Genomic DNA, 144179 nt, shown 5'->3' with positions numbered 1-144179 from the left:
TTGGCTGACTACAAAGATTACAATATGCAAGCTTTCAAGGCAACTCAGGCCCCTTCTTCAGGCAAGATTTAGGGGCCTGAGTTGACTTGAAATCTCGCATATTGTAATCTTTCTAGTTAGTCCATAAAAGGTGTCATTTTGCTTGACTTCTCACCAAATCCATAATGGCAAACATAGTACAACGCCCTAGTACTATGCGCAATATGCTGAAAATGCAACACTGTGAAATGTTAATATCACAGGCAAAAATAAATAAATAAATCTGTTAAAATGTGCTGAATGCCAGAAAGGACTGGTTGAATCTGACTAGTTGTTATTGCTAATTCCTTTATTTTTAAGAAGAAGCAAAATACTAACAACTCATTATTTTCTTTTCCTTTTTTTATCAAAGAGAAAGTGTTTTCATTTGTCTCAAATATTCACTATTTTCGGTGTTTCCCTTTTTTCTTAGGGAATAACTATAATAAGATGATCCTGAACAAAGCACAACCCCTTGCACCTTTTTATAAACACGTAAAGCACACCAGCAAAGGCCTGAATCGATTTGTTGCCTGAATATACTAACCTAGGGAATATCTTACAAAGAAAAAATTAAAACATAAGGTTAAGGAAGAGAAACGTAAAAAAATTAACCTAACTCAATAACTTGCATACTAAAGCTGCTTCTTATAAATGGATACTTTGTTCATCCTTGTATTACAGTTTCTCACATTATAAATCATACAAGAGTGCCACTCATTGCTTTTTTGCTCTCCTGTTCCTTTTGCTGTAAACCACAGGGCAGAGCAACAGAAAACACACCAAGGAGGTTGAAAATATGGCTGAGCAGAATTGGATTGCATCTCCAGTACTTTTACCATTTACACAAAGAGATACGGCTGCTGGGATCACAAAATGCCTGGGAATCCGCAAACATTTTGTGGAGAATTGGAAAGTCCGATGAAAGTGTAAGTAAAGAGTCTTGTCTTCAGCTTCTATGCTACTTTTAAAATAAAAAACCAAGAAGGAATACAGAAATAGTGCTGCTTGGGTCTAACTCTTTTACTTCATATAGCACAACACAAAAAAGGGAGGACGACATATGAAAGTTCACGCCTACTACTCATCTGCTTTAGTTTCTCCACTGGCTGCCTTTACCGCAAGAATCCAATGCAAAATTCTTGTCTTGACCTACAGTTCTCTGAATGGTTGTGCTCCTCAATATCTCAAGGCTTTGGTATCTCCATATGTCACTTCAAGATGTCTTCGCTCTGCCACTGACTGTATGCTGACCCTACCTCTTCTTGCCAGTTGTGCCAGGACTGGTCAATGCTTCTCTGTTGTTTGCTTCAAAGCTGCAGAATGATTGTTGCTTGGCTATTCGAATTGCACCCAGTTTGCTCCTGTGTAGGCGTCTTTTGAAAACCACATGTCCTCATTAAATATTTTGGAGTTGCTTAGTGTCTCTTCTATAGGATAACTGCTGTTATACTGACAAAGATTTTTAGAATACTGATTTTTGCCTTACTTTAATTGCAGGTTTTATTATTATTATTATTATTATTATTATTATTATTATGTAGTAGTAGGGCTCCTTCTTGCTTGTTTTTATATAGAAAAATAATCTTGACTCCTCTGTTTTTGATATCTTTAGACCGATTTCTAACCTGCCTTTCTTAGGTAAAATTCTAGAAAAGGCAGTAATTAAGCCGCTAAACGATTACTTGATTCAATATTCTATTCTTTATAAGTTTCAGTCAGGTTTTAGAACAAATCATAGTATAGAAACTGCAGTGGTTAAAGTAGTAAATAATTTGCGGGTTAATGTGGGCAGAGGTTCATACATCTATTCTTGTTCTCTCAGACTTGAGTGCAGCATTTGACACCATGAACCACAGTATTCCTATAGATTGCCTTAGACAATGGGTGGGCCTCTCCAGCAGAGTTTTAAATTGGTTTCAGTCTTGCTTAACACTAGAGTTACCAGAGCCTATAAAAAAACTCGTAGATCCAGCCCACCTTAAATCCGTTCGTACCTCTCTCTCAGCATCCTTTGTCCTGTAAATGTGCCGATTAAGACAAGCAGCAAGCAGCCTACTATTTCATTCCCCCCACCGCCGCAGAACGTGCACAAAGTTCTCCCAGCTCATGCCTTGATTGATTATCTGGGAGTGAAGTGCTGGAGTTTTGGAGTGGAAATAATAGATTATTATTTGGAACAAATGCATTTCATGTGTGTTTCGTTTCTACAATAATCTGTGTAGACACATTGTTAAAACAGAAATGTTTTTCATATTTTAGTAGTAAATGACAAAATGATGGCATAAACTATATAATGTGTGAAGCCTGAAGTCCAAAGATCAAATATACACTTTCACAAAAGGTTCAAGGAAGATACAACAGCTTCCATGGTGTGGTGGTAAGATTTGCTGACTTGTAATCAAGAGTCCCCGGTTCGATCCCAACTGCTTCCTATATTTGCCGTTTTCAGTAGTGAGCTGCTCTTATTGTTAATATTATACAGTACACACATACATTTGGTTTACGTCTGTAACAGACGGTGAACGTTTATAGGACTTTACCATTTTTTTTTTCACTTTTATTCTCCCAGTAACAATCACGATACATACTACCGCCCCCCCACCCAGGGATATGACGCTGATAGTTTTTATTTAAAACTGGGAATATCTGTAGATGTGAGTGGTGTTTTGAGGCAATGGAACTGGACATTCTCTGATCTGGAGGGATAAAAGCTGACACACAAATGCTGGAGAATCTGCCTTCTTCATATCTCACCGTCACTTGATTTTTTTTTTCTTCAGTTTTATTGAGTGTTCCTGCTCACGCTGAATTAGTATGCGCCTTATGGTCTCTGATGTCAAAAAAAAACAAAAAAAATAGAGACATAGTTATATATGATATTTGGAATTATTTATTTTATGACGTGTGTAGTACATTTCGGAAAACATTGTGGCACAGATGCAACATTATTTATATTATTCATATTCATTCGCATAACACCTCGTGTTATTTTTCCCCGATCTTGCCGGTCCCCGCATGTTGCTGTTTCTTTTGTACTCCAGGACATGCAGAGGCAACAATAGTACAGAGTGGTCAGTTCAGCGCTATATGCAATCATCACATTCAAATGTTAACAGTTCACACACAAGCAAGGACCGTCCTTCCTACATTTACGACGTGTGTATCTGTTGCAATGCGCACACTTATCTCTATGCTGTGGTTTCTATTACACGCCTGAAAGAGAGACAATATATGTGACAAAAAAAACAGTAACTTTTACAAGTCCTATAAATGTACACCGTCTGTTACAGACGCAAACCAAATGTATGTGTTTATTGTATAATATTAACAATAAGAGCAGCTCACTACTGAAAACGGCAAATACAGGAGGCAGACTGGATCGAACCAGGGACTTGATTACAAGTCAGCAGATCTTACCACCACGCCATGGAAGCTGTTGTATTGTCCTTGAACCTTTTGTGAAAGTGTTTATTTGACCTTTGAACTTCAGGCTTCACACATTATATAGTTTATGCCAACATTTTTTCATTTACTACTAAAATATGAAAAACATTTCTGTTTTAACAATGTACTTACACAGATTATTGTAGAAATGGAACACACATGAAATGCATGTGCTCCAAATAACGATCTATTATTTCCACTCTAAAACTCCAGCACTTCACTCCCAGAAAATCAATCAAGGAGCTGGGAGAACTTTGTGCACGTTCTGCAGCGGTGGGGGATGGAATAGCAGGCTACTTGCTGCTTGTCTTAATCGGCACATTTACAGGACAAAAGATGCTGAGAGAGTGGTGCGAACGGATTTAAGGTGAGCCGGATCTACGAGTTTTTTCATAGGCTATGGTAATTCTGGTGTTAACAGGTAGAAACTTATTTGTTAGCTGTGGTGATTGTACTTCGGAGATCCATGATATTGTATATGGTGTAGCACAAGAATCAATTCTGAGTACGCTGCTCTTTTCAAACCACAGTACCTGCTTCCATTAGGTCAGATTATCTCAAACCACAAGGTGAGCTACCACAGCTATGCAGACGACATGCAGCTTTATTTATCGCTAGTGCCTGATGACCCTGACACTCTTGGCTTTCTGATCCTGTGTCTTACTTGTATTTCCAAATAGATGAGTTGTAACTTTCTCAAACTAAATAAGGCGAAAACAGAAATCTTGGTGACTGTCGAACATGGAAATAGCGAGAGTTTTAGAAATAAACTTGAATCCTTAGGCTTTAAAGTCAAGACAGAGGTAAAGAATTTAGGGGTAATCATTGACTATGACCTGAATTTTAAATTACATGTTAATCAGATCACTAGGTGTGCATTATTTCACTTAAGGAATGTAGCAAAAGTTAGACCTCTTATAAATTTACAGAACACTGAAAAATGAGTACGCGCTTTTGTTTTTAGTCGCCTAGATTACTGTAATGCACTCCTAACAGGACTGCCTAAGAAAGATATCGATTGGTTTCAACTAGTGCAGAATGCAGCAGCCAGAATCGCAACTGGAAAAAAAAAAATTTGAGCACATCTCGCCAGTTTTAGCATCGTTACATTGATTGCCCGTGTCATTCAGAATTTACTCTAAAATACTACTATGGTTTACAAAGCCTTAAATGATCTAGCTCTGTCTTAGATGTTGTAATGCTTATCCGCCTACACCCCAAGTTGTAACCTCAGACCTTTGAATATAGGTTGGCTTATAATTCCAAAATCTTATAATTCCAAGAGCCAAACTTAAAAGAAGTGGCGAGGTGGCCTTTTACTCTTATGCACCCAAAATCTGGAAAACTTGACCAACAGAAATTCACCGGGCTAGTATTGTGGATCATTTTAAAAAACTTCTAAAAGCCCATTATTTTACCATAGCTTTTTTGTAGCTATATTTTATTTGTATTTCTTGATAGGCTACATGGGCATAGAATTATCATATTCTTCAGGGATCCACAGTCTGTACTAATCTCAACTATTCTCCATTGCTTTTTCCAGTTCTTTTGTGGTGATGATTTGTGCCACCACCCAATCAAGGCACCATGCAGCACCGTGTTGATGGACTAAAGGCAGGTATATTAGCTGACCACAAGACCAACATCATCAATTACTATCACGTGAAGCCTGAAAACAAAGAGGACCGATTTACAAACATTTGTTGGGTAGAATGCCCAGAGGAGGCTGGGCAGTCTTTCTGGCCTTGGAACCCCTGCAAATTTTATTTGTTCTGTATTTGTTATTTGTTTTATTTGTATTTGTTGTACAACCTGCAAAACTTGTATCATTGGCACAAGAGAAAAGGTGTTTACTTATGGATGATTTTTCAGGCATTAATTAAAGATCTCTATTGATAAAAAAAAAAAAAAATCACAAGTATATGGCTCTGTGTGTAGGAAAACCTTTTAATATCACCTGCCCTTAACAAGTTTCCATCTGTTTCCTTCTCTGTTGTTTCTGAAGAAAAAATCCACTGCACAAATTCCTTCCATAATTTAAAAAACTTTAATCATGTCACCAATTAATCTCTGCTTAAGTTGAAAAATGTAACTCTGTCAACCTCACCTCTTAGCTCATACCTCTCAGTCCCAGAATTGGCCTGGTTGCTCTTGTCTGTTTCTAGCACTGTTTTATATATATATATATATATATATATATATATATATATATATATATATACATACATATACACACAAGCAATATATATATATGCATATATATATATATATATATATATAGTGGAGAAATAGTCAATAAAGAAAAAGAAATACACAAAAATAAAGTTTTGGGGACTGTCCCCGTATATTGTCCTGCGGACAAATGGAAGCAAAAGTCAATCAAAAGCACTGGAATACAGTAACAGATGATAAAATGGATATGACAAGATGATGTTTTTATAGTGAAATGCATTATGGTAACAGGAACTGGTTGGCAGGAACCGGAAGTGATGTCTATGGTGACAGGCAGAAGTGATGAAAAATGGAGTCGCCGGAAGTAATGTTACGGTGGCCATTTTGAAACCCGGAAATTGCGACTATTATCTTTCTTCGGTTTTCCTGTTGGGAGAAAAGGTTCAGGTAAGTACCACGTGACAATCCTTCATCTCGTGATGTTTCACTCACCTTTGGGCTTTCCGGCTGCCTCCCAATGACACGTGTGTGACAATATATATATATTATATATATATATATATATACAGTGGAACCTCAGTTTGCGAGCATAATTTGTTCCGGAAACATGCTCGTAGTCCAAAGCACTCGTATATCAAAGTGAATTTCCCCATAAGAAATAATGGAAACTCAGATGATTCGTTCCACAACCCAAAACTATTCATATAAAAATGATTAATACAAAATATAAAGTAAAAATACATAAAACAAATTAACTTGCATTTTACCTTTGAAAAGAATCATGGCTGGTGTGAGTGAGTTTCTAAACTCTTGTGGGATTGCACCCAACGGGACGACACGCGGAAGAGCGTCCCAAAGCAATCGCAGTCTCCCAGCGCTGTAGCAGTTCTCTGTAAAAGCGAATCCGAAAAGATTGCGGACATGCTATAAGCGCCTGCCGTCAATGGGTGATACAAGGAACAAGGAATGTTATAAATGCGCAGGGCCCCGCCTGACTGCTGTGTCTATGTATAAATAACCGCGCTGTTGCCGTTTCAAGCTGAATAAAGCTTGTGTTGCTAAAGTACTGAGACTCAGCTTCGTGTTTTAGGGTGCAAGACGGGGACTTTCACGTCACAGCACAGACGCACGCGCGAGCACACACACACACACACACACACACACACACACACACACATACACATACACATACACACACACACACACACACGAGCACACATACACACACACGCGCGCACACGAGCGCACGTGCGCACACAGTCACAATGCTAATGCTGTAGTAAACACTATACGCTCGTACGGATGTTGACTATATGAGTGAGGCACGCCGACTCAGATGGAGAATAGGAGACGATTGCCCACAATCCCGCAGTGAGAGAGAGAGAAGAACCATCAGCTCAGTTGTGATCACATGACGCTCAGCAGACAAACTACTCGTAATGCAAGACCTCGCTTGTTTATCAAGTGAAAATTTATTAAAAAGTTTTGCTCGTCTTGCAAAACACTCGTGAACCAAGTTACTCGCAAACCGAGGTTCCACTGTATATATATATATATACATATAACTTTTTTAGAGGACACAGTGCACAATCCCTAGCAATCACTGTTCAGTCCTTTTTTCTTTTCTCTCTCTGTTTCTCTTTATTCTTCTGCCGCCTCCACTCCTCTCCTTGAAAGCTCTGTCTTCCACCTCTGGACTCCGGCTCCCTGAATGGAGTGAGGCGGCCTCTTTTATACTGCACCCGGAAGTGCTCCAGGTGTTGTTCCATCCTGTTCTGGCTGCACTCCTGGGTGTGGTGGAAGTGCTGAATAGGCATCTGGAAGTATTCCAGGTGCACCATGATTCTCATCCCGCACCACTTCTGGGTGTGGTGAAAGTGCTGCAGTCCAGGGCTCCAGAACCATCCAAGCACCTCCTGGCAGTGACCAACCCAATAGCTTCCAAGCTCTGTGGTCCCGATGCACTCATGGGACAGTCACCCTCTCGTGTTCTGGGGAAGGTATTGTTCCCAATATGTCCTCTCACCTGGTCCTTCCATCACAGGGATGTCCTTGTGGGGCAAGCTCCCTGGTCATCTGCCACAATATATAATATATATATATATTTTATATCCCATAGACCAAAACAACATTTTACACCAGGTGAGGCCTCACCAGTGTGTTATAAAGCTTAAGCATAACCTCCTAGGACTTATAGTCCAATATTATGCTATATACCCTAACATTCGATTACCTTTCTTGATCACTTCACTGTCTGCATGTAAATAGTGATGAGTCCACTACAACTCTTAAAAGCAGTTCTTTCAAGTTTCAGACATCCCATCTAACATTTTTACTTCCTACATATACATGTTACCTTTTCTTATATTATTTTTTCATCTGCCACAAATCTTCCCAAGACGGTATACTATCTGTATATGGTATAAATAAATAAGCCATATAAAGATCTGAATGTTCAAAATTCAACAATACCAAACTGAAAAGGCAATTTCTCTAAGACTACAAGGGAAGCTCCGTCACCTCTAAAATGTCACACAAAAAATTAGTCAAATATGTACTGTTGTATTTACATTGCAATTATTAAGAGAGTGCTAGAACATATTCAACATCATGGATTGTTCATTCAGAATCAGCCATAATTTCTTGCAGGTCATCTAACGTGATTTTTTTTTTCTCATACATACCCGTGGCAGCACAATCCATTAAAACCCATTAAAGTTAAGCTTCACTGGACATCAGTGGCAAATCAGAATATGCTTTGTTTTCAGTACAGCAAAGCTAGATGTTTAGCAGAAAATGCTTCAAAACATCATTTCCAGGGAAACCTTAGCACCTCTGGGAGTAAATGGGGCAGAGGGCTGGCCAGGACGCTGGGCTTCTGCATGATGATTTGAGGAACTGTCAGAGTGGTTGAACCTCTTTTTGATTGACAGCATTTTGGTATTGGAGCATTTAAAGTTCACTCCCATGCAGATTTTTGGCAAGGGAAGCTGCTGCTCATAGTCTGTTATTAGCTAGAGATATAGCCTACTATTTTAATTTGTACATATCCTACTGTAAATAAAAACATAAATATAGCAATTTGCGAGTTTGCTCCATGTTTCAGTTTAGTAAAATTTGTATGTTTATTTCAAACTAAGTTGCAGTGGCTGGGGAACAAGCCATTCAGGGGTAAGCTGTATGATTTCTTGGTATTTTTTAAAGACATGGAGTTGGATTGTGCAATGCCTCAGCTATACAACCTATTGTCCTTAGTGGCAACAAGAGGAGCTACATAAGCAGGATTAGAGAGGAGCTTCTCCTGCTTAAAACTAGTCAAGTTGTACACCCATAACACAATGGGCCAAAACTGTTTAAGCAAACTTCCTCTGCGAGCCATTGAGAGGAAACTGACTCCCAGTTGATAAGACCGGGTCACAGACCATTTTTCTACAAAAAGAAAGAAGGACAAAATTTACATATAAATAACATGATGCGATTATTGACTAATTTTATGATGTAGGCCTAAAATGTGCTTCCCCTGTTTGAAAGACCACCAGCTGCCACTGTAATCAATATATATAAAAAAAATGGAATGCAAAAAAGAAGTCAAAATGTGAACTGTGTGAACTAACACGGATTAACCTGCTATCCCTCATGTGGTGGTACCTTAGCCATCTAAAAATCATGATAAATAATGTCATATGCAACACTCTGATTGTACCCTTTTGTCGCTTCCTCATAGAATTACAGCATCTTAGTAAACCAGGACCTCCCTGTCTAAACCCATGTCGACTATTCACTAACAGTCCTGTTCTTGCAATGTGATACTCAGTCTTTTCCTTAACAATTCTGTCTATTAATTTACCCATGATGCATAGTTTACAGGCCTATAGTTATGTGAATCTGACTGATCACCTTTTTTATATAAAGGAAAAATCTGTGTGAGTTTCCAGTGCTTAGGAATTTTGCATTTGTAGGTTGATTTTGACAGATAATCATCAATGGTCTTTGTACTCTCTAATCTGTTTAAGCACTTTGACAACATTCAAATGGAAATATTGAAGTGTTATATTATGGATTGGGATAAGGAGTAATAGGATGTAGATTCTGAAAAGGAGTGCTGCTGCCTTGAGTCCCAGTTGAATTCTTCTTTGGAATATCTAATTTCAGACATTTGAGTTCTATTATTTCAAACTTGTGTCTACTGCTGAAACTCCACCTGGAAGAGTGGGCATCCAAAAAGAATGACTGGACAAAGTGATTGTAATTTTCTAATAAAAAGCAGACCGAATAGTGTTGAGGAGCAGCTGGATACCCCATTTAATAATGAAAGTGTAACCAAAATGAAACATCAAAAAGGTATGATGTGTTCGGTCCTTGTAAGTTCCTAACTTAGCATTTTCAGTTTTGTGTAGTTCTGCTCTTGACATAAGCAGGGTCCAAAGTGGGCAGCAATTTTGAGCACTGTGGCTGTTAAAGTTCATCAGAAAAGCTGCTTCCTCCAGAAGAATACCAGAAGTGATGTTGTGCCCCATCCCAGGACTTGTCCTCTGTTCTTTGGGGAAGAGAGAAACTGTGATTAGTAATTCCTTTAGCCACTGCCTTGAGGTTGGTGTTTTTACCTCAGTCTGACCGTTGTGATGTTCCCTAAGCACTCACGTGTGACAGTCTTCACGCCAAGTTTTCATTCCTGAAGAAATGTGTGCCGCAGTCTAATTACAGCCTCTGATAAACTGGGTTTCTTCCTGTTGACGTTCAGTTTTCTATGCTGGCATTACATAAAAAGCTGCATCAAAAGCAACAACTAGGTATTTACAGAGGTTTACTTCCTGTTTCTACCATAAAACCATGTACAGTATTTATCTTTTTATATGCTGGAAAATAAGAAGTTAATCACATACATTTTTTTAAAATTCACACCTGTTTTTTTTATTGGGTTACAGTGAATCAACTTCTACCACAATAAGGACTGGAAGATACACCACACATAACCATAGTTTTTATTTTTGAATTATAAACAAAACAAGCTTAGATTTTTATTATAAAATTAAAGCACTGAAAAGTATTCAACATAGAAAATGAGAACTTTTTTTGGCCAGTTGCCATTCTACCTACACTTCAGAGCAGGTCATCCATCTGAAGCTAAGCATGTTTGGGCCCGGCCAGTACTTGGAGAGAAGACCAACCAGGTAAAGCCTTTTCAGGCCAGTAGGGGGCACTTACCCTGCGGTCTGAATGTGGATCCTAAGGGCTCGTTTATACTTCACGCTCAGAACGCGTATGTGCCCGCACCATGGCTGACACGCATTCTCAGCATTCATTTGATGCGTCCTCTGAACAGGTCCTCAGAAATTAACGTGACGCATGCGCGAGTTGCAGTACCAGCAAAAAGTCGGGGGGCGCAGTGTGCTAAAAGTTGAAATGTGACATCAGAGTCTCTGTTTACTATCTACATGTGACAGAAAGCCGCTTTGCGGATCCTACGAGATCGGTATGCGCGCTTCGACGTTTGATAAATGATTCGATGTGGTGAAGCAAAATGCCGACATACAGATGTATTCGTGGTGCTTTTATATTCAAGCGTCGCATATTCCCAATTGTAATAACACGATACATTTTAAAAGTCTCACATACCATCTTCTGTGCCATCTTTTTTTCTAGGGCTTCCTCTGGTCCTGACAGCAGCGGATCGCCAGCAATAGATCGCCACACTGAGCACATTAAATGTATGATATTCCAACTCTCTGCACATTTAGAATCCTTAGATTTATACTTGATATCACTTTCATGATGAAAAGCATTAAAGTATGTATATTACATTTTACAGATAAATCTGTAATTTTGTTTAAATAATGAATACTATTAATAATTACACACATGGGGTGACACGATGGCGGAACGTTAGCACTGCTGTCTTGCAGGGAGTCATGTCACTGATATTCCCTGCCTGGAGTTTACATGTTTTCCTGCTGGGTTTCCTCAGTGTGCTCCAGTTTCCTTCCAAAGATATGCAGATTTGGGGATTTGGTGCCGCTAAAATGACGCTAATGTATGTGTGTGCTTGTATTCACCTTGCGATGAGCTGAGGCCTCGTCCAGGGATTGTTTCTCACTCATGCCCAATGCTTGCTGGAATAGACACATCCCTGGATTTAATCAATAAACATCCTTTTCAGAGATATTGCGGTAAGGTGTCATCGGAATTTAATCGGTGTTCCAGTCAATTCACAACACAGAGAAGCCGAACACGTTCTCACCGTGATAATATCTCGCACTGCCACCTGGTGGATTCCTCCAGATTTACTTAAAGTACGCGCGCAAGTATAAACACTACAACGCTTGCATAGCAGGAGCGTCCGCTGCAGCATGCGTCACGTCGCGTGAAGTATAAATCCGGCCTAATACCTCAATGCAGTGATGGAGGCACAGTGCTGTCGTCCTTCGGATGAGACATAAAGCACAGGATCTAACTCTCTCTAGTCATAAAATATCTCTGGGCATCATTTCTAAAGGGCTGGGTGTATTCCGATATGTCCTGGATAAATTGCTCACTACAGCCTAGTCGTTATGGCCCCCTAGTCTACTTGGCTAACTAGCTCTCACTCCTACATCACCTAACAGTTAATGTGTGGTAAGCATACTGGTGCCAAAAATGGCTGCTGTCGCATCACACAAGTGATGCTGCACATTAGTGGTGGTTGATGTGGCTCCCCATTCACTATGTAAAGCACTCCGAGTAATGACAAATGTGCTATATAAAATATCATATATATATATTGTGACAGATAGGGGGCGCTCTTGCTCCCTTGAACCCTCGGACACCATGCCAGGCACAAGGTAAAAGTCCAATACTTATTTATTAATAATAATAAATATACACAAAGCACCCTCCTCTCCACAATACTCATATAAATCAATAAAAATAACCAATAAACAATCAATCCTCCACTCTCCCAGACGCGTTGCCACCCTTCCACCCAGCTCAGCTCAACGTCTGGGATTTCCCACAGTCCTTTTATAGTCCTTGACCCGGAAGTGTTTCGCTCTCTCTGTCCTTGTGACTAGGAACACTTCCGGGTCATTCCTTCTGTCACTGTGACTAAGACGTGCTTCCGGGTTATAGTGCACGTATGAGTCTCTGGGCCTCCCTGCAGCGTCCTCTGTTGGCCCCCAAGGTATCCAGCAGGGCTGTAAAGGAAAACTCTACTGTCCATGATTCCCTGCTGGTATTCGGGGCACCTCCATGCTGCAGGGAGAGCCCCACCAGGCGGCCTGGGGGTATTGGCCGGGATGAACGGCCGGCCATATATCATAATATATATATGTATATATATATGTGCTAAAATATATAAAAAGATGAATAGATAATAATAATAAATTTTATTTATATAGCACCTTTCCTATTATATATAAATATAAAAACCCTTCGACGCAACAAGACTTTTTGGAAGAGAGATTTTTTTTTTAAGTCCTGTGAGATGAGACCTTTGCCTTGAGATTTTTTCAAGTCACACCCTCCTCTCAACTAAATTCAACCACGACCACAGTTCTCTCACCTCTCATTCGTGTGAATGCTTCTGTCAGATACACCTTCTGCACTCTCAGCTCTTTTACATTTTAATTTTTTCCTCACTTTAAGTTCCAAATTAAAGAAGACGTATTATGTCCAAATCTTATTGAAGAATTTCGTCATGAAGGGTTATTAACATAAAAAATGAGTACACGGGCAATCCTAGAACCGAGAAACGAAGATGTCAAACGAATTAACGCCACAAATGTTGATTGGTTACACAGCAAATTATTTAAATGTGTCCAAAAATGTCAATCGGTTACACGGCAAATTGGTTAAATGCGTATCAATAGACTATGCAGAAAAAGTTGGTGGTGATCGTGCAGAAGATGAAAACAACAACTTACAATATCCCGAAGAATATCTACAACCGTTAACAACGTCTGGTCTTCCAATGCACAAATTACTGTAGAAAGAAGGATGTATCCAAGAAAGGCAGTGTAGTACATCTTCCGCGGATAACATTAGACATCAAAGAAGATCGTTATATGCCATTCGTATTGAACCGTTAACAGTTTCCCGTTAGAATAGCTTTTGCAAAGACAATTAACAAATCTCAGTGCCAAACATTCGAAAAAGTCATTTTATTTAATTGAGAGAAACGAAATTCAATCACAGGCAGTTATACGTTGTGTTGATGCATATGTAACGATTCCCATCCAATCTAGCCTTTCTATTCTTGAGGCTTATGTGTGGCTTGCACCTTGCAGTGCACCCTCTGTATTTACTTTCATGCAGTCTTCTCGATATCGATACGCCTACCCCCTGGAGAGGGTTGTTCACTTGGTTGGCTGATGTGAAGGAGTTTCTCTTCACCATGGAAATGATTCTGCGATCATCCACCACTGTTGTCTTCCATGGACGCCCAGGTCTTTTTGCGTTGCTGAGTTCACCAGTGCTTGCTTTCTTTCTCAAGATATTAATAATATTGTAGCAATTTCTCGGATGGGTTTTTTCTGTTTTCGCAGCTTAAGGATGGCTTTTTTCACCTGCATGGAGAGCTCTTTTGACCACATGTTGTCTGTTCACAGCAAAATCTTCCACATGCAAGCACCACACCTCAAATCAACTCCAGGCCTTTTATCTGCTTAATTGATAATGACATAACGACGGACTTGCCCACACCTGCCCATGAAATAGCCTTCGAGTCAATTGTCCAATTACTTTTGAGCTCCTGAAATGAAGTCATTGTGTTAAAAAAATGCTTTAGTTGCCTCACATTTTTATGCAATCGTTTTGCTCACCCCACTGAATTAAAGCTGAAAGTCTGCACTTCAACTGCATCTGAGTTGTTTCATTTAAAATTCATTGTGGTAATGTACAGAACCAAAATTAGAAAAAAGTTGTCCATAAATATTTGGACAGAGACAACTTTTTTCTAATTTTGGTTCTGTACATTACCACAATGAATTTTAAATGAAACAACTCAGATGCAGTTGAAGTGCAGACTTTCAGCTTTAATTCAGTGGGGTGAACAAAACGATTGCATTGTCCTACTCTGTAACTATTCTACGTGTTTAAAAACGTTGAAAAGCACCGCCTCAATGTGAAGCTTTCAAAATGTGTAAAATCTGTTTTCGGAAATCCACCTATGTGCACTTAATCCTTTAAACTGAAGTCAACAGTCTTAATAAGGTTAAACCCAACTGTGTGTGTGAGACCACTCTCTTGGTAACTCCATACAAAGCAATACATTTTACATTTATATTTATTTGCTTAAATGACGCTTTTATCCAAAGCAGCCTACAAAAGAGGTAAAGAATTGAGTAACAATAGACTATGGCCTTTTTGTTCAGCAAGTGTAGTAGGACAAGAAACAAAAGTGGATTGCCACAAGTGAAAAGATGTAACATCTCATACATTTACAATCATATATTACAATCAATAAAGCAATTAAATTTAAACAACTAACCAAGAATATAAAGTATCACAACACTTTTTTTTTTTTCCTTCTTTCAGTTCGACAGATATTCACAGAACAGAGGGGTCTTCAATTGCTTCTTAAATACATTGAGGGAGTTGGTAGTTTGGATGGAGACTTGATACCATGCAGAGGTGACATCACCAGATGCTGTTCCCTGGCAGACCTGAGTGGATGAGAGGGAGCATAGCACCTCACCAGTGTCTCGAAACACAGTGTCTTGGGGACCCACTGACTACTCTGTAGGCAGGCATCAGGGATCTGAACTTAATGCGTGCTGCTACAGGAAGAGAGGAGTGACATGTGCTCATCTCAGCTGGTTAAATACAATAAGGGCCACTGCATCTGGTACTCCTGCCAGAAGCAAGTTGCAGTAGTCAACAAGACCAAAGATGTGCTGCATGCTCTGTCAGATAAGCTGTGATCTTTCAGATGTTGTACAGCACGAACCTTCAAAATGAAGACAAAAAAGCTTTCTGAGGAACTAAGGAAGAGAGGGGTTAATAGACATAATGTATACTAAAAGTTCTAATAAAATTTAAAAGAGAACGACTGTATTACAATATCTACATTTAATGACACAACTGAGAGCAAAGAGGATGCATGGAGGTCCTTGTTGATTGCCACAAAACAGCGCAAAACAGGCCTGCCCAGTTAACTACCAGATCCATCCATCCATTATCCAACCCGCTATATTCTAACTACAGGGTCACAGGGGTCTGCTGGAGCCAATCCCAGCCAACACAGGGTGCAAGGCAGGAAACAAACACTGGAGGAGGCACCTGCCCACCGCAGGACACACTCACCCACACACCAAGCACACACTAAGGACAATTTAGGATTGTCAGTGCACCTAACGTGCACCTCTTTGGACTGTGGGAGGAAACCGGAGTACCCGGAGGAAACCCACACAGGCACGGGGAGAACATGCAAACTCCACGCAGGGTGGACCCAGGAAGCGAACCTAACTACCAGATGCACATCTAAAATACAACAGTCTAATGGAAGACTTTTTATGACTCACAGAGCATTTCAGAATAGTAGGTGAAAGACTCCATAATCTAAAAAGTCACTGAATTGAGCAATTTGGACAGGACTAAAATTACAGAGGCCCTCTGGTAAAAACTACTTTATCCAACCTCCTGGTGTAAAACTAATCCGAACCGAATAGGCCTTAAAATGAAAACTGGTCAAAAAGTGTCATGATTTAATTGGAGATCATAACATTTTTAACTACTTTTTATCATCTCTTTGTTAGTTTTTACCATTTTAGCATTCCATTGTGTAAGAGCCATTTTCCGAGTTCTATAAAATTTATGAATATTTATTAGATGACAATCCATAATCTATGGGAGGTTCCTATAATAAATAGATTTCTACTTGGTACATTCTTGACTTTTCTAACTGCTTCAAGTAAATATTATTCTTCAGTTAGTGACAGCCTTGCCTTGTATAAGGTGTATAGGCATACGGTTTTTAACCATGACCGTACTCGCGCTCGTGTTCTTGCATATGCACGTGACCGTGCTTGATGGCCTACGGGCTCTTTGAATGTGAGAAATAACACGTAAAGAAAACTTGTTTACTTAAGTACCATACCGTACGCTAAGGCGTACAGAAGAAGAAATTAAGAATCTTTAAGTAGTGAAATAACTAAAGTTCTTTCAAGAAAAGCTAAGTTTACAGAAGATACATTTTACCTTTTTTTTGCCTTTTATTCTATGTGTAACTATTTTTTCTTTTATTCTTGTATGGATTATTTGCCTTTAACTTTCACTAAATACCTTTTACACTTTGAGAATTCTTTTGACATGCGTTTTACCTGTGCCTGATAACACCTTATATTCCAGCAGCTCTGTTTTATACAGATTTTTTTTTAATGTAGAGACAGAATACGTGTGTGTAATTGAGAGGGAGGTCAGTGGAATGGTGAGGATGCAGGGAGTAGAGTTGGCGAAGGTGGATGAGTTTAAATACTTGGCATCAACAGTACAGAGTAACAGGGAATGTGGAAGAGGTGAAAAAGAGAGTGCAGGCAGGGTGGAATGGGTGGAGAAGAGTGTCAGGAGTAATTTGTGACAGACGGGTATCAGCGAGAGTGAAAGGGAAGGTCTACAGGACGGTAGTGAGACCAGCTATGTTATATGGGTTGGAGACGGTGGCACTGACCAGAAAGCAGGAGACAGAGCTGGAGGTAGCAGAGTTAAAGATGCTAAGATTTGCATTGGGTGTGATGAGGATGGATTGGATTAGAAATGAGTACATTAGAGGGTCAGCTTAAGTTGGACGGTTGGGAGACAAAGTCAGAGAGGCGAGATTGTGCTGGTTTGGACATGTGCAGAGGAGAGATGCTGGGTATATTGGGAGAAGGGTGCTAAGGATAGAACTGCCAGGGAAGAGGAAAAGAGGAAGGCCTAAGCAAAGGATTATGGATGTGGTGAGAGAGGACATGCAGGTGATTGGGAACAGCCGAAAGAAGAAGAAGAAGAGCGATTTTATTTCTGACCTCAGTTTTACTTTACTTTACATTTTAAAGGTGTTGACTTTGGTTCTAGTATTGTTTTTTTTTTTTTTTTTTTATGCATGTCGTCATGTTCCACTCTCGGTATCAGGAGATTTGGATCAGTGACATCACTGGTACTTCCAGTATAAATATAGCAGCTTGAGGCACATCCTGTATCCCTCAGTGGATACTCCTTACAGCACATCTCTGGTGTTAGTTAGATTATTTTTCCACATAGGCACTAGCATTAGGTTTCTCTGATTTTTGATATCCATTTCATTCTCTTGTTCTGTGTTTGTTGTTGTTGCCCTTTTGGTTTTGTTTGCTTTGATTTATTCAATTCTCAGTTTAGACTTCTGCTTCATAATCTCCCCCCAGTTCAACTTCCTTGCTCAGAATAGACCTCTGGCACCTTAGTAGTATCTATAACATATTCTACAATGATGAAGTCATGGTCATGCCATTAAGGAGTTTTTATTTACTATGATTCTATACATCATTAGGGAGCATGTTGCACTTAAGGGAAAGCATGTTAAAGTCAGCTGGTTTTGGCAGCCATTTTATTTAAATGTAGTTCCTATGCTCAGTAATCATCTGCATTTTGTTGCATTGAAGAAATTGCCCTTGTCTAATAAGAAAATATCAGTGTCTCTGGAATTTTCTTCTTTAACTTTTATTTATGACTACCATTTGTAATCTGTAATTGCCAGTCTTCTTGTTCTGTAGTGTATTAACCTCAGTTCAGTCCAGACTGTGTTTCCTGTTTTTCTTTAATGTACCTCCACCTCACTGTAGTTATTTAAATTTGTCTGTGAAAAGATGGAAATGTTTACAACAAGAAGTGATCAGGAGACTAAAACAGTTTGCACAGTGTAACAACAGAGTTTGAAGAAACCTCAATTTACTCTGCAATTTCTCAGTCTGGGCTTTATGATAGAATCATTTAGAGGGAAAAGCTCACATGAAATCCATGCTGAATTTGATAAAAAAAAAAAAGCACAAGGGAACTTGTAAAAGAATTTGAGAAAGAGTTTTGTGGTCTGATAAAGCAAAAATGGTTATTTTTATAATTGATGGCAGGAACTTAGCGCATCATTTACAAAACATCATGTCTGCAGGGAAGTAAGGTGGTGCTGGGATTATGTTGTGGGGTTGCTGCTCATCGGCTTCAGAACTGTTTGTCTTATCAAAATAGTCTGGGAATGGATGGAGCAGATACAGAGAGTACTGGAACAAGTCTGCAAAGATCTGAGACTGGCACAGCAATGCACACGTCAACAAAACAACAATGCTAAAGCTGAAACTTCTCTTGAATGTGTGAGAAGGACAATTAAACTCTTTCAGTGGCCCGTTCAAAGTCCTCGCTTAAACTCTTTGAACATCTAAGGCAGAAGCATAAATCTGCTGGACCATTTCTTCCCATGTGCCCTGCATCAGTTAGGGAAATTTTGCAAGGAAGAGCGGTCAAATATTATTCCTAGAAGATGTGGACATCTGGTGAGAGCATACAACAAAATTCTTGAGGCTGTAATAGCTACACTTGGGGCAGTCACCAAATATAAAATGCTAAAGGATTAAAAGAGGAGGACCTTTAATTTTTACACTTTTTATTTACTTTCATATTATAAAAAGTATGGGCATCAGATGTTAAGTAGTTTTTTTAACTGTTCAAAATAATCCCATTTAAAAAAGTAACTTAAGGTTGTAAAGGGGCAAATTGTCATAGCAGTCTGGTGAGGGGGACTACTTGCTGCATCTACTCCACTTACTTAAGTGCAGAGGTAAGCAAAAGCAGTACAGTGCTGTACTTGATTCAAACATGGATGCAGAGCACAAAGCACATGCCATGTAATTCCATGTAGTGTGGACTCTAAGGGGCACTCCAGCTCCCCAAACGTGACACAAACATGCTCAGACACCAGTACAAAAACACTAGAAAGATTTTATTCATGGGAAATGCTTCTTCTGTAAGTGTTTTCCACCACCGCCACAAGTACAAACACTAAAATAGCACACCATACTTCATTTTCTTTTCTTCTTCTTTTTCTTTCTCTCTCTCTGTCTCCTCCACTCCTCACAGCAAGTGTTCTCCTCCACTTCCCCACTCTGGCTCCCGGAATGAAGGCAGTGGGCTGTTTTATGTTGCATCTGAGAGTTCTTCCGGCAGGCCGTTAGCATGGTCTGAAAGCACTTCTGGGTGAGGCGGAAGCCCAACGAAGTAGAGCTCTGCAGTCCCTGCAGCACACCCTGGCGGCACCCATGGAACCCAACAGGGCTGAGGCGGCAAACTCCAAGTCTCATGATGCACTGTAGGAATCTGAGGCACCGCTGCAACCCATGGGGGCTGCCATCTTGAGATCCGGGGTGGATAATGTCCTGTGCATGTTGTCTCCCCCGGTCCTTCCAATATGATGCTGTCCCAGCTGGGACCCTTACCCGGTCGTCCAGCATAATAGTTAAAGGGACATAAAACCAGCTCTAAACAACTGAAATATTTTGAATAAATTGTAGAATTATAATAGCAAACCTTTGTGACTGGTGATTTGGAGGCAAAGTGGCTGTTTAGCCTGAGCTACATTATTATGGATGGATTTTAGACTTATCTGTTTTACAGACCTCCTAAAGAGTAAGGTCTTTAAAAGTAATATCATGGAAAACAACAGACAAAACAAACATAGCGCACAGCATTAGCTAACTTTCTCTCTGATTCGATGACCTGTTTCTGTGTGAACTGATTCTCAGGTTTAACAGTAGGAAACTAGATGATGCATACTGCTTATGACACCTTTGGGTTTTGTTTGCAGTCGGTCAGAAGTTTTTATTCTGTCAGTGAGTTTTTTAAATTTCCAGCACACTTGCCTTACCACACATACACTTATAGACTCTGTCTAACATAACTGTGCAACAGAGACAGGACTTGTATGTCTTGCTACCAGATGGAAATTGCTTCCATACTATCCAATTCAGAAAAGAAAGAATTGGACTGCAAACTCACTCTTAAGCAGATTCAGTAGATATTTTAAATAGCTGTCCCAGATGGCAAGGAGTTTGGCAGGGTAAAATGCATGGTATAGGGGCAGAGGAAATCCAAGTTGGTGGTCACCTTGTTATTGTAATAATAATAATAATAATAATAATAATACATTTTATTTAACAGGCACCTTTTTTAACACTCAGAGTCACCTTACAATGAAATTAAACAACAGTAATAAGATATAAAAACAAAGAGGATGATAAAATCAAATAGCAATAAGGTACAGAGGTAGTAGAAAACATAAAAGATAACAGGCACGAACAATGTTAAATTCATAATTGGTAAAGCAGTTTAAAGAGATAAGTATTGAGAGCAGTTTTAAAATGGTGACTTGAGTCTAGATGACGGATATGAGAGGAAAGAGAATTCCAGAGTTGAGGAGCACAATGAGAGAATGCCTGAGCTCCCATAGAACAGAGTTTGATGTGTTTTACAGAAAGTAAAGCTGTAGATCAGGATCTGAGGGAGTGTAACTCTGTAGGAGATTAGTAAGATAGGGAGGAGCAAGGTTGTGGAGAGCTTTAAATGTTAAGAGCAGTACTTTGTGTTGTATTCTGTAGTTAACAGGGAGCCAGTGAAGTTGGGAGAGAATAGGTGTAATATGTTCAGTGGATTTAGAACAGCAGGTTATTATCCTAGCAGCAGAATTTTGAATAAGTTGTAAGTTAATGGATAAGTTTTTGTGGGATGCCAAATAGAATAGCATTACAGTAATCTATACGTGAGGTGACTAGGGCATTAACCAATACTTCAGTACTGTGTTACATAAGAACAGGACGAAGTCTAGAAATGTTTCGGAGCAGGAAGCAGGCAGTCCACGAAACATTACTTATCCTCTTTAATAAAATCCCTGTGTGCGTTCAGGTGTCCGTGTGTGTGTGTTTTCTGGTGAAGTGCGCATGTGCGGGGCATGGTGCGATGCACGGTATTACTGTCAGAGAAAATTACAGACATTTTACAGAAATACAAACCAGTATTACTGCGAGAGGAAATTAAAGGTACACAATACAGTGGCACATATTACAGCCACATACAAGCCTGTATTACTGTCAGAGAAAATTAAAGGCATATTACCGACGCACACGCCTGTATTACCGCCAGAGAAAATTAAAGGTATATTATGGACGTACAAGCCAGCAGACGTACAAGACAGTGTTACTGTCACAGAAGATTAAAGACACACAATACATGGTGGCAGCCCATGAAGAACGGTCAGCTCAGCAAGTAAACATCAACAAAAGAAAGGCAGAAAGACAAAGAAAAATACGACCAACAAACAGAATGAGGTCAAGGTCCCTTGCCATTTAATATAGACTGTTCCTACTAATGTTTATGCACTACTGTTCTAGCGCCCGTTATTGTAACGGGCTTAATGACTAGTATGGGAATAAAAAGAGTGGGTGCTGTCTAAAATGACGCCCAGACTCTTAACCTGGGAAGAGATGTTTGTGTTAATGTAGTTAAATAAATGGAAGAATGGTTAACCTTAGAGACTTTACATTTAGAACCAATGAGGAGCACCTCAGTTTTATTGCTGTTTAATTGTAGAAAATTGTGAGTTATCTATGACTTTATGTCTTAGAGACATGCCATAAAAGTATTTGGAGGGAAAACCGAAGTGTATTTATAGGATAGATAAAGCTGTGTGTCATCAGTATAACAATGAAATTTAATACCATGGTGTCGAAAGATATTACCTATTGGGAAGATGTAAATGAGAAAAAGAAGCGGCCCCAAAACAGAACCCTGCGGAACTCCCTGAGTAATGCCTGCATTCTCAGATTTAAAGCCCTTTACTTAAACAAATTATTTTAATTATTATTATTATTATTGTTGTTATTGTAATTGATTCCCCATAATCAATGGCAGAGTGTGAGAGAGATAAACCATGGAGGGTACTTGAATAGGGATTATGGAATATCTGGATCTACCAGAGAGGTGGGATGATATGTGGTTGTACATGTTCACAAGGTTTTACCTTGTCGGAGATTTAAAGAATGTGCCTCTGACACTGAAGTCATCTAAAGACCCAATTTAAATAAGAGGTGTGATCTGGCTAGGAGAGTGTGATTGAAGTGTCTGCATGGTATTGTGGCTTTCAGGCAGGTACATGAGCTTGCCAGACTAGGAAAGCATGGCTAATTTGGGTTCTCCGTTTGATCATCTTCTGCCTAAATTGATGGGTTTAGACTACTGTTTTAACCATAAGCTGTAGTTGGAAATTATTCCACACAATATGGAACACCTGCATAACAACATAACACTGTAAGACTCACATAATCCACTGAACTCAGTGTTCATGAGGTGCCTAGCCCAACAGTGCTCAACACAAAGCAGGAATAAACCATGGATGCGTCATAGGGCCTACTCATGGACAAGCCCTCACTGGATTAATTTAGTTTTATCAGTTAACCTAACACTCACACATATGGGTGGGGAAGGAAAATGATATTACCCAGAGAAACCTTATAGAAACAACAGGAGCTGGCATTGCTAGCTTTTGCACCATGGTGCTGCCCCTGATGGTACAGTATGTAATGATAAGATGATGTACTTAACTTTTTGTCATTGCCTTTAGGTGAATTTAATGCACCGTTTTGAGGTTTCCAGGTGGAAGGTGGAACAGCAAGATTGAATAGTATGGAACTCACCATGGTAGAATGGCAATCAGTTTGGATCAGCATTTTTCCTCCAATTTATGGCAACCTCTTCCTCCTCCTCCTTATGGCATGCAAGGATTCCTACCCTTCAGTCATTCAGATGGTCCCCAAACTTCTCCATGCTCCACTTATGCTCCACTTGACAGTAGGCAGCCGTCACATTTTTTCAAGTTTGCTTTTTGCTTAAAGTGCTTGCATGGAGAAAACCCTATAGTCCTATCTTTATGGCCAGCAGCAGGCATGCAAAGGCCCATATTTTATTGAATTATACTTCATATTTATTGATTAGAGGCCGCTTTCTGCATCCTTTCTATTCAGCCCTGCAACACATTACATGAAGCTTGCTTATGTGGATTTAAGAGGTGCACAATTTTATTCATGAACATCAGTTAAAGGTGAAAATACAATCATTTTAGTGAGTTCACTTCAGAAACTGGTACAACATGTTATTTAAGAAGACTTCCCAAGACTGTGGCGGAATCTACAAGCATGTCATTTCATCATGTTTTATGTGATAAAGATGAGGCAAAGACATGGTAAAGGTTTGGGGCAGCCACCCGCATATTGTCCCACAGCTGCAAAATAGATTAAAGATGAACAGAGATGTTCATTGATCTGAGTTCAAAACAGAACTGATTGTATGGAGGCAAGATGGCGGCTTTAAAGGCCAATACAGGAAGTGATGTCATCATTGGGGCCAGAACTGGAAGTGCTGTCATCGGGACATGAAGTGATGTCATCAAAACCAGAAGTGACATCATCAGAGGCGCCAGAACTGGAAGTGACGTCTTCAGAGGTGCCAGAACCTGGTGGGATTTCCCAAGAATGGTCTGCAAGGAACTGAGAAAGACAGTCAGCGCACCCCGCCACCCCCTGGTCTGTTGTGGAATTACAATTACTCAGGCCCTTTAGCTGCTTCCTACTCACATGTGTGTGACAATTAGTACTAGTGAAACATGCGGACCTAAGATGCTGAAAAAAAATGCTGCAAAAGGCAACAGCAAAATCTCCAGGCATGGTTAATTCTGAATACATCTATATGGTGTCCTGGAGGATTATCAACAGATGGGCTTGCAGGGGCTGTGCTTTCATTACAATAAGCTTTTCTGCCTGGCAGTACAGTGCCACCTAGGTTACCCCTAGGTTCAGTCAGATACCCTACTAACAAGCCAGGCAGCACATGGAGCACCATCACATCTGTCAAAGCCACTTTGCCTCAAAATAAATTAATCTCACCCAAGCCACGGAGACAAGTTTCTCAGGCACATCATGGCATCACAGATGATGTGTGCGTTAATAGAATGTCACTGCTTTCACTTAACAAAAGCAGTTTCATTCTCGCAAGGTGCCTTTATTGCAATATGAGTGCTGTTTAGAGATCCAATTACCTTAGAAGAAATGGACACTGCTGCAAGTTTCTTTTTTATATTGACAAAAACGTTTTGTTTTATGAAAGTGCACCCAGCACCATACAAAAACTGGATGTAGTGCCTCACTGGTCGGTTAACGGCTTTTAGCACAGCAGGCACGATGCATTGAAGTATAGATGAGACATTCCTGACCTGATGACCAGTTCACTGAGAACAGACAGCAGATATAAACTGGCAAAAAAAAACAAAGTTCTTCAGTGCAAATATGTTGCATTGGCCCCGTTTAAAAGGGGAATAAAATACAATCTGTGTATCATATTCATTGTTTTTGAGGTGTAATATGTTTATCACATCAACACACATAATAATAATGGCTTGGTGATATGATTTATTGTGCATGCAAGTCGTTATTTAGCTGGTTTGGCTGCATTTCCCTACTTAATCAAAGGTGTTGTCATTTCCTAGTTTCTCCGAAATGTTGCATGGGTTGGTGTAAATGTACCAACAGACTCTAGCTGTGGACCTCCAGAGCCCCACTTCATTGAGGAGGTTGTGACTTTATAAAATATGCCAGTGATAACACTGATGGTTAAGATTATCTGACTCAAGTCAAGTAAACCAAATGACAAAAACCTGCAATCCAATTGGCTGTCCAGCAGAGCTACTGAATCATGGAGCTCCTGTCAAGTTTTCTTTTATAAATCATGACATTTGCATGGAAAGTTGTGTACACACATTTCAAGCGTCTTTTTCTGCATTACAAGCTTTATAAATGAAGCTCCATGTCTGTTAAATGCCTTGTGACCAGTACTCTTTTGATAGACCCCTGGGTCTACGATGGTTACGAAGGTTTGAGTATGTTGTGTTACTACGCAGTACTGTCCGAGTCGCCCAGTTCTCTGATGGTGACGTATTCTAGCAGACAGTAATTTTAAGCAGAGGTATATTCAAGATTTTAAAGAGTACATCCCAAATGTGCAGGAGACAGGTGGACTATTAACTCTAAACTGATCAGATAAGCACTGCGATTCTGACCCTGCATGACAATGGTTTGACACTTTTGTTGTGGTAACATTTTAAAGGATTCACCACTTTGAGGTAAACAGAACAAAGTTAAGAATGTTTATTTAGCTTCAGGTGTACATGGAATTAGTTAGTACCTTCCGGCAGGCCTCATCTGGAATGATCCACCTCCTTAGTGAAAAATTGCATAATTACTGTATTAACCTATATACTGATAAACACTTTCAAATGATAGATACCACCACATCTCCCCCTTTAAGATCAAAGGTGCAACATCAGTAATAATTTTCTACTCAAGTTTTAAATAAGACATTTAACAGTTCCATAACCTCCATATTTATGAACAGATACGCACATTCTTTTCAGTATCTCAAATAAAAATCTAATATTTTTTTCTCATGACTGACATATTCCAACATTTGTATAAGTCCAGTCTCTGAGGTTTAATCACCTCTCTACCACTCCTTGTCCTAATGACGGTGGTTAGTGGCTGAACTGGGGAAAGGTGAGAAGCTGGTGTGACTTGATCTGTAGGACCAGCAGCATTGTCCCCGTCAATTGGTTGCATTGGCAAAAGACTTTTTCTGTTTCTCCTCACAATACCATGTGCCCCTTCATCCAAGTAGGAACATGGAGAAGGATGTTCTGATACCACGGTCCCGTGAGACTCAGTATTGGTGACCCACACCTCCTGTTCTGGGCAAAGTGAACACAAACTTCTTGCATGGTGTCTCTTGTTGAAGTTCACCACATCCTTAACTTTTCTTTCCCTCTCTGTTGTGACTACAACAGATAGATCTGGTAGTTCTGGGACAGACTGTGAGGGATGCACTCTCTGGCCAGTACAGTTTCATGATACTGGTAAGTCTATTGTGGTTTGGCAAGCCATTCTGACATAGTCTCATCACCTGTGAACATGTACTATCTGCTTGAAGCTGCTCACAGAGTTCATCATGATAGTTGGCATCCAGTTTGTTCAATACCTGCACCCCAATAAGCATGCCAAGTGTCTGTTCCACTGTGAGTAAAGCATATTTTCTGGTGAGGTCAATACAAATAGTACTGTCCCATTCTTCTTTGGTAATGGCTCTTTACCCAAGCACCCATCTGTTGGCTCCTCCACTTTGTTTATGAAGCCTAGGTGCTCCATTCATGCCGGTTCCTTTTTAACTTTGCCCAGCAGTGGAATTGCAATTTGTTTTGTTGTAGTAAGGGAGAAGGATGTCGCCTCCGGTCTTTTCTTTATGGTGTACTGCTGATACACCACTTCTAAACCATTGCACAGTTAAGGGTAACTTTCATTTAGCAGTTTAACATCAATGCTATCCATTCTGGACACAAGGTTCAGTTGAACTATTGAAATCCCATGCTTTTCTTAAAAAGTCACAGACCTGGTTCGGTTTCCTTTCACCATTCCTGTACAATTTTGTAATTTTAATTGGGAGAATTGCACTACTTTGGTTAGACAGTGTATTCTAAACGTGTTGGCTGCAAAACATAAATCAGAAGGGTGAAGGCTAGAGAAAGCCACCAGACTGACTCCCACCTCAGAAAGTCACTTGTACAGGGCTCAAAATGTAAATATAATAATAAAAACAACCATAATTATTAATTACATTTATATAGCCTTCTCAAAGTGCTTTACATAGATAGTAGGGAATCATCAAGAACCACCAGCAATATGCAGCATCCACCTGGACTTCTTTTTGTGGTCAATTTTTTTTTCCTCTTTAGTTCAATAAGCAGAAAAATATGAAGAAATCTTGGAAAAACAAATGGTAACCACAGAAGGCAACAATAACCTCCCTGCACCCAGCACCCACCTGGATGATATGATGGCACCCATTCTTGTGTCAGTATGCTCACCACACATTAGCTATTACGGTGAAGAGTAAGAAAGACAGTAGGTTAGAGACAGGCAAATGATTATGGTGCAAATGGATAAGGCTGTGGGGTGTAATTTAGTCAGGTTATTGGGGTACATCTTACTCTTTTTTGAAAGATGCCAAGGGATCTTTTATGATCACAGAGATTCAAAACCACAGGGTTATGTCTGAATTTGTACAGCACAGTGTACTGTGGCATTAGGATCAACACACAAACCACAGGGGTAAGTGCCTATAGCTGGCCTCACCAACACCTCTTCCAGCAGCAACCCAAACTTGTATGTACGTATACTGGCCGAGCGTGGTGTTTGGGACAAAAAACAACCTGAAGACTCCCTACCAGTCTTACTATATTCATGAACTTGGACAGGCATCAGCTAACACTTAAGAATTACCCAGTGCAGAGGATGTGGACCCATCTGTGCTTGCTGCCCCACTGGTTTTCTTAAGAAGACATTAGCGATACCATATCTTATCGCTGGCATATGAGTCCTATTAATCTTTGTCTCGAGAAATGTGAAAACTTCAAGCCTTGCATTCCATTGCTGAGGTGTTTCACTTGCACTTTGTTTAGCCTTGGCGTTAGCTTCATTTCAATGTTGTGTCTCTTCATCTGTGTCATTAGCGTGACGTTGTTATTGCATGGCGGCGTTTGTTGCACACAGGTCTTTTGTAGTGAGAAGTGAGGTGCATGCAAGCACTGAAAAAATGTAAAAGTGCATACATGTGTCATTTACTGGCTGTGGTTGAGCATGAGAAGAGTGAACTGCTCCTTACACACACAGGTCTTCATTTCTATATGTCTAATTGTCATGTTTGCATTTCTGAGTTACACAAAAGGCAGGTAGTTGAGTACTGGGCAAAGAGAAGGTTATTCTGGGACTAGCAGGACCAGCATTAAGACTTTATTCAGTAAAGAAGCTTACATTCAAACAGTCAGCAAAAGCTTCAGCTTCCTAGCCACCCATCCTGCTCCAGCCGTTTCCTCCACTTTATAAAAACGTATTCTTTGGGTGGGTTCAGTTGCAGAGAAACACTGGGTGCAGCAGACTTGAATGCAGTCTAGAAAAGGTAGAAAGAAAAGCCAAAAGGGGAGGCGAGTGCTCACCTTAAAATATTCTAAGCGTCATGCGAGAAATACGTTATGCAGTAACATGGGCAAGTTAAGAGTATCAGCTGCCAGTGGCAGATGGTACAAAGGCACAGCAGACCGTCTAACATCCTTCTGGAAATTCAGATGAGGCGTGCCGTCTCTCTGGCCTTTACTCCATGGAGCAGCTACGTCTTTATGACTTCTATGGTAATGCTCAGCCGAGGCCGACCTGGTGCTGCATGGGTTGTTGCGTCCACTGATGCTGAATTTAGGTAACATGCAACCTCATGTAAACTCTGCTATACAACATTATTTATCTCCTCTCTGGTGGAAGCCTCAACATCTCCAATCCTATATAAAATCACTTTGCATCTAAATAATATAAAAATCCATGAACTCTCTCGTCGTTTCTTGAACACTACTTTCCATCTTATTAGAAGCTGCCGATACCGTCCAAAAACACGTCAGTCACATATTGAAACCACATCCATTGACCTGTGCAAGTTAAAATATATATTTGCATGCTGAGAACCTCAAAATGAAAATACGAAGTGGAAAATGAAAATTCAATGAGCAGCAGGTGGCGCCAATGTCTATTTGCATTTGGCTTTTCATTTTTGCAGCTTCATTGCTGTCCAGGCTAAAAATGAAAATCCAAACGGGGACTTTGTAATTGATTTGTTCATTTGAGTTTTTGTTTAAATATTGTCACATAGGTACTGCAAACCTAATGGAAAAGAAAATATGAAGGAAATAACTAAAATAAAAAGTCAGTATTATGCACGTCATGAAGAAAAAGTAAATCCATCCATCCATTTCCCAACCCGCTGAATCCGAACACAGGGGTCTGCTGGAGCCAATCCCAGCCAACAAGGCAGGAACCAATCCCGGGCAGGGTGCCAACCCACCGCAGGACACACACAAACACACCAAGCACACGCTAGGGCCAATTTAGAATTGCCAATCCACCTAACCTGCATGTCTTTGGACTGTGGGAGGAAACCCACGCAGACACGGGGAGAACATGCAAACTCCACACAGGGAGGACCCAGGAAGCGAACCCAGGTCTCCTAACTGCGAGGCAGCAGCGCTACCACTGCGCCACCCGAAAAAGTAAATCTTAAGTGCGAATTGCATTCTCATTTTAATTATGACACTGACACACGCAGGAAGATATGGAAAATGAAAAGAAAAAATGGAAAATGAAATGATGGGTGATTTAATTTTATTTTTAAAAATTTTACAAATGACTCTTGTGTGTGTCTAAAATGAAATTGCAAATGGTGTTATTTCATTTTATTTTTTATTTTTGCAGCATCCTTGCATGCAGACTTTGAGAAATAAATGGCAAAAGAGAGATTGCATTTTCATTTTATTATTTTAATTTTCATTTCATTTTTTTTTTTTTTTGCAGAAAATACCTCCCATACTTTGACATCAGGATTTTCTTGGCATCTTTGTGTGTAACCCTGGACCCTACACTGGATAAATCGAGCAGAGATGACACGTTTGACAAATGTTCCCATTTCATCAATACACCCACCCATTTTCTCTTCCTGCTTTACACTTGTATAATATTAGGCTTTTATACAGTTTAATGTTAACATGCTTTTGACATTTGAAGACACAATGCAGACCGGTGTGAATAAGGGTACAGATGTGTGTGCGTGAACTGCAAAGAATTGGGTGACTGGAAAAACTCTTTTGACGCCCCACAACCCTGATCTGGAATGGACAGATTCAATAAGCCAAAGCACCTGCACTTCAGAACATGTAATCCACCTGAAGCTAAGGATGTTTCGGCCCAGCCAGTACTTGAATGGGACACCAACCTGGGATGCTTGCGTTGCTGCTGGAAGAGGAGTTGGTGAGGCCAGCATAGGGCACTTTCTTTGTATTCCAGAGTCTGTGAATCCCAAATCGCCAGTGCAGTGACAGGGACAATGTGCTGTAAAAATGGTGCCATCCTTTGGATGAGATATAAAACCAAAGTCCCGACTCTCTGTAGTATTAAAAGATACCCGAGTAAGGAGTACCCTGATGTCCACGTCATCATCCATCACAGCTTTGTCCATTCTGGCCCTCTAATCATCTCGGCTATAACTGGTTAACAGTCTCTCTCACTTCTTCACCATCTAATAGCTAATGTGTGGTGAGAAATCTAGCACAAGAATGGCTGCTCTCACCTCATATAGGTAAATACAGCACATTGGTGGTGGCTGAAGGAGCTCCCTACTATCTATGTAAAGCGCCTTGGGTAGTTAGAACAGCACCATGCAAATGTAATTATTAATATTATTATTATTAATAATAGACCGATTGAAGGATTATGACTAAGTTGAAGGGCCAAATCTTTTAGATTACAGGGTCATTAATGTCACGTGGACAAAGTGAAGTGAAATTCTTACTTACCACTATCCGGACCATGACTTCTTATGTAAAAAGTTTTCTCTTCTTCACCTGGAAAATCTCAGAACATACAGTAATTATTACAGTACTAGCCGTGTGTGGTGTTCGGGAAAAACCCACCCCCCTAACAAAGATGCCCTAACAGTTTTACTATATTTGTAAACCTGGAGAGGTATCAGCTAACACTTAAGAATTACCCAGTGCAAAGGACGTAGACCCCCCAGTGCTTGCTGCCCCACTGGCTTTCGTAAGAAGACATTGGTGATACCATATCTTAGCTGTATCACTGGCACGCGAGTCTTATGAATCTTTGTCTCAAGAAAATACCTCCAGACAGACAATGTTTTTACTGAAAACTTCGAGCCTTGCCCTCTGTTGCTGAGAGGTTTCACTTGCATGTTGTTGAGCTGCGACGTTTGCTTTGTTTCAACATTGTGTCTTTTCATTTGTGTCATTAGCACAATGCCATTATTGCACGGTGGCATTTGCCTCACACAAGTCTTTGGTAGGGAGAAGCGAAGTGCATGCAATCGCTATCTAGTAGCTGTGGTTGAGCGTGAGCAGCGCGGACTGCTCCATGCACACACAGCTGTTTCATTTATAGTAAATATGTCTAACTAGCTGCATGTGGTCTTTGGGACAAAAACCAACCTGAAGACTCCCTAGCAGTTGTACTATATTGGTGAACTTGCAGAGGTGTCAGCTAAGTGGGCAAGGACACGTCTATCTTGTCCGAGACGGATGAGTAGTTGAGTGCAGCTGTGGCACAACTGCATATACCACAAAGCTGAGTTTGTCTGCTTGAGTTGAATGAGAAGTGAGGTGCATGCGAGCGCTGAAAAAGTTTAAAAGTGCATGCATGCGCTATCTAGTGGGTGTGGTTGACTGTTCCATATATACACACACACACACATTTATAAATGTCAATACCACAGTAAACAGGGTATTGCAACGTGGTATTCTCTTGAACACTCTACTAGGGTGAAGTAATAACAAATATGGGTCCCATATACACAGACAGGATTCAGAAGAATTTGCCCTTTTATTCATTGAAGGGTTCGGAAGCATTTCAGATTAACAGAATAACTCTCATTTGTCTTGCAACACATACCTCACAATCATGAATCAAGATCTCATCTAGTAATGGGAATTTAACTTTACAGAACTCTACATGGCAAAAAACAGTCATTTCTAAAAGTAGCATTTAAGGAAACACTCATGATAAGCATATGATATCAGTTCTCTCTTCCTTACCGACAAAACTCTGGTTTAGGGACAGGAAGCTAGATGAGAATTTTATATATATATATATTTTTTTTAGCAGGAAGCAAGAAGTTTTTAATCTGCAAATAAGTTCCCTCTGCACTCAGTGTGTTCCAAAACTAAGACAAAGTTTTTAATATATAGTTTATGAATGGTTACACTTACAGTAGTTTCAGGTTGAAAGATTTTCTAAAATAATAAAGCTTTCAATATTGATTTTTGCCCAAATATTATTGAAGTTTTTCCTTTCACCTCCAGGAGTAATGGTTTAAATCTCAGACTTGTCACTGTGTGGAGCCTGCATGTTCTCCCTATGTCTGTATTTCTTCCCACATCACAGTCTGTTAGGTGAGTCTATGCTGGCCTGGTGGCAGGCACTGTGCCTTGATATGCAGAAAATCAACAGTCAGTTTGAGAGCTGGATAAAAAAAGGGTTATGATTAATGCTTTCATTTATTTCTGCAAAAGTGCAGTCAGTTTTGGCAGTGCAGTGTGACAGAAAGCAACAAAAAACACCCACACATCTTGAAAAAGCCCTGGCAAGCACAGGCATTAACAGAATGTGATGCCAGTGACCAGCTTCTGCCACCCTGTCTGTGAGCCACCTCCGCAGACACAGGCACATGCCAGAGACACGCAGGAGCTTTGACTCTCTAAATCCCAGTTGATAGAGTTCATACTGTTAATACAGCCAAGCTCAGCAGGCGAGGGAACAGAAAATAAAGTATAAAATGAACAGGGGGACCTTGTCATAATAAGATTGTAAATATTTACATCCACGTAAAGGGGGTCAGACTGATATGCTTCGTTTGAAGAGTGAGAAATGCCAGCCTGCACTATGAACAATGATTTTTATGAACTTTCCAGGTTCTTTGATAGTATCTCTGATCTTGGGAAGGTACTTTCTTGTACTGCGTATTAACTTCAGGTAATGATGAAGGGAAAAAAGGTGTGACTGGAAGAAGCAAAGCATTTTGGTCATTACAGATATTTTCAGACTTGTGGACTCTGAATATTTCACAGATGCAAGGGTTTGGAATTATACAGGCACAAAAAGGTTAGAAATTAACTGCCATTTAAAGGATCTTATTTGTATTCAGAAAAGCTTTATCCTACAATTTTCTGACCCTGCACTAATGAATCTGAAGCAACCAATACAGATTTTAATCAAATATTTTTAATCAATACATTGTAATTTTTACAATTTAATACAAGTATATACAGTACCTAAATGAAGTTGTATCAATGAATTATTAAAAGCATGAGGAAAAGGACTGAAGGTTGCTAAAAGGTCAACTAAACATGGCTTAAAGCTTGAGTACATGAGGGTCGCCTCACCTTAAGAGGAACCATCGAGATAATTACTAAGGTTAAAGTAAATGAGTAATAAACACCCCCTTAAAAAATGAGGACAAAAATAGTGAGAAAGTCCAAACACGCCTATTATGAAGCGGTGAAAACATGAAGGACACCCCTATTAACAAAGCAATATCTAGAATAATGGAAGAATGAAGACGTATACGAAGTTACTGGTGGCTGCGGTTGACTGGCTAAGATGATAAAATTCTGCATGTTAAGAGTCAGATGATGTGATACATCTACTTTATTTCTGCTAGATTCACTTATTTGGCTGACACCTTTATCCGAGGTTACTTGCAACATTTATGATACAACTGGTTACGTTTCTTTTGGTTTTCTAATTGGAGCACAGGTCACATGGTGTCGGTAGCGGGATTTGCACCCACAACCTCAGAGTTTGAAGACCAGAGCCTTAACCACTACTCCACTGATTAGCTAAGGTAATGGTAATAGAAAAGTATAAAAGGTAATGAATTGTATTAATGATTGCTTACTCCATGACATTTGTGCATATCTATGTTGAAGTAAAGAACCATTCTGCATTATCATCTGGTCACCAAGAATGACTTCTTTGAAAATTGAGGAAAGTTTTTTCCACAACACCAGCAGCATCCGGGCACCAAACAAGTAAGACATAAGAAAAAAAATATTAAACCGTGAAGGCCTGGCTGGCTTTGTAAAGGAAATCTTGTTCCTTCTCCTCTCTATACACTTTGCTCTGTGCACCTACCATCTATTCAGCAGGAATCCAGTGGCTTACAGCTCAATCAGAACATGACTGCAGCACAGCAGACGTTTTAACTCCAAGATGTTACATCCATGCAAAACAAACTTTTCCAACCATCCTTAACTTGAAAATTTTTCAATGTAAGACTCTTGCCATTACGATCCTTACAGATTTAAATATTAGGAATACTTTTGCATCATTCAAACTTTCTGAAACTTAAACTTCCACCAAGCCATTTCCTTGGCATGCACGTCATATACAGTATGTGGTTATACAACACCTTTCACTTTCTGCACAACTATATTGTTGTATATTTAATTTTAAATAAATACATTTGCCATTTTTGCACACCAACCTTCAATTACCCATAATGACCAAGCGAAAACATGTTTTCCAAGAGGTTTGCAAATTTATTACAAATTAAAAACTGAAATCTCCCATTCATGTAAGTATTCAGACCCTTTGCTTTCATCTCTAGATTGTGGTCAGGTGCATTCTGTTTCCTTTAATTCTCCTCGAGATGTGTCTAGAACCTGACTGGAGTTCACCTGTGGCAAACTGAACTGATTGGTCGTCATTCAGAAAGGAACACGTGTATCTGAGTATAGAAGGTTCTGCGCAATTCACACTGCATTTCGGGACACAAACCAAGCCGTTAAGTCCAAGGATCTCAGCATAGACCTCCATGATCAAATTGTGGTAAGGCATAGGGCAGGACAAATGGATAAATTAATTTCTTAAGCTCTTGAGTGTTCCCAGGAGTATAGTGGCCTCAATAATTGTGAAGTGGTATAAGTTTGAAACCAACCAAGACTCTTCCTCAAGTTGGCTGATTGAACAGAGTAACAGGGTAAGGAAGGCCTTTTTCAGAGAAGTGATCAAGAACCCAATGGTCACTCTAACAGAGCTTCATCTTCTGAGATGGGAGAACGTGACAGAAAAACAACCATCTCAGAAGCACTCCATCAATGAAGTGTTTATGGTAGAGTGGCCAGATTATGTCACTCTTGCGCAGAAAGCATAGGACGGCATTTAAACAACTACACGCATGGGGAGAAAGATTCTATGGTATGAGACAAAAATTGATCTTTTTTGCAGAGTTCCAAGCACTTTGTCTGGTGAATACCAGGCACTGCTCATCACCTAACTGGTACTATCCCTACAGTGAAGTATCGTGATGGCAGCATCTTGCTATAGGGCTGCTTCTCAGCGAAACAGACATGGAGAATGGTCATAATTGAGGGAAAGACGTATGCAGCCAAATACAGAGAGGCTCTTGAAGAAGACCTGTTCCAGAATGCACACGACTTCAGACTGAGGTGATGGTTCACCTTTCAACATCACAGTGACCTGAACCCAAGACAATGCTAGAGTGGCTTTAGGACAACTCTGAAAGTTTTTGAGGGGTCCAGTCTTAAATCCAATAGAACATCTGTGGAGAGACCTGAAGATGGTACTTTACAGATGCTTCAAGTCCAGTCCAACAGAGCTTGGGCAGGATCAGCCAAGAAGAAAAGGACAAACTGCCCAAATTCAGGTGTTCAAAGCCTGCAGAGACTATTCCAAGGAGATTCAAAATAAATCTACAACACAGTAAAGCATGCAGAAAGTGAAGGGCTCTGAATAATTTCTGAATCCACTATATATTAATTATCTTGCAGGATTTCTACATTGTCTGCGGTGAGTTGGCACCCTGCCCGGGATTGGTTCCTGCCTTGTGCCCTGTGTTGGCTGGGATTGGCTCCAGCAGACCCCTGTGACCCTGTGTTCGGATTCAGCGGGTTGGATAATGGATGGATGGATTTCTACATTGTTCCTTAATTTCTTTTAGAGTTCCTCCTTAGATGATGTAATGTAGCATTGGGAAATCAATCTTTCAATCAAATTTTTCAGCTACATTTATTTTCCAGTAACACATTCTTATATAGAAATTAGAAAATTCACCCAATTTGTTTTTACCAATATTTATCCCTGAGGTGTAGGTCACGTTTTGGCAATATTCTAAATATTTTCCTGTATGGATGGCCTTGGATTTAAAATCACTCCTAATGATCTGTTGTGATATCCAATAGCAATCTACTTCCATTAAGAGTCATTCTGAAGACAAATCCTAATTCACCTTCTATAACTCGGTGGAAAAGTAATAATCTACGCCATATTAAATTGAATAAATTAATTTTCTTTGAGGTTCTGTTCAGAATTAATCAAGAATTCTTTAATTAAAATTCTAAATTAAGCACTCTGTGCCTGTGCTGAACCTTTATTTGACATTTTATTAAGATAAATAAGATAATAAAATAGTAAATTGTACAGATTAATCGTTGCGCATTTTTACCAAAATGGTTTAAAAGATAAGAAATAGCTTTGAAGCACGGAGGCAGATCTATGCTGTTTTGGGGCTATGCGAGTTATGTCTGAACAGGGCATACACTCAAAATTGGTATCAAGATGAATGCAGCATGTTATTAGAAAATATTGGAAGAAAATTTGCATTCATTACCTTGGAAGCTGCAAATGGGGCACTCCTGGGAGTTTATAACATGGAAGTGATCCAAAACATAATGCTGGGTTTACTCTTAATAATAATTCTTTGCATTTATATAGCGCATTTCTCACTACTCAAAGTGCTCAACAATTGCAGGTTAAGGGCCTTGCTCCATGGCTCAACAGAGTCCCTTTTTGGCATTTACGGGATTCAAACCGGCAACCTTCCAATTGCCAGTGCAGATCCCTAGCCTCAGAGCCACCACTCTGCCTATGGCTGCAGCAGAAAAAAGTCAAGGTTTTGGAATGGCCATTACAGTTTCCTGACCTCAGGATCATCGAGCCACTTTGGGGAGATTTCAAACATGCAGTTCATGCTCAGCAACCAAAGAACTTGCAGGACCTGAAGGCATTTTGCCATAAGAAACCTCTGAAAGGGATTCAGGGATATATGTTGACACCATATTTTAACTGACTAAGCAATGTGTAGAAGTAATTAAAAAGACAAGTAAAATGTTAGGTTATATCATAAAAACTGTTGAATATAAGTCAAGGGATGTTATGCTCACACTACATAATGCACTAGTAAGATCACATTTGTAGTATTGTGTGCAGTTCTAGTCACTACAGTACAAGAAAGACATAGTCGCACCTGAAGTTGTGCAGAGGACAGCAATAAAGTGCACCCCACTACTTAAGGACATGTTCTACTCTGACAGACTCAAAAAATAAAACCGGTTTAGTTTCAGGCAGAGGAGACTGTGTGGGGAACTAATCTAGGTATTTAAAATCATGAAATGCATTTATAAAAGTAGATCCAGGAACATTCTTCCAGCTTAAACATGAATCACATACTCTGGAGGAAATTAATGGGAAAGTGCATTTAAAACTGAAGTCTGTAAGTACTTCTTTACGCAAAGAGTTGTGGGATTCTTGAACAAACTACCAAGACATGGAGTTAAAGCAGAAACCTCGAAAACTTTAAGAAGAATCTGGATGACATATTAGGAAAGCCTAGCTATTAGCTAAACAAATTGGCTTGATGGACTGAATGGTTTCCTCTCGTTTTTTAAATTTCTTATGTTTAATTTTCTAAGGAATGGGCAGTTTTACCACCCGAACTAATGTTGATCGGTGAAAATCCTCAATTTGATTTTCACAAAGGAATATGCTATATTCACTGGTGACCTTGTTCACTGAAAATTTTCCTGGAAATTTTCTTTATGGCCAGCTTAGGCGGTTATTTTTTTTCTAGCACCCTATGATGCTTTGAGAGGCCAGAGTGACATTACAGAGCTGTAGCAGCCATGCACAGTAGCCATGCACAGAACTTTCATGCATGCCTACTGCAAAATCATTGCGTATCTGCTTCACACATATGTGATGTCAGCACTCGATCAATTCTCCAGCCTTCCACTTTGTGTAAAATTTTTTTTTAAAACTCACAATATTTTCATTTGAGGAATATGTTAGATGAACATGATGAGAATATTATGAGTACTGCCACCATAAATATAACATTGATCCCTGGGCAATAGCACTGCATGGCTAACTTTCATGCGTAATTATCAATGCATCCAGTTTTATCTCAAAACAAGCCTTACAGGATCCCTCATACTCTTCCTCATGCCATAATGAGACCTCTTTATATATTAATAACAAATTACTATTTACAAGGCACTTCTTTCTTCTTGATGAAAGAAAAAAGTGAAGCACTTGCACAAACAAAAGGGAAACAAGAAAGGTGTTCCAGTTGCGCCCAGAGTTTTGATTTCGAACAATGGAACATGCCATCACTTTGTGGCAAAGCTATTGTGTGCACCAAGATTGGAAGTCTGTGTGAGCACAGTGACCTATATTTTATTTACTTATTGCTAGTTTGTGGTATTCATTCCGTCTGCAGCCTGTTGTTTGATGAATAACATCACATTTTTGGCCACAATAATCAGTCCAATATAGTTGACAGACACTTCCCTTGTCCTCAGGGACACTTAAAAGACCACTGCACTGTTACAATCCAGTCAAAACCAGTTGAGTTGCTCCTTACCTATTGACTTCAATGCATTTCGCAGAGTTCAACGAAGTAACTAAACATTCCTGTGGTTATGACAAACTCACAGCAAAGTGAACTAAGCTGGGTACGCTCATCACTATTCACAACTATCACAAAAGACTGCAAGCCGTCATTGATGGCAAAGGGGGCAATGTATGATATTAAACATTATGGGTATGTAAAATTTGAATAGGACCATCTCATTATTTCATTCATTGCTGTGGCTTGTTTAATGATTGTGATGTTCTCTGATGCCTAATAGATGAATCTGAAACCTATTAAAAATAAAAGAAATGTGTTTTGTCTGATCACTCATGTTTTCTTAAAATATGGTACACATCTTACAGATTCTGCCAGGGGTTGGGTAAACTTATTAGAACAACTGTATATGAAGAGTCCCCTTCTAGAATGACCAAGGAGTGGATGGATGACAAAATGAGTAAAATTCTCATCTGTTATTTTCCTAATATTTGTGGACCTCATAGGTTTCTATTCAGTAGTATTTGTTGTAGTATGAACTTCTGCCTTCCTCCTTTGCAAGTTGTCCTTAGTTTAATATTAATATGTAACATTATTTGTATACTATTAATATCAAATATCAAAACAAAGTATTAACGAGGAGTAGAATTTGCAGAGGTGAAGAACATAATTTAGTGAAAAAGCATATCATCTATAGCTGAACCTGGGTATGAAAAACAGGTAAAGTCATTATCAACTTTCATGTTTCTGCTTCATTAGACTAACATAAGGAGAAAGAATGTTTTGTCACAGAGACTTTTTAAGCTACTAGACTTAAGTAGTTACTTTTTACTTTAATCTACTGACTGTCATTACAATTTTATCCAAGTTCATCTGCATAAACCATGAGCTTAGAAAATATTACAGTAGTCAAAATTAACTCTTTCAGGGAGGATGTCAACTTTAGGCAAAATGAGGGGTTGACATTGGTAATGAACTGTAAACGGTGACAATGCCAGCTGCTATGTTTTAGTTGGACTCTCTTTGCTAGAAGGAAAGTTGGTTTCATTGGCTTGACCGAGATTCCCTGTGTTCATGTGAGTAGTGAGCAGCAAACAATGACAAGAACTGCATAGAAATCTGGTGACAAATCGAAATGTGTAAAATGTGTAAAGAAAAATACTCAGTGGACAATGTTTTGCATATTATTGAGAATTGGACTCTGTCTTGTCGGACTCCAATTTTGATACAAGTGATTGAAAAACTATGTGAGGTATCAGCATCAGCTGGTCGGACCCCAGCTGATCGTGATGCTGAACAGGTTTGTGTAGCTAATGTGCCTATGGCAACGTTTACCTGGGAGAACTGCGCCTTACAATAACAAGAGGTACAAATCAGATTGCGATGCACTGCAATCTTAGCTACAGCTGACGCGGCAAAGCGACACATGAAGATAGCCTGGCAGCCAGCTTGCAGTGCATTCCTGTCAAACGTGCAGACACAGCATGCAGCAACAGACATTTTATGTTGATTTCGGTGTGAAACCAATGCTTTGTGTACTTTACAGAAAGCAGAGTTTTTTGGAAACAATATTCAGCCCTCAAAGAGTTAAAAAGCAACTGATGACCAGTGTATATACACAGAAAAGAAACTGGTCATACAACACCTTTAAAAATTAAATATTATTATTAAAAATACAAATATTATATACATAATTTCTTTTTTTTTTATTTATTAATGAGAAGGAGAGCTTAGCCAAAGGAGAATTGCTTAGGGCTTTTTAATAAGGCAACAATATACAAAAGAAAGAAAGAAATATATATAGGTAAATAAAAAATGAGGAAGGAAAATAAATGCGGTAATAGTTATTTCTCTTATTCTAAAATAATATTGATTAGATCCTGCCAGGTTTTGAAAAAATTCTGTACAGATCCTACAACTGAGAATTTGATTTTTTCCAATTTCAAATAATATAAAACATCGGCTTCCCACTGACTTATCAGAGGAGAGTTAGGATTCTTCCAATTTAACAAAATAAGTCTGCGTGCCAAAAGTGTAGTGAATGCAATCACCATTTGCTTGTCCTTCTCCACTTCAAGTCCGTCTGGAAGAACACCGAACACAGCTGTTAATGGGTTAAGGAGGGATCGTGACCCCAAGGCTGTCTGAAAGGCACTTAAAAATTCTGGTCCAAAATGATGTTAGTTTGGTGCAGGCCCAAAACATGTGACCCAGTGAGGCAGGAGCTTGGTTGCAGCGTTCGCAGGTTGGATCTTGCCCTGGAAACATTTTGGACAGTTTTAAGCGAGACAGATGAGCTTGACATATAATTTTTAGTTGAATAATTCTATGCTTTGCGCATATGGAGCTCGAGTGAATTCTTTGCTTTGCTACCTTCCATTCCTTTTCTGATATATTGATTAAGAGATCTTCTTCCCAATGTCCTCTTGGGTCTTTGAAAGGTAGGGACTCTAATAAGATTTTATATAATGCGGAAATGGTGTTTAATTCCTCGAAATTGAGCAGTATTTTTTCCAGCATGGTGGAGGGTACGAGGTGAGGAAAATCGGGCAGTTTCTGTTTAACAAACTTTCTAATTTGAAGATAGTGAAAGAAATGTGTAGCTGGGAGGTTGAATTTGGAACGTAATTGTTCAAAAGATGCAAATATGTTGTCTATATAAAGATCTCTGAGCATTTTAATCCCAACACTTTTCCAGGTATTAAAAACTGGATATGTTTGCAAGGGTTGAAAGAGGTGGTTCTCTTGCAGAGGTGCCACTGATAAAAGATTTTCCATCTTAAAATGCTTTCTAAGTTGGTTTCATATTCTGAGTGAGTAAAGCACAATTGGGTTATCAGTATATTTGCAATAACTTGCATTTAATGGAGCGCAGAGCAGGGAGTATAAAGAAGTACTACAGGATTTTACTTCCATTGCAGACCAAGCCTGTGTATGTTCATTTTTTTGTGTCCAGGTTTTTATGGCTTGTATGTTTGCTGCCCAGTAATAAAACTGAAAATTAGGTAAAGCCATGCCACCTTCTGCCTGAGGTCTTTGTAGGGTCGCTCTTCGGATACATGAGTGTTTTGAGTTCCAAATGAATGAGGTTATTGTTGAGTCTAATTGCTTAAAAAATTATTTATTGATATATATTGGAATGTTTTGAAATAAAAAAAGTTTAAGAAGGATATTCATCTTAACAACATTAATTCTTCTATTATGTACATAATTTCATTATGTTAGTAAAACACATCACTTGAGATTTTCTTGATATAACACTATACTTTAAAAGGTGATGAGAAACATTTTTGGAAATTCTGCACAGTTTTATGCTACCACACTGAAAATATTCCCTGATTAACTTTACATTGTAGCCTTACCATAACATTTTTATCCTTGAGTAATGTACTACATTTCAAAAATAAAAAACACATACAAATAAAAAACAACATATTTTTAATACAGTAATGGTGCTCAAAGACAAACCCACTTTTAAGACATTCCGGTACTAGACTTTGGAAAAATCTATAATACTGAATTTGTCACAAATATAATACTATTCAAGTGTTAAGTTCTGGAACAGAAGTGAAGAGGAAAAAAGAAAATGTTTGACTGAAAAAATGAACCTGAACACTGATTTACCAAAATGAACTGGATAGATCTGAAACAAGATAATAAAATAATAAACTGCATAGACAATTACTCATATTTCATTTTTACCAGAATGGAAAGAGAAAAGAAACAGCTGGTGAGAAATAAATTTAGGGCAAAATATAAGAGAAAAATGCTTTTGAAATATTTAAGGTTATACTGTATACCACTTGCATCAGTGCCACTGCTTATTTATGACATTGCTATGTCTAAAATCAGAAGTTTGAAGTATTGCTGGAATAAAAGATACATGGCTCACAGCAGAGGAGGTCATGATAACAGATATTTCACACAGGCTTAAAGGTAGCTTACTGTAGAGCAGTTAAGATTGTTTTTGTTCTTTCATTTCAAAGGGTAATTATAGGAAATTAACATCATGAAGCAATTATTTCTACTGTATTTAAAGATAAGTAAAGCTTGAAAAATATTTCACAATACATACCTTATGTACCAGTAGGATAACACTACAGCATCAAGTCTGAAATCTACATCTAAATCTATTAAAAGTGAGCATTAAATATCTGTAAAACATTCCTAGATGTAGCTCAAAAAAGTGCATTCATTTCAATACAGATACATTTCTAAAGAATGACCAGTAGCAGCATTGTCTATTGTTTCATATGAAGGCAATCTACTTCAGCAACATTGGGCATACTGTACAAACGAACAACACAGCTTGTAAATTACTTTCAACAATGCTATAAATTTGTATAATTTATTAATTTTATGACATTGTTGAAAAATAAATATATAAAATACTGATACTGGACTATTTAAATTATCATAAAGGCTAAAAAAAATGTTTCAGATGAATAAAGCTACAAAGTCTTCATTTTGCAGAATGTACAGTGTATGCCACCAGTGAGGTCCTTAATCACACCAGCTTTCACCAAGGATGCCAGAAACTGTCTTTCAGTGTCCACATTATGCATTGTCTGACTTTTCATAGCATCCATACGAGTACTTTCATAGTAATGCAGGGGTGCTTCTGGTTGGCTGAGGTCATATCCAAAACCTGCCAAACTCACCTCATCACAAAGGTATGTAGCCATAATTGAAGCAATGACTCCCACCGTGGGTACATTCTGGGGAGAAATGAGAAACAATGTCATGCGCTAATGTTTAAACAAGTGCCACATCCTAACTAGCTGATTACATTACTAACATAACAAGGTCTGCAATCTGACTAGTCTATAACAATAGTTTAAATTTCGTTTTCTTAACTTCTACTGTAGGATTTCTTATGTGTTTCTCATCTTTCTGCCTGACCCATCTGAACTTCTCATGGCCCCTAAACACTACCTAACAATGCCTTCATGTTCCATCTCCAAAACTCCACATTAACTTCTACTTCTACAGATGCATAATGCACAGCTTACTGACTACCTGCAGCAGTCTGGGATGGCAGCATACAGAAAGACCCTTAAATTGGTGAAAATATGGCACAGCTCATCATAAGAGTCATGATTTTATTTGCTTGGACTGAGACCAGGTAAACACCTGCAATACAAATCGTTGTATATTGCTGATACAATGTTGCTGACCATTCCAAAGCACAAATGCTGGTCCTGTTTGTTTGCAGTGTTTTCTGTCTGGTAAATACCACACAACTATATGTATTATGGTCCTGACTGATGTTTACTGTTCCAGTGTTTTGTCAGCCTCTGCTGATAGTCTTTCTGGATCCAGGAACTCTTGTTGGGAACATGGCTGCATTCACTTTAAGTTTGGATGGAAATTTCACTTTAGTAGTCTTCCAGTTAATCTGAACTAATGTTCTCATGTTAAAGCTTAAAAAAGCATTATGTGGTGGTACACATCAATGACAGGTTGGACTAGTCTTGTTAACCATACATCCATTCATCCATCCATTATCCAACCCGCTATATCATAACTACAGGGTCACGGGGGCCTGCTGGAGCCAATCCCAGCCAACACAGGGTGCAAGGCAGGAAACAAACCCCGAGCAGGGCCTCCAGCCCACCGCAGGGCACACACACCAAGCACACACTAGGGACAATTTAGGATCACCAGTGCACCTAACCTGCATATCTTTGGACTGTGGGAGGAAACCAGAGCACCCGGAGGAAACCCACGCACACACGGGGAGAACATGCAAACTCCATGCAGGAAGGACCCGGGAAGCGAACCCGGGTGCCTTGTAAACCACAGGACCTAGATAAGAAAGGGCAGAGTAGACTTTTTTTTCTTAGGAGAATGCATTCCTTTAATGTGGGTAGTGACATCCTTCACATTTTGTACAACTCTGTGATGACCAGTACAATTTTCTATGCTGTGGTGGTAATAACATTCCAAGGGAGGCCAACTGAATCAAGAAATTAATTTAAAGGGCAGGGTTAGTTATTATACACACTCTGTACAAACTTGGAGGTAGTAGCAAAGGAAAGAATGAAAACAAAACTAAATGCCATTACAAACAATGCTGGACATTCTCCCTCTGACACACTGAATACTTTCAGCCAATGAATTATTCAGCAGAGGTGTTGCAAGAAACGCTACGGGGGCTCCTTTATACCAAAAGAAAATAAATATTAACAAATATATTTATTTATATTTAAAACTAAGATTAAAGACAATAATTTACTGTAAGATCCACATAACATTCTGCAGAATGGCCACAAAAATCGGTTGTGTAATATTAAACAGACTCTGGCTACTTGAGAAAGGAAGATAGAAAAGCAAATGTTAAGTCAAAATGACTGGAGCATATAAAGATTTTTGTCATTAGTTACTACAAAATTGATGCTTCCTCCTACAAGCTAAACAACATTTTTTTCCTGCTTTGCAACCAACTCTGACAGGATAAGATCTTGTCCAGATGTCTATTAACTAGATTAAGTGGGGTCAAAAGTCAAAAGTGAACAGAGAGGTGTGTGTGTGTGTGTGTTTTTTTTTTTTAATAAGCATGTTTAGTTCACTCTCAGAAATAACCCAGCTACATGGGATGCACAAACCAGTGTGTTTCTTCGTGCTGGTCCCAAGCCCGGATAAATAGGGAGGGTTATGTCTGGAAGGGCACCCGGTGCCAAATTTCTTGCCAAATCAATACAGTGATCCCTCGCTATATCGCGCTTCGCCTTTCGCGGCTTCACTCCATCGCGGATTTTATATGTAAGCATATTTAAATATATATCGCGGATTTTTCGCTGCTTCGCGGATTTCTGAGGACAATAGGTCTTTTAATTTCTGGTACATGCTTCCTCAGTTGGTTTGCCCAGTTGATTTCATACAAGGGACGCTATTGGCAGATGGCTGAGAAGCTATCCAGCTTACTTTCTCTCTCTCTCTCTCTCTCTCTCTCTTGCGCTGACGTAGGGGGTGTGAGCAGGGGGGGCTGTGTGCAGCTGCTTCCTGAAGGACATGCTGCACGGAGCTTCGCATACTTAAAAGCTCAAAGGGCACGTATTGATTTTTTTTATCTGTCTCTCTCTATCTCTCTCTATCTCTCTCTCTATCTCTTCCTGCTCCTGACAGAGGGGGTGTGAGCTGCCGCCTTCAACAGCTTTGTACCGGCGGTGCTTCGCATACTTAAAAGCCAAAAAGCCCTATTGATTTTTTTTTTGACTGCTTGCTTTGCACTCCTTTGAAAAGGAAGATATGTTTGCATTCTTTTAATTGTGAGACAGAACTGTCATCTCTGTCTTGTCATGGAGCACAGTTTAAACTTTTGAAAAAGAGACAAATGTTTGTTTGCAGTGTTTGAATAACGTTCCTGTCTCTCTACAACCTCCTGTGTTTCTGCGCAAATCTGTGACCCAAGCATGACAATATAAAAATAACCATATAAACATATGGTTTCTACTTCGCGGATTTTCCTATTTCGCGGGTGGCTCTGGAGCGCAACCCCCGCGATGGAGGAGGGATTACTGTATGTGGACAACAATTTTGGATGATGCGCTGTGGCAACCCTGAACAGGAGCAGCCGAAAGAAGAAGAAGTTCACTCTCAGAAATAATAGTCTAAGCGTCACAAGACCGCTCCATAACTACACAGAAAGAGTTAAATAATGTAGCGATCTTGCCTAAAACGAATACAAAATCATAAACTCTTGTAACACTCATTGGTCATTTACTGCAATTCATTCTCGCATTCACTGTCAGCGCACAGCAGGAACCCCTCTCCTGGCGCAATGCCTACACTTGCACCTCTTCCTGTCATTACTGACTGTGCACAGGTTCAGCTGAAGATACTCATGATCACTAAGTATGACAGCATACTGTATCCAATTATTTATTTGCAAAATTGTACATAAATTATAATCCTAGTACACCAATGGAAATAAAAGGAAATTCTGTTCTGAGACTGGTTGTTTAAATTGGTTTTAATTAGAAAAAAAAAAAGTGTTAAGACACATTTTACCTAAGCTATAAAAAAAATGGATTAAACTTCAGTAAAACATTTAAACAAGCAGTACTGTCCGGGTGGTTCACAAAACAGACTAAGCAGATAGACATGTCAGAAGTGCCATGCTCTGAAGTTAATTCTGAAGATGTAAAGATAAATTATACAACTAATCTTGGTTTCAGAATGTGACTAATCTAGCAACAAGCAGTAACATTTGGTTTAGAAATATAACTACAGCACATGTGAAATAACTCACGTATAAGAAGTGTGCATTCTACAGTATAAACCATATCAAGGACATTATTAACTATTCGATGTAGGGAGGTTGCATAATGGCTTCCAAAGCGCTCTAGTTGACAAATACTCGAACTTTTGCATACGCCAAGCGCATTTTAGGCCAACTTTGTTATCAGAGGATTCATTAACTGAGGTACTACTGTAGACCAGGGGTGCCCACACCTTTTCGGCTTGTAAGCTACTTTTAAAATGACCATATACATTTATACATAAAATATGTGTTGCCGTATCTTGCATAACTGAATAACCCTTATGGCACAATAACAATTCAATACATTTATGGTCACTACAGTATTTGGATTTAATAATCTTCATGTGGGAATGTGGGAAAAGGCTGACTTGCATAAATAAGTAGAGCCGAATAATGCAGTCAAGGAGGCAGCACACTTTCTCATGTTTTGGAACTTACTCACAGAGGAAAAGTACCCAAACTGTCCATAAGCCCCAGACGTCAGCTGAATGTCAAGGTTTTGGATGTTCCCCAAATCAAGGTGCTGAAACTTTGAGGACAGATGTTGCATTTTTCGTTTGAAAGCATTAACTGAGCTAATTATATTGACCATGGTTTTGTCTTTTTCTTGCAGCTGTAAATTAAGCTCATTCAACATGTTGGTCAGATCGGAAAAAAATGCCAGGTCTAGCGGCCATTGATCGTTATTAAGTTGCTTGTATTCTGCATGTTTAATGACAAGGAGAAACTCCTTTTTATCTGGCCAGGGGTCTCGAAATCTCAGCAAGAATTTCTCCCTAGCCATCTGCCTCAACGAAGGCATCTTTTATCATCTCTCCATCTTGGAAGGACTCCTTATGCTTAATGATCGAGTGACTCACCCAGAACGATGCTTCGGGGTGTCTGTCTTTGCTTTTAATTCAGCCATGTGAAAAATGACGGCTGTCCGATTAACTGCGATTTTAGTTCCCTCTCCTTTCTCTTTCTCAGATCGCTTTTCGGAAGAAAGTCAGTTTTGTAGTTTTTATGAACAGTTCGAAAGTGCCTTTCCACATCTTCCTTCTTTGGAATAGCAATAATAGATTGACAGGTCAGACAAACGCACTTTGATTGTGACATTGTGAGAGAAAAAAATCCTCTTCCAATTCCACATCCAGCACAAAAGCCACCCACAACCCTAAACCCCCCAAAAAAACAATTGTTTTTTTAAATCCCTTCTTTAGTCAATGTAAATTAGAAGGCTAACTAGATCACTTACATAGCCGGAGTTTTTCAGTAGCTCGCGCGTTTGATCATGCGAGCGGGATTGACCAGTGTGTTAGAAGTAAAGAGATCTCAGACTGGCCGCCTTGTATGTCAATCAAGTGGCAAATGCCATAGGGAGGATATATGATAGACTAACATTTAAAAAAAAATTTTTTTGAATGCAATGCGATCTACCTGCACTACCTTTCTGATCTACCAGTCAATTGCGATCGACGTATTGGGCACCCCTGTGATAGAGTAACATTTAAAAAAAAAATTATTGAATGCAACACGATCTACCGGTCGATCGCGATCGATGTATTGGCCATCCCTGCTGTAGACAAATGGAAAGAAAACAGAAAAAAAACATAAATTGAAGAGTAACTGTGGTGTGCAGATTTTTAGCACCACATTATGTGCACTCCTCGAAAAAGTCAAAATGTGGCCATATGTCAGTATTTACTATTGCAGGTAGCAAATAAACTGGACATGTCTTAATTATTAAGGCCTACAGTCCTGGAAGGAAAGTATAAGCAAGTTTTTCAAAAGCAGCAGGTGTGTTATCACATGGCACAAAACGTAAAGATAGTAACATTTTAACATGTAGCAGAGCCTTTTCAACATTTCTGGAAAGTGTTCACTCAATTAAATTCCTGCATGTTTCTCCAGTGAGGCTGTCCAAGATGGATAAAGCATCTAACTAGCTGTGCATATCTGTAATTGTACACATTTTTCCTGTAAGATTTTATCAGCACCCATTTTTTGCATGCTTTTCCCCTACACAATTTGGTTGATGCACTGCCATGCCAACTCATCATATTGTGCTCTACATACTAGATTATAAAACCAGAAAAAAAAAACTTAAAATATATTTAACAACATATGTGAAAATTATCACTTTCAGTGAAGTGCATTATTCAGTTATATTCACATGGCATTACCAAATTAAACTGAGGTCCATGAGGATGTTATTGCAGTAATGGCAGTAATTTCTATAATTTCTATATTAAAAGGATGCATTTATATTACATTAGCTGTTCTTGTCATTACATTAACCATTATGACTAATTCATCCATTTATTTTCCAACCCGCTGAATCTGAACACAGGGTCACGGGGGTCTGCTGGAGCCTATCCCAGGGCACAAGGCAGGAACCAATCCCGGGCAGGGTGCCAACCCACTGCAGGACACACACAAACACACTCACACCCCAAGCACACACTAGGGCCAATTTAGAATCGCCAATCCACCTAGCCAGCATGTCTTTGGACTGTGGGAGGAAACTGGAGCGCCTGGAGGAAACCCACTCAGACATAGGGAGAACATGAAACTCCACGAGAGGACCCGGGAAGTGAACCCGGGTCTCCTAACTGTGAGGCAGCAGCGCTACCACTGCGCCACTGTGCAGCACATGAGTAATTCAAATTTTTCAAATCATATAGGGAAAGCAAACACTGCTAAAAAATACCAGTAAGTTAAAAACATGCAATTTTACCTGGTCCTGACCCCACAGTTTCCAGCGAGGGGGCGGGAGCTGAAGAAGGTCCATAGCCGTTTGAATGACTATTTCAGGGTTTAAGATTCGAAACTGTGAGGGTTTGATGGGAATACTTCCTGCAACTTCTTGCCAAAAGAAAATCCAGTCAAATAAAGACTAAAAGAAAAGAAAAATAAATTTAAAAAAACTGCTGACAGTATTTAGCATTCACATAACTTTTAACACTATAGAACCATTTAGAAATATTTCCACATAGGCACTTCAAGCTTGACATTAAAGGATTACCATTAAATGCCAGTAATTCTGCAATATTATTTGTATATATACTACTGGCATTATCCCAAACTGAAGAGCACACATTCAGGGTAATGGATGCAAAGTACGATTCACAAATATTTGGATGTGATTCTGGTATAGGGGCAGCACGGTGGCGCAGTGGGTAGCACTGCTGCCTCGCAGTTAGGAGACCCGGGTTCGCTTCCCAGGTTCTCCCTGCGTGGAGTTTGCATGTTCTCCCCATGTCTGTGTAGGTTTCCTCCGGGTACTCCAGTTTCCTCCCACAGTCCAAAGACATGCAGGTTAGGTGGATTGGCGATCCTAAATTGTCCCTATTGTGTGCTTGGTGTGTGTGTGCCTTGCGGTGGGCTGGTGCCCTGCCCGGGGTTTGTTTCCTGCCTTGCGCCCTGTGTTTGCTGGGATTGGCTCCTGTGACCCTGTAGTTAGGATATAGTGGGTTGGATAATCAATGGATGGATGGATTCTGCTATAGATCTTATGTGAGAATACCTGAATTTAATACCTAACCTCAACAGACTTAATGGCCACTTTAAGAGACACCCACTATTAATACTTAATTTACAGAGTTGTTACAAACAGAGAACTGATTTCTCAATCAGTGACAATGTCGTAAGTATGGACAGTCCTATTTAGGGATTACAGTAATTGTGTGTGCCATTCAGAGGGACTAAATATTTAAGTGGCTTTGTAAGAGGCACACCTGAGAACAGAGGCAACCCTGCTGGAGATTTCACACACAACAATGACACATATAAGATGACAATCAACACTAGTTGTAAATGAATCTTTAATGCAAATGTTAGACAGATGATGACATGACATGTGCAGAGTAATCTGGAATGAGACAGGTCAACTAAACTTCAAGAGCAGCAGTGAAGTGCTTCAGAAAGCATATTACAGGAAATTATGGGACACTTGGTGGCAGATGAAAGCCATTTGAGGTTGTTCTGATAGCTCACTTGCTTTTTTGCCCTATTTTCATTATTTATTCTCCAAACCCTGTGGATGATAAATAGGGTATGAGGAACAAAATGTTATGAAATACCAGCTCAATGCTACAGTCAGAAGCAACTGTTAAAGGTTTTAAAGTGCATGACTAAACTAAACAATTTTTTTCTCTCTTACATTTTGACTTCAGCTGTACAGTAATAAAAGTGACTTGAACATTTTTTTCTTTATTATGCCTCATTCTTTCAGACACAGAATGTCAAATCAGCAGCCAACACAGTATAAAGAAATGTGAGCTGACTGAGGTAACTAAAGTGAGCATTGCTGACATTGAACAGGCTCTTTAAGACTCGTTATGATAACAAAAGGAAAAAGTCAGAAATATAGCGGGTATTTTTCCACAGTCTTCAATGAGAAAATGTAGCTAGAGTTTGCCTGTAGTTATACATGTTTAACAGTTCTAGCACAAAACAGCTAGAAATCAAGGATCTCATGTTAAAGAGTGACTTTCAGGTTACCAGGGAATTGTTTAAAAATCTGTTATTACTACAATGGGAGAGCCAGTAGAGTTTAGGGTAGAAAAATCTGTCCTGAAATGAGTTGTTATGGATTGTTTTCAAGGAGGCATCCTGCTTTACTAATGACCATACAAGTTAACAATGCAAAAATACAATTAGGCTCATAATGGAATTACAAAAATTGATCTGTAAGATACTGCAATATTGTATAAAGTGTGGAATGATACAATACCAAGATTAGTGTATGTGAAGGAAAAAAAATACAAAACACTATTCCAATTCAAATGTTAGTTTTTGCCTTCTTTATTTTTAAAATGCACATGAGAATTGTGTCATTCAATCTTACAGCCCGGGCGGCACGGTGGCGCAGTGGGTAGCGCGGCTGCCTCGCAGTTGGGAGACCTGGGGACCTGGGTTCGCTTCCCGGGTCCTCCCTGCTTGGAGTTTGCATGTTCTCCCTGTGTCTGAGTGGGTTTCCTCTGGGCACTTCGGTTTCCTCCCACAGTCCAAAGACATGCAGGTTAGGTGGATTGGTGATTCTAAATTGGCCCTAGTGTGTGCTTGGTGTGTTTGTGTGTGTCCTGCGGTGGGTTGGCACCCTGCCCGGGATTGGTTCCTGCCTTGTGCCCTGTGTTGGCTGGGATTGGCTCCAGCAGACCCCCGTGACCCTGTGTTCAGATTCAGCAGGTTGGAAAATGGATGGATGGATGGATGAATCTTACAGCCCTGTTGAATCCATAGTGCTAGGGCTGTAGTACTCGAATCTGGTCTTATGCACGAGTCATTTCTTCTGTTTACTTGGACTTGTCTCAGTTTTGGCCTTAATCAAGACTATCTACTTGCCAAATTATATTTATTTGTATTTTTTCTAATTTGTTTGTTTTGTCTCTGCACACAGGGCACATTCTTGTCTGGACTCCATTAAATACAAGTTTGAACTCTTTGTTCACTTTCGTAAAAAATATTTTTGATGTTACTAGTTAGAATTATGTTTGAGAATATCCTGAATATTTCTGTTTAATCTTTTAAAGAATTACTATTCTCCTTTTCTTTGTAATAAATTTTTTTCGTTAGCTTTCATGGGCACAGTTGCTAGCCAGTAAAAATGATCACATGCATAACACCATTTATTATCTTTTTTTTTTAATTTTACTTGAGCAAAATAACATTCCATACAATCAAATTGAACTTAACAAGACAGAATTCAACTCCCACCCGACAGAAAAAAAGGAGAGCCATCAGCAAAGGCAAAGCTTTAAAAGCAACAAAAAAGGGAGAATGTCTGACCTGACAAATACTTATTCTAAATTTTTATTGATTAGATCTTGCCATATTTTAAAAACATTTTGAACAGATCCTCAAAGCAAGAATTAGATTGTTTCCAATTTCAAATAGAATAGGACATCAGTTAAACGTTGACATAAAAAAGGAGGATTGGGGTTCTTCCAGTTGAACAACACAAGTCTACGTGCTAGTAGTATGGTATAAGCAACTACAGACATTTGTCCTTCTTCACTTTAATCCCATGAGGGAGTACACTAAACACAGCTGTTAATGGGTTGGGAGTGATTATGACACCTAGACTATCTGGTAGACATTCAAAGAGTTTTGTCCAAAATTATGTAAATTTGGTGCACTTCAAAATATTTGGCTTAGTCAGTATGGAGCTAGACTGCAAAGTTCACAGGTTGGATCTTGCCAAGGATACATTTTGGACACTTTTAAACAAAATAAATGTGATTTTAAGTTGAATGAATTAATTCTTTGCGCATATGGACCTACAGTGTATTGTATGCATTGCTGCCTTCCAATTCATTTCTGAGATACTAGGGGGCTCCGCCCCCTGCTCGCTTCGCTCGCCAACCCCTGGTGTTGGGAATGACAAAGAGCGTGATGTATGAATGAGATATAGAATAGTGTGACAGTGTAGATGATGCAAATAGAAAGCAAACAATAAAGTGTGTGGCACAGTGTAAAGGTTTATTTGAAAATTTCTTTGTACACGCCGTTTAAGTGTAAAAGGTAATTCCAGCTCAGAACTTGTAAGGTCATTTAAGATGGTTATTGTTGTGATCAGAGTCAAGTTTGTCAGAGCTTAGAAAGAGTTGTGTCTTTCCAGGAAGTAATGGAATGACTTGGGTATTTATGTTTTTCACATTAATATTTTTTGGACATAATATAGTGCGTCGTGTTAAAAGGGGCATTTGGTCTAATGAGATTGCTGTTCCAAATCTCTCTGTAACTAAGTCGTCGCAGATAAAAGCTTGAGGAATTGTAATAATATGTGGCTGAAGTCCATCTGTATTGGTGAGTGTACCATCTCTCAGTTGTAATAAGCAATTGTTATGATCTGGTTCTGGACATCGTATCTTTTTTACTAACTGTATCTTTTGAAAGCAATGCCAATTGTCTGCGTATTTTAAGGTGCACTGAACAATAGCTGAGTGCATGGCATCTGGAAGAATAGCTAATCACTGTCTAAAATCTCCTCCTCATAAAAGTACCTTTCCTCCAAATCGAATATTATTATTCATAAACGTTTGTTCATGCCATTGAACATTCATCAATAAACAACATTTTTTCAAGACGGATGTCACGTGCAGTGCCACCGTTAATGTTCATAGTGGATTCCGATTTGTAGGATCTAATGTAGTTGATAAAGATTTCACTTTCAGGTACATCGTCAGTTATAAGCTTCTGTAGATATTCAGTATATGAATGTAAAGAAGGCAGTGTAATTTGACCCTTTTGACAACAACGTGTAAATGTATAACTTGTATTGCCAGTTGTTTCTTCAGGGAAGTGAACTGAATGACAATGATTGCAAATGACATTCATTAATCCGAATGAATTTTCCTGGTGTATGTTTTGCTTGTGCCGTTTGAGAGGCGCGTTGTTGCATGTGTAGTATTTGGGACGTGTTGTTTTGGAGCTGTAATCGATTTGCCTGTGCTGTGTGAGAAGCCCGTTGTAGCCTTCGCTGCCATTAACGTATGTCCGAGACGGGAGGTGTTTCGTTTTGAATCCGTGCCTGTTGCGATGCAGCACTTTGATTGATAGTTTGCGTCATGTGGATCTAGGATGTAGATTTGTGCATATTAAATGAACTATTGTAGGATCTAATGCAGTTCATAAAGTTTTTACTTTTAGGTACATCGTTAGTTAGAAGCTTTAGTTGAGCTTTGCGTTTTTGGAGTCGAGTCATTTTTTCTTTTAGAAATATGGATAAGTAATAAGGAGTATTGCACTCACTGTTAATATGGAGCCTTTTCTGCGGTTGAACGGTTAATAGTGCCTTATTGTAATGAGATCCACCTATGCTGCATAGCCGTCTATTTTGTTGTTTCTTTCGTGTTCGTGTGTTTGTTCCTGTTATCCTTTCCTTTTCGTTTTGTACCCGTGACCGTGTATTCATGACTTGTTTCTTTCTCAGCATGCGAAATATGGATAAGTAATAAGGAGGATCGCAGTCACTGTTAATATGTTTCCTTTTCTGCAGTTGAACGGTTAATAGTGCTTTATTGTAAGGAGATCCACCAATGCTGACACCTATGCTGTCTAGTGTGAAGGTGTTGATGTTCACTTTAGAATATGTGGCTTTGGGTGTCACTTCTTATGGATGTGTGTGTGTGTGTGGGGGGGGGGGGGGGGGGGGTTGAGGATTGTTGTCGCGCGAGCATCTTCTTTCTTTTTGTGTTCCTGTGTCTTGTTGAATCCCCCTGTTTGTGCGTGTCCCGTCCCTTGCTTGTAGGGTCTGTGGGGTGGTTTTGTGTTCTTTTTTTTGTGTTCCATGGGCTTGTTGAATCCCCCTCTTGGTGTGTGTCCCGTCCGGTGCCTGTAGGGGGGGGGGGGTGCCTTGCTGTTGTGCGCGAGCCTCATTTTTTTTTTTTTTTTTTTTTTTTTTTTTTGGGTTTAGTCTCGTGTGCAATGTGTTTCGTGCTTTGCCTGCGTTTCCTCATTTCTCCATTTTTCCTGTGCTCACTCCTTTTTTCTGTGGTCTTGTCCGCCTCTCGCGGCCCCTCATCCGCCTCTCTCGCCCTCTTTTGTCCGCCTTTCTCGGCTCCTCAGCCGACTCTTGCGGACTCTTTTTGCGCCTGCGCAGTACGTCTTTTTGCAGCTACGGCCCATTGCCGGATGTGCCTGCGTCCATCATCCGGTTTAGCATTCTCGGTTAGTAATATGGATTACACCACCATTTCTGATCATCATGAAGACAAGGAAATGACTTAGGCTTGTTCTGGACAATAGCATTCATGAGAACCTTCTGAATATTACCTTGGTCTGATTTATTAAACTGTTAAGAATTTAACTGTACTGACTTCTGCTTGTTAGAAGACTGTTCAATCTGCCCCTAAAGTACAAAGACTTGCAACAACAACAGCAGCTTCATTTGTTTCAAATAACTATTGCTACTGCAAGTAAAGCTTCCTTTGCTATGTAAAAAACCAGTTTGTTCTCAGGATGTGCATTATAAAAGTACTTCATTGGAATGATTTGAAAACGTTTTGTCTAACTAAATATGAAGTATATCATCCATTGCTGTGCAGATTATTTGGTTATAAACTTTATTATTCTTTAAAAGGAAGTAATGATGCACAGCCTCTATCACCTAGGCAGATTTTGTACACTACAGTTAGCACAGTTGCAAAGACTACAGTTTGGCGTTTATGCATGTTACATTAGAAGGGCTGAAATACACGTATTTTAATGTTGTTGTTTTCAGTTTTACAGATTAACAAAAAAAGTTTCTCCATAATCTGTTACATTATTTATATGTATACATACATACATACATACATACATAATGTATGTATGTATATATTATATATATATATATATATATATATATATATACATACAGTGCATCCGGAAAGTATTCACAGCGCATCATTTTTTCCACATTTTGTTATGTTACAGCCTTATTCCAAAATGGATTAAATTCATTTTTTTTCCTCAGAATTCTACACACAACACCCCATAATGACAACGTGAAAAAAGTTTACTTGAGAGTTTTGCAAATTTATTAAAAATAAAAAAAACTGAAAAATCACATGTACATAAGTATTCACAGCCTTTGCTCAATACTTTGTCAATGCACCTTTGGCAGCAATTACAGTCTCAAGTCTTTTTGAATATGATGCCACAAGCTTGGCACACCTATCCTTGGCCAGTTTCGCCCATTCCTCTGTGCAGCACCTCTCAAGCTCCATCAGGTTGGATGGGAAGCGTCGGTGCACAGCCATTTTAAGATCTCTCCAGAGACGTTCAATCGGATTCAAGTCTGGGCTCTGGCTGGGCCACTCAAGGACATTCACAGAGTTGTCCTGAAGCCACTCCTTTGATATCTTGGCTGTGTGCTTAGGGTCATTGTCCTGCTGAATGATGAACCGTCGCCCCAGTCTGAGGTCAAGTGCGCTCTGGAGCAGGTTTTCATCCAGGATGTTTCTGTACAATCCTGCAGTCATCTTTCCTTTTATCCAGACTAGTCTCCCAGTCCCTGCTGCTGAAAAACATCCCCACAGCATGATGCTGCCACCACCATGCTTCACTGTAGGGATGGTATTGGCCTGGTGATGAGCAGTGCCTGGTTTCCTCCAAACGTGACACCTGGCATTCACACCAAAGAGTTCAATCTTTGTCTCATCAGACCAGAGAATTTTCTTTCTCATGGTCTGAGAGTCCTTCAGGTGCCTTTTGGCAAACTCCAGGCGGGCTGCCATGTGCCTTTAACTAAGGAGTGGCTTCCGTCTGGCCACTCTACCATACAGGCCTGATTGGTGGATTGCTGCAGAGATGGTTGTCCTTCTGGAAGTTTCTCCTCTCTCCACAGAGGACCTCTGGAGCTCTGACAGAGTGACCATCGGGTTCTTAGTCACCTACCTGACTAAGGCCCTTCTCCCCCGATCGCTCAGTTTAGATGGCTGGCCAGTTCTAGGAAGAGTCCTGGTGGTTACGCACTTCTTCCACTTACGGATGATGGAGGCCACTGTGCTCATTGGGACCTTCAAAGCAGCAGAAATTTTTCTGTAACCTTCCCCAGATTTGTGCCTTGAGACAATTCCTTTGACTTCATGCTTGGTTTGTGCTCTGACATGAACTGTCAACTGTGGGACCTTATATAGACAGGTGTGTGCCTTTCCAAATCATGTCCAATCAACTGAATTTACCACAGGTGGACTCCAATTAAGCTGCAGAAACATCTCAACGATGATCAGGGGAAACAGGATGCACCGGAACTCAATTTTGAGCTTCATGGCAAAGGCTGTGAATACTTATATACATGTGCTTTCTCAATTTTTTTATTTTTAATAAATTTGCAAAAACCTTAAGTAAACTTTTTTCACATTGTCATTATGGGGTGTTGTGTGTAGAATTCTGAGGAAAAAAATTAATTTAATCCATTTTGGAATAAGGCTGTAACATAACAAAATGTGGAAAAAGTGATGTGCTGTGAATACTTTCCGGATGCACTGTATATACATATACATACATAATACATATATAGATATATACACATATACATACATTCATAATACATATACACATATACATACATTCATAATACATATACACATATACATACATACATCCATACATACACATATATATATATATATAATATATATATATATATATATATATATATATATATATACATACATACACACACACACACACACACATATATATTTAATTAAATAAAATTGAATTCAAAAGTGCTATGATATTCATGTATTTAGACTTACATTTTCTGTAAACAGCTTACAAGTATAGTTATAAAGTATCATTAATAAAGCATATACACATATAGTCTTACTCAAAACTCTGATGTAGGTTTTTGGCAAGGAACACTATTAACAGTTTAATATTATCCAATGACAGGACAAAATGCATAACTTTTGTCAATTTCCTTATTGTGTATGACCTCATGTTCTGACTAGCTCATCGCACCAGAGATTTACTTAGCTTGCCTTTACCTATGCACAGCTGCCAGCTAGTTATCTAACAAAAGCATAAACAACATACTTTCTTCAGTTGTTCACATGTGAGTTAGCCATAACAATGCTTGGACAATGCTAAACTTACGAGATTTTCTGTCGGCTGGTTCTAGTTGAATGCGAATTTAGAATGAAGTACAGATTTAAAGGGTCATTAAGGAATTCTTACATGCATGAGCCAATTAACATATAACACGTCACCGCTCTCCGGTGGTATGATTAGTGAGTATACTACCAAACCTTGAAAATTCTGTCTTAGAGACCCATGTTCCCACAGTATTCATCTTAATAGTTTTCAGCACGTCATAGATTTAGGAATAGGAAGTGGAACTAAAATACTTTAACTGTTAACAGCTTGATAGGACTGTCCTTACTGCCTGCTAACTGGTGGAGGAAAGTAAAAAATGTGTCACCAAACTTGCTCTTTATTTTGTGTTTTATTTTTTAGCCTTCTTGAGTAAAAGCTATTTGGAAATAGCTCTACATGAGTAGACAGCTTAAGTCAGTGTTGCTCAAAGTGGAGTTAAACAGGTGATGTTGTCAAGTGACAAAAATAATGTTTTGTTATTGAAGTGCATTGGAAACTGAAACATTTTCTTAGACATCTTGTAATTACACTATATATATATATATATATATATATATATATATATATATATATATATATATATATATATAGTGTATTGTATATAGCACTGCTGCCTCGCAGTTCGATTCCCAGGTCCTCCCTGCATGGAGTTTGCATGTTCTCCCCATGTTTGCGTGGGTTTCTGCCGGGTACTCTGGTTTCCTCCCACAGTCCAAAGACATGCAGGTTAGGTGCATTGGCGATTCTAAATTGTCCCTAGTGTGTGCTTGGTGTGTGGGTGTGTGTGTGCGCGCCCTGTGGTGGGCTGGCACCCTGCCCGGGGTTTGTTTCCTGCCTTGCGCCCTGTGTTGGCTGGGATTGGATCCAGCTGACCCCCGTGACCCTGTAGTTAGGATATAGCGGGTTGGATAATGGATATATATATATATATATATATATACACACATACACATACATATGTATATACAGAGCAGAACACAAGGTGGGTTTTTTTTCTTTTCTTTTTCCCCAGGAGCATTACTGGCAATACTGGCTGTCTGCTCTGACCACCGCATTCCTTACATTTTCAAAGAATAAAAAGCAAACCATGCAGCCATAGTATGTAAGCAACTCAAGTAAAACAGCACAAGTACTGGATGAAATCTAGTTCATAAAAATAGATGACTGGATGAATGACCCCATAGCTTGTGAATGCTGCCAACTGCAGTCTTAATTTTATTAGGAAGTAATCAATGTTTTCAAAAAGTATTTACTGCTAAAATGATTAATTACCCCAATATTGCTTTGAAAAAAAATAGGCTGGTAATGAGTCATCCTCATGACATTTCTGGATGGGATGTGTCCTCATAGCTGAATCAACTAAATGTTTGGATAAATAAAGCTGCAAACAAATTTGGCACACTTCCAGCCTTAATTAAAAAAACTTCCTTTATCTCTTTTTTGCTGATTAGCAAATAAACTAAGCTCCTACATGCCAGACTTGCTCTGCCTTTTCATACTTTTTTTTTTTTAAACAAATTTGGAGTATTACAAATTAATACAGTTACATTAGCAATTATGGATGTAATGAGAAGTCAAGCAAAATGACACTTTTTATTGGCTATCTTAAAAGATTACAATATGCTTCTGAGGCCACTCAGGCCCCTTCTTCAGGCAAGATGTAATACGGAGACGGGAATTCCCTGTGTTTATATAGACACTAGGATACAGCAATGAATCAATGATATGCTTCAACTGTAAAGCAGGTTCCAGGATTGGGATTTTCAGGGCTGATAAGAATGTCTGATTTCTCAGGCAGAAAATCATTCAATTTTGAATGCACTTGCATATTTCAAGGTATTGTACAATCTGCAAGTGCCATATGGACTAATTTTCCAATAAGAATCTGCAAAAAAAACACAGGGTGTTGATAGATTTCAAATGCATTAATTAAAATCATGTTCAAAATATAGTGATATGCCGTATTATGTTAATCCTTAAACCGCCAAAACTGGTTATAGTCAGTTCCCAATGCAATTTGCCAGCACGTTGGAGCCGAGTATATTCGGCAACATACATTCATTGAACGCCTCAACCGGCTAAAGTCGGTTCCCAGTGCAATTTGCCAGCAAGCCAGAGCGGATCAGTCTGTGCCATACATATGTTGAGCAGCCAGCTCATGACCACTGCCACCCCCTGCAGCACTGCAGCATCACTGTCCCTGGGATTCAGGGGATTCAGCTGCTGCACTTTACTAGCCTGCAAGCATCAGCATTTACCTCTGTGTGCTTGTATGCAGCCACTTCAAGTCCAGTGGCTCGATGATTTAATTAATTTCATCAATGGCGTCAGTCGCACCTTGTACATATTGATCCAGTAGTTTTTTTTAAATAGTTTTTACAGTTCATTGGCAGTGTGTAAAATGATCAGTGTTGCAGTAACTGTGATGCTCTTTGCATGAAAAAAATGTGTTCCATTAAAATTTCACTTTTTCTTTGTGAATTGTGACGTTTACTTAAAAAGTGCAGCAAAAAAGTATTTGGCGTCCAGGGGTGCATTAATCCCCAAGTATCCATCCATCCATCCATTTTCCAACCCGCTGAATCCGAACACAGGGTCACGGGGGTCTGCTGGAGCCAATCCCAGCCAACACAGGGCACAAGGCAGGGAACCAATCCTGGGCAGGGTGCCAACCCACCGCAAGACACACACAAACACACTCATACACCAAGCACACACTAGGGCCAATTTAGAATTGCCAATCCACCTAACCTGCATGTCTTTGGACTGTGGGAGGAAACCGGAGTGCCCGGAGGAAACCCACGCAGACACGGGGAGAACATGCAAACTCCACGCAGGGAGGACCCGGGAATCGAACCCAGGTCCCCAGGTGTCCCAACTGCGAGGCAGCAGCGCTACCCACTGTGCCACCGTGCCGCCCATCCCCAAGTATGTGGCAGTTTATATTATTCACAACTTTATTTAATACTGAATCGTAATTGTATACTGCGCAGTATTTCTTCATACTTGTTTGGCCTCAATAGACAGTGTCAATTTGCGGCATGGTAGGTAGCTCTGGTGCTGTGACTACTCTTTAAATTGAATCTGGAAGTTCGTTACAAGTTGTTACGGTTAATTGTCCATAAAAATACTTGCAGTGGTGCAGTGTAATACTCAGTTTGTAATTGCATAAATTTATATGTAAAGGTGCGTATTCACTTATTCACATATTTGCTAGTACGGAGTTCTCGTGATTTTAATAATTTCATAATTATTTATAAATGTATTCTCTTTTATAGTTTTAACATGGATGGGAAAAAGAAAAAAGATGATCATGAAAAGACAACTCAGCGAAAGACAATTCAGCGAAGAAACAACTTGGCGAAATACAACTCGACATCCTTTACCAGTTAGGTAATAGTTGGGTTCAAAGAGATTTTTTAATTATATTTAAATGACAACATGATTTAAAATGTTGAAAATAAATTGATATAACTGACGAACGAACTTTATTCTGCAGATGGAACAAACTCTATCTTACATTATCTTCTGCAACCAAAATTGGCAATCCTTTATATAAATTGTATTGATTGTAATCATATGATAAAGTTATTTAGAATACAAAAGGTGACCTGCGAGTACGGTTTAAGGAATATCTTTACTCTCAACGTATTGGAACTCTCATAAAGTAGGTGATTCTGTGGATTTTCCGGGGCCCTACGTTGTCATTTAAATATCATTAAAAAATCCCTTTAAACCTAATTATTACCTAACTGGTAAAGGATGTCGCCGAGTTGTCATTTCGCCGAATTGTCTTTCGCCGAGTTGTCTGTCGCCCAGTTACCCCTGAACGGTTAAGGATACTGATAAAATGAATCCAACAGTATTTTTTCAACTAAATAGCAAACAATGTATTCAAGGAAACTAGCAGAAATTAAGGGAATGTGTATTTAAAGGAATGTTCCACAAAAAATTATATATATACAGGGTGAGTCAAATTTATGTTAGCACTAATGGTACTGCTATGTATATATTTATATACAATTTTTGTGGACAATTTATGTGCCACATTCCTGCAAATAATCTTGTACATATTAAGTATGTTTTGTGAATAAATTGTTTCTGCCATTCAAATGTTAACATAATTTTGAATCACCCTTTATGTGTGTGTATATATATATATATATATATATATATATATATATATATATATATATATATATATATATACATACACACACAGTAATCCCTCGCTGTATCGCGCTTCGACTTTCGCGGCTTCACTCTATCACGGATTTTATATGTAAGCATATTTAAATATATAATGCGGATTTTGCGCTGCTTCGCGGGTTTCTGCAGACAATGGGTCTTTTTACTTCTGGTACATGCATCTTCAGTTGGTTTGCCCAGTTGATTTCATACAAGGGACGCTATTGGGGGATGGCTGAGAAGCTACCCAATCAGAGCACGCAGTTAAGTTCCTGTGTGCTGATTGGCTCAGTGACGGAGCACCGAATTCGATTCCACTGCATTAACCAGGAAGTCTCGTCTCGCTCATTCAGCATCAACGTGTTTCGCTGTGTAAAGAGTTAACTTTTGTGCTCTTTTTTGTTTATCTTTGTGCATAGTCAAGCCCTTTGTTATGGCTCCAAAACGATCTGCTCCTGCTACTGCTTCAGGGGCCGAGCCCAAGTGCAAACTGAAGATGCTAACAATTGCCGAAAATGTAAAAGTTTTGGATATGTTGAAGGCAGGGAACAGCTACACTGCTGTAGGACGCCATTACGGCATCAATGAGTCCATGATTCTTTTTATTTAAAAAGGAGGAAAAGCATATAAGATCTACGGCCACAGTATCCTTTAACCAGGGCGCAAACCGAGTTGTAAGTGGATGTAATAAGGCGGTAGTCTGGATGGAATCTGCTTTAGGGATTTGGATTGAAGACTGCTGGAAGAAGAACAACGGCGGTGCTATACAGTCGCCTGAAGAGGCTCCTTTAGAAGAGCTGTAAGCTCTCCTTTCTTGTGCAGTAAAGTTAAACTTGTCGTTATCGGACAAGTCGTCGTGTCATTGTTGGTGAGTAACCATAATTAATTTTCAACTTACAGTACTTATTACATGTACATAGTTTAGTGTCACTGTACACACATTTTACTGCATACAATTTTTCTTGCATTGTACGTATTTATTGCTGGTGGCCTGTCTGTCGTAATGGCTGTAACATATGTGATATTGGAGACGCTTGATATCTTTAAAATAATATATAGGTTTTACTGTATATAAACAGTGTGTTTACATACATCATTTCAACGAATCTTACCTAATATCCAAGAGGATACAAAGGGTTTATGCTGTATAATTGTACAGGAAATGTTTATAATAGTGTGGGAGAGTTTATAAGGGCTTAAAATATATAAAAATAACCATATAACCATATGGTTTTTACTTCGCGGATTTTCACCTTTCGCGGGGGGTTCTGGAACGCAACCCCCACGATCGAGGAGTGATTACTGCATATATATATATTTTATCTGCTACGTACCTCATGTTGCTTGCATTTAAGTTTTTGAATCAAAGAAACCCGTCCCCTTCATTGATTAAGAATTTGATTGAACATGCTTCAATTTCGTGCACTACTCTAATTTTATTTAAGTATTTATTTAATAATATTGTAGCAAACAAAACACGTGTTTAGGATGTTATGAGCATACAACTGGATGACTGACATGTGGATAATGTGACAAAAGTATTCTGGAATTTTTCCAAGAATGTTTTTATACTGTTTGCTCTTGTTCAACATTCTCAACTGTTGTCCTCCACTTAAGTGCTCTGTATCAGAAGCATTGTTATCTCCATTCACCATGAAAGTATGAGATTAAAAATTATTCTTGATAACTACTGTACAAACAACATGGGGGATAAGGAAAGGATTAAAAAGATTATCACTTTTGGGTTGAGTATTCCTTTAAGACAGGAGCCAGGAATCTCCTTGTCATGTGAGTTGTGGAAATCTGGAACAAACTACCAAGTTATGTAGTTGACACAAACACTGACAACCCTTAAAATGTATCTGGATAAGAAGATCTTGGAACAATTACTTGGAACACTAGCTAACCACAGGAGCTTGTTGGATTGAATTGTTTTCTATCACTTGTCAAATTCCTATGTACTGTTTTTTGACACCCTACCAAGGTCTTTCTCTTATGTTTTACTAAACACCAAATGCTTACTGCTGAAAAAAATGCTACATGCAAGGGGAGGGATGCTATAATTTGGCTAGAAGAACAGGTACAAAGCTGAAAACAATCTACAAACAAAGCCAACCTGATGAAAGTACCATGAAAAGATATTCTGCTTATAAAAAGTACTCACCAATTGTTCTTTTGTTACCATTGCTTTAAGCCAGTTAAAGTCAACTCTTTTGTAAATGACAGCAACAAACAATACATCAGGATCAAAATCATCCCATATTTTGGGGGATCCTTCGGGATAACTCATTCTGATTGTAGTTCTGGTGCCAACATCTTTGGAAAAGTCTTTGACTGGAGCATTGTTCAGTCTGAAAATATTAAGTAGAAAATACTTTTCAGATTTTTTATTTTTATAAAGAAAATGCTACCTTAAATATATTGCTGTATTTCCAAAATAAGCTTTACCTATTCTTTGGCTATTTACTAGATGTTAAATTTACATTTGTATCTTTTCAGACTTCTTCTGACATGCCAATAGCTTTAACATACCTGCCATTTTCAGGGTCCCTTTTTACACCTGCCCCCCCACCACCTGCAAAACCCCTATATTACATTATCTGAGTAGCATAACGCATAAGGTAGGAACAAACCTGACTGAGTTAATCAATTGTGACACACCTGATGAAGGCTACATAGCCAAAACATTTTGTTTAACATTCTTTTCTATGTTTCTTTTCAGCATGGAAATTAAACTGAACACTTAACCATTTTTCCCTTTTATACTGTTCACATATGCACACTTACTCATATTCATCCCAATTATTACAACAGTCACATTTTGGGAGTTTGGGAGAAACCCACATTCCAAAAGAGCTGTTATTCTCCTATACCAGATAGATTATGACTTCTTATCAATATAAAATTTTAACTGCACAATGCTGTTCTCTACCGCCAATATAGAAAGTGAAGCCAATATGCTTTCATCTTGACAGAAGAACACAGCTTTAGTTCACACTATTGCCTTGACATATTTGCCATTGCCTAGTTATAAATTAGCTCTTACCACTTTGGGAGTGGTTTCTGGCAACAAATGTGTTAGAATTAGACACAATTTGCCTTTTCTTTTTATTTAATCATATTGTTAAAGAATTATGTTGTTTTAATTAATTTTTAAAATATTTTGGTAATATTATTATTTTAAGAAAGTACATTTTTCCAAATTAAACAATAAACATAAATGTGTTTTTTTTATTTTCAATATTCCTTTCAAATTTGTATATCCCAGTTAATCTATTTGCATCAGTAAGGTCTGTAACATAAAGCTAGGCTCAGATAAACATCTTGCTGTACTGCAGTAATGTTTGTGGCTCACCAAAACTGAACACGACATTTACTACTTGCAAAAATGCTTTCTACCAGCAGTTGGGAGCAGACAGTCAGCACTGCCTTAATTATGCTTGTAATGAGTTCACAGTCACCACTTAATTCATATGCGGTCATAAGACAGAACACTAATACAAAGCAGTTCAAAGAATTTGAAAAAGGAATATGCATAAGTGCAAGCGGGTCTTTATACTATGTCATGCTGTCACAAACCAGACAAAATTAATATTTTATTTGTATAATTAAAAACTTTAACCATGACAGCAACATATATATATACTCTACACTGTAGTAAATATTACCAGTATGGTATATACTATACATTATCGCTGTGGAATTAACTAAAAAATAAAGGTTTCAATATTTATATTAAAAAAAGTAAATATCCAAATATATTCAAATGTAGGCTTAAACTTCTAGATGCTACATATACATCTTTTTATGTTTTTCTTATTTATATTTTTGTTTTATTGCTTGTGGTATCTGCAATGCAGTGATTGTGACTAATGCACAGTTACTTAAAACATGTAGCCTCCAAACTACTTGAAAACATAGCCCTATACAAAAACAGGATTCTGTGGGAGTAAAATTGATACAATCAAAGAAAGGGCAGGGTGTAACATTCATGTGCATTTGAAGACTTTGTTATCTGGTCTAAAACTTGAAGCTGCTCACTGTTTACAGTTTGCATGTTTTATTCACGTTCATGGACTTTACCAAGGTGCTCTTGTTATGTTGACTGTTGACTCTAAAATTAGGTGTGACTATGAATGTGACCTGTGAAATGTTGGTGAAAAGTCCAAGGCTGATTTCTGTCATGTGCTCAATACTCTCCCCAACACATGAACCGGTACCAGGAGAAGTAGACTGACTAAATGTAGATCAAGTTAACACAGAATTGCTGTGTGGATTAGTCACAATATCTTTTCAAATCATTATTCTTCTTTCTTCACAAATTCCTTTTGCACATAATATATTTCTAAACCATTTCATTCTTATTTTAAAAGAGTACTTAAGATATTCTGCTGATTTAAGAGTGTGACTTTCAAAGTAGGCTGGGAGAGTGGTAGTACTGCTGTTCTGAAGTAAGAGGACCAAGGTTTGTGTCCTGGGTCCTCCCTGCATGGAGTTTGCATGATCTTCAGCGTGCCCCGGTTTCCTCACAATGTCTAAACACACGCAGGTTAGGTGAATTGGTGTTGCTGAACTGGCCCTAGTATAAGTGTGTGTGTGTTCATTCTGCAATGGACTGTAACCCTGTGTAGAGATTATTCCTGCCTTATGCTTGGTGGGACAGGCTCCCCCACAACTCTGCTCAGGATTAAGCATGTTTAGGAAATGCTATGGTATTTTTAAAATAAAATGTTCTTTTTTCCTTTAAAATTGACATCTGTTACTATATTCTGAACAATACTTTAGTTTGCATATAGCAATGTCTCACACATATCTGGACATATCATGAAATATAAAATGCTATTACACCATCTGCAGAAAACTAGGAATGTGATTTTAACAAGAAAGAAAGAAAGAAAGAAAGAAAGAAAGAAAGAAAGAAAGAAAGAAAGAAAGAAAGACTCTTAAAAATATACAGTAATGCAAACCCAATACGAAAAATACATTTTATAATAAAGTAAATTTCACAGGAAAAAATTCTCAACCTTGTTTATAACACTGAAAGAACATTTTATATATAAGAGAAAGAAAGGTAAAGACCACTGTGGGTTAAATATCAATCACAGCATCTCTGGACAAGATACCTTTGAAATACTGAAACACTACAAAACAATTTTTAATGCCCAACTGTAAATAGCCTGTTATATTCCGCCCCCCCCCCCCCCCCCCCCAAATTGTACATAATTAACAATTCAATTTCTCAACATATTATAATGGTAAACAAATTCACTGGCTATAAGAATGCTAGCAAGATAAGCATAAAAGGCTTACCTGATTATCACATCAAATTGATCCAGCAGATGACCAAGCTCTAATCCACGTAGAATTCCGCCACTTCCTACCACAACACAACGTTTACAGGGTTCCACTGTGACTTTATTTTTCGGTAAATCAGGAAAAAGACTTAAAATCTCTTCCAGTTTATGTTGAAGATTATTAAATCCAAAAGGTGGAAAGTACTGGAATATTGTGTCATTAAGAATCGTATCCTTTGTCAGAAAAGGAAGGATGTAAGGTTTGTATTTTCCAGAAAACAAGACTGACATGTTTTTTCTAACTGAAGATGGAATGCACTCCTGCTGCAAGACTTTAGATACAAACTTTTGGACAATCTGTAAAAAATATTATAACAACTATAATTATAAAAAACAGGAAAAGAAGATATGTAAATTGAGTACTACAGAAAAAGCTATTCTAATTTAGGAATAGATAATATAATAGCATACTGCCAATGGATTTTTGGAGTGTACACACTCTGTAGGCTCTGACTGAATACTGTACATTTTTTCCATGCTCTTAATCTGTAATGTATTAAATGAAACATAGACAAACAAAATGAGAACCAAACTGAAACAGGGATACTAGGAATTAATTTTTTTTGCCCTTTGTCATTAACCATTACAATGAATTTCTAAATGATTTTGCAAACAGCAGGTTTCAAAACAAAAATAGTTAACATTGTTATATAAACAAGTTGACAATATTATTTAAATTAAATGATACATAAACTGCACACAATACATCAGTATAATGTCACATTGTTTATACTGTAAATGCTGACAGGTAAGATAGTTTTGAGTACATTTTTAAGCTATGCTGTTGCAGAAGCAAATTAAATGTGAAACGTCTTAAGAAGATTAAGTGCAGTGCCATTGTGGACTGGCAATGGTGAATTGACCTTTGATAACTTGGCATTCCACTGCAGATTCCTGCATATTGCTGATAAAGAAAGAAAACATATTAAATGGCTTGATTCCAGCTGCTTCTTTGATACATTTAAACAGTCACTTGCTTCATAGGTGGTTTTGTACTGTCACTAGCCCATTGGAGACATATAGTACAAGTAAAATGTACAAATGACTACAAATCTGTAACTTCAATTACTCCTGGCAGAGGTGATGAACGTTAACCACAAGTACATGCATATTTTTTTAAATATATCCATTTACTCTAAATCGTCCCAAAGTCTTTTAGGGCTCCAACCATCTTTGACATACAGTACATGAGTTAAGAAAATGATTAAAAACAGTTCACTGCTCAGCTCAAATGGTAAGAAAAAGTTATGGATATCTCAAAAGACTATCTAATCTCAAAATGCCTACTGGGTACTGGCTTCAAGTTCAGAGCAGGTCTTGTCAATGAAACAATCCTCAGATCATGCCTTGCAACAACCAATTACCACAAAAAAAACAAAAAACTTTTTTTTTGGATTGGAGGAAAGTATGAATATTAATCTCCTAACTAACTCCTAACCCCTACACACAATGTCTGGATTATTTTGTTACATGTAGTGAATGTCTAAAACAAGACACAATCTTGTTAGTTGTATTTCTAAGTACTTCACTAATTTCATTTTAAGATTGTTCTTGAACTAACAACTGTTTCCCAAATTAATTCTTATAGGAATACCCCACCCAAAAATAAGTAACCAGGGATTTTTTATGTATATTTTATATATAATACATATTTGAAGATTAAAAAGAAAGTCTTCCAACCTCGACATAGTTCGGATCAATGCTGTTCTGCTCCCATGGTCTGGATTCACTGGGAGCTTTGTAGAGAATAAACCAACGCAGAGTGATGATGAAAACTGTGAAGACAATTCCAATCCTAAAAATAGAAACCAAATTATTTTTTTTGTATAATTCTACTCTATTTTACATATTTTTGGTAACATGTTTAAAAAAATTGATTTTAAAAAAAGGTTTAAAAAAATAAATTCCTGGACTGATGTAACAAACAAAAAAATCAGATATCATAACAGTATGAGCATTGTTGAACTAATTTATGTTGGAATATTTGTGAAAGATTTTTTCATTTAGTCATAAATAAAATATGTGCTTAGTTTTATCCCCAGAGACATGACAAATGAACAAATAAAACAAAAAAAATTTCACTAAATTTAAAAACATTTACATAATTTAAAAACAAACCTTATGTAACCACTTTAAACAAATGAAAACGGCTTTGTCTAAATATACTGTATGCGCCATACTAGTGAAGAAACCTATGCCACCAATATGATGTTACTTGCAATGTTTTTTGTCAAAAATCCATATTGAACTCAGGAGAAAGGAATTTCTAGAACATTTTCTGGTTTTTTACAGTGATAACCCTTCATTATAGAATATTTTCTTACAATAAATACAGAAATACTGTAAATACATATAGCCCACTTTTGCAGATTTTTTAAAATTTGCCCAAAAATGGGTTTCTAAGAGATGTTTCTTAAAATCAGACTCAAGAGCAGAGACATGTACAGGACTGAATTTATCTAGCACTTGTGCTAGTTGATGAATTTTTGTTCAGAAGCAGTACAAGTGATGTGCTCCAGTAGATAGACTCACATGCAGAACCGTTCTATTCCATTTTCCTGACTTTGCAAGCTGTGAAGCAATAAAGAATGCATTTGGACGGTGTAAGAGAAACTTAAACAAATTACATTTCTTCTCTGTAATGTTACTGTTGTGACTTTTGAATGTTGAGAGCACTTTGATATAAATAGACAGCTCATGTAGTAATTATTCTTTTCCATAATATTAAGTTTTAAAATTAATAATTAGATTATGATAATCTGAAGCTTTTTGTCATCCTTCATAATCACATTAGGTTAATAAAATACAAAATTATTCCAACTGCTAATGCCAAATATTTACAGTTTCCACAGCTGTGGAACAAACCCTATACTTCAGCTCTTAAATTGCCAGTTTCCCCACAGTAATCTTTATAAAAGCATGGCATCCATAAGATATGGATATACTGTATATCTTTGCACTTGCCCCTATGGCTGTGGATGTCTTCATGGTAATATTTGTGGGCTATATGCATGACCACATTCATGGAAAATAAAAGTTCATACCACATCTTCATAGCATTGGTGTCTGTAAACAGCTTTTTATTGTTAAGCTAATAACATGACAATGTAGTTGATATAAAATTTTTCAAATTTTATTATTGATTTGTAACTATAGCAGGTAGCATCCCTAAACTGAAGGTGATCCTCATGAAACAGCTATACAGCACAGCACCTGAAAACATTTCTTTGCTCTTGAAGACACAGGGGTTTCTTCCTTGCATTGTTACCAAATTGCCATAGCTGCTTTATCTCACTCTCCGTAGTGTCTTCTCTTCACACCATTCAGAGCTTTTTCCTCATTTATCCCAACCCGGTTTCAATTTATTTGAACATGTAGTGTGTAAAAAGATTTGCATATAACTGAGTCATTGGATCACACTGTGTACTTGTTACAACAGCAAGGTATCAGGATAAAATATACATATATATATATATATACATATATATATATATGTAAATATATATATACACACATTAATATATACATATACATACATATACATATACATACATATACATATATATATATATATATATATACACACATATATATACATATATAGACATACATACATATATACAGTATATATACATATATAGACATATATATACAGTATATATACATATAAAGACATACATATATATATATACAGTATATACACATATACATATATAGACATACATATATACAGTATATATACACATATACATATATAGACATACATATATATACAGTATATATACATATAGACATACATATATACAGTATATATACATATACAGTATATAGACATACATATATACAGTATATAGACATACATATATATATACAGTATATATACATATATAGACATACACACATACATACATACATATATATATATATATATATATACATATACATATATATATATATATATATATATATATATATATATATATATATATATATATATATACACATACACACAGGTGCATCTCAATAAATTAGAATATCATTGAAAAGTTAATCAGTCATCGTCCAACCCGCTATATCCTAACACAGTGTCACGGGGGTCCGCTGGAGCCAATCCCAGCCAGCACAGGGCGCAAGGCAGGAACAAACCCCGGGCAGGGCACCAGCCCACCACAGGGCACACACGCTCACACACCAAGCACACACTAGGGACAATTTAGGATTGCCAATGCACCTAACCTCCATGTTTTTCGACTGTGGGAGGAAATCGGAGCACCCGGAGAAAACCCACGCAGACACGAGGAGAACGTGCAAACTCCATGCAGGGAGGACCCGGGAAGCAAACCCGGGTCTCCTTACTACGAGGCAGCAGCGCTACCACTGTGCCAGCCAAAGTTAATTTATTTCAGTAATTCAATTAAAAATGTGAAACTCCTAAATTATATAGATTCATTATAATCAGAGTGATATATTTCAGTGTTTATTTCTTTTCATTTTGCTGATTATGGCTTATAGCTAATGAAAACCCAAAATTCAGTAACTCAGAAAATTAGAATATTGTGAAAAAGTTCAATATTGTAGACTCATGGTGTCCCACTCCACTCAGCTAATTAACCAAAAACACCTGCAAAGATGTCCTGGGTCTTTAAATGGTCTCTCAGTCTGGTTCAGTAGGCCACACAATCATGGGGAAGACTGCTGACTTGACAGTTGTCCAGAAGACAGTCATTGGAGAGTAAGCCACAAAAGGTCATTGCTAAAGAAGCTGGTTGTTCACAGAGTGCTGTATCCAAGCATATTAATGTAAAGTTGAGTGGAAGGGAAAAATGTGGCAGAAAAAGGTACACAAGCAATAGGGATAATTACAGCCTTTTGAGGATTGTGAAGCACAGCCCATTCAAGAATTTGGGGGAGATTCACAAGGAGTGGACTGCAGCTGGATGGAGTCAGTGCTTCAAGAGCCACCACACACACACATATCCGGGACACTCCTGAACCAGAGACAACATCTGAAGCGTCTTACCTAGGCTAAGGAGAAACCGGGTTGGACTGCTGCTCAGTGGTCCAAATTCCTCTTTTCAGATGAAAGTAAATTTTGCATTTGATTTGGAAATCAAAGCCCCACAGACTGGAGGAAGAGTAGAGAGGTACTGAATCCAAGTTGCTTAAGGTCCAGTGTGAAGTTTCCACAGTCAGTAATGATTTGGGGAGCCATGTCATCTGCTGGTGTTGGTCCACAGTGTTTTACCAAGTCCAAAGTCAGCACAGCTGTCTACCAGGAAATTTTACTGCACTTCATGCTTCCCTCTGCTGACAAGCTTTATGGAGATGCTGATTTCATTTTCCAGTAGGACTTGGCACCTGCCCACACTGCCAAAACTACTGATACCTGGTTTAATGACCATGGTATCACTGTGCTTGATTGGCCAACAAACTCGCATGACCTAAACCCCATGGAGAATCTATGGGGTATTGTCAAGAGGAAGGTGAGAGACACCACACCCAACAATGCAGACAAGCTGAAGGCTGCTATCAAAGCATCCTGGGCTTCCTTAACACCTCAGCAGTGCCACAGGCTGATTGCCTCCATGCCATGTCGCACTGATGCAGTAATTCATGCAAAAGGAGCCCCGATCAAGTATTGAGTGAGAACATGGACATACTTTTCTATAGGCCAACATTTCTGTATTAAATTTTTTTTTTTTATTGGTCTTATGTAATATTCGAATTTCTGAGATACTGAATTTTGAGTTTTCACTACCTGTAAGCCATAATCAGCAAAATGAAAAGAAACAAACACTCGAAATATATCACTCTGTGTGTAATGAATCTATATAATATACGAGTTTCACTTTTTGAATTGAATTACTGAAATAAATTAGAATATCATCAAAAGTTAATTTATTGAGATGCACCTATCAGGCCTGGCAGTCAACAAATTGGAGAATAGCCCAAGCACAAAACAAACCAAAGCTAGAAAAAAAAAAACTCAGTTCGTAAAGAGATTTGTTTTAGGGATGTTGTCAAAGGATACAAAATGTTTTGGATGGCACTAGATGAAAAGTGCAGATAAACTGCATCAGGTATGTAAAATTATCTGTCAGAGTGCTTTAACAGAGTTGTGTAACATCTCATATAAGATTGTACACTCTGTCGCATATACAGTCATGCCCGAAAATATCGGCACCCCTGGAATTTTCCCAGAAAATGTTGTAATTACAAATGTTTTTGTATATACATGTTTATTTCCTTTATGTGCATTGGAACAACACAAAAAAACAGAGAAAAAAAGCCAAATCTGACATCATGTCACAGAGAACTCCAAAAATGGGCCGGACAAAATTATTGGCACCCTTTCAAAATTGTGGGTAAATCGTTTTATTTCAAGCATATGATGCTCGTTTGAACTCACCTGTGGCAAGAAACAGGTGCTGGCAATATAGCAATCACACCCGAAGCCAGTTAAAATGGAGAAAAGTTGACTCAACCTTTCTGTTGTGTGTCTGAGTGTGCCACACTAAGCATGGAGAACAGAAAGAAGAGCAGAGAATTGTCTGAGGGCTTGAGAACAAAAATTGTGGAAAAATATCAACAATCTCAAGGCTACAAATCCATCTCCAGAGATCTTCATGTTCCTTTGTCCACTGTGCGCAACATAATCAAGAAGTTCACAACACATGGCACTGTAGCTAATCTCCCTGGACGTGGACGGAAGAGAAAAATTGATAAAAGACTGCAACGAAGGATAGTCCGAATGGTGGATAAACAACCCCAATCAACTTCAAAACATATTCAAGCTGTTCTGTAGACTCAGGGTGCAACAGTGTCAGCTCGAACTATCCGTCGACATCTGAACGAAATGAAACGCTATGGCAGGAGAGCAAGGAGAACCCCACTGCTGACACAGAAACATAAAAAAGCCAGACTGGAGTTTGCCAAAATGTACTTGAGGAAGTCAAAATCCTTCTGGGCGAACATCTTGTGGACAGATGAGACCAAGGTAGAGCTTTTTGGTAAAGCTCATCATTCTACTGTTTACAGAAAACGGAATGAGGCCTATGAAGAAAAGAACACAGTACCTACAGTCAAACATGGTGGAGGTTCTAAGATGTTTTGGGGATGTTTTGCTGCCACTGGCACTGGATGCCTTGACTGTGTGCAAGGCATCACGAAATCTGAAGACTACCAAAAGATATTGGGGCGCAATGTAGGGCCCAGTGTCAGAAAGCTGGGTCTGTGTCAGAGGTCATGGGTGTTCCAGCAGGACAATGACCCCAAACATACCTCTAAAAGCACTCAGAAATGGTTGAAGACAAAGCGCTGGAGAGTTCTGAAGTGGCCAGCAATGAGTCCGGATCTAAATCCGATTGAACACTTATGGAGAGATCTCAAAATTGCTGTTGGGAGAAGGCGCCCTTCAAATCTGAGAGACCTTGAGCAGTTTGCAAAAGAAGACTGGTCGGAAATTCCAGTTGAGAGGTGTAACAAGCTTGTTGATGGTTATAGGAAGCGCTTGATTTCAGTTATTTTTTCCAAAGGGCATGCAACCAAATATTACGTAGAGGGTGCCAATAATTTTGTCCAGCCCAGTTTTTGAGTTTTATGTGAAATGATGTCAGATTTGGCTTTTTTTTCTCTGTTTTTTTTGTGTTGTTCCAATGCACATTAAGGAAATAAACATGTGTATACCAAAACATTTGTAATTGCAACAATTTTCTGGGAAAAATTTCGGCCATGATTGTATATACACAATGATTGTTTAAATTATTATCCGTTTCTTAATAAGCCAAAGTAGTTTGTTTACTTTATACATTAGAAGTTCTTTTTTCCTGTTCAAAATTTAAAGTTTTTGTATTTAGGGTGGTGATTGATTTTTTTTTCATTTTGCCATTAACTTCTTGGTTTTGGTGTTCAGATTTATTATATTACTGTTTCATGGACTTCTGTGATAAAAACTCAATGCACACATAAAAAAAGAAAACCAAACCACAAACACACCATATTCTATAAACAGGAACTCCCTGACATTATTAGCTATATGAAACTATATCACACCCAGACATACTGTGTTGAATACCTTTTAAATAACTCATGACAATGCAGGTTCCTGTTCATTATGAAAATATAAAGAATAAACTTCTATAATTTCAAGCATGTAAAAAGATCTTGTTTGAGACCTTTTCAAATTATCAGGTAATAAACCATTCATGTTAAAAAGTAGTTTTTATATGGTTTACTTAAGTACTGCCACCACACAGATTAGATCATTCCTTGTGGAAGACTTTGCAACCAGAAATTGACTCTGATCTGAAAAGCTTAAATTATATTTTTTAATTTATGTTTAATGTATTTTCACATAAATACATTTACTAGTCATTAAATTACATTATTGCAACCAAGCATGTTTATGTTAGGCAGCATGGAGCAAAATATTTAGTTTCAAAAAACTGGGACTGAATCTCAGTCCACCCGTTGATGTGGAGCTTGGATGTTCACCTTATGTCTGATGGGGTTTATCCTCTCCAGCTTCCTCAAACATTTAAAAAATATCTAGTTTAACATGACAGAAGATTCTAACTTGACCCTATTATGAGTATAACTTTACCCATCTTTACATTCTACCTATAACAAGTAATACAGTAATTCCCTGCAATTGTGACCTGGAATCAAAGTATTCAGAAAATGAATGGTATGTTACAATTCGACCATTCATTTCTTACCCCATTTATTACAAAAAAATCCTTGCAATATTAAGCTGCAGTAGTTTACCAATAACAGTGATCCCCACTGCAATCATATATTGCATGCACCTTAGTTTGGGAGGTTTTTAAGTTATTTTTGTACAAAGGTAGCACAAGCATCTTGAAGGCAGGATATCATTTGGCTTCAATTCTTCTGTAAGAGGCAAAACATACAAGAGACCCTAGTGTACATAAATGAGCCTCAGCTTATACATGCTCAAATATTAATGGGCACATACCTGAATATACCTCTGTATAAAACCATGGCCCTTGGCATGTTTTTATTTGGCACTTCATATGGCTTTCTATTCCACACTGCATTTAGAGTGGTTTGTCTTAACCTCATTAGTGTTGGATACAAATCTGTAGAAAGAAAGCAAACACAGAACACAGCATGAAAAGAAATACTCAACTAACATTTGCTGCTAAGCAATTCTTTGTTAAAAATTTCAAAAACTGTAGGATTTTGATCCTCATAAGTCATTGTTTCTTGGATTCATACTCTTGTTCACTTGCCATATTTCTTTAATTTTACAAAATAGCTTTATTCTCTACTCTGTGCCCATTTCATTAACTGGGCAAGTCATATTATGTCTCTTAATCCATTAAAATTTTTGGTTCACCAATTTCTCTATATAAAGAGAGTAGAAAGCATTTTGGAATTCCACCATTCCTTTGCTCTGCTTTCAAATCTGCTTCCTTAAAGTGTAAGGTCGCAAGAGGCTGGAGCATCACCTGAAGTAAGACAGGGGAATGGGAATTTTCACTTACAATAAAAAAATGGTCAGATATCAAAGAACCACCCACACACCACTGCAAAGGACATCTGTAGCATTGTTCAGTTAACCTTACTCAAAGATAGATAGATAGAAAGACAGACAGACACTTTATTCATCCTCTCATGGAAATTCAGGTGTCCAGTAGCTTAAGCACATCAGGAAATAATTGCTACAATTAATTAGAACAGGTAAGGAGAACAAAGCATACATACATACTGTAAAAAAAAGGCGCTATATAGGTGCCTGACCTGACACAGTTGCACATGGAGGCACATGTAAAATCAATAAATTGCTTGTATTTTTTCATCTTCCCCGTGTCCCCCAGCCACAACACAGTCCCAAGTGCACAAAGCACCACAACACAATGCAATACAATACTCTCCTTAGGCACCACCGCTTCTCCTCCTAGCTTCGTCCTCCTCCCGACTCAGGCTGTTGAGTAGTGGTTGCTGGCTCCTTTTATCAGGCACCCAGAAGTGCTCCAGGTGCTTGATTGGCGACACCTGGCTGAACTTCCGGGTGTGGCAAAACAACTGCCCAGAATGGCCCAGCAACTCCCGCTGCAGCACCCCCTGGGGGCGCCTGCGGAACCCAACCGGGCTGCACCAAACTCCAACCCCCATAAAGCCCTGCGGGAGTCCAAGGCACAGGTCTCCCATCCTTGCTCCCCCGGAACATATGCTACAGGGGTGTCCACAATACATACATAAAATAAACAGTAAAAAGTACAAATGGTCAATTGTTACAGTATCAGAAGGTAGTGTTGACAATGGAGTTATAAAATCTCACAGCAGTAGGAACAAATGATTTTCTAAAGCGTTCCATTTTGCAGCACAGTGAGGGAAGACAACTGCTACGTTTACTTCACTGACCTGCCAAAATGTTGTGGAGAGGTTGACTGCTATTGTCAAGGATGGCCTGTACCTTCCTCCCCATGCACAATTCCCAGTATGATGTGCAGAGACTAATTGTAATTGTTTTTAAATTAATGACCTCATAGAAAACCCAGAAAATCTATTGAAAAAAATGGCTTGCACAGATCAAAAATAAATAAATGAAAACTGATAAAAATTTGAAGGAAAAACACTGTGCACTAACTCAGGTGTTTACTGAAATGCCAAGTTGCCATTCATCATTATTGTAATCTTTCTAAAGCTTCTACTTTTTGTTTTTTTTACATTATACAACTATTATGGTCTTCTTAACTCCTTGTAGATAGTGAATTACAGATATATCTTATGGTTAGTGAAATACAAATTTGTGAATTAAATGGGAGTGGGTCTGAGTGTAAATGTGTCATCAGAACGTTAAAATGTCCTGTAATGAACCAACACCGAGCTCTGGGCTAATCCTGCCAAGAAAGGCCACAGCCCATGCAACAATGAACTGGAGTCTCATAGTTAATAAACAGTGAAATACTACATTGATTTATGAATGTTGTGGCTAAAATGCATTTTTTATAAGTGTGTGTAGAAGTATTGCCTTAGAATGGTTGAAATGGGTTTGTAAAAACATATTACAGGTGTCTCGTGGGTGTAAATGAAAGATTTACTTTGAAGACGGGGGAAAACTAACAAATTACAGAAGAAGAATGTTTAATCTTTAAAATAAATTTATGCTACACAATTACTTAATTATCCAGTATTCTCTTTTAAATGTACAATATCAAATTCTGGGAAGACTGACAGGTGCTCTTTTCATTTTGGTGAGACTGAGACTCACATCTACTTTACATTGAAATAAGAAAAACTGTAGTGTAGAGGAGCTGGTAAATAGGAAAAGCATCTGCTTGTCACTTTGCAGAAACTAGAGCAAAACGAGTTCATAGAGTGTGGCATTTTAAAATGCTTTTAATAATTCTGGTAAATTTTCGTAGTATAAAACTTATAAAATGGAAATAAGATAGCAGGCACAGCTTATGGGCACATCATGACAGTTCTATGGTATCTTCTGAAAAACACTAGTCAGCAATAACTTCTTTGTCAAAAATCTGGAACCAAACATAATGTCAGTAAAATAAGTGCTTATATGGCTGTAAAATGATGTTGACGGAATATAAGCCAAGGTCATATTTGTTTTATTTTAATAAGAGTATAATAGCAATTACATTTTAGAATTGATTATTATAAGTGAATTGCTATTTTAATCATTGTAACAGATAGCCCGGCCACAGACAGACACGACACTGGTGTCCAAAACACACGGGTTTATTTACAATAATATTTACAATTTCGTTCCACCCACGCTCACACTATTCCTCAGTCCTTTCTCTCTTCTGGCCGCCTCCACTCCTCTCTCGCAAGCTCCATCTTCCTCCTCCCGACTCCAGCTCCTCAAAGGGAGTGAGGCGGCCCCTTTTATCATGCCCCGGATGTGCTCCAGGTGCTCAGTGATGGTCTTCTAGCAGCACTTCCTGGTGTGGCGGAAGTGCTGCCCTTGCACCTGGAAGCACACCGGGCGTACACAGTTCCTGGAGCAGCAGCACTTCCTGGTGTGGCGGAAGTGCTGTCCTCCAGAGCTCAGGAACCATCCAGGCAGCCCCTTGGTTGGGACACGAACCCCCACAGGGTTGAGCTTCCCAGCTCCGTATCCGTGGCCCTTGATGGAAATCAAGGGGGGGCTGCCCTCTTGCACCCAGGGGAGATATTTCCCCTTTCCCAGTCCTTCCCTGATCCAGGTGTCCCGGTGGGGCAAAGTCTCTGGTCGTCTGCCACATCATCAATGTATTGATAACTTTATTATTTTCTTTTTTATTAATTTTAATTCTTACTGTACGGCAAGCACCCAAGTGCTAAAAGTTGCTTGATTGTCCCCATAGAACTACGCAGCCAAATGAACTCAAGGTAAATTTCCTTTAAGTTTTATTTATTTCAGCCTTTGATATCTTGCACTTTGTCCCCTGCTCCAAATAGCTACATGATCTGCTGAATTCAGACCATGGCACAAGTGTGGCAGTTACTTTTTTTTCAGAACTGTTGCTACACTGTTCCAGGCACATTTGCTTTTGGAGATGTGAGTACTGATAGTACTGGCACTTTGGAATAGGCTCACTCAGTTAAGGGCTGCTAAATGTGAAAGCTATTTTTAGTTAAGACCTATTATTCAAACTCAAAATGTACTGCACGATGTAACTAGATGTTTTTAAATGAGTGATTTGTTTATTTCTTCACAGTAAATGAAGAACCTTGATTGCAAGTTCCCCAGGTGTTTAAATGCTATCATCTGAATGATCAAATTTCTTCTTAGAGTTCAAAAGCACACATACTGTTGTTTTCAGATAACTCTACAAGTGCTTTGCTGTGTGTATGTGATGGTGCTCTCTGATGGATTAACACCCAGTTTATAACAGGATTGTATCTTGAGTGTTTTGTAGTTAGCACAGGCTCAGAGGAAGAGACAGAATACAGTAGGTAAGTTGATTTTTTTCTCTTTTTTCACAGAAATTTAGCAAAAGAAACTCTTACTCAGAAGCAGGGAAATACCTTTAAAAGATAATGGTAATCATCTTATTGAATTAACAGTAAATGTAAGAACAATATAATGCAACAAAATATTTTTTGTATAATGAGCAAATATCTGTTCAAAACTGTAGAGTCAAATAAACTCCAGTTAAACATACAATGCTGTATCAATATTATTACACAAAGAAGAGGAGACACCTTCTGACAGGTGTATATGAGGACAGTTGTATTTGCCTTGCATATTAAGGATCATCTGCGCAGGGGAGATTGTGTTATTGCTACTGTATATTTATATTTGCATTGATTTTCTTTATCTCCACCAATTTCTTCCAGTACAAGCAAGCAGGGGAACAGGTAAGCAGGGGAACGAATAATAAGCAAAATGCAAGAAGCAGCTCAATTTGGGGAAGCAGTTATTAGGCACCCACTCACTCATCACAGTCCAATTTAGAGTTGCCAATGAACCAAATGTTACAAAATGTTTTTAGGAAAAGGAGGGAAACCTTAGAATTTGCACTGATAACTAAACAAACTCACCACACAGAAATTTGGAGCGGATGCAAATAACATCAATTTGGCCACAACCAAGGACGAGTGTAATTTTTGTTTAAATAACATACAGTTCTACAGGATCAGGAAATCTAAATTGATTATACGAGTTTATGATTAATTAATTTACAACTATGTGTAGATCTGGGTTAGATTTTTCAGCACCTGCATAAAATACTAGACTGGACAGCATACACAACACCAAAACAACTTAAAGTGCAGCCTAAACAGGAAAACAAATCACATAACAATAATAATTAAGCACCACGTATTTAGCTGTGTTTGTGGGTGACACATATCTATCAAGTGTGAAATTAATTCACTATCAATTCAAACTATGATGTATTTTAGGGTTTAGCGCTAAGGCTGTACTTATTATATAGTTGTGATGCAGTTTACTTGTAGTGCCGTTTTAATTAAAATGTCAACATTCACAGCTAGCATTACTTTTAGAACAGATGTCTGCATGGGACTGATTTTTAAACCCAGGCCCACCCACTCCTACAGTACTCCATCCCACACCTGCCCACCCCCACATACACTTGACCTCATTTGTCCCATTCCCATCCACACTGTAACAGTTTTGTCCCACTCCTGCCTGCCAATTGCTTCCATTCGGGTGAAAAAAAAGTTATGTATGGTTGATAAGCCTGTTTAAAATGATTGTGTACAAGAAGGTGGCTGAAGCTTTCCCCTCTTTGACCCAGTTATCCTTTTTACTTTTTTGCAACATGTCTGCTTCATCAGTATTCATTACAGACCTTCCGATGGGACTTAAATAATAATTTCTGAGTGTAAGTCTGCATGTCTTTTTGCAGAAACGAACATAAAAGAGCAGTGTTAGCAACATGTCCTGTTAAAGCTTTGTAAGTAAGTAACCGCTTACTATTCCATATGAAAATAAAGTATGAGCCATGTTAAATATTAATTCCAGAAAATGAGGAACAGACACAGAAGGTAGACGCTGTCTACGTACAAGCTGCACACAGGTTTTGCTTAAAACATATCTTTTCTCGACGGCATATTACTGTTAACAAACACTCCATGGCTCACAGTACTTTATGCTTATCAACACAAGCATAATTTCACCAAGCAAAGCACTGTCAATATACAAGGTATCTCCTTGCCTACTCGGTAGCTCTGTGAGGAAAGAGGGCGGTACTAACAATGAATTTCACTGCGCACACACATTGATTTAGTGCGGTTGCATTAAGGCATGATTATTATGAATTATTATAAAGCGTTCCTCTTAAATAAAAGACATTTTTGGGTTCCATTGTATGTTTTCTGTTTATTGATTATATTCTGTCATAAAAATTGATTACAAAAAATAAAAGAAGCTTTGGGCTGAGAAATGCTCCTACTTTGTAGAACATATGGTTAGAAGTTGGTGATGAACAGTCTGTTGACATGTTCTTTCAGACAGCATAAATATCTGATTCAAAATCAGTCGTCACATCTTTGAATGGTTTCAGAAAAGTGACCACAGTTGTATTTTTTTTTAATAAAGACAATTGACAGGATCTAAACAGAAGCAAACATACATTGTGTTCCTATGTGAGTATCTTTTTGTTGATGCAGCCAGTCATGAAATTGCTGCAGTTTTTGGGATTTTCCTACTAGGTGCCACAATACAGTCATTGGATGGGGCAGTATTTCTTTAAACTTCAAACTTTCCAATTCTGACTGCCATGTCACACACTGACCCCAGACACTGTGTCGAAAAGCATTATATCCCTGCAAATAAAATCTGCACATTTATCCAGTGCTTTACTTTTAGCAGTTGTTACTTTTGACAAGTTTGGCAAGAATGTTAGTTTATTTTGATTCTTCACTACTGCACACGTGTTGTGCTTTAAACCTGAGTTGCCTGACTTGTGTCCAGTGTAAGTTAGCACAATTATTTCAGCAAGCAAACAGTAGTTAGTTTCCGTCAGACTTCCCTTTACTGAGTTTTGCAGTCTTGCACTTTTCTTTTAAATGTTGTTTCCGAGCTCTGCAATCTTGAGAAGGCTGCGTGCAAGACAATATATGCAAATGTCCTATCTGCTTAGGCAAATGAATATATGTTTTAAATTTCCCAGACCCTAGCTCCCGCTCACACAGGTGTCAACTTCTCGCCCGCAATTCTGAAAATCAGCCCCACGTCACAAGCAATTGAGTCCCATTGGAGTGCAGACTTTAGATTCTGCTTCTAAACTACTTTAATCTGCATTGTAGATTTAGCAGCATTCTGGAAATAAGGCAATTCCTAAAAAATGTTAATGCCACCACGGATGTAAGGCAAATGAGGTATCTTTCCATACTACATTAAAATATTAAGCCAAATCACAGGACTGTTGCTCCATGTTTCACTTAATCTGCCATTTTCATGGCTTTTTTCTGTTTTTCCGAGGTTGCCAAAACCAAATTAACTTACACAATTTCCAGGATGATCTTTGTTTCTAGTTCTCTGGCTCCTTTTTCAACCACTCTCTTGACAACTTGCTTTGAAGCATGTTTTTACCTTCAAATATTAAAACAATGACTTCTGAGAAAGTACTCAAGAGTTTATTTAGGTTTGCTATGAAACTAATCCTGAAAACTTGAATCTTGATCCTGCAGTAATGGCTAATCATCACTCCTGTTCTAACCTTCCTTTTATACAAAAACTGCTGCTCTGTAGTTGCAAACTTACAGTATCTAGACTTTAATAAGTTAAATGAAGTCTTCCAGATTGGCTTTCAAGCATTCAAAAGTAATGAGAGTGTATTATTTACAATTGCCGATTACCTAATTATGTCAGCACTCTCTGGGGGTCAGATTTATAAACTTGCATACGCACATAAACAGGCCTGCAATGTGAATATGCAAATTTACAAGCAAAAGCTGTCATTTATTAAAGTAAACTTTATGACAGAAAATGCATACATTTATGGAAACTCTAACCCATTTCATATACAATGTTTTAAAGAAAATGGGAAAATGACACCTTTGATAAAGGAAGGAAACACAGCCGAGCCAGCTAAATGATATCTCACATGTAAAATAATTCATATCACTGAGCCATTATTACAATGTGTGTTGATGAGACAAGCATAATAAACCTATAAAATGATGAAAATCACATACACTCTATGGTAGCTGCCATTTAGAAGGACCAATGCTGAACATTTGTAGTGAAGAACTTAGGTTTTCCTTGGTTTATATAGGTTTCCTGTTGTCACTTTTCAGGATTATTAACCACTGTAACCACTTGTTATCAATAATTGAATTAAGTAAAAACATAGGTATGATTCACTTGTTGCATATAGAAAGCTGTAAATACCATGCTCTACGTAGTAGTGCAGTCATAGCCTAATGGTTTGACTCAACATGGCTTGTTTGGTGCTGCTGAAGCTAGCAGAAAGACCGATTCATATCCAGGTTTTAACAATGGTTGACTTTTGTCAACAGGCACATACCAGAGGATATTGACCAAAAGGTCAGGAAAATCTCAGCCATGCTTCAGCTTCATCACGCCTGCTCTGCCGAAAGCCATAAACTGACTGACAAGATGCTATATTCAGTTTCCATATGGTATGGGTATACACGCTAACATAAAAAGGCAAATTGCAAAAGTGCCTAGTTTTCCTAACATAATGAAGCTGCAACCGTTAGCAGTGACAGTAAATAAAATGTCACCTGTGACAGCAAGGTGAGACTGCCAAATGCTATGGCTTGGTGGCCTGGGTCAATGCATGATTATTATTTTTTTTTCCCCCATTTTTTTTTTTTTCTGAGGCAAGGTAGCATTGGAAGATAATTCCTGATGGTGCTGTATGTGATAGCTAGCTGGTAAGGTAACTAGCTGAACTCTCATTTTACAAATGGTTTACAATATTCATTGTAACAGCAATTATGTCATTATAAGTGCCAGGTGACTACATGATAAGACTCTGACTCCATTCTCCTTTTCGCCGTCCCCCAGGGCAAAGCGGAGTGGCACTATACTGTAATACCACGCATTGTCATACTACAAAAAGAAAACATGAGAATATTGATTTTCCACTGCCATCACAAGAAACTGCATTGGATAAAGCAATGTCATTTTCTAACTGGCTTAATCAAGACCAGGGCTGCTGGGGGGTGCTGTAGTCTATCCCAGCTAGCACAGGGTGCAAGACAGGAACAGACCCTGGACAGGGTATCAGTCCATCGCAGGGTGAACACACACATTCATGCATCAAACACACAGTAGGGCCAGACAAAATTGCATTGCTAAATCACCCAACCTGCATGGTCTTTGGACAGTGGGAGTAAAACAGAGTATCTGAAGCGAGGACCCAGGATGCGAACCCTGGCCTCCTAACTGCAAGGTGGATAAGTAATACATAAAATATACAGATCAAATTCCATTTGAATGTTCTAACAGGCTGAAAAAATAGTTTGTTATAACAAGGATTCCGTTATAATGAAACTGGATAATATCACGGACTTTCAATATGTACAGTTGCCAAAGCGGACTGTGGAACTAGATGGCAATGTCTACTCTTGCTAGTTTACCCACTGCAGTTTGCCTGTCGGATGAAATTACTGTATGAATTTGCTCCACAAGTCTTATCTCACTTGGACAAAGCTGGCAGCACTGTGAGGATTGTTTTTTGGATTTATCCAGTGCTTTCAGTATCATCCAACCATCCCTGTAAAACTCAGAAATATACAGGTGGATGAGCCTATAATGTCCTGGATAATGGACTATCTGTCAGGCAGACTGCAGTTTGCGAGACTCAAAACTGTGTTTCGGATACAGGTGTGAGCAATAATGGAGTACCACAAGGAACAGTGTCTGCTTTTCTCTTCCCTCTGTTCACCTCAGACAATAAAAGTAACACCAGGTCATGCCACTTGTAGAAATTCTCAGATGATCCAGCACTTATGGTGTGTATTGGAAAGGGGGATAAGTTTGTCTCTCTGTGCAAAAAGAACTGTTTGTACCTTAACATCAGCCAAACCAAGGAATTGTTTATTGACTTTCACCACACCAAACAGCCTCTATGTCCGGTCACTATTCATAGAATAGTTAATACTTGTGGGTCCACATCAATGTTAGATTGGACAGCAGGCTCTTTTCCCTTAAGGGACTGCACTCCTTTAATGTGGAAAGTGACATCCTTCATATTTTCTACAGCTCTGTGATGATGCAGTTTCCACCACTGTGGTGAGCTTGGCTGATAAAATCACTTCACGAGAGGCTCACCAAATTAATAAGCTAATTAAAAGGACAGACTATGGACACCCTGGAGGTAGTAGCAAAGGAGAGAATTAAAATAAAACTGAGTGCCATTATGAACAATGCTACACATCCTCTCTTTAACATACCAACCCAAGTACTTTCATCCAACAAATTATTCAGCAAAAGTGTGTGAAGAAACACTGTGGGGGCTTCTTTATACCACCAGCAATATGCCTGTATAATGCCTCACTGTGACTGCCAAGTCAGACGTTTTCTTTTGTCTTTTTAAATGTTTCTTCCTTCTTTGTCATGCTGGTGTGTTTTCAGATAATTGTGCATGTCTGTATATATATTATTAAGTTCTATCTACATATATAATACAGTTCTATCTCTCTATGTATCTAACAGCAGTGAGAAGTCCCAAACTTACTTTTTTTTTTTTGTCTTTTTTTTTTAAAAAATTGTGCCCCTTAGTGTCCATAGCACACAGTGAATGTTATTAGACTTCGAGGTCTGGTATGAAGGTGAGGACCAGGTCCCACTAGGTATCCAGAGCATATAATACTTGAGTTACATAAATGGTGCTGTGGTATAGCGGGTCCACAGCTCATGTCAAAAGGCCGGTTTTAAATAAATAATCACCGTACTCGCAGCTTAGCGAGGGGGCATGGTGGTAGTGTGGCTTAAGCGGTTCCAGAGGAATTCGTGATGTGGGCGTTTCTCACCTAAGTGCACAAGTGAGAAACCGTCCGCATCCGTGATTGTTCCTGGGGCTGCTTATTTGCTACAGCTGCCACTTCCTCTTCAAAATAGAAGTGTGAGTCGGCTGGGGGGAAAAAAGATGAAAGAAAGAAACGGAGGTTGCAGGAGTATGGAGGAAGAAAGATGGCAGAAAACAGCAGCATCCGCAGCAGGAGGAGAAAGCTGGTGCAGAAGTGCAAGCGAGTGCAGCTAAGCAGGGAGCTTGGGTGTTTGGCCAACACCCGAGGAGCAGAAGTAGTGGTCGCTCCTGCCGAGTTTATTTTGAAGAGCGGGATTGACCAGAAGGCGGATGACTTTCCGCATAAGGCCGCGGGAGTTGGGACTTGGGATGTGCATTCCCCAGCGTGGGCACCCTGGTCGCTGTGGAACCCAAGTCGCTGTTTGGAAGAGCCTAACGGAGCCAGGACTCTGTGAGGTGATCCGATCAGCCGAAGCAGGCAGAGCAGGTCAGCTGCAGCTGGGGTGACTCCCCTGTTGCGGGGCCTGTTTGGGAGAAGCAGGGGAGCCACCAGCAGTAGTAGAAGGATGTACCGGATTGTTAAAAGGATAGCTTCCAGCCGTTACTTTAACCTCGTTGTTTTAAAGATTTTTTCTAATGGATTTTAACCTCCACTCTTCACTTCTGTTTTTACTGGATTATTTATGTAATGACTTTGAAGGCACTGCACTAATTATTTGGACACATTGTTTTGTTTTAATGATTTATAATAAAAGCACTTGACACTTTTGTGCACCATCTCCTTGCTCCATTGTTGTGCCTCACTGCGAGCTCATCTGTGACATTACCAATGGTGTTGGGTTCAAGAGCTCCCGGACGGACGATGGGAGCATGCAGCGAACCCGCATCGTCACAGGTGCTCCTTGATGTCCATCACACACGCTGTTTAACTTTCATAAACAGCAGCCCTCGGGTGAAGTTGCTTAACAGATTAATTGTCTCTGGCTGACATCTGTTCTTTTGTGAGTCACACTACTCTACTATATTCATAATAAACCCAAAAGACACTTCTTCCGTTACTGGTATTAATTACATTCTTCAGTCTGCCCTCCCCAATATCCTCCTTCCATTTCCCTCCATAGCTTAACTTAATTTCCATTTCTTTCAAATTAAATAAAGTCCTTTTCTCCTGTTGTTGGACCAATTGTGTCTTACACCCTTCAGATGTGGAAAAGTGTTGAATAGTTGATGGGTCCTCTGCCAAGATGGCACATCCACACTCTTTTATCTCGTAATTCTGCCCTAAATATAATAGGCTGTCCATTTTCCTCCTCCCCTTGGTGTCAGTCTGATCTATCTGTACTAGGGTATATATTTAATGAGTCAGGGCTGAAAGCATTCCTTTTCCTTTCTCTTTGATTTAGGTATCCTATCCCATCCACCTCCTATTTTTTCTATTTGCAGCTGAGGTCTATGTTCAGGACATTTGAAATTGCCCTATCTTTCCCTCTTCCAATGCATCATCTGTACTCACTTGCTTCATGCCTTTCTCGTAAGTCCAAACCAGTATCTGGTCTCTATTCTATCCTCCACAAAGCGTCCTTCAAAACTCTACCAATAATGTCTACTTGGCTAAGACTGGTCTCTATTCTATCCTCCACAAAGCGTCCTTCAAAACTCTACCAATAATGTCTACTTGGCTAAGACTGTTCCCCATCTTTCTAAATATCAAAAATTGTTCCAAAAATCCTTATCACCAGCACACACAATTTAAATTTGTTCAAGGACTGTACCCTACTCTCCACAGACATTATCTGAAGGGACTAGAATTAGATCCCCTATGTCATCTTTGTCCTCTTGAAGTCCCTGACAGTTTTCTCCACATGTGCTGGGAAAGTTCCCCAGCTGTGGTTCTCTGGTGCTATGTGGCTGAATGCTACGATTCTTTCTTTCCCCATTCCTTTGTCCCCACAAGTTCCTCTCCTCCTACACCTTTCTTCAATTTCCTCACTTTCCCTTTCTCCCAGCGGAGGGATTAAATGGCTGCAACCACTGCACCTATATTACTTTTAGCCTCTCACAGGAAATCTCCTGCCTTTGTCTCTCCTGCCATCTGGAAGTCTTCATTTTATACTCTTATCATCCTTGAACTTTCTGCCTCCCAAATCAACAAATCTTCTGGCTCTGATATCCACAACTGGCTTCATGCTGCTCCGTTAGTAAAGAACAGGTAAGGAGTTGCTCCATTAGTCAGTTTCTCCTTTCAACTTTTCCTCATTTTTATTGCATCTCCCCCTACTTTGATTTGCACTCTTGAGTGGTATGTGCATGTGCCAGTTCACTCATAGATTTGTTTCTACCTCTCTTATTGTGTTTCTGTTTAAATAGTCATCTCAGTTGGGGTGGGATGGGCATTTTGTTTTTGTTCTTATATAGCCCAAACACCTGAATTGTTCCTGTCTGTTAAATGTAACTTTCCTGTCTTCTATATGCACACTTCATTACATTGGTAGATTAAATACAAGTTTTTTCCACAGAGCATGTAGCATACAATTAAATGTTTTGCCCCATTGGCTAGTTTGAATATTCTTATATAATTATCCCATCAGGACCTTATAAGCAAGACTGAGATTTTCTCCTGACCATCAGGAAGCAGCAGCTGGCTCCAAGTTTGGAAGAGTGAAACTCATCTGCTGATCCAAAATATAAACTAGCCCCTTCAAAGACTGTTTAGGGATTAATTGGGTGGTACAGTCATAACTAACTTGTCTATAATGATGGCTCTACATATTTGGAAAGGCAAAGCGAACCGTAAAATGGAGTTTAAATGCCACCCCTTACTGGTGCCTAGCCAGAGTGTTAGAATGATGTTCGCTCACTTGTATGATTTGATTAAAATGACCACATAAATCAAAAATTAAGAGTCTTTTTCTAATTACTACAGCTGTGGACGCTATACTATACTATGCATACCTCCATGTCAAAAACCAAAAAACACACAACGCTTTCTGATAAAAAAACTTGCCTAAGACCCCAACATTTTCCAATCAAAGGGCTGTAGAACTAATTTTACATATGCTTGAGCATTTTTGTATTTTAAGCAGGAACGCTGCTTTTGAAATCAGTCAACTACATCAGTGTGACGAGTGTCTAGTGGGTGAGCACATTGGTGGTCACCAAGTAACCATGAAAGATTGTAGAAGAAACATAACTGAATAAATACGGATACTCATGAAGATCTGCTTAGTTTAGGATCTAAATACATAAAAAGCGTTAAGCTTACACTGGACTCCACCCCCACCCATGCTAATTCCAAGGAGGATTAAGGCAATGTTTTCATGGCTAGAATTGTTGACTCTGTTACACAAACCCATTACATATCTAATGTCAGATAGTCAGAAGTGGAAATCCACAGAATCCCCACCTTGGTAATCTGGAACTGTTTTTATCCTCTCCTTCTTGTTTACATTTCATCTTGGTCACCAACTCTTACATAAAGACCACTCCATCAGCCTATTCAAAAAAGCAAAAATAAAAAGGAGGACTATTAATATAGATTAGTACTGTAAAGTAATCTCACAGTAACTTTTTAATATAATACAGGTAGAATCCTGTTGTAATGAAATTCATGGGATCATAAAAATAATCGTTATAATGGAAACTTTGTTATAACGAATATGAGGAAAATGCACATAATACTGTGGCTGAGGTCGTCGGAAGTTCGCCATCTCTGATGGCAGCAGGGCAAGACATCTTTATAGCTGTTCTATTGTGTCTTACCATGTAACATGCTTGTTGCACAATGTTTAGAACATTTAACACCCAACCTGGACTCACCTTTTTGTCTCTAGTGCAACAAACTCTGAAAATCTGAAAATAAAAAAAAAACAGTGCTTCTTAAACTGCAAAAAAAATTTTATTTGAAAATGAGACGTTAGATGTAAGTTTTTCTTTTTATAGAAAAATATAAATGCATTTTTTTTCGTTCAGGTCCCTCGCCCGATCTTTAACTTTGTCTTCTATTTTTTTTTTCAATCCTTCAAAATTGTTCACGGTGTTGAAGGTGCGATTCTGAATGCTTTTGCCACCTCATTTTCCTTTATTTCAGAATCAACTTTTCCCAGATCATTCATTTTTCTTTCGGCGTAAACTGACACCACTTTTCACTTTTTTTGTTCATTGCAAGGAAAATTTTGAGAAGCTCTATAACACTCAAACAGTACAATATCCGCACATGAGACTGGCCAAGACGGGAAATTTCGTAACAGAGTGTCACTTTCTTTTGGTCTATCATTAAAGAGACAGCCTGTTGCAGGTTTCCCGAGGCTCACCGAAAGTGTGAGCACGACATTAAGATATTTTTTGTATTGCATTATCACCTTCAGTTGCCATTTTTGGTTGAAAAAATGTTTGTTATACTGAAATTTAAATTTTGTTAAAATGAAATCCATTTAACAAGATTTTAATGAACTTTTGTCTGAGCCAAATAAAGTATTTGTTATTCTGAAAATTTTGTTTCTTTGGTATTCGCTATAACAGGATTTGACTTGTATGTGGTGACAGTTGTTATACTACTTGGTATAGGTACTGTTGTCTTTTTGAAGCAAACAATGGCTCAATGTGATGGAGATAGGAAAGGCTGCTGGTTCACTTTAGCAGAAAACTTTTCAAATAAATTAATGCAATGCTGGATCAGATAAAGCAACATTCAAGTCTTGTATTTAATGTTAATAAAAGCCTTTAAACGTGACCACTTGTCTAAAACAAGGTCTTCTCCAATCAAAGTTCTTCTGTCTTTCAGCTCTTGACAAGAGCAGTGCAACCACCCACATCTGGAGAGCAACTCTGATGAAAGCGTCTCAGAACTTTAAAAAGTATAATAGGACAACTGTAAACAACTTAGCAACTTATCACAGAAGTTCTCACCCCCCACCCCTCCCCCAGTACTTTCTTAAATTTAATTTTATATTTACTTTTTAATGTTATTTCTGATTTTAGATTATTTTGCAATCTTCCCAATTCTTGTTACAAGTGTAAATAAAGCATGGTATAAAATTCACAGCTCAAAATACAATAGTGTAATAAATGCTATATCACATTTAAACATTAAAAAAAATCATGGTTTTATATATGGTCCCTGCTGACAAAGCTATTTTTGCCTTTAAAAACTTTAACATTCTGTAATAAAAGATTGTATGCATCACTTACCACCTAGCAATTTTAGTAACTTTAAAAGGTCTGAATAATTTTGCAAAGCACTGTAAATATTTAATAAGCATAAAGAAGTATGCTGTACACAGTATGCATTTCCAAAATATATTTTGTTTTGATAAACATTATTCTAGTATGACAGCTCTTTTACACAAATTCAAACATTTATAAAAAAAACACAGTATAGTACCACTTCTATAAAATTCAGAATGACATGAAACCATGCCTGAGCTAAGCACCTGAAATGTTTTGCAAAATAAGTTAAAAAAGGTGTACAGTGTAACATTTAGGTGCATTTGGTGTTCTTTGTTAACTGATTTGAAAGTTAGAGCTAGATGTAGTTACCACATTTTTGTTTAATAAATGTTTTTGTAACAGTGAGTCATATTTAAAAATAACAGTGATAATAGAATGCAATTACATGTGTTAGCAGACGTTAAATAAACAACTTTTAATCACCCTTTACAATGTCACATAGTTTGTGCCAGTGCTTAGGTTATTTAGGCACCCTAGGCCAAGCTTATTAGTGCGGCAACCAACTATTGGGTAGCTAACACGTGCAATCCTCCCTCCCCTTATGATCTGCGCCCTAGGAAAATGTTTAATTCACCTTAATGGTGGCACCGGCCCTGCATGTAGTTACAAACGTAGCACAAATAAACAGGTGATGGCTCAATGGCTTTCCACAGTCAGCAGATTCCAAATTGTTGGTTACTTCAAATCATGAAGGGAACAGGTCTAGAGCTTTGTCGATAAATTATAGTGTCAGAGAAATACTGAACAATTATAAATTGCAGATAATGGATTTTTTTAGTGTAGCGTAAATACTGAGTGCATATTTGCTTGCTCTGTGCTTGCTTGGGTTGTCAGATCAAATACAGCTCTTTGAAAATAATTAAAATTTATTAAAGAAGGTCTCATTCAAAGGTAAAAACTGATATTCGATTGTTAAAGAACATTGGGTTGTTGTATCCTCACTAATTCTGACATGATTTATTCCAGATTTGCTTTGCAAAGCTGCAACATATTGCAGATCTGCTTATGCACCTAAATTTCTGTGTTCAGCCTTTTCATAATTTGTTCTCACTAGTAATCTTAATTAGTAAAACATACAGCCAGACACATTCGCAGCAATTTTATTTTTCTAACCCACTACTTTGTGTATTTGGAGCATTTTTTTTCTTACTAACTGACCCATATTCATGCAGTAAGCCACAAAATGAGATTTAAACCCTTATGAGCTACAAGTGCTGGCACCACACTTCGCTTACCTATTAATATTTTTCTTTTCTCTCTCTTTTTTTAACTCTCAGTTCCTCTACAAAGCATGAAACTCTTATAAAAATGTTGTGTGAGTCCCATTTGTAGAACTCAGTTGGTTTCCTGTGTTACAAACATATTGTGATGCATCTTGCTGCTACAAGGGCTGCTGTGAGGAATGGAAGGCAGGGCTGGGGTGGAGCCATGACGGAAGCAATTTTTGTGAGGGCACAGAGCACTTCTGTAGGAGGAGCTGAGTGATGGGGGTGAGGGATATTACTCTCATGCCCAACAGACTAAGTGTTTTAACACTTGAACATCCAGTTGTCTATACTAAACTGAAAACAAAATGGTGGTGCAGATGCTTCCCTTTCATAGGGTGCAGCTGCTTGGGATTTTGATGGCTTTTGTATTTAAATAACAGCTACCCTGAGTACTGCTAGGACTTTTTTGTGGCTTCTGGTGTTTATTCTTGCAGTTGTTCAGTTGTTACTATAATATTCTCCTGTCTGATTGGTCAGTTTGGCTTTGGTGACAAGACGAAAGATGAAATGCAAGTGTGAGACAAACGAGGAGATGAAGCATCATGGGAGGCATGCGGACAGTCACCTTCAAAGAAGCCAGTTATGAAAGTGGAAAGAATACAAGAAAGTCACCCCGAGTACAAAAATCATGTTCAAATATATGTGAATATTTACTTATTTTTAGTTTAATATTTAAACAAGCATTCATTTTTCCGTCCTGTGGGACATCCTGAGGGTGTGCGAATCCCCTTCAGGTTGCTGGGTATCATGGCCGGCCTGTACACTGGTACTGTGAGTGCTGTGCAGAGTGGAGGCAGGACCTCTGCGTTTTTCCCAGTTGATTCTGGGGTTCGTCAGGGGAGTGTTCTTGCTCCTACTCTGTTCAATGTTTGTATGGACTGGGTGTTGGGCAAGGTTGTAGGGTCCAGTGGCTGTGGGGCATCTGTTGGTGAAGAAAGATTCACGGATATTGACTTTGCTGACGATGCTGTGATCTTCGCGGAGTCAATGGAGGCTCTGATTGGGGCACTCAAGAGACTAAGCGAGGAGTCTGAGTGTCTGGGATTGCGAGTGTCCTGGATAAAAACCAAGATCCAGGCCTTTAATAACCTCTTGGGCACAGCCATCAGCAGAGTGTCTGTTTGAGGAGAGAGTATTGACCTTGTTGAGAGGTTTACTTACCTTGGCAGTGACATTCATGTCTCTGGTGACTCTTCCTGTGAAGTCAGTAGACAGATTGCGAGAGCATGGGGGGTCATGAGGTCGCTGGAAAGGAGTGTGTGGCACTCCCGATATCTATGCAAAAGGATGAAGGTCCAAGTCTTTATAGAGTCTTGGTGCTTCCTGTCTTGCTATATGGTTGCGAGACATGGACGCTATCCAGTGACCTGAGATGAAGACTGGACTCCTTTGATACTGTGTCTCTCTGGAAAATCCTTGGGTACCGTTGGTTCGACTTTGTGTCGAATGAGTGGTTGCTCATGGAGTCCCGAATGAGGCACATTACCTGCATTGTGAGGGAGCGTCAGTTACGACACTACTGCCACGTGGCGCATTTTCTCCAAGGGTGATCCGGCTCGTAAGATGCTCATTGTTGGGGACCCAAGTAGCTGGACCAGGCCAAGGGGTCGCCCACGTAACACCTGGTTGCGGCAGATAGAGAGTCATTTCCGGAGGGTGGGACTGGGCCGCGTGTGACACCTGGGGTGTTGCAAACCGGGATCCTGAGTTGTTTCGTTGTGTAGTGGGTGCAGCAATGCACTGTACCAGTGCACGCTCCCCAACTTGACTTGATGACTGACAGTCAAGTAGAACACAAAAGTACACATAATGTAAGTTCATGACCTCTCTCGTGTTAAATTGGAAGCAGTAAATTAATCTGTAAATGAAGTTGTGCAGCATGTTTATCTGTTTTAAGATAGTCTTGATCACAGTTTCACCAATACATTTCAATGGGACACTGAAATTCCAAAAATGTGTACAGCACACTCAACTCAAGATATTTCAATGAAAATGAAACTTTCCTGACAAATTTCACTGAAGAAGATGTGTGCTAAATTTTAACAAAGAGTCCACTGGGATCTGAGTTGTTTCACTCAGAAAAACAGTTGGACCAACATACATAGAAACTGCAGTAGATGCCTTCTGCATTATATGCAATTACACATAACAAACACTTACAAAGCAAGATTTACTGTGTTGTCAGGTTTTACACTACAAATAAAAATCTGTACATGGATTGGTTACAATGTGCCAATTTGATGAATAGCTTAGGAAGTAAATTAAATATCAGTTCTTTATATACATTGAGTACATCAGCAATTAACACTTGTCTATTTTTTTAATCACAAAGTGTAGATTTACTCAACAACAGAAAATATCAAAAAATTCTGCAGCTTTACACGCATATGCCAAACTCCTGACCTTTAAACCAAGTACAATTTTTATGATCACATTATTATTAATAAAATGAAAAAGAATTTACATCAGCAATGGAAACAATAACAGCTGCATTCAAATACTATAATATTTCCAACTCAGGATGCATTTTTTCCATATATTTCCAAATTTAAAATTGTGGTGTCTCTTGTATTTCAGTTAGTTCACGGTCATACTTTATAGGACCTTCTGCTGCTAAGTGAATGTGGGAAGAAAGCTCATGCTAGTGAAGAGGAAGACAATTTGGTACAAGCTGGATTGTCAAGTAAAACTGATTTCATGAAAGGGAAAAATGGTCTTGAAACATGGTTTTTAAAAGTAAGGGCGAATCTTAAATTTTAGAGCATCTTAAATTTAAAGCAATATGTTATAAAAAAAACAGCTTCTAAAATACTATAATACCATGAAGAGCACAGTGCAATAGGAGAAAACCCAGAGTGTAAAGAAAATTGCAGCAAACTATGAACAATATGAGAAAGCCAATTTATTTTATTAATGTATTTATTTAATTAAAATACAGCACAGTTCACAAGATTACAAAGTTGGTGTTATTTTTCAGTATAATTCTTCTTCAAAATTTTATTTCATTGTTCTATTTTATTTCCACTATGGATGCAACTCAAAATGCTGCTGTATAACTACAACAAATATATCAAAACGGAACTAATCTTCATCTAGTCCTCAGGAATAAACATAACCATCAATGATAAACAATTCATAAACAATTTTACTTGTCATTGTTTATTCATCCCCATAAACAAACCAATATGCAAAAGACATTTGTGGAAATTAGTTATGTGCTGCTAATCAGGGTGGCAGGGTGGAGAAGTAGTTGGCACCACTAACAGACAGATCCACGGTCCTGGGTTCAAATTCTACTTCAAGTCATTGTCAATGTGAAATCTTTAAATTCTACCTAAGTCTGTGTTTGTTTTTCTACAGGAATACCAGTTTTCATCACACACCCTCAAAGACATGCTGGATTAATCATGGACAATTAATTGGCCTGTATGAGTTTTTACACAAGCTGTTCCTTCAGTGAACTGTTACCCATCCAGGCCTTGGTCCACCCAAAACTGCTGGGATAGGCTTTGGCACCTTACAAGCCTGAACTGGATTAAGCCAGTTTCAGAATGTTGCTGATGATGCTAAACAAGTGTGCTTCATTAGTTGATGGTCAGTTAATGTTATGACATATGTATAAGGTTAGCCATTATAAGTTCCATCTGTAGCTTTACATTTAACTGGTCACATTGTTAAATAACATTTTCTGAAGTTTTATTTTGGTTAAAATTTTGCACTAACTAGGAATTTGCATTCTATTAAAATAAGAATTCAGTGGATTTATAATAGGATAACAACTGTTGATAAATGTTCAGTAAGTATTAATCCTAATTGGGGCAATTTGTTGTGCATGAATATGTACACCTATTGCTTTAAAGAGGTCACTTCTTCTAAATGAAGAGTTACAACCCATGTGTACTATAAGCAGAGCTGGACAACTACCATATAAAGGGCATGAGAAACCAGATTGTAACATCACATTTATTAAAAAAAAAAAAAAAAAAAAAAAAAAGATTGGTACACACTGTGTTCACATTCAATATGGTAAATTACTGCACAGAACTGAAACGTAAACAACATTTAGAAAATAACTGTGTTTTGATTATACTGTCAATGTCACATACAGAAAATTGTCTATCAAATTAAAAGTAATATTAGTTAGCTTAGGGTAGTTTGGGTTAGGTAGACTATATTATCCCAGTGGGATAATTGTTACTACAGCAAGAAGGTAACAAGCATGGAAGCTACAATTATCCAAAATAATATTTTTGGGATTTGACAGATTCTGGACTTTTAATGGTAGGTTAGAGTCTCTCACTACTAGTTGTGGGGGCCGTACATCATGGTAGATGGAGGTCATCTAGGACAAACTGTAGGGTTTCAAATTAGCCAAAAATTAAGGTTTCAATACTCAGGTTAAAAACAAGTATTAAACAATAAAATATTCAAAAATACTACATATTTGAACGTATCTTAAAGGAAAAGTTTGGTATTTTTCAAGTTGTTTTGTCTAACAAGGTGCAAAACAATTGTTACCGCAAAATCCTGCCGGACTACGCCAATTGTTTTGTCTTGGTAGAGTAATATATATATTGCTCTATTTTCCCCTATTGTATTATTAATATGCAGCCTTAGAATGCCTAATCTCACAGACTTACCACTGTTTATAAGGTATTATTGTATATAACTTATCCCCACCTTCCCTTCTATATCTATAACCTTAGGCAATTAGTTGTAGTAAAAGACAAGCAGAAGTTAAGTTACAGTTTAAACAATGTATTAGTATTATTGATAATATTCATAAATAATAACAAAATGCAAAGTACATTTGAATATTGGCAACCATACAACCTGATTAAATGATGATATGTAGTTCAGGTGGCACACAGTCTTCTGGTTACTTAAATGTCTCTAGTTAAGGCATCATTGATGCTCAGCTTTCAGCCACATGTCTGTTCAAAATGGCTGTTGAGCTGTGCTGTTCATTGTGTTCTCTTCATCATCACAGGTTAGCAAGAGAGATGCTTCTTCATCATATGTTGGTTGGTAAGAGAGAGAGTGTGAGGTTAAACACATACATTTATAGATGTTCTGTCCAACCCCTCGAGCCAATAGGACATCATGGTACTTAATGGCCTCTGAGACAAGCCAATTCCAAACAGCCATACTTCAGACCAATGGGGAAAATAGAACATCTTAACCTCTGCCCCCAAACCATATGTTAAAGTACACCTTAGCGCATTTGCGGGGGTAGAAATGACTTTAGCAAAGAAACACTTGCCAAACTGGTTTAAAACACACATCCCCCAAATCCTGTCGTAAAATTCAAAGAGGCTCAGCCGTAAAAGGGGGCAAACACGAATGCCTCTCACCAAAGTAACACTAAATTACATTGCTTTGCCTAAAAATCAAATAAAGACATACAAAAATATTCATCAAATAATATGTAAAATCTCACATCACAACACAAGTTGAAGTTATTTCTTCATAATTATGGTATATATTCATTTCCCACATAAAATTGTGTTGTTAAGCAAAACTTTTTATTGTCATTTACAATAGGGCTAATGGATACACTGGTCCACAAGTGAATGAAAAAGCCTTAAACTTATCAACTGCGCCCAATTTTCAAGCCAAAAATGTTACGAGTATTCTCTGTGTCTTAAGATTGCAAACATATTACAAACAACATAACTTTGTCATTTTAAGAAGAAAAAAAAAACACAAAGTAAAACACTGTTGGTGCATTCATCCATTTTAAAAGGAGACTGTGTGCTTTGCTTGGCCGATCACCTTCTTCCATGGCATCTTTCAGGGTCATGGGGTATGGATATCACCTGAAAAAGTGATCACCATGCATACATCATAATGCCCTGTTGTGACTTGCTGTCTGTGTTCTGTAGACAACTTGGCAATAAAACTTAAGAAGGCACACTTATAATAACTTGTATTCTCTCAGTATATGGAAGCTTTCCTCATTTTTTCAATGACACACACTCCCGCATCATTCCACTCACTTAGGCTCAATAACAACCCATATGTCACTCTTTCCCCCTGCTCCTTGTCAGCAATTATGCATCAGGAGCACAATCTCAGTCCATATTTTTTTTTAGCCAAACATGCAAACTGTACTAGTAGTCTGTCAAGCGAGGAATACCTAATATAGCCTCCAAACAAGGTGATAGTTTACAGGCTCAGCAAGTGCTTTAATCACTCATTCACTCATCAACAAAAACGCTATTTCTCATTTAGTAAAAAAACGCTGAAATTTGTCAGGATTATACATCTAGAACAGTGGGTGTCTGTCAAGAAATGGCATTTTGATATATCAATATTTAGAGGGTTAAAACCCCCACAAAAAAACTATATAGCCCAAAATCTGCAAAATGCTTTTAGAAATTTGATTAAAATTTGGTTACATTACAGAAAAAAGGAAAATTACCGACCTGTGTTATTTTACTTGTTGATATTTATTAATACAATGCTAGCATACATGTTCTGCACTGAGAGAAGGGTTTATGCAAGTGAAGGAGCAGACAAAAATTGATGGGCCATGCAAACTGCAGCACTGACCAATATCGCTGACATGGAACTGGAAGGAGAAAGTTGTGAGAAGCTAAAGAAAGAAGTAAAGCTCAATGGTCAGCAAGGATTCTATAAAGATCTAGTGAGGGTGCCTGGAACTGTAGTTGTGAGCATACAGTAGGTACAGCTAGAAGCAAAATTGGAGGGAGAAAGAAACAGAAGCAGAAGTGGTAGCCTTAGATCCACAAGTCGGGACAAACAGTGTCAGTTTAAACTTAACAGGTCCCCCATGAGCTACTTCATTGTAATATACATTCTCACCTACAGACTCTGAAAGGACACCCAGCCCTCAGCCTCCAAAATTGTATACATTTACATGTCTGCTTACTTTGAACAAGGATGCCCCAGTCTACCCCACTCTCAAAAGTTCTTTGAAATTTTTATTTTTTTATGCTAACATTTAATAATCCATCCATCCATCCATTTTCCAACCTGCTGAATCCGAACACAGGGTCACGGGGGTCTGCTGGAGCCAATCCCAGCCAACACAGGGCACAAGGCAGGAACCAATCCCGGGCAGGGTGCCAACCCACCACAGGACACACACAAACACACCCACACACCAAGCATACACTAGGACCAATTTAGAATTGCCAATCCACCTAACCAGCATGTCTTTGGACTGTGGGAAGAAACCGGAGCGCCCGGAGGAAACCCACAGAGACACGGGGAGAACAGGCAAACTCCACGCAGGGAGGACCCAGGAAGAGAACCCAGATCCCCAGGTCTCCCAACTGCGAGGCAGCAGTGCTACCAACTGCGCCACCATGCCACCCTAACATTTAATGATGATAATCATTATCTACTAAAATTATTCCTTCAATCTACACATTAAGATCAACACAATACTCCTTCTGATAACTCATTTCAGTTTAAAAGAATACACTTTCCCTATAACACTGTAATTTTTGCAATGAACATCAATAAAAGCCAAGTCACTAGAAAAAGAAGGAACTGATATAATGAAAAAAAAAATTCTGTGCAACACATACTTGGTAACACCTGGCAGCCTAGCTGTGGATATCAAATTGATATTTGCCACTCTCAGCCTCATAGACAAGGAAAATTTGAAAAAAATAAATAAATTTAGGTAAATTAAACAAAAAATCTAATTTTTTATAAGTGTTTACTGACAACTTCATCATTCAACATTAATATATTTGTGTATTACAATTTAGCCTATTAACCCTGAAGAGCAAAACAGCCAGACAACTTAAATAAATCATGAAACTGAAAAGGCAAAGAATGGGAATCTGTCATCTCTTTAATGAAAGTATACAACTAAATGCATTATTTTAAATAAGTACACAAAAATACTTACAGCCTTATTCTAAAATTATATATTTGTAAAAAAAATCATCATTCAACATTAATATATTCGTGTATTACAATTTAGCCTATTAATCCTGAAGAGCAAAACAGCCAGACAACTTAAATAAATCATGAAACTGAAAAGGCAAAGAATGGGAACCTATCATCTCTTTAATGAAAGTATACAACTAAATGCATTATTTTAGTACACAAAAATACTTACAGCCTTATTCTAAAATGATATATTTCTAGAACACAATGCAATGTTCTGAGTTAACTCTCTTGGTAGCTTTCTATTAAGAAACACATACTATAGATATAGAAACAAATGTAAACGATATGAATATCTGAAGAAACAGGAAGTTGTGATGCTGTATTAAACACCTCAGAGGCCTATTAAATGCAACTGCTTCAAGCAAAATTTGTTATCTATACTACAGCTCTGCTAAATAAATGACTCATTGTGAAAACAGGCACTCTGCTTCTCTGGCTTGATAATCATGTTGGGCTACTGGTCAGTTCCTGGGAATACAACTGAACAGAACATTCACTCTCACTTAGTTTCATCTTTTGGCTGTAACAACCTGATCACTAATATGCTGTAAACTATGACAAACTATGCATAGGGTCTGAAACTCGTATGTGATGGGGATGGGGAATCCTGCCCCAAACACACCCTCCAGTGCAACAACAAATTAGTTGGTATATTATTGGCTTACAGGGGATTTTAGAGTAGGGTTCATAATGACAGAGATCATCATTATTGACTACCTAAATAATCTTAACATACACATGTAAAAAGTGCATTCACTCCAAAAATATTTTCATACTGACATTACTAGAGTGTGGATATTGACTGACATACTTAATCTTCACTAACTGAAAAATACTGATTAAAATGAATAAAAATTCAACATTATTACAAAATTGTCACTATATACCACAGTAATTCAGGATACTTTCATTTACATATACTGTACTTCTTGTAAATCTTTTGTCAGCATCAGTAAATGAACACAAGCTTGTTAATGATACTTATGAAAACTAATATTTATTACATAACTCAAATTAATGCATGTTTCAAATGTCACAAACACCTTATGCTTTAATTATCCAAATCACTCCCTCCGTTTTAGTTTTGTCCCAGCTTAAAGGCTAATTTTGTGAAATCATTTTTTTTAATTTAAGCTTATTATTTCAGAATTCCTGTAAAAAAGACTTTATTCTGTTGTTTTTAAGCTATCTTAAATATGTGATCAGACTTTGAAATTGCTTATGCCTGGGCACTAATCCAAAATTAGCCACTGAATTAGACTTCAAGTCTAGTAAATACTCCTAACTGGAGATGCCATCTCATTCACTTCCATCCCTTTTAAACAGTTGTCATACTATACAGTATATGCTTCTAACCGTTTTGCCCACATGTTGGTTGTTATACAAGTTAACATTACTTTGGCTTCAAAAACCCCAAAAATGACAGATATTTTAGTGTTCATTTTCAGTACTGACATACTGTATGCTGTATTAGTAGCCCTACTAACTTCCCCTCTGTGATTATGTAGTTCCATTAACACATATCATGCATTGGTGGAAAGGTTTCCTCATGCTTTAAAATTATATTTTGGAGTAAACTTTTACAGTAGCTAATTCTGTCACTGTTGTAGGCAGGTGTGTGAAATGTGTGCTCCATCCAAAGCTAGGTTCTGTCTCACACTCAATACAGCAAAGATGCTCCCAGTAACCCTAAACTAGATAAGCCTAATGTAAAAAGAACTCAACAGACAACTGTAGTCGTGTTTATAACAATATGAGGAGGAATGCTATTTGTTTTTTAATTGAGGGAATGTATGACACTTGACTAAAGAGCTAATATCGCCATCACTATTATTGTGACACTACTAGGTAAAATGATTACAATTCCCAGTTAAATGATCACATCATTGTAGCATGCACAAATTGTGTATTTTTAATTTTAAATAAAGTCTATAATGGGATAAAAGGAGCACTAACGAAAGTCTTTTTTTTGCTCCAAGGCCTAGCAGGATTTTTACCAATTTAATGAGTTAAACCACACAGAACCTGCACTGAACAACAAGATCTGATATCCAATAAATATCATACAACTAAAATTATTGATTCATTTTTTCTTAGCTTTTTTTAAAATTACAAGGTGCCAGACCAAGGCAGGAAAACACAATAGCCTTATTTTCCAATTACAATCATGTATCATTCAAGAAACTTACAGCAACCTTAAATTACATTGCGGGAATATAATCCTGTTTTACTGTTTTTAATCAATTTCTTCTGTGCCTGATCCATACTTTCACATAACACCTTTATGTGGTGAGTAAAATGAAAGGTGCTAGTGTTTATATGGTCTATAAAAAGATGTGGGGACACAGTGTTGCCTGCCAGGTTTCTGCTTCTGTTTCCCTTTTGATGTTTATGTTTTCATAATAGGCCTTTGCTTTTTGTTATCTCTCCAAATTGGGCAGGAGTGTGACTTTTGTTTATTGTGATATAATGCAGGTGGTAGTAACGTTTTCCAAATTAAGTGTCAATTTGCAATCATTAGAAAACCAGCATGTCAGTGGACAATAGCATATAGATTATTTTTGCCTTGCAGTTGTACTGTTAATGGCAAATTAAACTCATCTTAATCATTATTAATTTATGCACTGACAAAGCATGTTCATACTTCTCGTTAATGTACTCTGAAAACTTTCAGTTAGTGCATTTACATGTTGTGGAATAGGGCCGGCCGTTCATCCCAGCCAATACCCCCAAGCCGCCAGGTGGAGCTCTCCCTGCAGCATGGAGGTGCCCCGAAGGCCAGCAGGGAATCCTGGACAATGGGGTTTTTATCCATAGCCCTGCTGGATACCATGGGGGCCACTAGAGGACGCTGCAGGGAGGCCCAAGGATTATTACGTGCCCTACGCCCAGGAAGTACGTCTTAGTCATAGCGACAGCAGGAATGATGTGCTTCCGGGATGAAGAAGAGAACTTTTTGTCTGACCCGGAAGTGATGGAAAGTCAAATGGACTTTGGGGGGTTATAAACACTTCCGGGTCAGGGACTATAAAAGGACCATGGGAAATCCCAGACGGGGAGCTGAGCTGGGTGGAAGGGTGGCAACGCGTCTGGGAGTGGAGTGGAGTGGAGTGGAGTGATTATTGATTTATTATTGTGTTTATTGGAGTATTGTGGAGTGGAGGGTGCTTTGTGCACATTTTATCCTAATAAATTCAATATTTGAACTTTTATCTGGTGTCTGACATTTGGTCTGAGGGTTCAAGCGGTCACGGGGACCCTTAAAACTGTCACAATATACTTCAATAACGAGATTATTGTCAGAAATCTGATTTCTGAACAATATTCCAGTTAGAGAAACTTGAGTTATTGGCCTCTGAGAAACCTGATTAACAGACGTAGATTTCTCCGTAAATAATCAGATTGTATGGCAATGTAAACCCATAACCAGGTTACTATTCTTAATGATTTTGTAGTCTACGCATGTCCATTGCACTCTGTCAGACCACACTTTCAGCAGACACTTGTAGAAGCATCCAAAAAATAAATTTTCAGAGGCAAATGTTTGGGTGATCACATTATTCCTTCTTCTGGCTGTAATAATCGGTGTCAATATTTCAGAAATAGCTACATTAATGCTGATGACCTGTATGTACAGTGCTAAACTCAGCAACACAATCGTGAGAGCAGTATGGCAACGGGCTAAATAGTTCAATTACTTTACAAAATACTGAGTAAGCAAATACGATGCTTATCATTTTTAAGTTATAGTTGCCTGTGCTTTTGTTATTCATCAATAAATCATCAATTTCACTAAACATGTTTATAAAACACAAGAATAGTATCGCAGGTGTCCTGTTTATTTTCAGATTCACGGCCAATGAAGACATTGAACTCTTTTTTGTGCAGTTTAATGATACTGGAGTGTTTTGCCAAAGGAGAAGTCCAGAGGATAACTTGCACATCCATAGTGAAGATATTTTGAGCTCAATCTGCTACATTTCAAAGTCTTCAGTCCTCATCCACTCAAACATGGTAAAGCAAGGTTTTCTCCTCAATGTTTTCTGGATTGATCAAAACAAAACATTGGGCCCTTTTGCTCAGTTTTGAAATGTGGTGGAGAATTCCATTTCAAATTCATGATCGTACTAAATGAGGTTGACAGGCTCACGTGACTGAAATGACAAAAGGTTCCAGTTTGAATGTAACAACATTCAAAATATTGATCTTAGAAAATACCTTAATAGTATTTTGGGAGGCTTTCCTGACCTCTACTTTTGGAAATTGCTCATCACTATTTGGAAAGGTTGAACTAATCAGTCCCATTTGCCTTTCATTTCAAGACAATTTGTTCTGTTTCATTAGCACAACCCTCCCAAGCTTGCAGGATATAGATTAGCTTTGGGTCACTTATACTTTAATTTTCACCATAAAAGCCTTCCATGCACTGAATAAAGATTACACACTTTGGCACATGCCTTGTAAATGCAGATTTAGTATATTGAAATGTCTTGTAATGTCTGTCAGAAACATGAGTTTTACAAGCCATTGCTCATTCTTTAGCTTTGGGTAGTTTAAACACTTTCTCTACTAAAAACTTGCAGATTACATTAAAGTACTCAACAAGCTGCTTCAAAACCTTCACATTACTGACTCATTTCCACAATGGAGAGGCAAATCTTTGTAAACACCATCCATCTTCTCGCTTAGCGATCAAAACTGCCAGTGGGTTTCTTTGTTTGGCAATCAATTGAATAAACCCTTAGCACTCTGGAGGAATGCTTCTCTCAAGTACTCCCCCATCTGTAAATGGTTTCCCATATTTGGCAAAACATTCTGGGAGTTTATAGCTGCCTTCTGTTTAAATAGTGCTGCATAGCGTTTTAAATACACTTTCTTCTCACACTTTACTGCTTTTTCTGACAAATTCCACTGTCTGCCTTTTCCAGAAATTATTTTGCAAGGTTTGAATCAAAGTGACGCTGTGCACTTGACGTTTAGCACATAAAATTTTCACAATGCAGAGTACACATGGCTCGATCCTCTCTCACAACAAAACCAGACTCCTTCGTCCACCTGATTTGAAAAGAATGACTGCTACACTTGTCTGCCATTTTGCACCATATTAATACATTGTGAATTGTATGAAACATCCATTAAACTCCAAGGACACCTTGCTACAATATCTCCGAAAAGGATGCTTAATGATTACATCCATCAATCCACAGATGCGCCCATTCCAGCAAGCATCGGGCGTGAGGCAGAAATAATCCCTGGACGGGGCATCAGCTCATCGCAAGGTGAATACAAACACACACATACACTAGCATCATTTTAGCATCACCAAATCCCCAAACCTTCATCTCCTTGGAAGGAAATGGGAGCACACTATGGAAACACATGCAAATTCCAGGCAGGGAACACCAGGGACGTGACTCCCTGCAAGGCAGCAGTGCTGCCACCATGCCACCCCCACATGTGTAATTATTAACAGTATTCATTATATAAATGAAGTTAACAATTTATCTGTAAAATGTAATATACATACTTTAATGCATTACATCATGACAGAGATATCAAGTATAAATGTAAGGATTCTAAATGTGTTCTGTGTGGAAATTGCTGCTTGCTGCTGCTGTCAGTTCAGAAGGAAGCCCCAGAAGCATGTAGCGATTAACAACTGGGTCAGTTTTAAGATGATGTTTACAATGGTCTACTTTAATGATAAACTACGAGATTAAGGTGGACATTTCAAGATTAAAGCCGAAATTTCCACTTTAATTACAAAATAGACCTTTTCACTGGGTCCTTAATTTTTTAAGGTACGCTGCTATACATTCTGATGCTGTCGTGAAGGTGCCAAAAAATAAACAAATAAATAACAGATGGCACAGAAGATGGTATGTGAGACTTTTAAAATGTATTGTGTCATTACATTGAGGAATATGCAATGCTTGAATATAAAAGCACCATAAATGTTGGCATTTTGCTTCACCACATCAAACATCAAAGCACACACATCGATCCTGTACGACCTGCAAAGCGGCTTTCTGTCACATGTTGATCTAAACAGTCTCTGACGTCACGTTTCGACTTGATCACATTGTGCCCCCCCTCCCAACTTTTTGCTGGAACTGCAACTCGCCCATGCTACACGTTAATTTCTGAGGACGTGCTCGGAGAACGCGTCAAATGAACGCTTGGGAACATATGGCAGCCAGTACGCGTGTATGCATACTGAGCATGATGTATAAACCGGACTTACTGCTGCTGTTGTGTGTGTGGCTGCTTAGTGACAGGCTCACACATGCAGAATATTATCCTATGTTTCATTTGTTGCAGCTTTAACCATTTTTGTTTTAAATAACTACTTTAATTAAACTACAGATGATGTAATACTTAAACTTTACTACAGTTATGCTTTAAAGAAAAATCTCAAAATTGCCACAGAAATGAAGTTGTATCCCCACTGTGGCATGCATGCCTTAGGTTCCGACACCTGATTCAATGGATCTCAAATCTCTTTGGAAATGTTACATTGGCTGTATTTTTGAATTGATCAAGTTTTTGCATAATGTAATGTTATCTTTAAACTAAATAAAATTTTAAAAATGTACTGGAGTTTGTTGATCGTGATCAAGTTTAGCATGCCACTGGATACACAGGGGTGAACACTGGCCAAGAAATTGTAAAACCATAAATAATGTTTGTAAACAGTTGTGCTGTGTATTTCAGCTGGGTTTCTCACCCGCATTCAACCAATATTCAAAAAAAAAAAAAAAAAAAACAAAAACCTTGTATATTCCGCATGCCAAGCACTACCCTGAATCCATGCAAATGAAATCTTATGCAGGCATACCCTGTTGTAAACTCTCACCTACCCAAGGGATAACAACATGTCTATAACCACTGCAAGATGTGTTTGATGATGCAAAGAAAAAGAAGAAACATTTTACTATAACAAAGTTTCTGACTAAAGCACCTGCAAATTGTGAAGCTCCGCTTTTCAGCACTTGAAGATCCTCAGCCCTCAACCTGTACAGATCCTGACATTATCACTGTAGTAACCTCAGGGTCCGGACCTGTGAGGGAGATTATCCTCAGGTGGCTACGAACTGCCCATGGGGGCAGGAATACCTGGAGAAGCCATTTATGAAGCAGCCCATTAAACATGTTGACTTTATCCTCAACATTTCTACTTTAATCTCGACGCTTACGTCGAGATTAAAGTCAACATTTCCACTTTATTCTCACTGTTTATGTCGAGATTAAAGTCGACATTTCCACTTTATTCTCATAGTTGATTTTGTCATTAAAGTAGAATGTCATAAACTAAACTTCATCCTAAAATCAATGTTTAATTTACTAGATTTTCTCAAACCCCATCATAAGTTATGTAGCACATTAAATGCTTTGTGTTAAGTGTTCCCCGACCCAGATGTTAATCGCTATGCACTTCTTAAACTGACTTCCTCTTGCACTAAGAGGAGGCACAGGCAGTGATCGCCACACAGAATACATTCACTTCATGATATTCCTGCTCTCTGAAAATTTAGAATGCTAAGATAAATACTTGATATCATTTTCATGATGAAATGCATTAAAGCATTTCAACAAGCGCGGTAGTATGGTGGTAGTGATGCTCCCTCGCAGTAAGGGGTCCCCAGGTGTACGTTCAGTGTAGAGAACTATATGGCAGGTGTGACGAGGTTCCAAAAAACTGGATGTATGAATGGATATCACACAGGTTTAACTTAAATATTGTGTAAATGTTGGGTTCGTGATCTGGTGGTCGAAGACACGAACACAGAATTCAATGGATGTTCTTCTGAGCGGGCTTTCTTTATTGCATGCGTGTTGTCTCTTTCTGACATATTAAACCCCCAGTTCCTATCCTTCCTTTTTCTTTCTCCACATAACCAATTGTCACACGATAAACGTCCTTGTGAAATTAAAACTAGTTATAAACTTAGACCATGGAGTGTTCAGAACTTTAAAAAAAAAATCTTCGTTATACATGTTTAATTATGCCGTCCATTCAGGGTTGCGCCCATCCCAGCAAGCTTTGTGTGCAAGGCAGGAGGAAATCTTGAACGTGGAACCAGCACATCGCAGGGTGAATACGAGCAATACATACACTAGCAGGGTTAATATAGCATAACAAAACCAGCCATCCTACATGACTTTGAAAGGAAACTGAAGCACACCGAGTAAACCCACCAGAAAAACATGCAAATTCAAAGCAAGGAACACCCGGGACCCCACTGCTGCAAGGCAGCAGTGCAACCTCCACGCCACCGTACCCCCACATGATGAATACATGCTTTAATGCATTTCATCATGAAAATTACATCAAGTATTTATCTTAGCATTCTAAATGTTCAGGGAGCAGGAATATCATGAAATGAATGTATTCTGTGTGCTGCCTGCGCCTCCTCTTAGTACAAATAAAGTCAGTTTAACATGGCTCGGGGAATATAACACAAAGCATTTAATGTGCTACATAACTTATGACGGGGTTTGAGAAAAGCTAGTAAATTAAATATTCATTTTAAGATGAAGTTTAGTTTACGATGTTCTACTTTAATAACAAATTACGAGAATAAAGTCAACATGTTGACTTTAATCTCGACAAACAGCGAGAATAAAGTAGAAATGTCGACTTTATTCTCGTCATAAGCATCGAGATTAAAGTGGAAATGTCGAGAATAAAGTCAACATGCCATCACACTATTACACAGCACCCAGGTACATTACACAGTATTGAAAAAAAATACAACTTGGTTTGCAGTATTATCCAGTAGTATAGAAACAGTATTCACACATTTGAACATAACGGTCCACATCCGACCTTTTAAATCCAAAGTATCTCCAGACAACAGACGTGACTCCTTTGTCCAGCAAAAGTTCTTCTGTATCATCATGTTCAACTTTATCGTCTGCTACAGCTTCAGTTTCAGAATGTTCTCTGTCCATTTTCACCATGCAATACCTCTACTAACGCATGTACTCCAGTGTATGCTTGTTTAGCGGTGTAGCAGTGAAAAAGAGACCCCGCGCAATACCTCTGTGGCATGTGTTTAGCGGTGTAGTAGTGAAAAAGGTCCCCCTTAAACAGTTTCCCGCTGCGCCACGTTCCGAATGTTGTTTAGGCAATTTAAACCGGTGAAAAATCCATATCATAACAAAAATAAAAAACAGTTTTCGGTATGAACCGGTATACCGCCCAGCACTAATTAGAATATTAACTGAAATGATTGTACCTGCACTCTACGTGGTAGCACATACACATACCAACGTTCCTTTCAAATATACGATGTGTGCTTTTATTACATTCGTTCACTTTAAGAGTTATACTAAAATGAATGGCACAGATGTAGGTTTACATATTTATACCTATCAATGAAGTATAGTATGCCGTTTTGCCTGTCCTGCTAAAGAATGTGTCACATTAGACTTCTTTTCCAGCAATTTGTAATTGTAGGCTTCATTTACATAATCTTAGCCAGTTGGAGGCAGTCGGCAGCGCACTCCCAAGAAGTCGATCTAATGTGACATATAAGGACTTGTCTGCAACTGACTAGGATAAAATCAAAGATGTCTTTTTTTCTTTAGCCAGAGGGGCGGATTGTGTACAAAGGAGGGCCGACAATCAATGAACCAATGAACTCTCATTCATAAGTGCAATGTGTAAAATGTAGCAAAGAAGCAAGGAACACACATTTTGAACCTCACTAACAGAAGTGAAACACAAGGAACACACATTTTGAACCTCACTAACAGAAGTGAAACTCATCTGTCGGATGTCTTGTATTTTACATACTATAACAGAATGAGGAAAAAAAAAAAAATAAAGAACAGATATTGCTGTTGAACTCACTGTGGCTGCTAATCCTTCGAACAACACCATGACCATCAGGCAGCACGCTATTAGCTGTTAGACAAGGGGCAAGCACTACTGTGCTGGAAGATCAGCGCTTGATTGGTAAATATGACATGGGATGCCATTTTCAGTCATGTAATTTGATACGGTGCAGCAACAAGATCGGCAAAATTGACATACCCCATGACAAAAAGTCATGTAACGTGTCATTAGCTTAAGTGGCATTATTGCATGCTATGTGCTTTAAAGCACTAAATAAACAGATCTTAAAAATGTCTTAATAGTATTTTGGGAGGCTGTCCTGAGCTCTGCTTTTGGAACTTCCTCATCACTACTCGGAAAGGTTGAAGTAATCAGTCCCATTTGACTTTCATTTCAAGACAACTGCTTCTGTTTCATTAACAAAACACCCCCAGCTTGCAGGATGTGATTAGCATTGTACCATTTATACTTATACTTACTGAGGTACTCATTTCTCTTCTGGGTCAGAACACATTTGCTAATGCTTGTACCTGTCTCCATGGACACTTGAAGAGGTCCTTGTCTGTGAAGTTGCCAAATGTACCTGGTAATTCTAGCTTTTGGGTTAATAACATAGTAAGAATGAGTAGGAATAGTGAAGAATGGTCATAGGAAGCATAAATTAATAGTCTTGCATTAATAATTCGAGATACTTCTTACCTGACACATGATTTGCTTTGTACTTTATTGGCAGAACATTTTGTTTGTAGCAACATGGAGTCTAAAATTCATTGGCTTACACCAACCATGCACTCCAATGCACCCTTCATGTGTGATACATGTGGGGAGTTGAACTTACATATACAGTCATTCTCGTAGAGATGCCACAAGGAAATACTACTGCTGCTAGCATCATGCCCCATGCCCAATATTAAACTAGCTCAAACAAAATTGGCTCCCCAATCTGACCTGAGCTGTTTGACTGGGTCTTTCATGGCAAAAAAAACCTTTGCAGAACATTGATACATTGATGCAGCTGGTAGATTCCATGGACTCAATGAGCCCATTCTCACACAAATGTTTTTTCTAGTGTTTTAAAGCTAGAGAAGAACACACCTTAAGTTATTTGCCCTTATTTTGAATGACTCCATTCATGTCTACATGTTTTAACAAAGAACAGTTTAGAAAACTCATGTCTACAGCAGTTTTCAAGCAGTTTCAACCAAAGGGTTGATCCACTGAAATGAATAAATAACCTTGTAAAATGCTGGCTAAAGAAAAAAACATTTTTTGCAGCATTTTTATAAGACATCACTACACCTTCCTGTGGGAAGGGCCAGAAATGATATAGGAAGTTTCTAAATTACACAGGAAAAAAAACATGTCACTGAAAACTCTCCAAGGGGTGAGACCTGGTCAAGAAGCACCCTGAACTCTATGACTTAGGTCGTACTTATTTTAGCAACAGAACTTAATAAGTGTGTCCAGACTGGGTGTCGTATTATCTTAGGTCTTTGATGACCAGGAACACCCCATTATGTATTCAAGCCATAAATTGTTGATTAGGGAATGCAATTATTCTATTAATGAATAAGAATGTCTTGCAATAAAATGGGTGGGTGAAGCACTCCGTTATTACCTTTGGGGTTGCAAGTTTACATTGGTAACCATTCACTAGGGCTGCACCCAACAACAATTTTTAAATGATTAGTCTAGCGATTATGTTTTCGATTCATCAACTAATATAATAAATAACATGTAGCATCTACAGAGACAACTGTTATTTTAAATGTAAGGCTGATAGGATTACCTGCATATTATGGTAAGTATATAATGGTATATAGATAAAGGAAGTAAACGGCACACGTGTAATAAGCCATCCTGTGGTTCTGAATACTTTTAATGAATAAAGTGGCAGAAAATAAAACATGATGTTAAGAGTATAAAACTAAAAACTTAAAACATTTAAGGATGTTGCCACAGTTCCTTCACCTTGAATGGACTGGGATTCAGAGTTCAGTGATTTACCAATCAGAACTAACAAAAGTAACTAGAACATACAGCACTATCTTGGCAGAGTCTTCATAGAAAACTCCAGAATGCTTCTGTCTTAGATGCTCCTGTATAGCTGTTTTGCTGCTATGATATCCCATTTCATATTTACAGAGTGTACAGTAGGACTGCAACTAATGATTATTTTGGTAGTCGACTAATCGTTCAATTTCTTTTTCGATGCCTGCGACCTGTGGTTACACATCCTGTTCTGGGCTCTACTGCATGTCTTACCTCAAATGCTCACATCTGTCCACCTGTGAATGTCACCCTGATGTTTCTGCATTAACACGATTAAAATTAATAACAATCAAATTAAAATAACCACCAGTGAAACATATGATTTTGAAAATAATCAGATGTTTTATATTAGTGTGACCATCACGATAAAAAAGAAATACGTTAAACAACGAGACATTAAGCCCGTTACAATAACGGGCGCTAGAACAGTAGTGCATAAACATTAGTAGGAACAGTCTATATTAAATGGCAAGGGACCTTGACCTCATTCTGTTTCTTGTCTTAATTTTTTTTTGTCAAAAATATATTTTTGCAAGAAGCCTAAAGTAAAATAATAATAAAATTAAAATAGAAACGTATATGACAATACAGTAAGTATAATTAATATTACATTTATCCTCTCCTCTGTGGCTGTTGATTGATGCGTTGTGTCCGTTTGAAGATCTCCTATCCTGCCTCTCTTTATTTTAGCTTGCTGCGGCGTCTCTCCAGCAAGTACTGTGCAGTTCCCCAGCAAGTATTTTAATCTGTGCTGGCGTGCAGCCGATTATTGTATGTGTGGCATCTCCCCAGCAATGGATTTTATGTGCGCAAAAATAAATCTACTTTTAAAAGTCATCCTATTGTAATATCATGAAAATTCGTATATTTAGTAAAACCCCTTCAACGACTGACACTTTATACTTTACCAGGCCAAGCTTCTTAATCGCAAATCTGACATCCTCAGAGTGAACACTTGCACAACAACAAACACTAATCCCACGTGTCAGTACCCGATTGGATTTTTCGTGCCTTATGTTTTAGGTGTTACCTAATTTACCAAAACCCGATTGGATCAGCCACACGATATTTTTTAGGTCCCACCCTCTCTGTCTTGTGTGACGCGTCAGGCGGCCTTTGAAGCATCTGCTAGAGGCCGGTGACTCTGCCACTCATTCCGCCCTTCCCTGTACTTCCGCCTTGTCCATAATATGCATTTAATTTTCTGTCACAACAGTGGGCAATCAGCAGAGTCTCCCCAGGAAGTGATGTAATGTGTGGCGTGCAGCTGATAATCGTGGCTGTGGCGTCTCTCCAGCAAGTACTGTGCAGTTCCCCAGCCAGTATTTTAATCTGTGCTGGCGTGCAGCTGATTATTGTATGTGTGGCGTCTCCCCATCAACAGATTTTATGTGCACGGTCGTGAGTACCCAATCACCACTCTCCCCAGCAATGATGTCCTTTATTAAAGAGTGCCCCGCGCACGCACACTTCACCAGAAGACACACACACGGACACATGGACGCACACAGGGATTTTATTAAAGAGGATACAAACTAAAGTGCACATAGTCTTTAAACAAAAAAAGTGCATTTAACTTAACCACAAATGGCCACTGGTGTGTCTTAAAGTCCAAAAGTTTAAATAAAGCTTCAATTCAAATAAAATAAAACAATAATGTACAGTTTATAAAAGATTCAGTTCATATATTCCTGATTGCAGTGCAGGAACGTGAGCATTTCGACATGCTCTGTTGTGAGGCTGGCTCTCTTTTTTGAGACAATGTTCCCAGCTGCTGAGAAGAGACACTCAGAGGGAGTAGAGGTAGCAGGAATACACAAGAATGATTTTGCAGATAAAGATGTTTTAATCATCACACTCTAAACGAAAAGTGTTGTAGTTTATCACATGATGTACTATAATATGCCAAAATAAAAAAATAACAGACTAAAATATGTAACAAGCTAATTACGGATATACTCCAAAACACAAGTTACCTAACGTTAGTTAGAGATGGTTTACTATTCATATGAACTCAAATATTATACGAAAAAAGAAGAAGAAAATACTAGGACAGCTCAGCTACACCTATTCACTCATTTACTATAGCTCCAAACATGTTAGCAAACATAACTGAAATTATATTAACTTAACCCTTAAACCGCCGGAACCGGCTGGAGTCGGCTTCCAGTGCAATTTGGAAGGATGCTGAAGCCGAGTACATTTAGCGACGTTCATTCATTGAACTCCACAACCGGCTAAAGTTGTTTCTCAGTACAATTTGCCAGCACGCCGGAGCCGAGTATATTTGGCGATGTATATTCGCTGAATGCTGCAACCGGCTATAGTTGGATCTCAGTGTAATTTGCCAGCACGCAGGAGCCAAGTATATTCGGCGACGTACATTCATTGAACCCTGCAACCGCTATATTTGCTTCACAGAGCAATTTGCCAGCACTCCGGAGCTGATCAGTCAGTGCCGTATATTCGTTGAGCAGCCAGCTCATGACCGGCACCGGCAGAACTGCAGCACTACTGTCTCTGGGATTCAGCCGATGCACTAGACGAGCCTGCAATCATCAGCGCTTACCTCTGTGTGTTTGCATGAAGCCAGTTCAAGCATAGTTGGCTCAGTGATTTACTGAATTTCATCAATGGCTTCAGTTGTACCTTGAACATATAATAATAGATTATTGCAGTAGTTTTTTTTGATTTTTTTTTATAGTTTTTGCAGTTCATTTGCAGTGTGTAAAATGATCAGTGTTGCAGTAATCGTGATGCTCTTTGCATGAAAGAAAAATACGCGTTCCATTAAAAATTCACATTTTCTTTGTGAATTGTGACATTTACTTAAAAAGTGCAGCTAAAAATTATTTGGCATCCAGGGGTGCATTAACCCCCAAGTATGTGTCCGTTTAAGGGTTAACTATCATTGTCGAAACCTTGATATACACATTATAGTACAAACATCAACGTTAACACGTGACACTAACTTTACTCGCTAAAACTTACGTCTCAAGAGACGGCAGCATCACAGCTCCAGGATGCTTGCGTTTCAGATGCTCATGCATCGCGGTGGTGCTGCCATGAAAAGAAAGATCCGCTTTGCATAATCTGCATTCAACTTTTTTTTTTTTTTTTCGGTGAAGTACTCCCACGCTTCAGAAAGTTTCTGTCTCAATTTTTTTCCATCTCCTTCCTCCTCCTCTATCCGACTCGCCATTGCAACCACGTTTATTTTCCTCTACATTCTTCTTATCCTCAGACGTTCTTCTTCGTTGGTAGGACTGTATGCAGTCTTGACAAACAACAACAAACAATACTGCCCCCAGATGTTCATGTAGTGCATTGCAGTTATAAAAACCAATGTGGTTCTTTATGACTGATGCCTCTATTGAAGGTTCAGGTTCTGTTCATGACGCGTCGACAATATAAAATCTACGACGACAATTTTTTGTAGTCGTCGTCGTCGAAAACGTCGAATAATCGTTGCAGCCCTAGTGTACAGAACACAGCATTATTTGGCTTTAGCTTAACACTAGAATCCCTGAAGCCTACGAAAAAACTCGTAATCCCGGGCCACCTTAAATTCCTTTGCACCTCTCCATCAGCATGTTTTGTTTTGTAAGCATGCTGATCAGCAAAAGCGGCAACCAGCCTGCTATTCCATCCACCCACCGCTGCTGCTCAAGTTGGTCAAAAATTTCTCCCAGCTCAAGTTCGTTTATCTGGGTGTGAGGTGCCTGGAGTTGTATAGGGTATATAATGTATCATTATTTGGAACACATACATTTCATGTGTGCTCCATGTCTATGTAAATGTAGGATAACAGGAAATGTGAGGCAGGAATTGTTGAACACATAACTAAAAAAGAAACGTTTTTCATGTTTTAGTAATAATTAACAAAATGAAGACATTAAGTGTGTAATACGTGAAGACTGAAGTCCAAATATCAAATAAACACTTTCACAAAATGTACAAGTATAACAAACCAAGGGCATTTTTTTTCAAGAATACAACCGTAGAAAAAGAAGTTGGCTTAGGGTACAAAGTAGACAAGTCTGCTTGGTTAGTGTAGTGGTAGCAACCACCGCCCCATAACCATGAGGTTGTAGGTTCAATTTCTGGGTCCTCCAACATTTACCATTTTGAGTAGTGAGCTGCTACTTTTATTACTATTATATAATAAAAACATACTTTTGATATGAATCTGTAACAGCCGGTGAAAATTTATGGTACTTGGATAAATTCTTTTACTCTCTCGTCCCCCGATCTGACACTGCTACGTTTTCAATTAAAGACGTGCTATAACTGAGGTGAACTTAAATGACGATGAGGGTTCTACATTGGAGAAAGAGAACAGAAGCACTACCCGTAAGAAACGTCCATTCACACATAAGAGCAATGCAGCTGCACCAGGCGTAAAGGCGAAAGATGGCACCGTTTGGATGCAGCAACAGGTTGGGCGTCATCCTGCCAGTGAATCTGACACACGCATGTCCTTCATAGAAAAAGCAAGGCTTACAGTAGCATCGTGCAAAGTCCTGTTTGTGATTATGTTTTGTGATGGTCCTTATATAAAAAAAATATTTATATGCTACTTATATAAAAGCCAGATCGAATGTTATTTACATATTTATCTTGATTTATTTACTTATCTTCCTACAGCATAAAGTCACAAGTAGACTGCAGAGCTTCCTGTGTTTGATCGACACGGGCTAAAAAAGTGCATGTGCAATGCTACTTCAGTACGGGAATGACTTTAGCTACAAGTGGAAGCTCCTGTCACACCATACGCAACTGTTGTTACAGTTCTGCCGTTGTCAAGAAATGGCACCGTAAGCTTTATGACCTTAGTCTCGCAAAGTCTTTCTCCCTGGGATCTTCTCCTGAATAAGGAGTGGCATTGCACATGTAGCTTGACAGCTCTTAAGTCTATGCCCATGTGTAGGTTTTAATTTCAGGCAGACAGAAAGGGAAATGTCCCTAAATTTATTAAGTTTGCAGTTTGCTTTTGAAAGATTTCAATATTGTTAACATAAATTCAAGAATAAAAGTGTAATTAAAATGACCATTACTGTATTACTGCAACCAGACACAACAAACATCTACACTCACAATGCTGAATGACAGCTCCTCTTCAGTACTATCATCACCAGCATAAAAAGCACTAAAAAGTCACATAAGGCATTCTGAAGAAACAACAATCAGCTTACAATACAAGAATGCCTCAGAACCCACAAAATGGTGACAGGAAATTATGTTACTCATATTCTACCTGCAAAACACTTCTTTAAAAACACATGAAAAACAACCTATGAAACAGCCAAAAATTGTCAGTATATGCCTGAAAAATGTCAAACTTTGGAAACTTACAAAGCTCAAGTGAGAACTTCTATATGTACCGCTATGTTACTCATACTGTACATGTAAAAGGAATGGCCCACTGCTTTCTTCAAGTTGCACCTCCTCTAGCATGCCAGATGATCACTCTTGTCCAACGGCCAAAAATATCTAAACACACTTAGGTAAAGACAAGAGAACTGCTTAGATGTTCCTGTGGAAGGTCTGCCGTCGTCTACACCTGCTACTTTCTTCTAAGTTTGCAAGGTCAGGAACAACAGAGTTTACCAACTTCTTGCCAGCAATAATGCACAAACCCTAATAGCTGTCTCTGTTAGCCGTCACCCCAGTGCTTCACCTTTTTATGTTAATGACCTAGTAACAATTGGGTGATATGACTTTGCTTTGGGAAAATGACTGGATTCCTAACCTCTTGATCACTAACAGCATGCTCTGCATATATCCACCTATCCCGATCAAACTATCATTAATAAAAGGGTAAATGTCCCAAAGAAGGCTTGTGCAAAAATTGGCAAATACCTGCAGTCTTTATTTTCTTGGACTAGAGTTGCTTCCTCAGCATGCCTAAAGAATAGAGAATATTGTAAGGAAATGAGAATGTGCTCTGTGTAATTCACAATCTTTGGTATAGGCAACCTAAAAGGTAAGAGGATAAACCTGTTGTTATGTTCGCCTCTATATTATTGTTCTTGCGTGGTTTTTAAGAGCTAACCCTTATGGCTTGCAGTATTATCCAGTAGTATAGAAACAGTATCCACACATTTGAACATAATGGTCCACATCCGACCTTTTAAAACCTAAGTATCTCCAGACAACAGACAAGGCTCCTTTTTTCTGCAAAAGTTCTTCTATGTCATCATGTTCAACTTTATCGTCTGATACAGCTTCAGTTTCAGAATGTTCTATCTCCATTTTCACCGTTCAATACCTCCACTAACACATGTACTCCGTGTTAAGCAGTGCAGCAGTGAAAAAGGTCTCCTCTTAAACAGTTTCCCGCTGCGCCACGTTCCAAACGTTGTTTAGGCTATTTAAACCGGTGTTGCAGTATAAGAAAAATCCGTATCATATCAAAAATAAAAAACGGTTTTTGGTATGGACTGGTATACCGCCCAGCATTACTATCAGCTATAGGCAGCAGTTACACAGTTGGTTGAGACGTTCCTTCCTGCCCCGGCACCTAGGTGCATTCTAAAAGGTGATCTAATAACACTAGGGGGCTTCGCTCGCCAACCCCAGTGTTTGGTTAATTGGATATACAATTTTACATGTTTTGTTTTGGAATTGTTTCAATTTCATTATTTTGACTTTTACTTTAAAGCCTCATTAAAAACAATATTTTTTGGAGACACATTGTGACAATGCAACGTATAAGTGCCCGTGAGTGAATATTGTTTCTGTTTCTCCCTGTGATTTATTGATTGTCATAGCAAAAGTTATTCTCACGGTAAACTGTAAACATTTTACTACGAATGGCATATCACGATCTCCTTTGGTGTGTAAGGTTACTCGCGGAATATATACATCACCTTTCTTTTTGCCTGTTAAAATGTGCATCGCTTCTCCGAGATCATCAATATACACCCGACCGAATTGTGTACTCTTTGAAATTTAACTTGTCGTTCCTGTAACTGTTGTGGGACCACAGATTCTCATAGCATATGGTCCATTATTGTGTAAATCCACGTTTTGTCCATTGAATGATGCGAATGCGAAAAGTCTTTGTTGTCTACTCTTTTTTTCAGACCTCAATTTGTCCTGGTATTTTTTCAATTACACCTGGCTCTGATGATTAATCACCTTTTGTTTGCGGTAATGCAATCGTTTCTATCTTTTCTTTGATACTGTAGTGACTGACATGATAAAATGTCACAAAAGTTTTACCTGAACAATCGCTGACTTCCTAACCCCAAACACAACTTTCTAGCACCCTCTCCAACACCCCCCCTTACCGCATGAAATCAATACCCCGCTATCAGTCCTCCGTGCTGTACTCCGCCTTCCCTCAATCGGACCTAACAGTTACTTAAAACCAAAAAGCCCTCAACCTGGGTGGGACGCTACAATACTTTCGAATTTTACTGCTTTCATATTCTGTACCTTTGTCTGCATGTGTATCGCGCCATTGTTTGTTTGAGCCTTTCGAATTCCACAGCTTTCATAATCTCTTATCTGCCTTTTTTTCTCTCCAATGCCTTTGGGTCTCTATTCTCCGTATTGTCCTTATACGCTTTCTATGCACTGAAAGCACATGATTTGTGTGTACTATGTGCTTTTACACGATTGATTTTTTTTTTGATCGGTGTGCTCTTATATATTCCGTACTATCTTTGTGGACCTTTGCGGACCCCGTAGTGTCTTAATCCGTGCCTGCTTTGCTTCCGCAGTTTCAGACACGCGTTGTAGGCGCCTGTGTTCATTGATCTTATGCAGTTGGGCTCGTGTGTGTATCGTTGAGCTGTATTGTGTTTGAATTTGGTGTAAAGCGTTCAGCGGTTTGTACAATCCCAAGCAGCACATTATTCCTAACTTCACTCCGCAGTAGTGCCACTCACAATATGGCGGTTGTTTTATTTGCTATTTCCGTTAGTTGAGCTGTACGCGCCTGCACAGGTTTAGTTAGTAAACCTGCGTCCATGCCATCCGGTTTACCATTCTCGGTTAGTAATATGGATAATAAAACAGCATCATACAGTATTATGTAGATATTTACAGTATTCTTAAATGGCTACAAGTATTTGTATGCAAGTACAGTATTTTTAAGAAATTTCTTTTCTATGTGAATAATGTACTGTAATATTCTTTGAATGAAAGAAAATGATAAAATAACTGAAAATGAAGTAAAAAATGTACAGATAATACATATCTTAGAGGGCAAAGAGTATGTTAATAATAATGACAAAAAATGTACAGATGTGAATAGTATTGTGCAATGATGTACTGTTAAAAAAGTTAACAAAGACACATTTTAGGAATAGCACCAAGCTGATTTTGCATTTGCACAAGAGCATCAATATTCTATACTAATTTTAAAGTAGACTTGGCAACTCTGAAAGTTCTCAAAAACATGAACTTCACAAATATACTTAATGCAAAACACTGACACCGATTTTGTGGATTGGTAATAGCACATGGATATACTGTGATTTCCAGTCTAATTCAATTAAACCTGCAGGTTGAGAATATATGGTAAATTAGCTGTTCAAGTGTTTGGTTGAGATTTGCCTATGGCAAGGTTTTGCACAAAACACAGCTAACAAGAAATTCTGTCAGCCATTTGTGCATGCTACCTTATCTAGAGGCCTGATGTAAACCAATTTAACCTTTTCATGTAATTTTGGTGCTACAGGTGGGGGGATGGTCTGTGAATTTACTGCAAAAATACAAGATTATCTTTTTCAGCTACAGCTCACTGTCTTAGGCAATGTGCCAACACAGCAATCAATAAGGACACTCACAGTGCCTAAATTAGAAAAAAACTTAGGTTTGAAACAACATTGTCAACAATGAACAAGTTAAAAAATTATTGTATAAAAATAAACCTATTAAAAATAACAAAATAAAAACAGACAGGTATTTATTTTACAATGTCAATTATGAGTCATTTGCTTGTTGTTAGGAACATTTAAAGTAAATATCACTCATCATGCATCATTGCAAAAAGATCAACGAAGCCAACATTCATAGCAAACACAAAAGTGACAACGGTTATTACTTTAATTTGTCAGGCTATTCAGTAATACAATGGTTTTTTGGCACAGTTTATTCTAAATTTACACAGTACCTGGATTGTCATTTAGAAGGAGTATGTTTTCCAAGAGGCGAGACCCAACTTGTTATATTGAGGTAAGAAATATAATTTTGGTGCTGCAAGCAATAGCTGGTAGGAGTGAAGTTGGTTCTGCATGTAAATGTGCAGGAGATTGATGAAACCTTCAGAATACAGGTAGGATTAAGATTAAAATACAGTCATGTGCAGCCCTCAAGACTGAAGTTCTACAAAACACTTAATCGGAAATTACCTACTTTGATGATTACCATTAACAAGGAATATATTAATTCTTCAATTTATTTTATTGACCAACCCTTACTCCAGGTAAGTAAATGTACTAAAATAAACACACTTTGTAATACTTTATTATTTTTCAAAATCCTGATCTGCACATAAAGCAAGCAAAAAAAGTATCTTAGTTCCACAAGGGTTCCAGCTTGTTTCAGATTCTATTATTTTTTGTTACAATTTTCATTAATGATTCATATTCTCAAAACAACTAACTGCACTAATTGAAAAGCAGGGTTAAATATTAAACTGAAAACTGTGCTTTAATAGTATCCCTACTAAGACACTGGCATAACTGTCTAATGCCTTGGCAAACTGTTTTTACCTTTTTCGTCCAAAGCAAAGAAATTACCATTAATGGAAAGCAATTTAGGCCCTTTCTCTCAGCACCACCCATTCCTTCTGCGAATTCCTTTCATTCTCATTTGTCACATGATTCTGAAACTAACCAATACAGTTTAGGTTGCATAATGCATTAAATTTCATCAATGAAGCCTGTGTTCTGATTGACACAGAAAGAAATGTCAAGAGTTGTATAAAGATCTATAACAAATTAAGATCTTATCTAACTTCTTTGCTCTTAGCATCTGTATTTTTAAGCTGATCCACCTAAAAAGATAACATTTTGCATACTGTGCAGAAGCTTTTTGAGTAAATTAGATAACATGGGCTTACTTTTCATTGCAAAGTATCGCAAGCTGTCTCTTAAACAGCCATGAAAGATCTGTGGCCAAAGAAGCTGATGTAGGTTGGCTATAATCCAGCAAAAGCATCAATGGTTACATGTGTTGTTTGGATGAATACATAAGGTAATTAGCTAGTATCTATCTATCTATCTATCTAATATAGAAATTAATTTCATGCTAGGACAGGCTCCAGCTGCCTGTGAACCCTGCCCATGATAACCAGGTTAGGAAGATGAACAGATGGTATATTACATGCTAAAGCAAAAGTTATTAAGGGAATTTCAACATGTCATCAATCTCAAACAAAAACTCAAGCTGGTTCTCGATATGTAGTCCAACAAAGACATTTACAGGTAATGTAGAAGGCAAGCTCTCTTGCCAAACAGCCTTTTAATAAGTGAGGTCTTAAATATGTTTGAGGTATTACGGAGATATTAGCAATATTCTCTAATTTAAGATAAGTGTAAGATTAATATTTTTTAAATAGGTACTGGTACATTGGTTAAAGCCTTTGAAGCAGCAGTGCCATGTACTACTTCTGATGTTTAGCTTTGATACCATCTCTGCTGTTTTTACACTCTCCCCATTTTTTGTAGGTTTTTCTCTTTGTTTCTCTCCTGCATGCCAAAGACATGCATGTTAAGTTAATTAACAACTGTAAATCTGACTGAACATAAATCGAAGTGACCTGAGGTAAACCAGTGCCATACACGGGTTAGTGCCAAATTCTGCAAGGACAGGTATTGTTTACAATGAACTCTTGAGTTAGAAAATGAATGAATGGAGTTTTTCAATTCAGTTTTCTATGTGACCTGAATGTTACAACTGTAATAAAGCACTTTATTTTTGCAGTTAAACTGGGTAGAAATTTAACATATGGAAGCTGAAATTTAGACATGAATACCACTGGATTTAACGTTAATATTGAACCATACAAAATTCTTTGATGTATTTATAGCTGCTCATATCCCAACACAAGGTGCATTCCTGCCATCTACTGGGCTGGAGTGTGGGGCAGATTTGGTAAGAAGCACATTCTATGACCTATACTTGTTTTAGCTCAAAATTCAAATAAAGCCCTATGCACTCTTCTTGATCCATCCTTCACTCTTAAAATATCTATCACTCCAAATGATACAGAACTATACATTATACTGGTAATTTCCCTTAAATGTTAAAACATGACATGTCTTATCACATATTCTATTGCTTCTTTCAACCTGTAAATGTCATACACACCACCACCACCACCACCACATTTTCTCATACCAGCTAAACTGAAATCAAACCACTGTGGCCAAACCTCATTCTTGTAAACTATGTTTCCTCCTGCCTCTTTGCACTTAGAAAATGCCTTTTGTGCTGTGGCCAAACCTCATTCTTGTAAACTATGTTTCCTCCTGCCTCTTTGCACTTAGAAAATGCCTTTTGTGCATTGAGTTACATATAGCGCCTTTCAAAAAGTTCTCAGACCCCTTCACTTTTTATACTATATTTCATTATGTTGCCACATTCTGCTAAAATCATTTAAATTAATTTTTACATCACTTCAAGCAACACTTAATACTCATGAACTAAAAAGTAAAAGAAGGGAATTTTAGGGAGTAATGTATATTAATTAAAAATAAAAACCTGACCTATCACATTGACACAAGTATTCACACCCTTTACTATTTTGCAATCCGGGTTCTGAATGGACCACTCAAGAATGCTGTGTCATCTTTGCGTTGTGTTTAGTGTCACTGCCCTATTTGCATGGTGAACCTTCAGCCTAGCCGGAGGTCCAGAGTGCTCTGGAGCAGGTTTTCAATAAGGATAACACTGTACTTTGTTCCATTTAGTTTTCCCTCTACCACAACTAGTCTCCCACAGCCCCTTTTGCTGAAAAACAATCCTACAGGAGGATGCTGCCATCACCACACTTCATCATTATAATGGTATTACACAGATGATGATCAATGCCTGGCTTTCTCCAGATGTGAATCTTCACACTGAGGCCATACTTTCAATCTTGGTTTTATCCAACCAGAGAATCATTTGTCATAGTTAGAGTCCTTTAGGCACCTTTTTTAAAACTCCTAGCAGACTTTCACATGTTGTCTGGATACCCTGCCATAAAGGCCAGATTAATGGAGTGTTTTGCAGTGGTGGCTATCCTTCTGGAAGTTTCTCCCATTTCCACACAGGTTCTCTGGAGATCAGCCAGAGTGACCACTAGGTTCTTTGATAACCTCTCTTGCCAAGGCTATTCTCCTCCTGATTGCTCAGTCTGGCCTGGTAGTCAGATCTAGGAAGTGTTGTGGTTGTTCCGAATTTCTTCCATTTAGGAATTATGGAGGTCACTATGCTCTTGGAAGCCTTCAATACTGCAAAAAATTTTGTAGCCTTGACTAGATCAGTGGGTGGAGTGGTGGATCTGAAGCTAGGGATCTGCGCCGGCAAGTCCCTTGAGCAAGTCCCTTAATCTGCAATTGCTTCGTCGTGGGTTTGACGTTAATCTACATTCAGCCCTGCAAGCAGGTCCTCTAACTTTCAGAGAAAACTTGGGGGTTGGTGGCAGGATTGGCACTCCAGCCACTGTACAAAACCTCATACTGTTTCAGTGTAGTGGTGAGGCGTCACTCGCTGCACTCAGGTCTCAATCTAGGTGGTTCGTCGTGTGGTGGGTGCGACAACATGCATTCAGAGTATGCTCCCCACCTCCTCCTCCTCCTAATAAATTTGTGTTTTCATTTTGCCATTCTGAAGTATTGAGTGTCGCTTGATTAGGGAAAAATTAAATTATTTTAGCATAAGGCTGCAAAATAACAGAATGTATAAAAAGTGAAGGGTCTGAATACTTTCTGTAATTCATAATACTCAGTCCTCAGACATTCATCCCACCGCTACCCTTAAAATTGTTTTCATCATACTACCCATTATATCAACCTATGGCATTTTAATTGCCTCTTTTGCAATACCATTTGACTTTTCATTATATAGATACCCCCAACATGTTCCAGCACACAACAAAACTGTACTACTATAACAATTTACATCAAAGCAAGAAACATGGAATGCACATGCAGTAGCAATTCATGATGACAGGAGTGAGAGGAATTTGCAGCACTGAGGCAGAACCTGATTAAAGAACTACTCTGCATTTTTTGACCTGCAACACCCACTGCCAACCAATAATTATTGCAGTTAATTTGTTATTTACTACAACTCTGTTTTATATAGCGAGGATAGAACATGTGTTAACGGTAAGTCTTTCCCTAAACTAATGTGAAAGCATGGAGTGCAGACCCTTTAACGAACCTAAAAGATTACTGGATCCTTAAACCCATTAGCACATATCTGCAGAGAACAGAAAAATCTTTGCACACTGTTGCAGTGATACACAGTTTCTTTATCCATGCTCCCATCCCGCATATGACTTTCACCATCCTTTTAACACATGAAAATCAATGTCTGCCGCCCTCAAAAGATTATATAAAAAAACAACTAAAAAATTTGAAAATCTTGACCACCACTTTATCTCTTGGTTATTATTAATGAATTATTAAAAATGGAATTTAAAAATGTACAACCATTAAAACTTTTCTTCTGTCTGATTGACAATTTGTCCCTTTACCTCAACCAATCTAATCTTAAAAATACAAAACTAAATCTGGCAAATTGTTAATGTTTATTTTTAACTAAATTAAACTTATTACACTATGTAGTATATGTACAACACTAGATTAAATAATACATTGGAGGGTGAATTTGTTTCCATGTGGCATTCTGTATGAAGCGCAAAAGGAAAACAGGCAGTGGTCTTCAAATTTATATACTTAACATCTAACCTGGGGAATACAATGCTAAAACACCTCACATAATTTTACTAATAAAGAGAAATCTTAACTTAAGTGACAGCACATTCAAGTGAAGTGAGTGGCTGGTGTTTGCTTCAGCCAACGTAAGATGTTCAGCTTCACAGAAATGCCTAAAAGTGCTGATCATTTGTACATAAGGTTCTAAAGAACTTCATATACTAAAAGCATAAGATTGTTTATATAAAGGAGTAGACAGGAAAAGTAACACAATTAAATATACTGAACAATTAGAAAATGTAAAGCATCAGCCATTCAGTACAGAAAAAATATCCATAAAAAAATTAAACAATTATTCCACTAGTCATGCAGTAAATATACCTAGAATCTTACATATTATTTATTATAAATGAGAAACCAATCTTATACAACAAAAAAACTATTATACGTAAGAACAAAGAAATACAAAAACCAAAACCAGATTAGTAGCTCAAAATGAATTACAATGAGAAACATATAATAGCTGTGGATCGACTTAACTATTTTAAATCATTTATATTGCAAATTGACTATCAGTAAGAAGATAAATTTCTATTCTTTCTAAATTTCACGGTACCTTTGTTCCTTGTTTATATAAGAATATAGAAAATAAATTAATTAACGTTTGGTTTACATATTATGTTTCCAAGAACATGTTATTAAAGGCGCTACATTACACATAAATGGTATTGATGCGCTGAGTTCGTGGAGGTTTATTCGACAACGGGCATCTTCTGCTTATTTTCACAATTGATTGGGGGTCCCTCTTGAATGCTAAAGGTTTACTGATGTGATGTTATCGTCGTCTCGTAACGCTAACCTGAAGGAAATAATTCTTAGTAACTAGCATAGCATTAACGTTCACACGTCGTTTCAAAAAGCATTCTGCCCTGACCGAAACACAATAAGAAGACTGATAAATGTGTCTCTCTGCCTCCCATCCACCGCGACCCATCAGAAATAGGTAGCGTGAACTTATGAAATGAATGTTGTTTATAAAAACTCGCAACAATTCCACTTCTTGTGGGCAGCAGGCCTCCCATCTTCGGCAACCCCGCAGAGGTAGTAAGTGTAGCGGTTCTAAGGTTCGCCATTCAACCTGAGTTCTCAGTGACTCTTACCGGGCTAAGACGATGGTTTTCCACGGTTACGTATAAAAGAAAAAGATATGTTTAAAAGACATTTGACAGCCGTATCCTGCGTTGGAGATGCCAATAAAAAAACAAAAGTTCAAAACGTTGCGCTTTCTTTCTGTAGGCTGGCCATGAGAAACGGGCATTGTCAGTGATCAGTGGAGTGCATTACCATCCGCAGAGAATCGATGCGTTAATTAAACAATAAAATAACGAAAACGCGCGTAAATAAATACACCTTTCGGCTACAAAGACACCAAACACACTTAACCCTTTTGCAAGAATAAAATAACTAAATCATTTCCATGCGATGTATTTTCTTTAACCCGAAGAAGAAAGCACGTCCTCCAAATCCCTGGAATGCCTTTCTTTATATAACATGCCATGAGTCTAGACCCTCTTAAAATCGGACGGACATATAATAGAATTAAATAACTCCGCATACCTTTAGCTTTCATTGTAAGGAATCCACAATAAGGATGCATCGCCACACATTACTCTTCAAGCAAACCCCCCACTCACAGTTATCGAACAGACAATTTTCGGGAGCCCGGCTTGTACTGTATTATAGCACCCTCCCATTACATTTTTGATTGGCTGAACTCGCTTGTTTGACAGGCCAACAAACAAATTACTGAAGCAGTTACAGCTCTGTCCGACAGCTGGGTGATGTGCGTACGAACACATTATAATTACATGCGACAGTTACCCTGTAGTGAATCCGTTAACTGCTTTAAAAATAATTTGCCTTTGTAAAATGTGGAGGTACTTAAAAAATTGATTGGCCTGAAGGAATTTTCTTGTTTATTTTAATTCGATGTCAACCATGAGAAAAACGTCTAACGTACGTGCAGTATCTTATGATTTTCGGTGGTTTGAGGTGTATAGAGACAGGCAGGTTAAGTTTGGAATGTCAGTATTAACAGGCTTTAAAATGACACCATTCTGTAAAAGAAATTAAAAGAAATTACGTGTCTTAATTTATTAAAACAAGTTTAAGAAGAAGACATCAGAACTGTAGCAGGCACTGGTTGCCTTTGGAAACATAAGATGATGTGAAACTGATTAAACACTTGCAAACAAGTATACAGAACCATAAATAATACCATACAATTGTAATGTTTAGTGCTTTAAACAAGCTTGAAATTACAGAAGTGGAGAAAAAAAATCTACATGATAAACGAATTTAACTAACACACTCCCAACTACAAATGCAGCTGCAATGGTGAGTCACTAGTATGATGAGCAGTGTACGCGTCACCTATAAAAGAGGTCTGACAATTAATACTTTGTTATGTGAGATTTCAAAGCAACATGATGCAACTGTCAGTTCCAGAAAGGCCAGATAGTTATTTGCAGGTGCATCGTTCTTGAAAACTATAAAAAATATTTCTTGTGTTAAAGCAAACAAAAAATGTGAACCCTGTAAGCCACACGTAAATTGCCACACAATAAACCACACAATGCAAACTGCACTGGTAAAAAGAAATAGTAGTTGCCAGCTGAAGCTCATTGCCATGGATAAATACACACTTCAAAGGGTAGTGGCTAAATGCCACAAAACCACAGCCCCTACAATTCCACAGGACTGATTCAGCATCTGCTTAGTGTGACCCAATCTCAACACAAACTGTATGCCGTGAGTTTCCCAAAACTTGAAGTTATTGCAGGGTTGCCATTTAAAAATCACTTGCATTCAGTGCTATCTCACAGAGATACCTTATCTGGTGCAAGGAGCATAAATACTGGATTTCTGAGCAACATAAAAAAATACATGCACATGATTATTAACCTTTCACCTTATTATATCTGGTTGGGTTTTTATTTGAAGAAATCCAAATCTTTTAGTCCAACATGTCTGTTTCAAAATGTTAAATACAGTGTGGGATTCGTAATGGTGTAGGTACATAATGTATCTCATGGAAGTAAATTACTCAGATAATTGCTCTGTATTGTCATACAATGGCCAAGCAATGTTTAGCCTTTGCACAAGACAATACAATACAATACAATTTATTTTTGTATAGCCCAAGAAGTGCCACAATGGGCTTTAACAGGCCCTGCCTTTTGGCAGCCCCCAGCCTTTACTGTCTAAGAAGACAAGGAAAAACTACCTAAAAAACCCTTGTAAGGAAAAAAATGGAAGAAACCTTTTGAAAGGCAGTTCAAAGAGAGATACATTCCAGGTAGGTTGGGCGTGCAGTGGGTGTCAAAGAGAAAGGGGTCAATACAATACAATACACAGACCACAAGTAATCGTCAATACAATATAATAGTGCAATAGAAATATTACAAGTACAGAGCAGAATTCAACAGTAGATATTACATAATACAATTTGGACCAGGTGTATCCTATACTGTACATCTTTCCCTTACAATGTAATCCCTATACCAGGATGATAAGTCCTCACACACAATGTTAGGGTAGTTTAAGTGTGGTTTCTTCAATACCAGGTTTAACACAAAGTCCTTCCATAGTTGACTCTAAACATCATTGTGCCTTTTTGGGACCTTCTGCAGCACAGAGTGCAAAGTACATTTTCACAACCTTCATCCATCAAAAAACTGAAGGCTCTTCATCTTAAGGAATGGTGAAAATCCTACACAAATAGTTCAGGACTTCTATGACAGATAGTCCTACAAGGTATTACGTCCTTGATATATAATGCAGTGTTAGGAGTTTCTATTGTTTTGTCCATATTCACATAGAGGCTTGCTACCAAGAAAATATTTTTTAATAAAATACTTTTTTTTTGCATCAATCCAATATCCAGTTTGTGGGTTTTGATGCCTACAGCATTATGTTCAAGGCAGAAGCCAATCCTGTCCAGTCCATCAGATGACATACTCATGCAGAGAGGGTCAGTTTTGTGTCATTATAGATTTTACTCACACTTAATCAAGATGACAGAGTAGATGAACTCAAACCTTTGTAGGGTATTGACAAAGTTAATCCTACAGCCTTTTTAATTAGACAGAAGAATACAAACCAGGAGACATAATGATAAACTACTGTAAATGAAAGTTTTTATAAAATTAAAAAAATAGACATGTAGACTTTGATAGGTTACACAACCATGCAGCTAAAGATGTCAGTTTGTTCACTTTCAAGAAAATGTTGGATAAGATCCTGGTCTCCACAAATGATTTGGATATGCTCAATAGCCTTTTTTCATTTGTTATTTTTATGCCAATATGCAGTATGTGCTAAGTGGTTTAATACAAATTAAAAAAGAGTTTCAGGCAAATTTGATGAGCTTGAGAAAATGCAGTGCATCCGGGAAGTATTCACAGCGCATCACTTTTTCCACATTTTGTTATGTTACAGCCTTATTCCAAAATGGATTAAATTCATTTTTTTCCTCAGAATTCTACACACAACACCCCATAATGACAACGTGAAAAACGTTTACTTGAGGTTTTTGCAAATTTATTAAAAATAAAAAAAACTGAGAAATCCCATGTACATAAGTATTCACAGCCGTTGCTCAATACTTTGTCGATGCACCTTTGGCAGCAATTACAGCCTCAAGTCTTTTTGAATATGATGCCACAAGCTTGGCACACCTATCCTTGGCCAGTTTCGCCCATTCCTCTTTGCAGCACCTCTCAAGCTCCATCAGGTTGGATGGGAAGCGTCAGTGCACAGCCATTTTAAGATCTCTCCAGAGATGTTCAATTGGATTCAAGTCTGGGCTCTGGCTGGGCCACTCAAGCACATTCACAGAGTTGTCCTGAAGCCACTCCTTTGATATCTTGGCTGTGTGTTTAGGGTCGTTGTCCTGCTGAAAGATGAACCGTCGCCCCAGTCTGAGGTCAAGAGTGCTCTGGAGCAAGTTTTCATCCAGGATGTCTCTGTACATTGCTGCAGTCATCTTTCCATTTATCCTGACTAGTCTCCCAGTCCCTGCTGCTGAAAAACATCCCCACAGCATGATGCTGCCACCACCATGCTTCACTGTAGGGATGGTATTGGCCTGGTGATGAGCGGTGCCTGGTTTCCTCCAAACGTGACACCTGGCATTCACACCAAAGAGTTCAATCTTTGTCTCATCAGACCAGAGAATTTTCTTTCTCATGGTCTGAGAGTCCTTCAGGTGCCTTTTGGCAAACTCCAGGCGGGCTGCCATGTGCCTTTAACTAAGGAGTGGCTTCCGTCTGGCCACTCTACCATCTATATTACTAAACCACAGTTTAATTAATGCACGGACAGCGGATGCACCGCATGCGCACTGCGCCTCAGAGTCAAACCCAGCGGCTTCCCAGAGTCAGTAGGTGGCGCCCAAACAACACAACCTGTGAACTAAACCTGCTCTAATCCACTGTGCCATAACGGAAATTAAGTATTAAAAGTAAGAGTTGTACCTAACGACACAGCCACAGAGAAACAAAAACGAGACTGCATGAGCCTGTATGGATAAAAACAATGAATGAAGGCGCCTACAACGTGCTTCTGCAATACCAGATGCAAGAGAGGCACTGTTCCAAAAAGAAACTGCAGAAAGGCTACAAAGTCGTTTAAAAGGTTTAAGACGTTCAGTATTCCAACAAAGAAAAAGCCAAAGACAGGAACGACTGACAGACGCTGAACAATTCCACCAGGTAGCTGAGAACGCATTCTATGAGTCCACTGTTCATGACAATTCATTGGGATTAATGAATGACATTTGCAGTCATTGTTTTTGACTAACAATGTACCCGAAGGTAAAAGCTTTATGGAATGCATTAGATCCTACAATAGTTCATTTGCTTTTGCATCTACCGGGGGTAATATCAAGCCACCACCTGGGAATGGCCCATACTGCTTTCACATGTGTGGACAAATATTGCATCGGATTGGAACTGTGCACCCTGAGCCAAATCACGACCGCAAATTTGCACAAATTTACGTGTTAGATCTAGATGACGCAGTTTATCAACGAATGAACCTGCCTGAAAACAAGCAATGCACAGAGCTGATAATGAGAAACGTAGCTGAAGTCATAAACAATCACCCATTAGCTAACTCTATAAAAATGCTACATGTTGAAAAAGAAGCCAATACAAAAGCTGAGGCGGAGGGTGTGGCACCAACTAAAATTGCCTTAGTGCTAATAAAGGACAAAGAACAGGATCCGAGACGATACAATGTTCCTATCGTTAATGAAGTGGCAATTGTGTTTCAAAGTAAAGACGGTGAGCCTCCGTTTCACCGTGATATTGTCATGCATTTACGTCCTGATGGAACCAACCAACCTAAATTTCAACGCGTGGACATTTGTTTTCCTAAACTTGATACTTTGACATACCCCATTCTGTTTCCAACTGGCCAGGAAGGATGGAGTGCTGCCATTTGCAGATATAAACAAAATCAAGCACAGAAAAGATCACGTGTATCAATGAAAGAATATTTTTCTTACAGACTCTCAGTAAGACACGAGTTTAATCCATTAATTAATGCAGGAAAGCTAACTCAACAATACATAGTTGATGTTTACGTTCGAGCTGGATTATGATTTCTAATAGTACACGACTTCCACCTAACGACACAGCCACAGAACAACAAATACGAGACCGCATGGATTAAAACAATACACGGAGGCTTCTACAATGCACTTCAGAAACACCACAAGCAAGGACGTCATTCAACGAGCCCGTATGGATAAACACAATGAACGAAGGCGCCCACACAAAGAAACTGCTTTAGTACAAATGTGTTTGGGAACAGAAAGTGATTGCCATTCTTGGATTTGCGATTCTTTCGAGAATCGTGGGCTTACTGGTACAGGCCTGATTGGTGGATTGCTGCAGAGATGGTTGTCCTTCTGGAAGGTTCTCCTCTCTCCACAGAGGACCTCTGGAGCTCTGACAGAGTGACCACCGGGTTCTTGGTCACCTTCCTGACTAAGGCCCTTCTCCCCCGATCGCTCAGTTTAGATGGCCGGCCAGCTCTAGGAAGAGTCCTGGTGGTTTTGAACTTCTTCCACTTACGGATGATGGAGGCCACTGTGCTCATTGGGACCTTCAAAGCAGCAGAAATTTTTCTGTAACCTTCCCCAGATTTATGCCTCGAGACAATCCTGTCTCGGAGGTCTACAGACAATTCCTTTGACTTCATGCTTGGTTTGTGCTCTGACATGAACTGTCAACTGTGGGACCTTATATAGACAGGTGTGTGCCTTTCCAAATCATGTCCAATCAACTGAATTTACCACAGGTGGACTCCAATTAAGCTGCAGAAACATCTCAAGGATGATCAGGGGAAACAGGATGCACCTGAGCTCAATGGCAAAGGCTGTGAATACTTATGTACATGTGCTTTCTCAATTTTTTTATTTTTAATAAATTTACAAAAATCTCATGTAAACTTTTTTCACGTTGTCATTATGGGGTGTTGTGTGTAGAATTCTGAGGAAAAAAATGAATTTAATTCATTTTGGAATAAGGCTGTAACATAACAAAATGCGAAAAAGTGATGCGCTGTGAATACTTTCCGGATGCACTGTATCTGTTATTTACTATGTAAAATATAGGTACCATAATCTTTAAAATTAAAGGTGCCAATGTGGTTCAAGATTAAAGAAACACCTTTTATTTATTTAGATCAGAAATAGGTTCTGTAAATAACCACAAAAACGTGATGACTGATTTGTAAAAGACCTTTTCTGCGTACAATAACACAGATGAAGTTCAGGTTTTCTTGATCTGTTAATATCATGATAGGTAGTCTACTATACATTCAAGAATTATGTTTTGTCCATATATTTGGAACCTTTTCAAAACCCAAAGAACCAATTTCACATACTAAAAGCACTTCCCAGAAAGAAATTTTTCTTTGCCAAGCAATGATTATACAAGGAATCATACAAACCACACAGATTTTTATCAATGCACATACATAATAAGCTATCATTAATTTGTTCATTCATTTTCACTTTGCTTTTCTTTATGGTACTTGTGGGGACAAAAGCTGAGCTAAGCACGCCAACTTATTATTACTAATTTGTTCACCTCCTCCTGGAGATTTGCCAGACGTTTCCAGGCCAGTCAAGACATAGTATGTATTCTCTCCATATTTTTCTAGGTCTACCACTGAGTCTTTTTCCAGTGGATCATGTCTGGATCCTCTCCATGGGAGAGGTTCAGAAAGAGCACATGAATTATATTTTAGCTGCTTATACTTGCAGTCTCATTCTTTTTTCAGTACCCAGAACATGTGATCAAAGGTAAAGAAGGTAATGTTGACTAATAAGTCAAAAGCTTTATATGAGAACTTAGTGCCTGCTTCACCACTATGGTGTGGTAAAATTTCCATAGAACTGTAGCTGCTTTCCCATTTTTATAGTCAATTTCACAATTACCTCTATCTTTACCTATAAACAAAACCAGAATATACTTGAACCCATCAATCTGCAGCAGATGCTATCCCTATATCTGCAGAAAACAAGCCACAATTTTTCAGGAGAACACCATGACCTCAGATGTGGCACCCTATCTGCATCACACTCACCTGTGAACTACCACATGTGCCCCAGAGATCATAGTGCACAGGCAGTCATGCTCCATTTTTGTATTGGACTCTTGTACAGTAAGTGCAGTTTTATTTATTTATTTTTTTCTGACTGAATGAGGGTAAGAATAATAGAAGACAGGTTGCGGACAGCCCACTAATCGAACTAGTACATTTTCCATATAATTTTAGAGATGGTTTGTGATGACTCTGGCAGTAAAACCTTACATGCTTCTTCCTGCCATTATGTAACTACTGTGGGCAGCCTCCCAGCCCCCAGCGCACAGTTTGTGATGTGCAGCTATAGGATAAGAGTGACTGCTGACTCTCTGAACCTCCTGTGAGAATAAGATATTAACCCCTTTATCTACTTCATGTGGGAACAAAGGTTTCTATAAATAAGGGAGGCAGCACACTCCCTAGGGTAAAATACACAATTGGTGGAATATTCAAACAGCATGTGAGTGCTTTGAGAAACATTTGTAAGCATTTAAATGAAGTAATTTGACTCCTTAGATTGTTTGTGTGTTCTTTTTTGGTTCTGATCATTTCCAGCTTTTTGGCTATAATATTGTTTATTTTTGAAATGTGCCTTTGTTGCAATCACACAAGGACATATTTATCTGGAAATCAGTAATGGAGAGTTTTGTTTCACCATTGTGAAATCTGTTAAGAAATACATTTTAACTCTTGCAAAACTGTATGCAAATCGAAACTTGTCACTCTTCAAATATTTCCTCCTAAGAACCTTATTTTTTGGTTGCTTCTGAGGAGCTGTAAGAAAATTGTTAAAGCTTTTTTCCCCTTAAAAGGCTTTTTTTTTGCTTTTTTTCACCTGCACAGGAGCAAAAGTAGCTGAGTGTTTGGGGAAGTGTTTGGAAAGTCACTTGTTACTTGTACTTGTTCTTGTTACTTGTACTCAAAACTAACGTCGGCAAGGAAGGCAGGATGAGGTAACTGAAATCACCAAGTCTCTAAGTAAATAACTGATGTTGCAGCCTTGAATAGTTTAAAGTAACAGCAATTCCTTAGTGGGATATTGCGGCAACTTAGCTATTAGATAATCAAACAAGCTAGATGAACTTTGTGGTGTCCTGCCATTTGTGAAACTTCTTAAGCTCTTATCTTCTCATTCCCCCAGAACCAATTTAGGGCATTTTTCATAGGTTATAATTACACAATACACTTTTTAAATGTTGACATTAAAATGCACACTCTTTGCCCTATGTTAACAAATGTAAGAAAACTTAAGGTGGCCGTCTCTCAATATTCCTGTCTCTTGAGACATCATTCTTTATTCTACCATGCTTTCCAATCTTTGGTGATTCCAGTGCCCCCATATCCATAGGCTGCTATCCTTTTTCTCAGTGTAATCCTAAATTGTGGTATAGTGTCCCTTTAAAACAAGTTAGGTTGCAATCCTGGTGTTCTGTCAGGATAGAATAGCATTATATAGAATCATGATCAGGAAATGAGAGCTGAGGAAAACCTAACTCAAAGTCAAAAAGGGTAATGGTCAAAAGCCAGGAACCCAAATGATACCACATGGTGAGAAGAAAAATAGACAAAACATTTTTGCCTACGACAAACAAAATCCTGGCAAATCGGTAAATAAACCTTGTTTTGAAAAAACAATAACATATTGAAAATGGCACAATTTAATTAAACTCATCACAAAAATAAAAATTAGAATGATCAAAACCCCAGAATCATCATACCTATTTAACTAAGGACAGATAGATAGTTAACAGTTTTTACAAGATATTGGATCAATCAACAAAGAAATAAATTATAACACAGCAAAGTAAATTAAACAAGTTAAATAATTCTCCACTACTGGAAAGGCAAAAAATTAAAACACACGCTTCTTCTTCTTATTCTTTTAGCTGTTCCCATTACACAATGACCTATAATATTTATCCTAGGCTATGTGTTAATCTCACATAACTCTTGTGCTGATCTTTGTGTGAATTTATTTTATTGTTATGTTTAATGTGGGCTGTTGGTGAAGTTATTATACTTTATATACCATATTATATTCATTACAGAAAATTTATGTCTGTTTCTATTGGTGTTATGAATTGTATGCTCTGCAACTGTGCAGTTTGTGGTGTTTTCCCCTAACATTCTTCAACCCCCTTAAGTCTGGCAGTTTTTGTGTCTGTAGGTGACAAATTATGTGATACTGGCTGGCCTGGACAATTGCTAAATGGACTTGTATTTAAATTTATGTGCAGAAGCATCAGCTAAACATCCTTCAATTGTAGCAAAACTGTTTTCAACTGGAAGTGAACTTCCTTTAATTATACATAAATCAGGCTATGTTATATAGATTAGCCTTCCTAAAGGGTGCATCTGTCAACGTTGATTTTCCTAGTGGAGGACTGTAATTATCGAGGATATGTGAAATTAGCCATTTTGGACACAATTAGATTTTAGAGCTATATTTTTTCAACTTGAAATTACTTCTTCAAAGTGCATAAATAGCTAAAGCAAGCTGTCTAGCAAGCAGATTGACACAAATATAAGTTTTGCAATCACATGATGTGACCAGTGATTAAACATAGCTCACCAGAGTATTTAAAAATGCTGTGCACAACAAATGCACAAAGCGGTGTCTACATAATTGATTTAATTTAAAAATCAGACACACTTATAATATTTTTAAGAACACACTGGTACCCTTAAATTGGATGTAATTCATACTTTTGAATGACCGGCTTAACTTAATAAGATTCACTGACTAACTTTATTTTTATATGAGGGAGATGAAAACCTCTGATTGGGAAGTCAATTATCTTACTGTACTCTGACACTCCTCTCTAACTTCTGCCCCTCTGCAGTTCCTGAAGATCTCACTTTACATCACAAACTGTGTTACTTGTTTTATTTTCTTCTACACCTTATATTTCATTTGTTTTTTTATTCTGCTAACTAGAACTTCATGTTTCATGCTTTTTTTTTAAATTTCGTTTATTGCTTTGCTGCTAGCAGAGGTATTCATTGCAAAGACAAATCTGTGAAAGTTTTCACAAAGGCATCTAAAGAACTCTCAAACTATGGCAAACAAAATTCTCTGCTCTGATGAAATCAAGATTGAACCTATTGGCCTCAATTCTAAGTGTCACATCTGGAGGAGACCAGGCTTGTCACCTGTGCCATACCATTCCAGTGCTGACAAATGGTGGTGGCAGCATCAAAATGTGGGGTTGTTTTTTAGTGTCAGGAACTGGGAGACTAGTTAGAGTTAAGGGAAAGCCAAATGTAGCAAAAAACAGAAATATCCTTTTTAAAAACCTGCTCCAGATTGCTCTGTACCTCAAACTAGACTTAAGGTTTAGTTTCCAACAGTACAGTGACCCTAAGCACAAAGCAAACATGCCACAAGAGTGGCTTCGGGTCAACTCCACGAATGTCCTTCAGTGGCCCAGCCGGAGCCCAGACTTGTATCCAATCAAGCATCTCTGGAGAGACCTGAAAATAGCTGCCCATTGACAGTCTCCATCTGACTTCATAGAACTTCAGAGGATATGCAGAGATGAATGGCAAAAAATGTTAATGGAAGCATCAGTGAAGAGAACATACACAGGGCATTGTCTCCCCCAGAGTGCTACATGGCACTTCTGTTGGGTTCTATGAGTGCCGCCAAAGGATGCAGAGCCCTATTTTGTTGGGGTTCCGCCTCACCCTGAAGTATTTCTGGACCGTGCTAACGGGTCACCAGAAGTACTCCCGGATGCTGGTTAAAAGAAGCCCACTGCCACTGCTCCAAGAGCCAGAGTCAGGAGAAAGGTGATAAAGCTTGCTGGAGGAGGAGTGGAGGCAGACAGAGAGAAAGAAAGAAGAAAAAATAAGAAAAGGCACTACTGTGTGCTGCTTTATTTATTGTACAGTATAGCAGGTTGGAAAATGACTGACTGACTGACTTTGTCCTGTGACTGTGCTTATTATGTGGGAAATGATTGGAAGAGTTCCCCAGGGCAAAATAAAAGCTTGTGTTGTGCTGGACCTGTGTCTTGTACCTGTCTTGGACAGGTTGGGGAGCACCCCCTGCAGGCCACACATCTTATTTATCATTCCCTACTACAGTTTCCATATAAACAAAATAAAATTTGGCTACATTTTTATCTAATGAAATAATGCAGAAGAAAACATGTGACAACATTTGATTTATAAGAGCTACAGGAGCCCCAAGATAAAGCATAATGTGCTAATAAGGTATATGAGTTTTAACATTATATAAATGTGCAAGCACAGGGTAGACTAAAGTTATAGAAGTGTATCTTTTTGAACAGGCAATAGGTATGAAAATGGTTTGTTGGCATCAACAGAGACTAGTTTGCGCATTCAAATGAGCTCATATATCAAAAAGGCTAAACTTTCTGGGAAATTCACTAAGACAATGGGCCTTTGTCATAGTGCCAATGGTTAATCAGATGTACTATGTAACTAAGTACAAGTCCAAATAGTTTATGTTCTCAAGAATTTTTAATATAATACATTACTGGCCTGTTTATAAAGGAGAAACATCTATACTCCTCTCCTCTCCCTAGTGTCTTTTATTTTTGTTTTTTTTTTCTTATATCTTCTTTTATCCTCTACCCTCCTCTGGACAAGATGGTATCCTTCCTTCAAAATTTAGTTTAACAATAAAAGTTTTCCTGTCTTTACATTATACAGGGCAGTCCTTTCAAAATAAAAGTTAAAAACAAGGAATTCAGGATTCTTTCACCCAAAAGACCTTTTATCTGAAAAATAATAGTTTATTGTAGATTTGCCACAAAAACAACGCCAAACCCAAACAAAGAGTCCCTTTATCATTCTTTTATTTTACTTGGTGTAAATATGTGACCCAAAAACATTCAGATAGACATCACCTTCTTGTACTCAAAGTGGTAAAGAACTTTTAAAAATGTTTAAATGATGTTATTAACCGCACTATTAGAAGAAAGTTGATTTCCAGCAGATCCACTCATCAATTACATTATAACATTGTAATACACAAGTGAACAAAACAGGAAGGTAAAGTTGACCTTCTATGAAGTTTTGGATGTTTTTCTACTTTAGTTCCTGTACCTAAGTATGTCCATGTGCCTGGTGGGAATAGTGAGGTGGTGGAGAGAGCATTTGAACACCATGGGACCCATGGGATCTTAATTTAGCCTTGATACAAATCACTATTCTGTCCAAATACACTTGTTTCAGTTGCATCCTGAAGCAGTAAAGAGTATACACCTGCAGGGCCGGATTAAGGTGGGTGCTATTGATGCTGCAGCATTAGGCCCATTCCTGAAATAGGCCCAGATGAAAACAGACAAGTGAGTGTCAAATACACTTGCACCAGTGATGCTGAGAAAAAAATAGGCCTTTTTTGCGCTGCAGCATCAGGGCCAATTTCGTCTTAATCCGGCCCTGTACACCTGCATTCATACGAGATAACTTTAAAGTGCATAAACTCCTTTAATTTCTATTGCACTTTTCACAGACAGAATATCCCAAATGTATTTTATTTTAAGTGCTGTATGTTCAGGTTCAAAACTTCTTTTTGATAAATGTGACCTGCTTTGTGAAAATATACAGTACTTCCTTAGATATCAGCACAAGAAAATAGTCATTCACAATTCTTTTAATTGGACTTTTTATAAGATAAAGACGCCTTACAATGGATTCACAAGATGTGATGTTTCTCTCTCTCCCTTATCATAATCCTTGTTAGAAAGTATCACAAAAGAGAGTTAATGGTCACATTCCTTTGAAATCTCAGTGGACACAGTCCTTTTTTGTGAACAAGAAAAACTGTTCAGTTCATAGAAGGTAAATGCAGTCATAAAGTCCAAATTGTCAACAATGCAAAAGTAAAAAGAAACAAAAACAATAAGAACAAGGATGCAAAAAATCACTCACCTTTATGACAGCCCTAAACAACTGAAATGGAAAATATTTAGTTCAACTTTGCCTGGGCACACAGGGGAGCAAGGAGTTCAGCACAAACAATTAACTGCATCATAAATTGCCATTTAGCAATTTAAGGGCCAGTGTTCCTGTAAATCCTCACTACAGACAGTTTAAGAAGAGTGAGATTGAAAAGGCCATTGTCTCAGAGATGAAAAGAAGGAGGATCTGCTGATTTAAAGTGACAGGCTAAAACCAGTGGGCATTTTTAGGACATACATATAAGTACCTGTATACCAGGGATATTTGCCTGACAGAAATGGCAGTTTAGATGGGGAACCAGAACCATGGCAAAGCATTTGCAGAGAGTGAGATAAAGGCAATAAACACAATTGTTGGGGATGTTTTGGAGGTAACAACCACTTCCTCTTTTTGTAAATGAGCTGGATTTTTACTTTCTAGCACATTCATATTCAGGCACTACTGTAATTTTGAAATGTGAACACATTTTTCTAAACTTCTTCCAAGCTGCAGAATGGAGAAAATCAGGTTGGATATCCTTTGATATGACTTTTTGTGTATAGCATTTCTACACAAATAGAAACACAGACAAAATGTCAAGTAGTGTGGTAAAGAGGTTAAAACTAATCTTGATGTTATTTTGGAGATATTAGAAGAGCAGGGTTGGTGAGCTTTGTTGGGCTGAATACCTTGTTCTTGTCAAAATGTTCTAGAGCTCTAATGTGTTCAAAATACAGTATGTTTCATTCTGTTTAAACATTTTCATTTTCTGTTTACTCTGAGTTAGCAAGGTCCTACTTTTCTTACCACTAGCAGCACAAATACTAAACTGTATATACTGTATTTTAAAAGATTAAATTAAACTCTTATGGAAAACAGTTATATTCACATATTACCATGATATCAGAAAGAATTACACTTTCCCTACAAATGACACTCCTATCACACTAATGAGCTGAGGAAGACAAGAGACATGTACAAAGGAATACAGGGCAATGACGAATAAGGGCACACCATCATAAGCAAAGTTCTTTATTTGAATCCTAATGAATAACATGCCTGTTCATAAAGTATTGGACTTCACCTTAAAAGCTGGGTATTGTAAAACTACTATGTCAATACAATACAATACAAGTTATTTTTGTATAGCCTAAAATCACATAAGGAGTGCCTCAGTGGGCTTTAAAAGGCCCTGTTTTTTGACAGACCTCCAGCCTTGACTCTTTAAGAAGACAAGGAAAAACTCCCAAAAAAACCCTTGTAGGGAAAAAATGGAAGAAACCTTGGGAAAGGCAGTTCAAAGAGAGACCCCTTTCCAGGTAGGTTGGGCATGCAGTGGGTGTTAAAAATAAAGGGGTAATACAATACATTACGCAGAACAGTACACAAGTAATCCTCAATATAGTATAAAAATATTACAAGTACGGAACAGAATTTACCAGATATTAAAAAATGCATATGTTTGCGAGGGTTGAAAAAGGTGGTTCTCGTGCAGAGGTGCCACAGATAAAAGATTCTCTATCTTAAAATGCTTCCTACATTGGTTCCATATTCTGAGTGAGAGAAGCAGAATTGGGTTGTTAGTATATTGGCGATAACTTGCATTAATAGGGGCACAAAGCAG

General features: G+C 38.3%; 1 protein-coding gene across 1 annotated transcript; it reads right to left on the bottom strand.

Moving 5' to 3' along the window:
* Positions 1–42373: 42373 nt before the first annotated feature.
* Positions 42374–129742, bottom strand: st3gal5 (ST3 beta-galactoside alpha-2,3-sialyltransferase 5). The gene is made up of 8 exons (XM_028801581.2): positions 129599–129742; positions 91177–91265; positions 77309–77432; positions 70012–70126; positions 68288–68628; positions 65142–65328; positions 49938–50096; positions 42374–43670 (listed from the first exon to the last, which is right to left on the bottom strand). The coding sequence occupies exons 3-8, from the start codon at positions 77413–77415 to the stop codon at positions 43404–43406; spliced, it is 1176 nt and encodes a 391-aa protein (XP_028657414.1). The 5' UTR covers positions 77416–77432; positions 91177–91265; positions 129599–129742; the 3' UTR covers positions 42374–43403.
* Positions 129743–144179: the final 14437 nt, after the last annotated feature.

This window comes from Erpetoichthys calabaricus, chromosome 5 (genome assembly GCF_900747795.2).
Source record: "Erpetoichthys calabaricus chromosome 5, fErpCal1.3, whole genome shotgun sequence".
Lineage (NCBI taxonomy): Eukaryota > Metazoa > Chordata > Cladistia > Polypteriformes > Polypteridae > Erpetoichthys > Erpetoichthys calabaricus.
This window is presented reverse-complemented; position numbering and strand designations above follow the sequence as displayed.

Bases quoted from the DNA above. Each gene is read 5' to 3' on its own strand.
- st3gal5 (XM_028801581.2), bottom strand. From the start codon at position 77,415: ATGAGGTTAAGACAAACCACTCTAAATGCAGTGTGGAATAGAAAGCCA. The intron at 70,127-77,308 runs GTATGTGCCCAT...TTCTATTTTTAG, and splicing joins TTATACAGAGGTATATTCAG to GATTGGAATTGTCTTCACAG. The intron at 68,629-70,011 runs GTTGGAAGACTT...TATTTTTTACAG, and splicing joins TTGATCCGAACTATGTCGAG to ATTGTCCAAAAGTTTGTATC.